The sequence below is a fragment of the Coregonus clupeaformis genome, chromosome 27 (assembly GCF_020615455.1).
Source record: "Coregonus clupeaformis isolate EN_2021a chromosome 27, ASM2061545v1, whole genome shotgun sequence".
NCBI lineage: Eukaryota > Metazoa > Chordata > Actinopteri > Salmoniformes > Salmonidae > Coregonus > Coregonus clupeaformis.
This window is the reverse complement of record NC_059218.1, coordinates 4,455,534-4,560,237: the sequence shown is the minus strand read 5'-3', so window position 1 is coordinate 4,560,237 and position 104,704 is coordinate 4,455,534. Positions and strand designations below refer to the sequence as shown.

Below are 104,704 nucleotides of genomic sequence, written 5' to 3'. Positions count from 1 at the left end.
TGGATGAAGCCAGAGATTTCATCTCCTGCACTGCGGCCTCGTGCTTGGGTAGCCAGTGCCATGGTGTGTCTTTGTCCAGCAACCGGCGCAGAGGCTCACAGACTGCTGATAGGTGTGGCATGAACTTTGCAAGATAGTTTGCAAAGCCGATGAGACGCTGTACTCCTTTTGCATCAGACGGGTTTGGCATGTCGAGGATCGCTTGGACCTTGTCTGGGTCCGGCTTCAGGCCTTTTGCCGAGAGAATGTGGCCATGGAAGTGGACGTCTTTCACCTTGAACTGCAGCTTCTTCAGGCCAAGACGAAGCTTAACTGATCGGCAGCGCTCCATCAGTGCCAGGAGCTTCACATCGTGGTCGCGTTCTGCTTCTTCGTCTGTTTCACCACAGCCTACGATCAGGATATCATCGGCGATGGGTTCAATGCCCTTGAGCCCAGCCAGTAACTCGTGCTGCTTGCGTTGGTATACCTCAGGCGCCACTGAGACACCAAACGGGAGCTTGAGCCAGCGTTTCCGACCCCAGGGGGTCCAGAAGGTAGTCATGAAGCTGCTTTCTTCGTCCAGCTTGCATTGAAGGAATGCATCTCGGGCATCCACCAAGGTGAAAATCCTGGCCTTGGGAAGCTTATAGAGGACATCCTCTAGTGTCGGCATGATGTAGTGGGATCGTTTCAGTGCTTGGTTCAGATGCTTTGGGTCGATGCAGACCCTCAGCTTCTCTGGTTTTTTCACTATGACCATATTGCTGATCCAGTCAGTTGGTTCAGTCACAGATGTCATGTGGCCATCGGCCTCGTACTTGTCCAGCTGGGCCTTCACAGCCACTTTCATTGCAATGGGCACATTGCGAGGAGCACACTGGACTGGAGTAATGCTCTCATCCACTTCAAAGTGTACCTCCCCAGGCACTGATTCAACGGGCATGTTGAATACATCGTCATATCTGCTGAGTAGTTGTTCTTTGGACAGGGGTCCATGCTGGACATGATCCACAATGTGCAGGTCATTTGGTACAGTGAACTGCATCAGTCCCAGGCGTTCGCATGTAGAGCCTGAGAGGAGAGGATTTTGACTGGTTTTCACAATCTCGAACTCCAGCTTGTGTTTGCGTCCCCGAATAACACATTCGGTCTCAAAGGTGCCCATAGAGCTCATTAGTTCTCCTGAGTACAGCTTTAGTCTAGTATCGCTGGGAAATAGATGTGTGTCAGGTGCCAGATTGATTTTGTCTTTGTAGCTCATTACGTTGCATGTAGCGCCCGAATCCAGTTGACATTGTTGTTGCTTGTTGTGTAATCGTAGTGTCACAAACCATTTCTTCCCTCTTGAGTGTACAGCCCCAATGGATTCATGCATGTAAATGTCACTTTCACTGTTCAGCTCTGAACATTGAGTAACATCATCAACACAGTGAATCTTGCCCTCACTCACCCTTCTTTTGCTTTTGAGACACACTTTTGCAAAGTGATTATTAGTTCCACAAGCTCTGCATGGTTTTCCATAGGCCGGGCAGTGCTCTTTGCCACGTGTGTGTGTATTCCCACAGTATTTACATGCTACGGGGCTCTCTGTGTTCACCGTTCGTGGTGAATTACTCTGCCTCGATTGGTTTTGTCTGAATGTCTGCCTAGCAACAGCGTGAACAGTATCAACGTCGGAGCGTGGGGTTTCCGTTTCCATTGCTCTCATTCTCATGTCAGTGACTTCAGCAGTGCGGCACATTTCGATGGCAGTTACTAATGTTAAGCCTCTCTCTCTCTCAGTAGACGCCGGCGCGTATTCTCATTTGCAATTCCCAGTACTATTTTGTCACGAATCAGTTCATCTTTCAATCCCCCGTATTCACAAGTGGCGGATTTCTCTCTCAAACGGGTTACAAAGTTGTGTACTGACTCACCCTCTTCCTGTTTGCAGCTTCCGAAAACGAACCGCTCGTAAATTACGTTTCTGGCGGGTTTGAAGTAATTCCCAATGCATCCAATATAGCCTTTGCATCACACTGTTGTCGTGCCGTGAGGGTGAGATTGTGCCGGTAGATATGCCTGCATTCGCTGCCCATTAAACTCCTCAGAGTTGCCGCTTGTACCTCGTTGGGTTTCTCATGTAGACCGGTCGCCAGCGCATAGTCCTCGAATTCATCCCTGAAGTTGTCCCAATTAGTATTCCAGTCCCCTGTGAGAACCATGTGATTTGGTGGCGGAATGTTCGCTGCCATAGCAATGGAATAGGAGATTTCTTTGTCTTCAGTCATGGAGGTAGGTAGTGATGCTAGCTAGCCAGCTAACACGAGTTGATCAGTGTTGTGAGTAGGAAACGGCTTGTGTTCGCATATGGAACGTAACTGCGCCTATACTGTACTTAGCTACAAAAATAACAAACGTGTGTTTTCCGAGCCACTTCTGATACCATGTTTCTGTATGATATGTTGGATTAAGGAATAAAGACAGACACCAATGTTCAGTTCAATAGCCTTGTTAAGCCTTGTACAAATCCCTACGCGTGGACTCTGGGGAACAGTCCAACTAGTCGATTACCTATCAACTAGACTCCGTAACAGGTACCTCCACCGTGCGCATTCCCCCCGAATACCATGATCTGGCGCTCGCGTTTTCAAAGACTCAGGCGACTAAATTACCACCTCATCGGGCGGGGGATTTTGCGATAAACCTTCGGGTAGACGCTGTACTTCCCAGGAGTCATGTGTATCCCCTGTCGCAGACTGAAACGGAGGCTATATACGTCCCTCCACTTTACCTGCTTCCTCAAGTTTCTTCCTTGTGAAGAAGAAACATGGCGGTCTACGCCCGTGCATTGATTATCGATCACTGAACAAGGCGACGATAATATTTAGTTATCCTCTCCCCCTCATTCCTTCAGTGATTGAGTCAATGCATGGGGCCCGCTTCTTCACCAAATTAGATCTCAGGAGTGCCTACAACCTGGTGCATATTTGGGAGGGGGATGAGTGGAAGACAGTATTCAGCACAACCTCGGGGCATTATGAATACCTGGTGATGCCCTACGGTTTGATGAATGCTCCATCCGTCTTCCAGTTCTTTGTGAACAAGGTGTTTCGGGACATGCTTGGTCGCGGTGTGGTGGTCTACATCGATGACATCCTGGTGTATTCCGCTAGGCGCGCCGAGCATGTGTCCCTGGTTCGCAAAGTACTGGTCCGACTGTTGGAAAATTACCTTTATGCCAATGCAGAAAAATATATGTTTTTCCAGCAGTCCGTCTCCTTCCTCTGATACCGCATTACCACCTCAGGTGTGGAGATGGAGGGAGATTGCATTTCAGCCGTGCGTAATTGGCAGACTCCAACCACGGTTAAGGAGGTGCAGTGCTTCCTTGGCTTCGCCAACTACTATCGGAGGTTTATCCGGGGCTTTGGCAAGGTCGCAGCTCCCATTACCTCCATGTTGAAGGGTGGGCCGTCCCGGCTCCGCTGGTCTGCTGAGGCTGACCTGGCCTTCAGAAAACTGCGGGGTCTGTTCACCTCAGCCCCGGTACTGGCCCACCCCGATCCATCACTACCGTTCGTAGTGCAGGTGGATGCGTCCGAGGTAGGGATGAGCGCTGTCCTGTCTCAACGCTCGGGCACGCCACCCAAACTCCGCCCCTGTGCGTTCTTCTCTAAGAAGCTCAGCCCGGCAGAGCAGAACTACGGCGTTGGTGATCGGGAGCTGTTGGCTGTTGTCCGAGCTTTGACCGTGTGGAGGCATCGGCTCGAAGGGGCGAAACACCCTTTCCTCGTCTGGACGGACCACCGTAACCTGGAGTACATCCGGGCAGCGAGGAGGCTGAATCCTCGCCAGGCCAGGTGGGCCCTATTCTTCACCCGGTTTGATTTCACTCTATCATACATTCCGGGTACGAAGAACGTGAAGGCAGATGCACTGTCCCGGCTGTATGACACAGAGGAGAGGCCCAGAGACAACACCCCCATACTCCAGGCCTCCTGCATTGTGGTGCCAGTAGTATGGGCGATGGACACGGATATAGAGCAGGCATTACGCACAGATCCATCTCCACCTCAGTGTCCAGCTGGGCTGCAGTACGTGCCTGCTCTTATCCGTGATCGTCTGATCTACTGGGCACACACGTCACCCTCCTCTGGTCACCCAGGTATGGGTCGTACAGTGCGCTGCCTGACCGGAAAGTACTGGTGGCCTACCTTGGCTAAGGATGTGAGGGTGTACGTCTCCTCCTGCTCGGTGTGTGCCCAGAGTAAGGCACCTAGGCACCTCCCAGCGGGTAAGTTACAACCTTTACCAGTTCCACAACGACCATGGTCTCACCTTAGTATTGATTTTTGACTGATCTTCCCCTCTCTCAAGGTAACACCACCATCCTGGTCATTGTGGACTGCTTCTCCAAGTCCTGCCGCCTCCTTCCTCTGCCCGGTCTCCCCACGGCCCTGAAAACTGCGGAGGCCCTGTTTACTCACGTCTTCCGGCACTACGGGGTACCAGAGGATATAGTGTCCGACCGAGGTCCCCAGTTCCTGTCCAAGGTCTGGAAGGCGTTCATGGAACGTCTGGGGGTCTTGGTCAGCCTGACCTCTGGGTTCCACCCCGAGAGAAATGGGCATATGGAACGGGTAAATCAGGATGTGGGTAGGTTCCTGCGGTCCTATTGCCAGGACCGGCCGGGGGAGTGGTCGGTGTTTTTGCCATGGGCAGAATATGCCCATAACTCTCTCCGCCACTCCTATACCAACCTAACACATTTCCAATGTGTTCTAGGTTACCAACTGGTTCTGGCACCGTGGCACCAGAGCCAGACCGAGGCTCCTGCGGTGGATGACTGGTTTCGGCGCGCGGAGGAGATGTGGGACGCTGCCCACGTTCACCTTCAGCGCGCCGTGCGTCGTCAGAAGGCCAACGCTGACCGCCACCACAGGGAGGCCCCGGTCTTCGTACCGGGGGATCGGGTCTGGCTCTCGACCCGGAATCTGCCCCTCCGCCTGCCCTGCCGGAAGCTGAGCCCGCGGTTTGTGGGGCCGTTCAAAGTCCTGAGTAGAATAAACAAGGTCACTAATAGGTTATTACTTCCCCCGATTATCATATTAACCCCTCGTTTCATGTGTCTCTCTTCAGGCCGGTGGTGGTTGGTCCGCTCCAGAGTCTGAGGTGTGGGAGGTTCCTCCACCTCCTCTGGACATCGAGGGGGCCCCGGCGTACTCGGTCCGTTCCATCCTGGATTCGATGTGCCTTCAGTACCTTGTGGGCCTTCAGTACCTTGTGGAGTGGGAGGGGTACGGTCCGGAGGAATGGTGCTGGGTCCCGGTGAGGGATATCCTCGATCTCTCCCTGTTGCGGGATTTCCACCGTCGCCATCCGGCTCGCCCTGCTCCGCGTCCTCCTCGCTGTCCCCGAGGCCGCGGTCGGCGCGCTGCTGGAGCTGCGCGTCAAGGGGGGGTACTGTCACGATTTCCTCCAAGGCTGCCTCCCCTCCTTGTTCGGGCAGGCTTCGGCGTTCGTCGTCACCGGTTTACTACTGCCGATCTGTAATAGACTATGGCAGTATAGCATATGGTTCGGCAGCCCGGACCTCATTGGAAAGGCTAGATGTCATACAGGGGCAAGGACTCAGAATATGTAGTGGGGCATTTCGGGCGTCCCCAGTGGCTGCATTACAGGTGGAGATTGGGGATATGCCATTGCAGATTAGGAGACAGCAGCTGGCAATTAATTATTGGGTCAACCTACAATGACATTGGGTGTCTCATCCTGCGAAAGGGATTTTACAGGCATGCTGGGAACATGAGCGAAGACAGAACACAAGCTTTGGGTGGGTGGGTAATACCCAGGCGAAGGAGATGGGACTGTATGGAAGGGAGTTTTGTCCAATGGTAGCTATTCCTGTAAATCCACCATGGCTACTCCCCCATCCAGTAGTTGATCTAGAAATGTTGGAGAGACTGCAGAAAGATAGGGAGAGTGTTGATCCATCTGATTTGTTTAAGAGACGTCTGGATACTATGTATCAGGATTTTGTGGCCATTTACACAGATGGTTCAAAAGATCCAAGGACAGGACGTACTGGGTCAGCATTTGCAGTGCAGGAATGTGGGGTGGAAGTCAGGAAACGTATTACAGATCATCTGGCTGTATATACGGCGGAGCTGATGGCCATACTGTTGGTGTTGCAGTGGGTGGAGGAAGTCAAACCAGACAGAGTAGTTATGTGCAGTGTTAATGAGTCTCCAGTCCTTTAGCTCATGCAGCAGACAAGACCTGCTTTATGAGGTGCTACAAACCCATGGCAGGATTAGACAGATGGGTATAGAGATAATATTTACTTGTGTCCCAGCCCATGTGGGGTGGAGGTGAAGGAGGCAGTTGATGTACTGGCTAAACAAGCACTTAGTAGTGGGGATGTTGATGTTGTAGTTTCAATGAGCAAGGCAGAGGCAAAAAGCCTGATATATACAGTGATGGTGCAGAGATGGCAGGAGCAGTGGAATAGAGATAATAAGGGCAGGCATTTATTTCAAGGACAGAGAAGTTGGGAAGGGGAGGATGTCAGGAATGGACAGAAGAGAGGAGGCTATTTTTACAAGATTAAGGGTGGGACACAGCCAGTTGAATAAGACATTAAATGTGATATGAAAGCATCCAACAGGAAAGTGTGATTATTGCCAGGAAACAGAGACAGTGGAGCATGTATTGTAACAGTGTGGGCAGTATCACAGGGAAAGTGTGAGGATGAGATCTAGTATGAGGGAGAAGGGGATACAGGAAATTAGTATAAAGAATATATTGAGTAGAACTTCATTACATATAGTCTCACATATTTTGATATCTTTTTTAAGAGCAACGGGGCTGGCAGGTAGGATTTATTTTCTCCCTGTCTCTGGCCCACACTCCAGTACAATAGGTGGCGGTAATGCACCATAACGTTGGATGCCAACCGCCGATATACCCCACTGAAGAAGAAGGACGCAATTCATAGCAACACAGGTGAACCGGAAGGGGAGGTTGTTTTGTTGACATCGGGCGAACACGAAAAACAGAGGAGAACATCAATTATAAAACAATTTAAAATTAATTGAATCAACCAAAGAACTACCCGTGTGCAAAGCTAAGGTATGACAGTGTCCGATAAACTGTGCAAATGAGCAATGTTGACAAATCCTGTATAAAGCTAGCTAGATCACCAAACATGTATTCACTAGCTAGCTATCTAATGTATCTAATTAACGTTAGTTACAATAGCTGAGCTAGCAAGCCAGCAATGGATTTGATGTAGCTAGGTATTTGTCATGGTTGCAGGTTACACTCTACATTTATGATGAAGACAGTTTCCCCTGTAAATATACAATCGTACTTGACACTTTTGATACAGCTACAGTAGTTAGTTAGTCAGCCATAGCGCACTGTACGCTCATCTGTAGCTGAGGACCGAACGCTCAACCCGGTTCTCATATCGAGGCCAGTTGAGCATTGGTAAATAGTTGCGCGATTTGCTAGCAACAACATTAACTGCGGTCCTTCCGCTGGGTGCTGAAATTCATACTTATAATAAAATATTTTATCGAATACAATCACCGACTTTTTCCAAATTTGTTTTGCTCAAATGGAGACATAATGGCTTTAAAGTACTATGTAAGCTGAGATTCAATTGGAGTTGAGCAACACAAACGAGGAAAAAGTCAGAGGTAGTTCTATTCCATACCTTTTTATTAAAAATATGATTTTCAGCACCCCGCGCAAGGGCTGTAGTTGTACAGGTAAGCGTTTTCAGAATTGACGTTTTTACAAGTATCAACTGATGGCGACTCAAAGTTGCTAGCAAATCGCGCGACCAGTTATCAATACTCAACTCCGCCTCGATATACGAGAACGGAGTTGAGCATTCCTCAGCTAGCTCATCTTTAACATAAACTAGCTGCCGTAGCTAACATTTTTTGACTTCCCCCGTCCATGACGTGGCTAGCTAATTATCTCAACAACAGCAGTTGGCTAGCCACTAGCTAGTTGACATAATAATTGGTTCTTGATCAATTTGTCGAGGTGTTTGTAGTTAGGTAGTTAACTAGTGCCATCAAATCAAATATAGCTGTCTAACGTTAATGCTTCTGAAGCAGCTAGCTAAATATGCAAGCTTGTTTCCGCAAACATTCTTAATGGAAGAACCACATTAATGTTATGGAAGCGAAGCCAGTCATTATATGTGCTGCCATTTGGATTTTACTAAATCCATTTACTTTGGACACGTAGCAGAAGAACTGGTATAAATTACACCTGCCAAGTCCCACTTGTTTAGATGTTGCTCAAATGGGAATGATTGCTTTATTTAGCGAACTAGCTAGCTAAATACTTTGTTTACAGTCATAATCATAATTTTTTTTATGACAATGTACAGTGTCAACAATGAGTTTAAGATAACTTGCATCATTAGACTGTAATTGCCGTTTCCCTAAACATGAAGTATATACTTTTTAGATATTTCTATCAAAGCAATGTTAAGTAGCCTAATGACAACAACTTGTCTTTATTTGTCTCCAGCAGCTTCTTGTAGACCTAACCCTGGAGCTAGGGAGGTCTTGAGCACACTGCCTCATCTGTGACCACCTCGTCTATCCCGATGCTTACCCTTTGATAGCTTCCCGGGAACCCACCCCCTGAGGCCACCTGCTTTGCCCTGTTGTCAAACATAGAGGGGAAGGGAGAAGCAGCAGCCGACATGGCGGCCAAAGCAGGGGACAACCCTGACAGCCTCATGGCACTGACCACAGCCTTCTGCCTGAGGAACCTGAGGAGGACCATGTGCTACCTGGGAGAGAGGAACAACCTTTGCCTGCGCTCAGACGTCTTCCTGCCCAGCGAAATCTGTGACAAACTGGTCAACACGTACGTATAATTGGGATTTGTAATGGGTGCTAATCCTGATGTTCAATTAATCACTGTCAGACTGGTTTTGCTTGTTGGTTTGCCAAATTTTTCACATTATGTTGCTATGGTTTTATGAGGTGTAAAATATGCTTTCATGATCAATCACTTTATTAGCAGCGGCTCATGAGCATTGATTTATGACTTGCAAAAAATCACAATGTATAATGTATGTAAATGAATTGTCATAAATGCCAACCATAGTTTGATACTATATATCAATTTGATCTTATATCTTGAATAATTATTTTTCTGCTGTTTTATGTATCCATCTTCACAGATACATGGAGCTGGTCCATACGGACAGTAACTTTGAGCCGCAGGACGGCTTCTTCCAGCTGTTCTCGGACCCGCACAGCACCAGGCTCACCCGGGTGCAGCTGAGGGAGGACTTTGTGCGTGACAGGGACCTGGAGGCCATTGGGAAACAGGTGGGACATTGTGGAGGTAGATTAGTCTGGTCCCAGTTCTGTTTGTGCTGTATAGCCCCTATGGACCATAGGAGTTGGCTATACAGTGCGCTAAAATGCCATACAGGAAATACAAAAGCAGAAAAGGCAGCAGGGGTACTCATGGGATTTTGAGTGATGGTGAATTAAAAAAATACATCGAAATCCCACGAGTGCCCCTGCTGCCTTTTTTGCTTGTGTTTTTCCTGCATGAAACGGGTGGGGTGGCAGTGTGGAGGGCGTTGGAATGGTTTCTCCAAGTACCTTAGGCCTAAGCTAACCTCTATACAAATAAGCCATGACAAAACCTTCTTTATAATCAGGACCAAAACAACAGCCAGACACACTGATGCAAAAAAAGTATAATTGTGTCCAATGGCAAAATTTTACTCATTAAAAAAAGCACATACAATGAGTGAACAAAGCATTAGGAACAACTGCTCTTTCCATGACAGACTGACCAGGTGAATGCAATGATCCCTTATTGATGTTGCCTGTTAAATCCACTTCCATCAGTGTAAGTGAAGGGGAGGAGACAGGTTAAAGAAGGATTTTTCAGCCTTGTGACAATTGAGACATGGTTTGTGTATTCATCCATTCAGAGGGTGAATGGGCAAGACAAAATATTTAAGTGCCTTTGAATGGGGTATGGTAGTAGGTACCAGGCACACTGGTTTGAGTGTGTCAAGAACTGCAATGCTGTTCAAAAGGACAACCAGACAACTTAACACAACTGTGGGAAGCATTGGAGTCAACATGGGCCAGCATCCCTGTGGAACGCTTGTAGAGTCCATGCTGTTCAGAGGACTAAAGGGGTGCAAGTCAATATTAGGAAGGCATTCCTAATGCTTTGTACATTGTGTATAGTAAGCAAAATACTAATGCTAGTAATTCAACTGTCATTTAATAATAAGAATAATTAATTAGCAAAAATGCATTATTTCATAACAAAATGTGGTGCAAAACGACTCACTGTATAATAATTGTTGTACGCAAAGATTCAAACCAACTGTCCAGTGTTAACACATTTTATATAGTAATAGACCTTGACATGAAGGCCTGTCCATTGTATGTAATGGTTGGGGGAGACCTTGGTAATGGACACCTGTCACCTTGTGTAGGATATCCACTGCCATTGTATCATCCAACCCTCCCAATTGGAGGACGGGGACCAAGTGGTGTCCTGTTTTCACTAATCACCCTGTATTCAAAGTTTAGTTTATTGTCATGGTGTACAACATTGGCAGCTAAGAACTGAATTGCAGTGTACAGTCCATACCTAAATAAATAAACAAATAATTAAATAAACAAATCAAGTGCTAAATGTTCTTGTGAGGTAGGGAGCATCACAGTCATAGCCAGGGGTAAGCCTTGGGAGCCTCGATCAGGGTCAGTCTGGTCTGGTCTTGGAGCGATGATGACTGTGGTCCAGAGCCGTTAAACAGCGCAGTCTGGTCTCTGTAGCTAGAAAGCTACTCCTCGACCACCACTGATCTCGCAGCACCCACCTGGGTCATGCCCCAGCAGCCAATGGTGTGCCGAAAGGCTCTCCGCACCTCAGCGGTAGTCTAAAGCAGCCCCGTAGTTTTCCCGAGCATTTGTGCACATCTCTGCTGTACTCTTGCTTAGGGCTTCTCCGCTCAAAAAACATAACACGCTAGCCAGTTAGCTAGCTTGCCAAACCAACCCTCCATCTGATCTTACTTGACAGTTTTATAATTAAATACACTGTTAATAATACAAATTTAAAAATGCAATCAAAAACAACACAAATTACTAATATTTACAGAATTTACTGTAGCGATTATGCAATGCTGCCTTTACGGTGTCACTCTGTAGGCTAATTCTGTAGGTTAATTCCTTACTTCCTTGACATGCATGCACCATTTTGTAAAATGTATTTAACCTTTATTTTGACAGGGAGGAAATGTTGAGACCAAGGTCTCTTTTCCAGGTGAGCCCTGTATATCACAACAATACATATCAAAATACCATGGCATCAAATCAGCCTCTAAAGTTCATTGCACGCGAGATGGCGCTGTCGAGCAAGATGAACAACATTGAGCAAGCAAACACGAAGTCGAGATCGCAGAGGACAGTTCCTGCGAGCAGAGGATGAGTGCTGCGAGCGCACAGACCAGTCGAGAGCGCAGGAATTTGGTCCAGAGAGCAGAGGATGTGCCCTGCGTGCGGACATGCCAAACTTGAGAGCTTGCAAGTGTGACTTTGGGGGAGCCGAACATCATTGCCGAGATTCAAAAAGAAAAATGCCTGAATCAAAAGAATATAAAACCGCAAGCAAAGAAACGTGTAAATGTTTTTATTTGAAAGCATCAAATTGTCGAACAATAGTCACGTCTTTGTCAAGTTTTCACTCTCAATTTCTCAAGTTGCTCTCTCTCATGTCTTGGTATCTTTGGGTATTTTTTCTCGATTTGGATTTCAGGTTGGTGGGGGGCGGGCTTAGTGGTGGTGCGTGTCTAGAATGGTCACTTACACTGGAGTGATGGGCGAACTAACAAATGCTTGCCCTTGACCTGTCCAGTGGGTCGTCAATAGTTGCCACAGCCACAAAGTCAGAAGGCCCTCCTACTCGACCAATCAGATGAGGGAATGTGTATGCCGGTTTACGGTTCGTAGGAACCGACCAATCGGATGAGGGAGTGTCATGACGCATATGCCGACCGACTTGCAGGGGCAGACGAAAGACATGCATTTATTGTATCTATTGCTCCATCAATGATTCAGTTATTTATTAGATATAGTAAAACCAACCGTTTATAAATGCAAAGTGTTAATCAGATGTCTTATTCAAACTCGGCTTGCAAGCGTATCATGTTTGCCCTTAATCATAGTTACTTGTCTTAAATCAAAATAGGTTTATTCCAATATCTGCATTGTTTTTTAAATGGCAGCATGTAGACAAACAAATGTACATATCTTTAGTTCTTTTTTTTTTTTTTCTTAATCCACAAATAAGTTTCACAGAAATGTACATTTTAGAAAATGGCAGATGTTTTTGGGCTGATTTAAGTTACACTACAAGTATGTGGACACCTACTTGTCGAACATCTCATTCCAAAATCATTGGCATTAATATGGAGTTGGTCTCCCCTTTGCTGCTATAACATCCTCCGCACTTCTGGGAAGGCTTTCCACTAGATGATGGAACATTGCTGCTGGGTCTTGCTTCTATTCAGCCACAAGAGCATTAGTGAGGTCGGGCACTGATGCTGGGCGATTAGGCCTGGCTCACAGTCGGCGTTCCAATTCATCCCAAAGCTGTTCGATGGGGTTGAGGTCAGGGCTCTGTGCAGGCCAGTCAAGTTCTTCCACACCGATCTCGACAAACCATGTATGTATGGACCTCGCTTTGTGCACGGGGGCATTGTCATGCTGAAACAGGAAAGGGCATTCCCCAAACTGTTGCCACGAAGTCGGAAGCACAATATTGTCTAGAATGTCATTGTATACTCTAGCGTTAAGATTTCTAAGGGGCCATGAAAAAGGGCCCCAGACCATTATTCCTCCTCCACCAAACTTTACAGTTGTCACTATGTATTCGGGCAGGTAGCGTTCTCCTGGCATCTGCCAAACCCAGAATCCAGAGGCAGTTTGGAACTTGGTAGTGTTACAACCGAGGACAGATTATTTGTACGCGCTACGCGCTTCAACACTTGGTGGTCCCATTCTGTGAGCTTGTGTGGCCTACCCCTTCGTGGCTGAGCCGTTGTTGTTCCTAGACATTTCAATTTCACAATAACAGCACTTACAGTTGACCGGGGCAGATTTATGTAGATTGCATGGCTGTGTGCTCGATTTTATACACCTGTCAGCAACGGGTGTGGCTGAAATAGCCGAATCCACTAATTTGAAGGGGTGTCCACATACTTTTGTACTGTTTAAATGTGCAAAAAAATAACAAATGTATCATTCAACGTAAGATTCCACCTAAAATGACATGAACTCTGTCCCAATTAATCTCAGCTCAACTCCTCACTTCCTACTCGCATCCTTCTCAAAACCCATTGGAGGTCTGAGGGGAGGAACCTTGGGTCCTCTCTTCCGATGGGGTTTTAGGAGGAAGCACGTTAAAAGGCAAGGAATCGAGGAAAGATAAAATGGCACCGAGCTGTTGCATGTTTGCCTCAATATGGAATGGCAGACCTCACTGTGTGTTAAGGCAGGTCGCCTATTGAAGAATGCACTGGGTGATATAGGAGCTGATACAGGTTGCTGGTGTCCCGGTAATAAGAGGACAAGGATAGGGAAAGAGACTTTAGGTTCCAGTTTAGAGAGATTTAGCTCCCATTTATTTGTCCCAAACAATGATCCATTTAATTTCCATATGTTTGTGGTTGGATATTGGACACACAGATAAAGGAAATCAAAGGGATAAATGCTGGAGAGTTCTTCCAAGGCATGGTTTGTTTGACACTGAGCTAAAAGACAAAGGAAACTCTGGTATTTATTAAGTGACTTGGTTGCAGGTGCGTTTAGAGCAAAGAGATGTATAGTGGTCTCTAGTGCCCAAAAGCCTATCTTAACATGGGCAGTGCTGATACTTTGCGATCTCTATACATATCTGTGGCTCAGAGGTGCCTGCAGTTAAAGGAAAAGTTAACCAAAAAGTCAAATTAAAGTGACAGTTCCCTAAAAAGTATTTAAAAAATGTGAGCCTTTTCTACAGCCGCCTCCATAAACGGTCTCTGCTGGTTTTGCTCTTACACCTCAAAGGCTCTAAGCGGCCTGGTTTAATCCAGGTTGTCCTTGACCTCAGGCAAGGGAATCAGACGGGTCACTGGTCTGAGGTGGGTATGAAGTTGTCCCAAATGCGGTCAGCCAGGATTTGGCTATGGCGCATTCGGAAAGTATTCATACATCTTCCCTTTTTCCACATTTTGTTCCGTTTAATTCTAAAATTGATTAAATAAAAAAATGTCATTAATCTACACACAATACCCCATAATGACCAAGCAAAAACAGGTTTTTAGAAATGTTTGCAAATGTATTAAAAATAAAAAACTGAAATACCTTATTTACACAAGTATTCAGACCCTTTGCTATGAGACTCGAAATTGAGCTCAGGTGCATCCTGTGTCTCTTGATCATCCTTGAGCTGTTTCTACAACTTGATTAGACATGATTTGGAAAGGCACACACCTGTCTATATAAGGTCCCACAGTTGACAGTGCATGTCTGAGCAAAAACCAAGCCATGAGGTCGAAGGAATTGTCCGTAGGCGGTTCTGCCAGGTCTGGAATTGGGTGGGATCAGAAAATTTGGTGCTGGGAGATACTGTGACATAGAGGCAGTAGGTTACCTTCTTCAGCTCCTATGTTGCCTCTTCCAGCATTGGAGTTGACGGCCAGGTTGGGCATGCTGGCGGCTCAGAGACAGGGACAGACTGGGCCCCCTGGCATTTATTTAGGTGGGTGTGGCCCAGAAAGCTGAGATGGGTTGGTAACCTAACCAGACTGTGAAGGCTGGAGTGGGTATTGGGTCTGGGCCCCACTGGTAAACAGTGAAAGTTGAGGTGAAATTTGGGACTGACTTTGCAGGTCTGGCTGAGGTGGGTTCAGCAACATCCTTTGACAACGCCGGTTAAGGTGGGGCTTGTTTGTAGACCCCACTGGTGGTCAGCGGATGTGGAGGTTGGTTCGGAAAGTATTCAGACCCGTTGACTTTTTCCATATTTTGTTACGTTACAGCCTTATTCTAAAATGGATTAAATTGTTCTTTTACCCCTCATCAATCTACACACAATACCCCATAATGACAAAGCAAAAACAGGGTTTTAGAAAAAACTGATATGACATTTACATAAGTATTCAGACACTTTACTTTGTTGAAGCACCTTTGGCAGCGATTACAGCCACAAGTCATCTTGGGTATGAATGTACAAGCTTGGCACAGTTGTATTTGGGGAGTTTATCCCATTCTTCTCTGCAGATCCTCTCAAGCTCTGTCAGGTTGGATAAGGAGCGTCGCTGCACAGTTATTTTTAGGTCTCTCCAGAGATGTTCGATCGGGTTCAAGTCCGGGCTCTGTATTTTGTATTTATTATGGATCCCCATTAGCTGCTGCCAAGGTAGAATTAAGGCAGTTATACAATTTTAAAAACATAACAATACATTCATTACAGAATTCACAACACACTAAGTGAGTGGCTGGACCACTCAAGGACATTGAGACTTGTCCCGAAGCCACTCCTGCATTGTCTTGGCTGTGTGCTTAGGGTCATTGTCCTGTTGGAAGGTGAACCTTCACCCCAGTCTGAGGTCCTGAGCGCTCTGAAGCAGGTTTTCATCAAGAATCTCTCTGTACTTTGCTCTGTTCATCTTTCCCTCGATCCTGACTAGCCTCCCAGTCCCTGCTGCTGAAAAACATCCCCACAGCATGATGCTGCCACCACCATGCTTCACGGTAGGGATGGTATAGGCCAGGTGATGAGCGGTGCCTGGTTTCCTCCAGAGGTGACGCTTGGCAGTCAGGCCAAAGAGTTCAATCTTGGTTTCATCAGACCAGAGAATCTTGTTTCTCATGGTCTGAAAGTCCTTTAGGTGCCTTTTGGCAAACTCCATGCGGGCAGTCATGTGCCTTTTACTGAGAAGTGGCTTCCGTCTGGCCACTACCATAAAGGCCTGATTGGTGGAGTGCTGCAGAGATGGTTGTACTTCTGGAAGGTTCTCCCATCTCCACAGAGGAACTCTGGAGCTCTGTCAGAGTGACCATCAGGTTCTTGGTCACCTCCCTGACCAAGGCCATTCTCCCTCGATTGTTCAGTTTGCCGGGCGGCCAATTCTAGGAGGAATTGGTGGTTCCAAACTTCTTCCATTTAAGAATGATGGAGGCCACTGTGTTCTAGGGGACCTTCAATGCTGCAGAAATGTTTTGGCACCCTTGCCCAGATCTGTGCCTCGACACAATCCTGTCTCGGAGCACTACGGACAATTCCTTTCAACCTTATGGCTTTGTTTTTGGTCTGACATGCACTGTCAACTGTGGGACCTTATATAGACAGATGTGTGCCTTTCCAAATCATGTCCAATCAATTGAATTTTACCACAGGTGGACTTCAATCAAGTTGTAGAAACATCTAAAATCAAATCAAATTTGATTTGTCACATACACGTGTTTAGGAGATGTTATAGCGGGTGTAGCGAAATGCTTGTGCTTCTAGCTCCGACAGTGCAGTAATATCTAACAAGTAATATCTAACAATTTCACAACATATACCTAATACACACAAAACTAGTAAGGAATGGAATTTAAGAAAATATACATATATGGACAAGCAATGACAGAGCGGCATGGACTAAGATACAGTAGAATATTATAGAATAGAATGCAGTATATACATATGAGATGAGTAGTGCAAGATATGTAAACATTATTCAAGTAACTGTAAACATTATTATTAAAGTGACTAGTGTTCCATTTCAGAAAGTGGCCAGTGATTTCAATAGGCAGCAGCAGCCTCTGATGTGCTAATGATGGCTATTTAACAGTCTGATGGCCTTGAGATGGAAGCTGTTTTTCATTCTCTCGGTCCCAGCTTTGATGCACCTGTACTGACCTCGCCTTCTGGATGATAGCGGGCGAACAGGCAGTGGCTCGGGTGGTTGATGTCCTTGGTGATCTTTTTGGCCTTCCTGTGACATCGGGTGCTGTATGTGTCTTGAAGGGCGGGTAGTTTGCCCCCGATAATGCGTTCGGCAGACCGCACCACCCTCTGGAGAGCCCTGAGGTTGCGGGTGGTGCAGTTGCCGTACCAGGTGGTGATACAGCATGGACAGGATGCTCTCAATTGAACATCTGTAAAAGTTTGTGAGGGTTTTAGGTGCCAAGCCGAATTTCTTTAGCCTCCTGAGGTTGAAGAGGCTCTGTTGCGCCTTCTTCACCACAGCAGGCTGCTCCGAGTGCCTTTCCTCCGCCGGCGATGTTTTGGGTCAGCCACTGGAATCAGTTCAGTTGCCCTGGGGAGAGCAAACAAAGGATCTGCTTCGGGAAAGTAGTATTCCTGGTCGTAATGCTGGTGAGTTACTGCAGCTCTGATATCCAATAGTTTTCCCCGGCTGTATGTAATGATACAAAACACTTTCTGTGCTAATAATGTAAAAAATAATACATAAAAAAACAAAATACTGCAAAGTTTCCTTAGAGCTAGTCGCGAGGCCGCCATCTTCGTCGGCGCCAGGTCTATGTTCGCCAGGTCATCTCAAGGATGATCAATTGAAACAGGATGCACCTGAGCTCAATTTCGAGTCTCATAGCAAAGGGTCTGAGTACTTATGTAAATAAGGTATCTCTGTTTTTTATTTTTTATACATTTGCAAAAATGACTAAACCTGTTTTTTGCTTTGTCATTATGGGGTATTGTCTGTAGATTGAGATTTTTTTATCCATTTTAGAATAAGGCTGTAACGTAACAAAATGTGGAAAAAGGGAAGAGGTCTGAATACTTTCCGAATGCACTGTAGGTGGGATTTGAGTTTGGACCCTACTGGTCTGTGGATGAGGAGGTGGTTTCGGTCATTGTGTAGGAAGAGGCCGATAAGGTGATGGTGAAGTGAGACCGTGGTGATGGTGTGATCCTGTGATCCATCCTGATCTACAACCTGCAACTCCTCTTCTGACTCCAGATCTTGAACCGGCAACTCCTCCTGATCTGGATCTTGACCCTGTGACTCACCCTGTGACTTTTCCCTGGCAGAGGGGAATTACAACAGGAGAGGTTGTGGTGTTATGCCTGCTCCTGTAAGCCTCTCTTCTAGCTGTTGAAGAGGGCCATGAGCTCTATGGTGGGGGGAGGCTCAACCCTCTGCTGTTGCCCTGGGGCAGGTTCACCGTCAACCTTTTGGGGTGGGGGGTATTACAAAAAAAAACATTTGAATTTGGCCTTACTGCTATTAGCCCATATAAATGCATTGAATAACAGATTCATACATGGAAAAACAGATAGTCCAAAACAAAATCAAAATGTTTTTTGTTGTTGAAGTTTCTGTCCTATATCTGAGAGATTTAAGAAGTATCAGGAAACTTTTTGTTGTTGTTGTTGACACATTTACATTTTAGTCATTTAGCAGACGCTCTTATCCAGAGCGACTTACAGGAGCAATTAGGGTTAAGTGCCTTGCTCAAGGGCACATCGACAGATTTTTCACCTAGTCGACTTGGGGATTAGAACCAGCAACCTTTCGGTTACTGGCACAACGCTCTTAACCACTAAGCCACCTATTTTTTTAGGCACTGAACTACTTCCATATATACTTTCAGTCATGTTTTTTTAACTGGTACCTTCAAGCGACGCTTGTGGGCATCCTAGAGCAAAACGTACGTGTTTGTGAGATTATCACCTTTCCATTGAGGGGTCATAATAGTTTGTAGGCCAAACCATTCAGACGCTACAGGCGTTTTTGTGAGTAGACCGATTTTCGGGATGTCTCATGCTCTGAGAAACACCGCTGTAGCTCTGCCACCTTTCACCGCAGATGTGGAAGGCTGATATCGGAGACGCAGCCTAACCGTTTCACGCGAGTTCCAAATTAGAGAACGACCAATATGTTTTTTTTTAAGGGCTGTACCCGAATTATTATGATTATGATAAAAAATAAATTGGCGGGGGTTAAGGAGGAAGATATTCATTATCATTCAATTTGGATGACAACATTTCCCAGAGGCATTAATGCATACATTTTAATATCAAAAATCAAAATCAAAATAAATGTGGTTTTGGCAAAATCAATGATTTTATTTGAATGGTAAATCTCTTGATAAACTAGGTAAATTAAGATGGCATAGGCCTACTCACAATACAGGTGAATGCATATTCAGTAGGAGTGTGTGCATACATTGAATTATTGAGCTTGTTTTGGCTGATCAGTGTCAGAGTCTATGGTGCTACAGATGACAACCTGTTTGCCTAGTATTTGGGACTTATTAGCCTACTGATCAACAACATTTGCATAAAGACATTACTCCAGCATGTATTTATTATGGATCCAAGGCAGCAGCTACTCTTCCTGGGGTCCATCAAAAATGTTAAAACATAAAAATTCACAACAGATTTCATAACACATTAAGTGTGTGCCTTCAGGCCATTACTCTACTACCACATATCAACAACACAAAATCCATGTGTACGTGTGTATAGTGTGTATGTTATCGTGTGTGTGTATGCATGTGTCTGTGACTATGTTTGTCTCTTCACATTCCCCGCTGTCCCATAAGGTGTGTTCTATCTGTTTTTAAAATCTGATTTTACTGCTTGCATGAGTTACTTGATGTGGAATAGAGTTCCATGTAGTCATGGCTCTATGTAGTACTGTCCGCCTCCCATAGTTTGTCCTGGACTTGGGGACTGTGAAGAGACCTCTGGTGGCATGTCTTGTGGGGTATGCATGGGTGTCCAAGCTCTGTGCTAGTAGTTTAAACAGACAGCTCGGGGCATTCAATCAATCAAATGTATTTATAGAGCCGTTTTACGTCAGCAGATGTCACAAAGTGCTATACAGAAACCCAGCCTAAAACCCCAAACAGCAATTAATGCAGATGTAGAAGCACGGTGGCTAGGAAAAACTCCCAAGAAAGAGGAACCAGGCTCTGAGGGGTGGCCAGTCCTCTTCTGGCTGTGCCGGCTGGAGATTATAAGAGTACATGGCCATTAAGGCCAGATTGTTCTTCAAGATGTTCAAAAGTTCATAGATGACCAGCAGGGTCAAATAATAATCAGTGGTTGTAGAGGGTGCAACAGGTCAGTACCTCAGGAGTAAATGTCAGTTGGCTTTTCATAGCCGAGCATTCAGAGGTCGAGACAGCAGGTGCGGTAGAGAGAGAGATAGAGAGAGAGTCGAAAATAGCAGGTCCGGGACAAGGTAGCACGTCCGGTGAACAAGTCAGGGTTCCCTAGCCACAGGCAGAACAGTTGAAACTGGAGCAGTAGCACGGCCAGGTGGACTGGGGACAGCCAGGAGTCGTCAGGCCAGGTAGTCCTGAGGCATGATCCTAGGGCTCAGGTCCTCCGGGAGGGGAGAGAGAGAGATAATTAAAGGGAGCATACTTAAATTCACACAGGACACCAGATAAGACAGGAGAATTACACCAGATATAACAGACTGACTCTAGCCGCCTGGCACATAGGCTATTGCAGCATAGATACTGGAGACTTGAGACGGGTGTGTCGGGGGACACTGTGGTCCCGTCCGACGATACCCCCTGACAAGGCCAACCAGGCAGGATATAACCCCACCCACTTTGCCAAAGCATAGCCCCCACACCACTAGAAGGATATCAACAGACCACCAACTTACTACCCTGAGACAAGGCTGAGTATAGCCCACAAAGATCTCCTCCACCGCACGAGCTCGAGGGGGCGCAAAACCGGACAGGAAGATCACGTTAGTGACTCAACCCACTCAAGTGACGCACCCCTCCTAGGGACGGCATGGAAGAACACTAATAAGCCAGTGACTCAGCCCCTGTAATAGGGTTAGAGGCAGACAATCCCAGTGGAGAGAGGGGAGCCGGCCAGGCAGAGACCGCAAGGGCGGTTTGTCGCTCCAGTGCATTTCGTTCACCTTCGCACCTCTTGGCCAGACTACACTCAATCATAGGACCTACTGAAGAGATGAGTCTTCAGTAATGACTTAAAGATCAAGACCGAGTCGGTGTCTATCATATGGATAGGCAGACCATTCCATAAAAATTTAGCTCTATAGGAGAAAGCCCTGCCTTCAGCTGTTTGCTTAGACATTCTAGGGACAATAAGGAGGCCTGTGTCTCGTGAACGTAGCGCACGTATAGGTATGTACGGCAGGACCAAATCGGAGAGATAGGTAGGAGCAAGCCCGTGTAATGCTTTGTAGGTTAGCAGTAAAACCTTGAAATTAGCCCTAGCCTTAAAAGGAAGCCAATATAGAGAGGCTAGCACTGGAGTAATATGATCAATTTTTTTTGTTCTAGTCAGGATTCTAGCAGCCGTGTTTAGCACTAACTGAAGTTTTATTTAGTGCTCTATCCATAATTTTTGGACAAAAAGTTTCTGATTTTTGCAATGTTACGAAGGTGGAAAAAAGCTGTCCTTTTAAATATTCTTGATATGTTCGTCAAAAGAGAGATCAGGATCCAGAGTAACGCAGAGATCCTTCAGTTTTTTTTGAGACGACTGTACAACCATCAAGATTAATTGTCAGATCCAACAGCAGATCTCTTTGTTTCTTGGGACCTAGAACTAGCATCGCTGTTTTGTCAGAGTTTAAAAGTTTACAAAATTCCGCCATCCACTTCCATATGTCTGAAACACAGGCTTCCAGGGTAGGGCTTCACCATGTTTCATTGAAATGTACAGCTGCGTGTCGTCCGCATAGCAGTGAAAGTTAACATTGTGTTTCCGAATGACATCACAAAGAGGTAGAATATATAGTGAAAACAATAGTGGTCCTAAACAGAACCTTGAGGAACGCCAAAATGTACAATTGATTTGTCAGAGGACAAACCATCCACAGAGACAAAATGATATATTTCCGACAGATAAGATATAAACCAGGCAAGAACTTGTCCGTGTAGACCAATTAGGGTTTCTAATCTCTCCAAAAGAATGTGGTGATCGATGGTGTCAATAGCAGCACTAAGGTCTAGAAGCACGAGGACAGATGCAGAGCCTTGGTCTGACGCCATTAAAAGGTCATTTACCACCTTCACGAGTGCAGTCTCAGTGCTATGATGGGGTCTAAAACCAGACTGAAGCGTTTTGTATACATGATTAGTCTTCAGGAAGGCTGCGCAACAGCTTTTTCTAAACTTTTTGAGAGGAATTGGAGATTCGATATAGGCTGATTCGTTTTGGTTTGGATTTTTCAAGAGAGGGTTTATTACTGCCACTTTTAGTGAGTTTGGTACACATCCGGTGGACAGGGAGCCATTTATTATGCTCAACATAGGAGGTACAAGCACAGGAAGTTGCTCTTTCAGTAGTTTAGTTGGAAAAGGGTCCAGTATGCAGCTTGAGGGTTTAGAGGCCATGGCTATTTTCATGAATGTGTCAAGAGATATAGGATTAAAAAACTTGAGTGTCTCCATTGATCCTAGGTCCTGGCAGTTCTGTGCAGACTCAGGACAACTGAGCTTTGGAGAAATATGCAGATTCAAAGAGGAGTCTGTAATTTGCTTTCTATTGATCATGATCTTTTCATCAAAGAAGTTAATGAATTTATCACTGCTGAAGTGAAAGCTATCCTCTCTTGTTGAATGCTGCGTTTTAGTTAGCTTTGCGACAGCATCAAAAAGAAATGTTGGATTGTTCTTATTCTCCTCAATTAGGTTGGAAAAATAGGATGATCGAGCAGCAGTGAGGGCTCTTCGATATTGCACAGTACTGTCTTTCCAAGCTAGTCGGAAGATTTCCAGTTTGATGGAGCGCCATTCCGTTCCAATTTTCTGGAAGCTTGCTTCAGGGCTCGGGTATTTTCTGTATACCAGGGAGTACATTTCTTGTGACAAATGTTTTTTGTTTTTAGGGGTGCGACTGCATCTAGGGTATTACGCAAGGTTACATTAAAATTCTCAGTTAGGTGGGTAACCAATTTTTGTACTCCGACGTACTTGGGTAGGTGGAAGGAGTCCGGAAGGGCATCTTGGAATCTTTGGGTTGTCAGAGAATTTATAGCACGGATTTTGATGATCCTTGGTTGGTCTGAGCAGATTATTTGTTGCGATTGCAAACGTAATAAGATGGTGGTCCTATAGTCTAGGATTATGAGGAAAAACATTTAGATCCACTATATTTATTCCATGGGACAAAACTAGATCCAGGGTATGACTGTGGCAATGAGTAGGTCCGGAGACATGTTGGACAAAACCCATTGAGTCGATGATGGCTCCGAAAGCCTTTTGGAGTGGGTCTGTGGACTTTTCCACGTGAATATTAAAGTCACCATGAATTAGAATATTATCTGCCATGACTACAAGGTCCGATAGGAATTCAGGGAACTCGGTGAGGAACGCTGTATACGGCCCAGGAGGCCTGTAAACAGTAGCTATAAAAAGTGATTGAGTAGGCTGCATAGATTTCATGACTAGAAGCTCAAAAGACAAAAACTGAGTCTATTTTTTGGTAAATTGAAATTTGCTGTCAAGAATGTTCGCAACACCTCCACCTTTGCGGGATGCGCGGGGGATATGGTCACTAGTTTAACCAGGAGGAGAGGCATCATTTAACACAGTAAATTCATCAAGCCAATCACATCCAGATTATGATCTGTGATTAGTTCATTGACTATGACTGCCTTGGAAGTGGGGGATCTAACATTAAGTAACCACATTTTGAGATGTGAGATCACAATATCTTTCAATAATGACAGGAATGGAGGAGGTCTTTATTCCAGTGAGATTGCGAAGGCGAACACCGCCATGTTTTGTTTTGCTCAACCTAGATCAAGGCACAGACGCGGTCTCAATGGGGATAGCTGAGCTGACTACACTGACTGTGCTAGTGGCAGACTCCACTAAGCTGACAGGCAGGCTAACAGCCTGCTGCCTGGCCTGCACCCTATCTCATTGTGGAGCTAGAGTAGTTAGAGCCCTGTCTATGTTGGTAGATAAGATGAGAGCACCCCTCCAGCTAGGATGGAGTCCGTCACTCCTCAGCAGGCCAGGCTTGGTCCTGTTTGTGGGTGAGTCCCAGAAAGAGGGCCAATTATCTACAAATTCTGGGAGGGGTCCAGTGACAATTACTTGATGCCGACACATCTTTCTAGCTGATTTACACGCTGAAGCTATGTTGCTCTTGGTGACCTCCGACTGTTTCATCCTAACATCTTTGGTGCAGACGTGGATAACAATATCCTTATACTCTCTACACTCGCCAGTGTTAACCTTAGCCAGCACCATCTTCAGATTAGCTTTTACGTTGGTAACCCTGCCCCCTGGTAAACAGTGTATGATCGCTGGATGATTATTGCGGGTAATGTTACACCACTAGACAGATGGTCCATTGCTGAAAATGGTGCATGTTCAAAATGATAACCAGCTAACGTTAGCTAGCTACGTTGGCAATTAGCTCCTATCTGATATCTTAGCACCATGTTTATCTAACCAGCTAGCTAGCATAGTAGCTAATATAGCTAGCTAGCTAACACCACAGATAAAAGGTTTAGTAATCGTAATCTTTGCTTGTCACAGACCTGCTTTTTTCAACTCTGTCTCTCTACCGCACCTGCTATTTCAACCTCTAAATGCCCGGCTATTAAAAGCCAAGTGACATTTACTCCTGATGTACTGACCTGTTGCAACCTCTACAACTACTGTGACTATTATTTGACCCTGCTGGTCATCTATGAACGTTTGAACATCTTGGAAGAAAACCTGGCCTTAATGGCCATATACTGTTATAATCTCCACCTGGCACAGCCAGAAGGGGACTGGCCACCCCTCAGAGACTGGTTCCTCTCTAGGTTTCTTCCTGGGTCTCTGCCTTTCTAGGGAGCTTTTCCTAGCCACCGTGCTTCTACATCGCGTTGCTTGCTGTTTGGGGTTTTAGGCTGGGTTTCTGTAGAGCACTCTTTGATTGATTGAACAGGTCACATAGCTATCTGCTTAGCTAGCTTGCTTATTGCATGCATGTCCAGGCACGTCGACACAAGCCTTATTATTAGTAAATTAACTAAACAAATATTTGCAACAGGAGTTCGATTTAGGTCACTGTGTCAATTCATCCATTTCTCAATACTGCCCCTTTCTGTTGGAGAATGAGCTAGCTTGCTGCTGCTGATGAAGATTTTGTGCAGTACTCGTGGCTCAGGGGGTGAGTGGCGGCTGGCATAGCAGCTTCTTTGCTATGTAGAGGGACTATCGTCAAAGCCGATCGACTAGAAAAGGCCAATAATCGGTCGTTCTCTATTCCAAATATCTCTAAGAATTCGCTCACTGTTCCAAAATGTGATTGTTACGTAACAGGACAGTTAACCCGCGCTTCCCTCAAACCAAGGCACGCTGCCTGCTAATTATCTATAGGCTATGTTTTAACTTGTACATTTTACATGATATTCTAACAACAGTTTGAAATGAGGTGCGTTCTGCCTCATTAATTCATATAGAAGTAGCCCATTTCATTATGGCAGACAACTTATGTTTGAGGCATGCTAATGTAAGGCGAAGATTAGCTAGATGAGCCGGACAAACTTCTCTCTTTGATGAGAGCCCAATGGCCCAAGCACTCCACCAGTGTTTCCTCAGGTCAAGTATGCAGACATTTGCGCATCTCCAGTCAGAACAGAACCTGCCCAAACTTTTTCCCCCTGGCGCCCGCATTGCCTTCATTGTTGTTTTCCTTACTAGTAATTTCTGTGTGCGTTCGTATCAAAGTAAGTGCATTATTACCGTAATACAATTTCTATATATCGTGTTATGTCATTTCTACTGTAGCACACCGTATTTATGTATGGAGCGTAATGTATTCTGTGTGTATTCCTTTATAACCGCGGACACGTGAGGTACAGCTTTCATAACCTCTATGGTGTTCTACTCAATTGTGCTTATGTAGTTACATTTTTCTATTATTTCTGTAAAACAATGTTAACGCTAATGGCGTCAAATAAGTAGCTTGTGTTGTATCCTGAAGCTGCCCAGGCTGGCCTTATCATGACCATTGCATTGGCCTGTATAGTTCTGCCCTGCCCCCTTGTGGCTCCCTTGTGGAGCTCTTCAATGATTATGTTACTTGTAATATTGTTTTATTGCTATATCCTGATAATGTATTCTAATTGCTAATAATTCCTCTTCATTCTGTACTTTCAGAAACCACACACACACAGTATTGAACATAACTTGCATTGGACATATTTTGTGCTGAAGATTGAGGACAGCTTTTGTATGCTAGCAACATACTGTTTGGAGTAGGGAGGATGAGGGATTAGAGAGGATGATGAGGGAGTGGGGAAGTGGATGAGATATTGTCAATATAATTGCGTAATGGAACTGTATTTAATTTATGTGAACTGTCTGTCCAATTACAAAAAAGGGGGCTTTGCACTCCAGACTCGGACTCATCAAAGCCAACAGCAGGGCCAGGAGGGATGAAATGGCTGGAAGCCTTCCAGCTACCGCAGACCTACTGTACTTCACCGACTGTTGATCTGCCTACATCACCACCAGCATCTTCAGAGGGACCTGGGACTTCATCGGTGGGCAAGGGGTCCTCAGATTAAGGGTTCTCAATGGCCACAAGCTTGGGGGGCAGCTCCTCACTGTCACTGTCATAATCTCCCAAATTTCTGCATTTTAGAGTTGTCTCCTTTTGAAAGACCTTGCTAATGCTACAGCTTAGCCAACTAGCTACATACAAACAACAACACTGAATGTCTCTAAGTGAGTGTCGGGTGACATGATTGTCTGCTGGTGTGGAGATTAGGTCTGTCCCCGACATATATATATTTTTTTAGATTGGTCTAAATTTTACAACATATATTTTTCCATATATAGACGCACCCTATATTTGAATAAAATCAACTATATGTAGGCTACTGAGCTGGTCTGATTATTTAAGCACTGCGATTATAAATTAAGACACACAAATTACTAAAGAGGGAGCCAGAGATCAATATAGCCTAACCAGAAGAAAAATACCTGTTCCTGACCCCCCACTCTGACAATGAGAATGGTAAGACTGTAATAATAATAAATTATATTGAATGCATTAACAGAAATTAACCTAACCAAACTTAGAAATTATGGGAATTAATGGTAAATGTACTACTTGTGTGCTACCCCCGCAGGGATCTTTTATTTCAGCTCATGAAACATGGGATCAACACTTTACATGTTGCGTTTACCGAGTCGATGAGTGTGTATGGGGACTGGACATCACTGAGTGCAGAGTAGAGGGGCAAGCGCAGACGAACGGTGTAGTCCATCCCTGCCTCGAAACAATGGCCTGGGGAGCGCCAAATATCTGCGTAGACGGGAGAGAGGGTGGGATGTCACAAAACACTGCACTAAATCACACAAGAAAAGTGTGTGGAAATAAAACACAGGCATCTAATATGTATATCCTAATACAGGGTGTATACAGACTGAGTAGAGACATATATTCTACACTTAACACACTTGCACATACAGACTCATTACTCACTCTCTCATGTGCAACAGACATACACAGAGAGAGAGACTAGGTGTGTGTTTACCATAATCCAGGGTGGAGGAATAACATCTGGTTGTCGTCATCATGTATGGTGTTGGCACAGAGGCTGTTGAGATCACACTGCGTAGCGGTAGTGTTGGTATCTTCTGGCAAGTTCGCACCCTGCCTCTCCCTCCTCTGCCACTCCCTCCCAGTCATTCTGGTCTTCCAAGTCCTCCTTCTCTACTAACCCTTAGTTGACTTAGCTAGCTAGCTACAATGCTCTTGGTTAAACTAAAGATAATGGTAACTTTTATGTGGTTAAAGTTATGTACTTAGCTTCCGAGCTAGCTGACACTAACCTAGCTTGCCTAATCAATAGAATCTGCTTTAATAACAGAAGACCAAATAACTACGTACTTCAATTTCAATATTGAAATCATAGTTGATTCGTTGGTTGGTTAGGTTCTCTACTGAAAAACTATAAAGCTTACCTTTTTATCATCGGCCATCGTCCCCACTTCATCACCTTGCCTTTCACCGTATAAATCTGATAACTAGATAACACAGCCACAAAGTCAAAATTTGCTGTATCGTAAAAATATGAGATTTTTTGTTGTTGCTTTTTAGTCTTAATTTAAGGTTAGGTTTAGGCATATAGCAGTTTGGTTAAGTTTCAAATTATATTTTAGGAAGATCAATTGTAGAAATGGGCAGGGTTTAGCCATATTTGTACTCGTCCTTCTCGCCAGCTGTGATTTTGGGCAGCTCCATGGTAAGATGTGACTGTTCCTTGTGCAAAAACAATGTCCTATCCCAGAGCTCGAGTAAATGACATTACTAAGCTGCTCCCGAATGTACTACGCCAGGACATGGACATCGATTCTATTGTAGTCCGTGTGGGTTTTAATGACATTATGAAGGGCAGCTCTGAACAGTTGAAACAGGATTTCAAAGAGCTGATTGACTCTCTGCTAGACACTAATAAAGACCCATCATATCTGGCCCTGTGCCTGCTCTGAAGCGTGGCATTGCACGCTTTAGCAGGATTCTTTCTCTTCACAACTGGCTACGTGATTATTGCAGCTCGATGGGTGTAACTTTTGTTGACAATTTCGATACCTTTTGGAAACAAAACACATTTTATAAGTAGGATGGGATCCACCCAAATCATTTGAGTTCCTGGATCCTTTCACAGCATTATAAGGCTGCGTTGAAACAACAATTGATCAATGAACCAAGCCTAGCTCAGTTAATCCCTACCATTGTGTCGCTGAGTCATCATAATGCTTTAGCAAATGTACATTATACCAGGGGCATTGGTAGACTCAATGTAAGCAACCTAATTTATGTCCCTCTAACTGCCCTGAATGCCTCTGTGGATCCTACAGCTATTGTATGCAACAATCATGTGTCTATGAAACAGATTTATGTTGTTAGCACTGAGACGATGTGCCCTAGTAGGAAGTCCGCTGTGTGCAGCTCACCCTGCACTAACATAAATAACATGAGAATATCTACTTCTGTTAAGCTTCCCAGTAAAGCAATGAAAACAAACAAGCATCCCAGAAAAGTGCTCAAAATAGCCCACGTTAACATATGTAGCTTAAGAAACAATGTTCATGAAATCAGTATCTAGCTAGTAACAGATGACATTCATATTCTGCCTCTCTGAAACTCACTTAGACAATACATTTGATGATACAATGGTAGCGATACAAGGTTATAACATTTACAGAAAATACAGAAATGCCAGTGGTGGAGGTGTTGCTGTTTATATTCTGAACAACATTCTTGTAAAGATTAGAGAGGATCTCATGTTAAATACTATTAAGTAATATGGCTACAGGTTCATCTGCCTCACCTAAAGCCAATTCTTCTGGGAAGCCGCTATAGACCAAGTGCTAGTATCTGGATAACGTGTGAAATGCTTGAGAATGTATGTGATATCAACAGAGAGGTATATTTTCTGGGTGATTTTAAATATTGACTGGCTTTCATCAAGCTGCCCACTCAAAAAAAAGCTTCAAACTGTAACCAGTGCGTGCAACCTGGTTCAGGTTATCAGTCAACCTACCAGGGTAGTTACAAACAGTACAGGAATGAAATCATCAACATGTATTGATCACATCTTTACTAATGCTGCAGAAATGTGCTTGAAAGCAGTATCCAGATCCATCGGATGTAGTGGTCGCAATATAGTAGCGATATCTAGGAAAACCAACGTTCCAAAGGCTGGGGCCTATTATAGTGTATAAGAGGTCATACAATACGCTTTGAAGTGACTCTTATGTTGCTGATGTAAAGAATATTTGTTGGTCCGTGGTGTGTAATGAGGAGCAACCAGACGCTGCACTTGACACATTTATGAAATTGCTTATCCCATTTACTAATAAGCATGCACCCATTAAGAAAATGACTGCAAAAACTTAAATCCCTGTGGATTGATGAGGAATTGAAAAATGGTTGAGCGGGATGAGGCAAAATGAATGGCAACTAAGTCTGGCTGCACAACCGATTGGCAAACGTACTGCAAATTGAGAAATCATGTGACTAAACTGAATAAAAATAAGAAGAAACTACACTATGAAACAAAGATAAATGACAAAGAATTATAGTAAAAAGCTTTGGAGCACCTTCAATGACATTTTGGGGAAAAAAGGCAAACTCGGCACCATCATTCATTGAATCAGATGGCTCATTCACTACAAAACCAACTGATATTGTCAAATACTTTCATGATTTTTTTCATTGGCAAGATTAGCAAATTTAGGCATGACATGCCAGCAACAAACGCTGACACTACACATCCAAGTACAGTACCAATCCAAAGTTTGGACACACCTACTCATTCCAGGGTTTTTGTTAATTTTTTACTATTTTCTACATTGTAGAATAATAGTGAAGACATCAAAACGATTAAATAACACATATGGAATCATGTAGTATCCAAAAAATTGTTAAACAAATCAAAATATATGTTATAGTGCCTTGATGACAGCTTTGCACACTCTTGGCATTCTCTCAACCAGCTTCATGAGGTAGTCACCTGGAATGCATTTCAATTAACAGGTTGCCTTGTTAAAAGTTAATTTGTGGAATGTATTTCCTTAATACGTTTGAGCCAATGACTTGTGTTGTGACAAGGTAGGGGTGGGATACAGAGGATAGCCCTATTTGGTAAAAGTACAAGTCCATATTATGGCAAGAACAGCTCAAATAAGCAAAGAGAAATGACAGTCCATTACTTTAAGACATGAATGTCAGTCAATACGGAGCATTTCAAGAACTTTGAAAGTTTCTTCAAGTGCAGTCGCAAAAAACATCAAGTGCTGTGATGAAACTGGCTCTCATGAGGAATGCCACTGGAAAGGAAGACCCAGAGTTACCTCTGCTGCAGAGGATAAGTTAATTAGAGTTACCAGCCTCAGAAATTGCAGCCCAAATAAATGCTTCACAGAGTTCAAGTAACAGACACATCTCAACGTCAACTGTTCAGAGGAGACTGCGTGAATTAGGCCTTCATGGGCAAATTGCTGCAAAGAAACCACTACTAAAGGACACCAATAATAAGATGAGACTTGCTTGGGCCAAGAAACACGAGCAATGGAGATTAGACCGGTGGAAATCTGTCCTTTTGGTCTGATGAGTTCAAATGTGAGGTTTTTGGTTCCAACCGCTGTGTCTTTGTGAGATGCAGAGTAGGTGAACGGATTATCTCCTCATGTGTGGTTCCCATCATGAAGCATGGAGGAGGAGGTGTGGGGGTGCTTTGCTGGTGAGACTGTCAGTGATTTATTTAGAATTCAAGGCACACTTAACCAGCATGGCTACCAATGCATTCTGCAGCGATATGCCATCCCATCTGGTTTGCGCTTAGTAGGACTATAATTTGTTTTTCAACAGGACAATGACCCAAAACACACAGGCTGTGTAAGGGCTATTTCACCAAGAAGGAGAGTGATGGAGTGCTGCATCAGATGACCTGGCCTCCACAATCACCCGACCTGAACCCAATTGAGATGGTTTGGGATGAGTGGGACCGCAGAGTGAAGGAAAATCAGCCAAGTGCTCAGCATATGTGGGAACTCTTTCAAGACTTTTGGAAAAGCATTCCTCATGAAGCTGGTTGAGAGAATGCCAAGAGTGTGCAAAGCTGTCATCAAGGCAAAGGGTGGCTACTTTGAAGAATCTTAAATATATTTTGATTTGTTTAACACTTTTTGGTTACTATATGATTCAATATGTGTTATTTCATAGTTTTGATGTCTTCAATATTATTCTACATAGTAGAAAATAGTAAAAATAAAGAAAAACCCTTGAATGAGTAGGTGTGTCCAAACTGTTGACTGGTACTGTATATCTGACCAAATTATTAAAGACGAATTCTGTAAAGTGAGTGTGGAAGAGGTGAAAAAAGTATTATTATTATTATTATTATTATTGTCTATCAACAGTGACAAGCCACCGGGGTCTGACAACTTGGATGGAAAATTACTGAGGATAATAGCGGACGATATTGCCACTGCTATTTGCCATATCTCCAATTTAATCCTACTAAAACGTGTGTGCCCTCAGGCCTGGAGGGAAACAAAGTCATTCCGCTACCTAAGAATAGTAAAGCCCCCTTTACTGGCTCAAATAGCTGACCAATCAGCCTGTTACCAACCCTTAATAAAGTTTTGAAAAAAATGGTGTTTGACCAGATACAATGCTATTTTACAGGAAAGAAACTGACAACAGACTTTCAGCACGCTTATTGGGAAGGACATTCAACAAGCACAGCACTTACACAAATGACTGATGATTGGCTGAGAAATTGATGATAAAAAGATTGGGGGTCTGTTTTGTTAGACTTCAGTGCAGCTTTTGACATTATCGATCATAGTCGGCTGCTGGAAATACGTATGTGTTATGGCTTTACACCCCCTGCTATATTGTGGATACGGAGTTACCTTTCTAACAGAACACAGAGGGTGTTCTTTAATGGAAGCCTCTCCAACAAAATCCAGGTAGAATCAGGAATTCCCCTGGGCAGCTGTCTAAGCCCCTTAGATTTTTCAATCTTTACTAACGACATGCCACTGACTTTGAGTAAAGCCAGTGTGTCTGTGTGCGGATGACTCAGCACTATACACGTCAGCTACTACAGCAACTGAAATTACTGCAACACTTAACAAAGAGCTGCAGTTAGTTTCAGAATGGGTGGCAAGGAATAAGTTAGTCCTAAATATTTCTAAAACTAAAAGCATTGTATTTGGGGGAAATCATTCACTATACCCTAAACCTCAACTAAATCTTGTAATAAATAATGTGGAAATTGAGCAAATTGAGGTGACTAAACTGCTTGGAGTAATCCTGGATTGTAAACTGTCATGGTCAAAACATATTGATACAACAGTAGCTAAGATGGGGAGAAGTCTGTCCATAATAAGGCACTTCTCTACCTTCTTAACAGCACTATCAACAAGGCAGGTCCTACAGGCTCTAGTTTTGTCGCACCTGGACTACTGTTCAGTCGTGTGGTCAGGTGCCACAAAGAGGGACTTAGGAAAATTGCAATTGGCTCAGAACAGGGCAGCACGGATGTACACAAGAGAGCAAACATTAATAATATGCATGTCAATCTCTCCTGGCTCAAAGTAGAAGAGAGATTGACTTCATCACTACTTGTATTTGTGAGAGGTATTGACATGTTAAAAGCACTGAGCTGTCTGTTTAAATGAAGAGCACACAGCTCAGACACCCATGCATACCCCACAGAGGTCTCTTCACAGTCCCGAAGTCCAGAACAGACTATGGGAGGTGCACAGTACTACATAGAGCCTTGACTACATGGAACTCTATTCCACATCAGGTAACTGATGCAAGCAGTAGAATCAGATTTTAAAAAACAGATAAAAATACACCTTATGGAACAGCTGGGACTGTTAAGCAACACAAACATAGGCACAGACACATGCATACACACACGATAACATACGCACTATCCACACGTACACATGGATCTTGTGTTGTAGATATGTGGTAGTGGAGTATGGGCCTGAGGGCACACAGTTAGTGTGTTGTGAATTCTGTAACGAATGTATTGTAATTTTTTAAAAAAAATGGTATAACTGCCTTAATTCTTTTTTTTTTTTTTCACCTTTATTTAACCAGGTAAGCCAGTTGAGAACAAGTTCTCATTTACAACTGCGACCTGGCCAAGATAAAGCATAGTAGTGCAATAAAAACAACAACACAGAGTTACATATGGGGTAAAAAAACAAAGTAAAAAAAAATACAACAGAAAATATATATACAGTGTGTGCAAATGTAGCAAGTTATGGAGGTAAGGCAATAAATAGGCTATAGTGCAAAATAATTACAATTAGTATTAACACTGGAATGCTAGATGTGCAAGAGATTATGTGCAAATAGAGATACTGGGGTGCAAAAGAGCAAAATAATTAACAATATAGGGATGAGGTAGTTGGGTGGGCTAATTTCAGATGGGCTGTGTACAGGTGCAGTGATCGGTAAGGTGCTTTGACAACTGATGCTTAAAGTTAGTGAGGGAGATAAGAGTCTCCAGCTTCAGAGATTTTTGCAATTCGTTCCAGTCATTGGCAGCAGAGAACTGGAAGGAATGGCGGCCAAAGGAGGTGTTGGCTTTGGGAATGACCAGTGAGATATACCTGCTGGAGCGCAGACTACGGGTGGGTGCTGCTATGGTGACCAATGAGCTAAGATAAGGCAGGGATTTGCCTAGCAGTGATTTATAGATGTCCTGGAGCCAGTGGGTTTGACGACGAACATGTAGTGAGGACCAGCCAACAAGAGCGTACAGGTCACAGTGGTGGGTAGTGTATGGGGCTTTGGAGACAAAACGGATGGCACTGTGATAGACTACATCCAATTTGCTGAGTAGAGTGTTGGAGGCTATTTTGTAAATGACATCGCCAAAGTCAAGGATCGGTAGGATAGTCAGTTTTACGAGGGCATGTTTGGCAGCATGAGTGAAGGAGGCTTTGTTGCAAAATAGGAAGCCGATTCTAGATTTAACTTTGGATTGGAGATTCTTAATGTGAGTCTGGAAGGAGAGTTTACAGTCTAACCAGACACCTACGTATTTGTAGTTGTCCACATACTCTAGGTCAGACCCGTCGAGAGTGGTGATTCTAGTCGGGTGGGCGGGTGCCAGCAGCGTTCGATTGAAGAGCATGCATTTAGTTTTACTAGTGTTTAAGAGCAGTTGGAGGCTACTGAAGGAGTGTTGTATGGCATTGAAGCTCGTTTGGAGGTTTGTTAACACAGTGTCCAATGAAGGGCCAGATGTATACAAAAGGGTGTCGTCTGCGTAGAGGTGGATCTGAGAGTCACCAGCAGCAAGAGCGACATCATTGATATACACAGAGAAAAGTGTCGGCCCAAGAATTTAACCCTGTGGCACCCCCATAGAGACTGCCATAGGTCCAGACAACAGGCCCTCCGATTTGACACACTGAACTCTATCTGAGAAGTAGTTGGTGAACCAGGCGAGGCAGTCATTTGAGAAACCAAGGCTATTTAGTCTGCCAATAAGAATGCGGTGGTTGACAGAGTCGAAAGCCTTGGCCAGGTCGATGAAGACGGCTGCACAGTACTGTCTATTATCGATCGCGGTTATAATATCGTTTAGGACCTTGAGCGTGGCTGAAGTGCACCCGTGACCAGCTCGGAAACCGGATTGCATAGCGGAGAAGGTACGGTGGGATTCGAAATGGTCGGTGATCTGTTTGTTAACTTGGCTTTCAAATACTTTCGAAAGGCAGGGCAGGATGGATATAGGTCTGTAACAGTTTGGATCTAGAGTGTCACCCCCTTTGAAGAGGGGGATGACCGCGGCAGCTTTCCAATCTCTGGGGATCTCAGACGTTACGAAAGAGAGGTTGAACAGACTAGTAATAGGGGTTGCGACAATTTTGGCAGCTAGTTTTAGAAGAAAGGGTCCAGATTGTCTAGCCCAGCTGATTTGTAGGGGTCCAGATTTTGCAGCTCTTTCAGAACATCAGCTGTCTGAATTTGTGTGAAGGAGAAGCGGGGGGGACATGGGCAAGTTGCAGCGGAGGGTGCAGAGTTGGTGGCCGGGGTAGTGGTAGCCAGGTCGAAAGCATGGCCAGCTGTAGCAAAATGCTTGTTGAAATTCTCGATTATTGTAGATTTATCGGTGGTGATAGTGTTTCCTAGCCTCAGTGCAGTGGGCAGCTGGGAGGAAGTGCTCTTATTCTCCATGGACTTTACAGTGTCCCAAAACTTTTTGGAGTTAGTGCTACAGGATGCAAATTTCTGTTTGAAAAAGTAAGCCTTTGCTTTCCTGACTGCTTGTGTATATTGGTTCCTAACTTCCCTGAAAAGTTGCATATCGCGGGGGCTATTTGATGCTAATGCAGTACGCCACAGGATGTTTTTGTGCTGGTCAAGGGCAGTCAAGTCTGAGGAGAACCAGGGGCTATATCTGTTCTTAGTTCTGTATTTTTTGAATGGGCATGTTTATTTAAGATTGAGAGGAAATTACTTTTAAAGAACAACCAGGCATCCTCTACTGACGGAATGAGATCTATATCCATCCAGGATACCTGGGCCAGGTCAATTAGGAAGGCCTGCTCGCTAAAGTGTTTTAGGGAGCGTTTGACAGTGATGAGGGGTGGTCGTTTGACCACGGACCCGTTACGGACGCAGGCAATAAGGCAGTGATCGCTGAGATCCTGGTTGAAGACAGCGGAGGTGTATTTAGAGGGTAAGTTAGTCAGGATGATATCTATGAGGGTACCCATGGTTACGGATTTAGGGTTGTACCTGGTAGGTTCGTTGATAATTTGCGTGAGATTGAGGGCATCTAGTTTGGATTGTAGGATGGCCGGGGTATTAAGCATATCCCAATTTAGGTCACCAAGCAGTACGAACTCTGAGGATAAATGGGGGGCAATCAATTCACATATGGTGTCCAGGGCACAGCTGGGGACTGAGGGGGTCTGTAGCAAGCAGCAACAGTGAGAGACTTATTTCTGGAAAGGTGGATTTTTAGAAGTAGAAGCTCAAACTGTTTGGGCACAGACCTGGATAGTATGATAGAGCTCTGCAGGCTATCTCTACAGTAGATTGCAACTCCACCCCCTTTGGCAGTTCTATCTAGACGGAAAATGTTATAGTTAGGGATGGAAATTTCAGAATTTTTGGTGGCCTTCCTAAGCCAGGATTCAGACACTGCTAGAACATCAGGGTTGGCGGAGTGTGCTAACGCAGTGAATAACTCAAACTTAGGAAGTAGACTTCTGATATTTACATGCAGGAAACCAAGGCTTTTGCGATTACAGAAGTCAGCAAATGATAGCGCCTGGGGAGTAGGAGTGATACTGAGGGCTGCAGGGCCTGGGTTAGCCTCTACATCACCGGAGGAACAGAGGAGGACTAGAATAAGGATACGGCTAAAGGCTTTAAGAACTGGTCTTCTAGTGCGTTGGGTACATAGAATAAAGGGGGAAGATTTCCGGGCGTTGTAGAAAAGATTCAGGGCATTATGTACAGACAACGATATGGAAGGATATGAGTAAAGTGGAGGTAAACCTAAGCATTGGGTAACAATGAAAGAGATAGCATCACTGGAGGCATCAATTGAGTCGGTCTCCGCGTGTATGGGGAGTGGGACAAAGGAGCTATCTAAGGCAGGTTTAGCTGGGCTGGGGGATCTACAGTGAAATAGTACAATTAGAAATAACCGAAACAACAATAAGCTAACCATATTGAGATGGGAGAGAGGCATAAAGCAATCACGGTGTAATTTGAGAGAGCTAAGACAACAGCTGGTAATGACGACACAGTTTGGGCTGAGGCTAAACATAAACAGGATGCGGTACCGTAAAAAGGAACAGTCCAGCAGGCATCAGCTGTATAGCTGAGTTATCATAAGGTCCGGTGAACAGCAATAGGATAGTTCGGGGGCTGCTAAAGCACTAGCGAGCAAGAGGCCACGGCTAGCGTGTGCTAGCGGGCCGGGGCTAGCAGATGGAATCTTCGTGGTCGACGTGGTAACGGGAAGCCTGTTGTAATCACATCAGACGATTTCGTCGGCAGACCAGTCGTGTAGGATCGGTGGGGCTCCGTGTCAACACTAGGTGGTCCCGTCCGGTTGACGTAGAGGTAGATAGCCGGGAGATGGGCCTAGCTCAGGATGATTAGCCAGACCACAACGTCCATTTTGTTGCAGCTAGCTGGTAGCGATGAATCCGGAGTTAAAGGTCCAGTGATTCAGTGATTCCGGCAGAAAAACGGATATGTTCTGGGTCGATAACGCGCTGTGCAGACAGTGCAGACTGGCCGAATAATAGTCCAGACTAGAGCTGGCTGGTGGGTGGTGCAGGCCACGGACAATGGTGAAAAACCGCTAACGGTAGCTGATAGCAAGTTGCTAGTTAGCTGGCTACTCCCGTCTGGTAGACCTAGAGGTAGATATGAGCCTGGCTCTAGGCTAGCTCGAGGCTAACTGGTGCTTGCATCGGGTGCAGTGGTGATTAGCCAGACAGCAACACCCATTCGGTTGCGGCTAGCTAGTTGCGATCCGGTGATTTAATGTCCAGTGATTAAATTATTCCCGCAGAAAATCCAATGTTCTGGGTGAAATACCGCTAACTGTGGCTAATAGCAAGTAGTTAGTTAGCTGGCTAGCTAGTTTCAACTGGAGATTCTAGATAAAAGGTAAGTCAATAATAGAATCCGTTCCACATTGAGTGAGGCGGGTTGCAGGAAAATATATTTTGTAGAAGGATGAAAAGTCTGATAGGGAAATATGTACGAAAAATACAAAAAAAAACTGGGTATTTACAGACACACGACAAAAACAGGACTGCACTACTACGCCATCTTGGACCCCAGGAAGAGTAGCTGCTCCCTTGGCAGCAGCTAATGGGGATCCATAATAAATACAAAGAATTATGACTTTGTGTTGTGTTAACTAGTGACAACCATGTTCATTGGCTAGAATGTTCACCTGTAATGGGCGGCAGGTAGCTTAATGGTTAAGAGCGTTGTGCCAGTAACCGAAAGGTCGCTGGTTCTAATCCCCGAGCCGACTAGGTGAAAAATCTGTCGATGTGCCCTTGAGCAAGGCACTTAACCCTAATTGCTCCTGTAAGTCGCTCTGGATAAGAGCGTCTGCTAAATGACCAATTTATTTTTATATTTATTTTAATGAAATGATAGTAAAAGATTGCAGTTGTGAGAGCAACAATTTGAGAGCGCAGTAACTTCTGAGTCTTGACATGCATCTCTGCAAAACAAAAATCTCTGCTCTCAAATTTATATTTTGCGTGCAGCAATGATATTCTGCTATCTTAAAGTTACACTTGCCACTCAAGTTGAATTTGCCCGCCCCCGCTGCCTGTGTACTCACGAGACCCATCCTTTGCTCACTCGACCACATTCTGGTGCAATTTTTTAAAAAGCAGATCTACCCAACTCAGTGGAGATCGAAGGGATCTCCAGTTAGCCATCCCTGAGACCGGGTCTGGTATCTCGTACGTCTGTAATATTTTAAGAAAGGGGTAGATCAACTTTAATATTGCAGATATTATTGTAACTTCAATCAATAATTGTCTGCATCACTTCCAATCCCCCATATATATATATATATATATATATATATATATATCACTGCTCAAAAAAATAAAGGGAACACTTAAACAACACAATGTAACTCCAAGTCAATCACACTTCTGTGAAATCAAACTGTCAACTTAGGAAGCAATACTCATTGACAATAAATTTCACATGCTGTTGTGCAAATGGAATAGACAACAGGTGGAAATTATAGGCAATTAGCAAGACACCCCCAATAAAGAAGTGGTTCTGCAGGTGGTGACCACAGACCAGTTCTCAGTTCCTATGCTTCCTGGCTGATGTTTTGGTCACTTTTGAATGCTGGCGGTGCTTTCACTCTAGTGGTAGCATGAGACGGAGTCTACAACCCACACAAGTGGCTCGGGTAGTGCAGCTCATCCAGGATGGCACATCAATGCGAGCTGTGGCAAGAAGGTTTGCTGTGTCTGTCAGCGTAGTGTCCAGAACATGGAGGCGCTACCAGGAGACAGGCCAGTATATCAGGAGATGTGGAGGAGGCCGTAGGAGGGCAACAACCCAGCAGCAGGACTGCTACCTCTGCCTTTGTGCAAGGAGGAGCAGGAGGAGCACTGCCAGAGCCCTGCAAAATGACCTCCAGCAGGCCACAAATGTGCATGTGTCTGCTCAAACGGTCAGAAACAGACTCCATGAGGGTGGTATGAGGGCCCGACGTCCACAGGTGGGGGTTGTGCTTACAGCCCAACACCGTGCAGGACGTTTGGCATTTGCCAGAGAACACCAAGATTGGCAGATTCACCACTGGCGCCCTGTGCTCTTCACAGATAAAAGAAGATTCACACTGAGCACGTGACAGACGTGACAGAGTCTGGAGACGCCGTGGAGAACGTTCTGCTGCCTGCAACATCCTCCAGCATGACCGGTTTGGCGGTGGGTCAGTCATGGTGTGGGGTGGCATTTCTTTGGGGGGCCGCACAGCCCTCCATGTGCTCGCCAGAGGTAGCCTGACTGCCATTAAGTACCGAGATGAGATCCTCAGACCCCTTGTGAGACCATATGCTGGTGCGGTTGGCCCTGGGTTCCTCATAATGCAAGACAATGCTAGACCTCATGTGGCTGGAGTGTGTCAGCAGTTCTTGCAAGAGGAAGGCATTGATGCTATGGACTGGCCCGTTCCCCAGACCTGAATCCAATTGAGCACATCTGGGACATCATGTCTAACTCCATCCACCAACGCCACGTTGCACCACAGACTGTCCAGGAGTTGGCGGATGCTTTAGTCCAGGTCAGGTAGGAGATCCCTCAGGAGACCATCCGCCACCTCATCAGGAGCATGCCCAGGTGTTGTAGGGAGGTCATACAGGCACGTAGAGGCCACACACACTACTGAGCCTAATTTTGACTTGTTTTAAGGACATTACATCAAAGTTGGATCAGCCTGTAGGGTGGTTTTCCACTTTAATTTTGAGGGTGACTCCAAATCCAGACCTCCATGGGTTGATAAATTTGATTTCCATTGATAATTTTTGTGTGATTTTGTTGTCATCACATTCAACTATGTAAAGAAAAAAGTATTTAATAAGATGATTTCATTCATTCAGATCTAGGATGTGTTGTTTAAGTGTTCCCTTTATTTTTATGAGCAGTGTGTGTGTATATATATATATATATATATATATATATATATATATATATATATATATATATATATAATTTTTTGGGCAAATATATACACTACCAGTCAAAAGTTTGGACACGTACTCATTCAAGGGTTTTTCTTTATTTTTTACTATTTTTTACATTGTAGAATAATAGTGAAGACATCAAAACTATGAAATAACACATATGGAATCATGTAGTAACCGAAAAAGCGTTAAACAAATCAAAACATATTTTTAGCCACCCTTTGCCTTGATGACTGCTTTGCACACTCTTGGCATTCTCTCAACCAGCTTCATGATGTAGTCAACTGGAATGCATTTCAATTAACTGGTGTACCTTCTTAAAAGTCAATTTGTGGAATTTCTTTCCTTTCCTAATGCGTTTGAGCCAATCAGTTGTGTTGCAAGAGGACAAATACATTAGTGTCTAGTTTGAGAAACAGACGCCTCACAGGTACTCAACTGGCAACTTCATTAAATAGTACCCGCAAAACACCAGTTTCAACGTCAACAGTGAAGAGGCGACTACGGGATGCTGACCTTCTAGGCAGAGTTGCAAAGAAAAAGCCTTATCTCAGACTGGCCAATAAAAATAAAATATTAAGATGGGCTGTCTGAGATATGGCTTTTTCTTTCTCAGTTCTCAGTTGTGCACCGGGGCCTCCCACTCCTCTTTCTATTCTGGTTAGAGCCAGTTTGCGCTGTTCTTTGAAGGGAGTAGTACACAGCGTTGTATGAGATCTTCAGTTTCTTGGCAATGTCTCACATGGAATAACCTTCATTTCTCAGAACAAGAATAGACTGACATGTTTCAGAAGAAAGTTCTTTGTTTCTGGCCATTTTGAGCTTGTAATCGAACCCACAATTGCTGATGCTCCAGATACTCAACTAGTCTCAAGAAGGCCAGTTTTATTGCTTCTTTAGTCAGCACAACAGTTTTCAGCTGTGCTAACATAATTGCAAAAGGGTTTTCTAATTATCAATTAGCCTTTTATAATGATAAACTTGGATTAGCCAACACAACGTGCCATTGGAACACAGGACTGATGGGGCCTCTGTACGCCTATGTAGATATTCCATAAAAAATCAGCCGTTTCCAGCTACAATAGCCATTTACAACATTAACAATGTCTACACTGTATTTCTGATCAATTTGATGTTATTTTATTGGACAGAAAATTTGCTTTTCTTTCAAAAACAAGGAAATTTCTAAGTGACCCCAAACTTTTGAACGGATGTGTGTGTGTGTGTGTGTATATGTATGTATGTATGTATGTATGTATGTATGTATGTGTATATGTATATATATATATATATATATATATATATATATATATATATATATATATATATATATATATATATATATATATATATAAAACACACACACACACACACACACACACACATACATATATATCCTTTAAAAAATATATTTTCCTTTATTACTTTCTAATCCTACCTCCCCTCCCCTAATTGGAGTAAACTAGTGAACAACAGCGCTTAGGCCTCTACTTCCAGCTTATACATACTATATACATTATGGACACAGTCAATTTTACAATAGTTATATTTTGTTTGTTTTTACTCCTGAACTTCCTCTACCCTCAACCTCTCCAATAATTGTCATGATGTCCATCCAGTTTGCTTCTATATGCCATATCTTTCAAACTGTGCACTTTCACAAAAGTTATTTATCTATAACCTATAAACGTATTATGGACACAGTTCGTTTTACATGAGTTGTCTTGTTATTAGTCCCAACCTTCAGCTCCATTCAACCCCTCCCATCTATCTATTAACACCATCCATATTGGATTTCTATTTGCCATATATTTTTCAACTGTACTGTGATGTTTCACAAAAGTTCTGAACCTTTCTATTCTCATTGTTTCTACAGATTGTAAATTGAAAAGAAACATTTTTGCTAAAAGTATTATTATATTATTGATCGATTGACTATGACTTTTCGTATATCTATATGTTAACAATTAAGTAAGTTATGGCTGAAGTTTATGCAGGAGTGCTTTATAAACAACAATAGGGCCAGCCTACTTTCTGAATGCAGTGATGTGTACTGTACCCATCGCCCATAATAAAGCGTAGAGTGCTATTATAGACTGCGTCCAATGGCTTCAATACAGTGGCAGCTGCATTCCTATAGACAATATCCCCATAGTCTATAACCGGTATGAATGTTGACTGCATGATTTAGTCTTCTGCTATTTAATGAAAGGCATGACCTATTCCTATAAAATAAGCCCATTTCAATTCTTAATTTCTTGACTAACTCATCAACATTATTTTAATTATTTTTGAAAGGATAGCTTTTTGTTAATCCAGATGCCCAGATATTTATTAGCGGGGGACACAATCAGTGAAGGCATAAATCAGATACATTTTTATGTGATTTGGAGAATAACATATACTTGGATTTACCGGCATTAAGTACCAATTTCATTCAACAAAAGCTTTCTGCAAAGCAATGTAGGCAGATTTGAAGCTCCAAAAGAGCCTGGTCAACAACGGCGGCAATAGCATACACAACAGTTTCATCTGCGTACAGGTGTATGTCAAAACAGAAAAGGTGTGCAGATAGACCAATATTGTTTATATAAACAGACAAATGTACAGGACCTAAAATCGGTCCCTTTCGGACACCTGACTTAACACCACCACAAAAACGCATCGTGTCCTGTCTGTCAAGATGTTCTGATCCATACTGATTGCAGACAATCTTTGAATCAATAGAGTGGTCAACAGTATCAAAAGCTTTTGATAAGTCAATGAACAGGGCAGCACAGGGCTAACGCCTATCCTTACTCTTTACCACATCATTTAACACCAAGGTTGGAACAAAGATGGTGCTATGACCCGGCCTGAAACCAGACTGGTGAACACTTACAACACGTCTCGTAGCTAGGAAGGATCTAAGCTGACAATTGATTAATGATTCAAAATATGTTGCTAGGCAGGTAGGGTGATAATTATTTAGGTCGGAGGGGTCACCACCTTTGTGGAGAGGGAGGACATGGGACGCCTTTCAAACCCTGGGGATAGTACCCGAGGTAATCGTCAGATAAGAAAATATGCCAATGACTCTGCAATCAGGGGAGTAGAAAGCTGCAGCAAGAAAGGATCAAGCAAATCATCCCAGTGGATTTTTTTTTTTACCTCAATCTTAAGCAAGGCATCTAGCACATCACAAGTAGAAAGTTGTTGAAATGAAAACAAAGTTTCGCTAGAAGTTGACTGATCTTCCAACAAGCCAACTGGAAGCTGGGAGAGGGAAGAGCAGTCGACTGACTGACCAGGGTCAATTAAACCACCATTTCTTTCAAATAAAAAGCCTGCAGAGATAAAATGCTGACTTAAAGCATCACCCATCTCATTTTTCTCGATAAAGATGCCAGAGTCTGACCCAACTTGCTTAGTCAGGAAAGGAGAGGAATTTCCACGCTTCAGTGCATTAACTGTTTTCCCAAATTTAGACAGATCACTTTCTTAATTGAGCAAGTACATCCATTTCTCAATTGCCTGAAACATTGCAGCAGGGGGGTGGGAAATCCCCGCTACAAACAAATGCGTATAACCTATAACCAAACACTCAAACATTTGAGGGATAGTGACACTTATAGATCATGATGCCACGAGTCGGTTTCACACATACAGCCACCCCTGCCTCCTTTTCAATCTATCACACCAAAATATGTTGAAATCAGCTATTTCAATGTCCTTATCCATGATCGAACCCTTGAGCCAGGTCTCTGTGAGAACCAGAATATCAGGGCTCATCATGCACCCAGACAACAAGAAGGTCCATCTTTGACATCAGGCTTCGCACGTTTACGTGCAACAGCCCAAGCCCTCTACGTGATTTGAAAACCGAGGGAGGCTCCATATTTGTGGAATTCACAATAGAGCTAATAGCACTTGTTGAGAACCACTAGCTGCTGGGTCGACAGAGGTATTCCTGGATTGACAGACATTCAGGGGAGTTACAGAAACATAAAGTAGGGTACTTTGCTGCACTTCTATGGGACATAACATGCTTTCCAAGTCCTCTGTTGCTAATTATGACATGGAGGACTGGAGCACTAACAGACCCGGACCATCAGTCTCTAAAACAATGTTGCTGGAATTCATCCTGGAACCCCTTCAGTTAGGGTGAATCCTGTCTCTTTTTCCCACTCTTGTCTTTATTGGGAAGTTCAGCTACAGGTGTTAACAGGCTAATGTAGTAGTGTTTCCACTGCTGTTGACAGTAACACAACTATGAGGGGATGAGCAGGGGCAAGGCTGGAAGGTCTCGGTTCACAAACCCCTTTTGTTAGTTCACCTGGTACTGTAAGGCTAGACTTGATCATTGATACCAAAGGATTTAGTCTTGTACAGTACACCCCACCAGCGGAAGGGAAATGCATAACATAACGCAACTCAAAAGGGTCATATGTAAGCCCATTTTCAAATTGCCACAATATATTTAAACCAATAAAATTGCCCCCATATAATTAAACCAATCAAATTGCCCCTGTATAATTAAACCAATCTGGGCCTTTCAGATCTTCGAGAGGGATCAAGTGGGGTTAGGCCATATATAAGAGCCATATATAGGCTATTCACTCACAACCATTTAAAAAAGGTACACACACACACTGCCTAGGTTAAAAGCTGTGTGTCACTCTCTCACTCGCACACGCTAACACTCACAGGTACTCATAAAAGGTCAATTGGCCCTTCACCAGTGTTGAAGCTGTGTGAAGGTATGATGCAGTTATAATGTATTATAAGACTTGTCATGACAATGCATGACCTCCCTTATCTTTTTATTATCTCATTAATGATCCTGACTACAGTCATTTTGAATCAGTTGACATTTTGATACATAAGCATAATATATTATACACCTTATAATAAAGCATTATGAAGGCACGTAAATACTTATAAGTTACAGTGCATTCGGAAAGTGTTCAGACCCCTTTACTTTTTCCACATTTTGTTACGTTACAGCCTTATTCTAAAATTGATTAAATTGTTTTTTTCCCCCCTCATCAATCTACACACAATACTCCATAATGACAAAGCCAAAACAGGTTTTTAGAAATGTTTGCAAAAAAAAAAACGGAAATATCATATTTACATAAATATTCGATCCTGACTAGTCTCCCAGTCCCTGCCGCTGAAAAACATCCCCACAGCATGATTCTGCCACCACCATGCTTCCCCGTAGGGATGGTGCCAGGTTTCCTCCAGACGTGACGCTTGGCATTCAGGGCAAAGAGTTCAATCTTGGTTTCATCAGACCAGAGAATCTTGTTTCTTGTGTTCTGAGAGTCCTTTAGGTGCCTTTTGGCAAACTCCCAGTGAGCTGTCATGTGCCTTTTACTGAGGAGTGGCTTCCGTCTGGCCACTCTACCATAAAGGCCTGATTGGTGGAATGCTGCAGAGATGGTTGTCCTTCTGGAAGGTTCTCCCATCTCCACAGAGGAACTCTGGAGCTCTGTCAGAGTGACCATCGGGTTCTTGGTCACCTCCCTGACCAAGGCCCTTCTCCCCTGATTTCTCAGTTTGGCCGGGCGGCCAGCTCTAGGAAGAGTCTTGGTGGTTCCAAACTTCTTCCATTTAAGAATGATGGAGGCCACTGTGTTCTTGGGGACCTTCAGTGCTACAGACATTTTTTGGTACCCTTCCCCAGATCTGTGCCTCGACACAATCCTGTCTTTGAGCTCTACGCGCAATTCCTTCAACCTCATGGTGTGGTTTTTGCTCTGACATGCACTGTCAACTGTGGGACCTTATATAGACAGGTGTGTGCCTTTCCAAATCATGTCCAATCAATTGAATTTACCACAGGTGGACTCCAATCAAGTTGTAGAAACATCTCAAGGATGATCAATGGAAATTGGATGCACCTGAGCTCAATTTCGTGTCTCATTGTAAAGGGTCTGTTTTTGCTTTGTCATTATGGATGGGGTATTGTGTGCAGATTTTAGAATAAGGCTGTAATGTAACAAAATGTGGAAAAAGTCAAGTGGTCTGAATACTTTCCGAATGCACCGTATAAAGCATTATACCTGCAGGCTTTAGGTAAAGTGTTACCAAACAGATTCATGTTGCCTTTCTACATGACCAATTCAGGAAACATAGTCTAAACAATGAAACCGTGACATTCGACGTTTGTTTTGAACTATCACTGCCACTCTTCGCCCCAACCAGGACTTGATAGAGCTCCACCTCACCTACTGCAACAACCTATCAGCGCACACCCTCAGGACTTTAACCAGATTCCGCCAGACCCTGGTCTCCCTCAGCCTGTTCGGCTGCAGCCGCATCTTCTATCGCAAGGGTGGCGCCCCACTGGCATGCGACGAGGAAGAGCGGCCAGCCTCCAGACAGGCACCGGACACAGACTTCAGCTTCCAGGGCTTCAACCGGCTGCGGCTGCTCAACCTCGGGGGTCTGCCCGAGGAGGTGGACGCCGAGGCTCTGCTCAAGCCCCTGCCGGCCCTCACCTCCCTAGACCTGTCCGGGGTGCCGCTGCCCAAGGCTGCCTTCCTGGCCCAGTGGAAGGGGAGGCTGGCCTCGCTAGTGCTCTACAACGTGGACCTCTCAGAGGAGCTCATCAACACGGTGGTGGAGCTGGGACACCTCAGGTGAGCTGGCAGGGGTGAGGGCAAGGGTTTAATCTTGAGAACTGCCTCAAAACTGTTTGTTTTTCGGGCACCTTGGTTCTGGAATAACCATCAGAATTTGCTTGATTTAGAGAGTTCAAGTTGAGAAGTTGAGAGTTCAAGATATGCTGCAGGATACTGTGTGTGTCGTTTGTTTTAAATCCTAGATCATGGCTTGGCGATAATTATAGATGTACGGTTTTGAGCAATAATGAATCGTCAAGAACTGTTCATCTTGATGATGAATTTATTATCTTGAACTCTCAGCTTCTCAAATTGAATTCTCAAAATCAAGCAAACATCACGCTTTGTGCAGTAGACTTTCTTCTTTCTATGTTCACCAGGCACCTGGATATCTCCCGAGAGCGCAGCTCTAAGTTCAAGATGACCCGTAAGATCCTGACCGCCATTGTGCAGGGCCTAGTCAACCTGGTGTCGCTGGACATCTCGGGTCACATCATGCTGGACAACTGCACAGTCCCACACTTCGAGGAGGCCATGGGACGTCCAAGGTGAGCTGCTTCTATGACATAAGCTTATAGATGACTCGCAAAGCATCTATATAGTGCTTATGAAGACTATGTATGCTCTATGTTCATGTGGATTTCAGCATCATCCTTTGTCATGTAAATAGTAGGACTGGTTGATGTAATCTCTCTCTTTCTAAAAATAAGTGTACGTTTTCCATGTTATGGAAGTATGCCGGACTCATGTCTTCTTTCTTTCTTTTAGTATCGAGCCCTGCAAGAGCAGCATCTACCCTTTCCAGGAGCTAAAGAGGCCTCTGCAGTTTCTGGGGCTCTACAACACCACCCTTTGTAATGTGACGCATATTCCTGCGTACAAGGTAAAGTTAGACCAGTGTTCTCCAACTCAGGTCCTGGAGTACTTCTGGGTGTGCAGGTTTTTGCTCCAGCCCATTACTAACACCCCTAATTCAAATATGTTTCTAATCAAGGTCTTCGTTCAGGGCCATGATTAGCCAAATTAGCCGTGTTACTACAGGGCTGGAACAAATGTTAGAGGGTTGGACCAAAAACCTGGCTACACCAGGGTGGTATTCATTCGGCATCAAACGGAAGACAACTGACTGAAACAGGAAGCGACTACCTAAGATTGCCCAATAAGAAACATTTGTTTTCGCTTTCCATTGCAAAACATTTTGCTACGGTGTGCGCTAATGAATATCACCCTGGTGTATATGTATGTTTGTATGATCACAGGAGGCTGTTGAGGGGAGGACGGCTCATAATAATGGCTGGAATGGAATGGTAAAATATGGAAACCATGTATGTATGTATGTATGTATGTATGTACACTCGCCTCCGTATGTATTTGGATAGTGAAGCTAAACTTTCAAATTTGGCCCTATAGAGTACCACAGAATGAGTCATAATACCCATAAAACCTAGCAGTCAAACAGGAAAATGGTTCCAATTGTTTTTCACCATTCATTTTTCCAATAAGGGATTGTAGAAACACTTAAAATAAGGGCTGTGTTTCGTGTAGGTGTGACGTTTTGATAACTGTGTAAATCGCTCTAGGACAAGGTGACTTTTAGCAATATATTCACCTGTATTTACCCCCAAAAATTGAAATGCTAATTAGCTGCTAATGTGGCTATCATAAAGAACTACAAATGCCATAATGATATGAACGAGACTGCCGAATCGAGGCAAAGGTAAGAATCTCTGGATTAACTATCTAATGTTAGCTAAATGTAGTAATGAATAAATTGGCTACATTTCTTTAAATGGACAATTCTGTGAACTGTCTTGTGCAAGTTTTAAATTGACACAATACCTGTTAGCAAAGGTGTCAGCTAGAGATGATGTGCAGGAGCTTGCAGGGATTTGTAGTTTTGCATGATGTCTACTTTGATGCTAATTAGCATTTTCGAATCTAAGAGTAAATAGAGCCGAATATATTGATAAAAGTCACCTTGTCCGAGAGAGATTTACATGGTTATCAAAATGTCAAGCCAGGGTAAGACTACACGAAACACAGCCCTTATTTTAAGTGTTTCTGAAATAGGTATAGTATATATGTCTATGGAGCAGGCAGCTACACTGTCAAACTAGAAAGTCTCAAAACACAATGATTGTGTAATGTACAGAATATCACCTTTTATTTGAGGGTGTTTTCATATACACTATATACAAAAGTATGTGGACACCCCTTCATATTAGAGGATTCGGCTAATTTAGCTACACACGTTGCTGACAGGTGTATAAAATCGAGCACACCGCCATGCAATCTCCATAGACAAACATTGGCAGTAGAATGGCCTTACTGAAGAGCTCAGTGACTTTCAACGTGGCACCGTCATAGGATGCCACCTTACCAACAAGTTAGTTCGTCAAATTTCTGCCCTACTAGAGCTGCCCCGGTCAACTGTAAGTGCTGTTATTGTGAAGTGGAACGTCTAGGAGCAACAACAGCTCAGCCACGAAGTGGTAGGCCACACAAGCTCACAGAACGGAAGCGAGTGCTGAAACGCATAGCGCATAAAAATCGTCTGTCCTCGGTTGCAACACTCACTACCGAGTTCCAAACTGCCTCTGGAAGCAAAGTCAGCACAAGAACTGTTAGTTAGGAGCGTCATGAAATGGGTTTCCATGGCCAAGCAACCGCACACAAGCCTATGATCACTGCACAATGCCAATGCACAAAGCGAGGTTCATACAGAAATGGTTTGTCGAGATCGGTGTGGAGAACTTGACTGGCCTGCACAGAGCCCTGACCTCAACCCCATCGAACACCTTTGGGATGAATTGGAACGCCCACTGTGAGACAGGCCTAATCGCCCAACATCAGTGCCCGACCTCACTAATGCTCTTGTGGATGAATGGAAACAAGTCCCCGCAGCAATGTTTGAACATCTTGTGGACAGCCTTCCCAGAAGAGTGGAGGCTGTTATAGCAGCAAAGGGGGGACCAACTCCATATTAATGCCCATGATTTTGGAATGAGATGTTCGATGAGCAGATGTCCACATACATTTGGTCATGTAGTGTATTTAGCAGATGTTATTGCGGGTGTAGCACAATCAACAGTAACTCTTGAACTGTTCAAGCTAGAGACACCAAACCAACTTTCTCATGTTCAGGCTATCATAACTTCAAATTCTTAAACTTGTATCAACTATAACTATATAAATTTGCATAAAATAACCCACCAACAGTAAGTCTGGAACCGTTCAAGCTATGGCACCAAACAAACTTTCACATGTTCAGGCTATCCTATCAATCAATCGATCCCTCACAAGCTAGCATGCACACCACATTTTCTTCAGGAAAAATACTTATAGTTTTAACCATGTTTATATTTTGGGTTCTGATGGGGTAGGACAGTTGAACTAAGCTCATGAGGCATGCATAAGTTATATTCTTCAAGAACCAATCGGTGTATATCTAATTTTCAGTCCAAAAAATGGATGTAGCATTTGCTGATTGCCCCTTTTAATACATCATCTGTCTATCATGTCTGTGTTCAGGTCACAGGCTCTAAGAATGAAGACCAGGTCCTGAATGCCATAGAGGCCTACACAGAGTTCCGCCCGGAGCTGGCCCACCGAGCCATTAACCAGCTGTTTGATATCGCCAGGATACAGCACTGCAGCGAGCTACTGCGGGCACTGCAGGTTAGGGACCTTTTTGGTTTAAATTAAAGTAGGGTGTCTCAGCATTTCTCATCAAAGAAATGCTTCTTTAATGCTTTAGAAAGCGTAAGAGCCTGGACATTTGTTTACTTATCACACCTCTGTGGTCTTCTGCTTTATAAATGAAAGTTGCGCACTCTTTTATTATTTTGCAGTGAACTACAAAGAAGAATGGAGTGTGTGGCTTTCTTTTCTCTTTTCTCAGCACCTTAAGGGATTGCGTTCTTTATTCCAATAACCCCCCCGTGCTATAACCCTTCTGTCTTGTCATGATCAACCAGCTGGTGATCGCTGCGCTGAAGTGCCACAAGTACGACAAGAGCATTCAGGTGACGGGCAGCGCGGCCCTCTTCTACCTGACCAACACAGAGTACCGCAGCGACCAGAGTGTGCGGCTGCGCCGGCAGGTCATCCAGGTGGTGCTCAACGGCATGGAGCAGTACCAGGAGGTCACGGTAAGGTCACAGGGAGGGGTCCGGACCTGGGTTCAAATACATGTGTATTTGAGTATCTGTTATTTTAAATGCTTTTTCTGTGTATTTGAGTTTTTTTTTTTATACACAGCCCAAACAAGTACTTTTATTTGAGTATTTGAATGGTTATTTGTAAAAACCAAATAATCTGCCAAATTGTATCTGACAAAACCTGTTATTCTCTTTTTTTTTTACATGGTCAAATAACTCAAGCAGAGATTAAAAATAAATAATAGTAATTGGAAAAGAAACTAGAGGCCATGAGTAACTTCGTCAAAAAGAATGGCACTGATTGGCCTATAGGTGGCGCGGTTATAAGCAGTCTCACTTAAACCCTCATATCCATCACCTGTTTGACCTAGACACTTGAAACTTCGTATGTAGGTGTCTTTCATCATGCTGAACAAATTAAATGTACCTCTGGTATATCTCTTAACTTATGAACCATAGGGCCAAAAGACACCACATTTGGAATGTACAGTGTATTCAGACCCCTTGACTTTTTCCAGATTGTGTTATGTTACAGCCTTATTCTAAAATGTATTAAATTGTTTATTTTCCTCATCAATCTACTAACAATACCCCATAATGACAAAGCAAAAACAGGTTTTTAGAATTTAAAAAAGAAAACTGAGTTCTTTGTTGAAGCACCTTTGGCAGCGATTACAGCAATGAGTCTACTTGGGTATGCCGCTACAAGCTTGGCACACCTGTATTTGGGGAGTTTCTCCCATTCTTCTCTGCAGATCCTCTCATGCTCTGTCAGGTTGGATGGGGATCGATGCTGCACAGCTATTTTCAGGTCTCTCCAGAGATGTTAGATCGGGTTCAAGTCTGGGCTCTGGCTGGGCCACTCAAGGACATTCAGAGACTTGTCCCTTGTCTTGGCTGTGTGCTTCGGGTCGTTGTCCTGTTGGAAGGTGAACCTTTAACCCAGTCTGAGGTCCTGAGCGCTCTGGAGCAGCTTTTCTTCAAGGATCTCTCTGTACTTTGCTCCATTCATCTTTGCCTCGATCCTGACTAGTCTGCCAGTCCCTGCCACTGAAAAACATCCCCACAGCATGATATTGCCACCACCATGCTTCACCGTAGGGATGGTGCCAGGTTTCCTCCAGATGTGACGCTTGGCATTCAGGCCAAAGAGTTCAATCTTGGTTTCATCAGACCAGAGAATCTTGTTTCTCATGGTCTGAGAGTCCTTTAGGTGCCTTTTGGCAAACTCCCAGCGAGCTGTCATGTGCCTTTTACTTAGGAGTGGCTACCGTCTGGCCACTCTACCGTAAAGTCCTGATTGGTGGAATGCTGCAGAGATGGTTGTCCTTCTGGATGGTTTTCCCATCTCCACAGAGGAACTCTGGAGCTCTGTCAGAGTGACCATCAGGTTCTTGGTCACCTCCCTGACCAAGGCCCTTCTCCCCCGACTGCTCAGTTCGGCCGGGCGGCCATCTCTAGGAAGAATCTTGGTGGTTCCAAACTTCTTCCATTTAAGAATGATGGAGGCCACTGTGTTCTTGGGGACCTTAAATGCGTCAGACATTTTTTGTTACTCTTCCCCAGATCTGTGCCTCGACACAATCCTGTCTCTGAGCTCTACGCGCAATTCCTTGCACTGTCAATTGTGGGACCTTATATAGACAGGTGTGCGCCTTTCCAAATCATGTACAATCAATTGAATTTACCACAGGTGGACTCCAATCAAGTTGTAGAAACATCTCAAGGATGATCAATGGAAACAGGATGCACCTGAGCTCAATTTCGAGTCTCATAGCAAAGGGGCTGAATACTTATGTAAATAAGGTGTTTAATGCATTTGCAAAAATGTCTAAAAACCTGTTTTCGCTTTGTCGTTATGAGGTATTGTGTGTAGATTGCTGAGGACATTTTTTTATTTAATCAATTTTAGAATAAGGCTGTAACATAACAAAATGTGGAAAAAGTCAAGAGGTCTGAATAGTTTCCGAAGGCACTGTATACATTCTACAGACCCTACTGAGTTTTCCCTACAATACTTTTACTTCTGCACCCAGAATAGTTCTTGCTCTAAGCCAATATGTATTCCATATACAGTGATTCGCTTTGGGGACATTTATTTGATCTTGGAACGTGTTTTAAAACCCACATTTAATGAAAATGTCACTTAAATATGAACAAATATGAATCATTGTAATTTTTTGACAATTTTTCATTTCATGAATGGTTGACACTTTCTACTATTACGTGGGTGACTTTTATTTGAAACATTTCCATAATTCCATGACCCAGAAGTTATTTTTTAGTGTTGCTGACGAGACTCTGATCATGTGACGAGTTCGCAAATCAGCGAAAAACAAGTAAGTGAACCTTTATTTATTGTAATTTCAATTAGTTTGTAGTAGTTAAGTGTTGAGTTAGATTACATACTGTAGCTACCCCAATCGTTATTTCAAATAATTTCGGTGACTTTACAGCAATTGCTAGCTAGCTAGTAGGCTCAGCTAAATACAAATCCCCCTAGATACAGCTATGTCTCATAGTCACGTCATGAGATTTGTAAATGAAAGAGGAATGTAATAATACCTTGAATGCTGTTTCCCATTTTCCCATTTAGAGTTTCTGGCTCAGCACAGAAATGCTCTTATCCAGATGTTGTTACAAAGGCATTTCCTAACAGACCTGCTAACTTTCTTTGTTGTTACTTTAAGGTTTGAACCAACATGCAATACCTCCAGCCGGAAGAGAGGCAAGAACCATTCATCCGCCAGCTCAGAGACAAGCTACGCTATTTACAGTCCTGTGTAATGTTCAATGTAATTGCATTGCTGGACTTTTTTAAACTTCATGTATTTGTATTGTTAAACCATTTTACAAATAAAAGGAAATGTATGGTTTAAACATGTCTTTAATGTTTATTTGTTTTAGCTGTTAGTGATAATTCCCTAAATGTGAATACATTTGTGTTTACATCATTAAGCCTTTATGTAGGTGCTATGAATGACCAAAATGTCCTTGTTTTTTTTGTCCATTAAAATAACATCAAATTGATCAGCCATACAGTGTAGACATTGTTAATGTTGGAAATGGCTATTGTAGCTGGAAATTGCTGATTTGTAATGGAATATCTACATAGGTGTACAGAGGCCCATTATCAGCAACAATCAGTCCTGTGTTCCAATGGCACGTTGTGTTTGCTAATCGAAGTTTATCATTTTAAAAGGTTAATTGATCATTAGAAAATCATTTTGCAATTATGTTAGCACAGCTGAAAACTGTTGTGCTGATTTAAAGAATCAATAAAATTGGCCTTCTTGAGACTAGTTGAGTATCTGGAGCATCAGCAATTGTGGGTTCGATTACAGGCTCAAAATGGCCAGAAACAAATAACTTTCTTCTGAAACTCTTCAGTCTATTCTTGTTCTGAGAAATGAAGGCTATTCTATGCGAGAAATTGCCAGGAAACAGAAGTCTTTGACAACGCTGTGTAGTACTCCCTTCACAGAACAGCGCAAACTGGCTCTAACCAGAATAGAAAGAGGAGTGGGAGGCCCCGGTGCACAACTGAGCAAGAGGACAAATACATTAGATTCTAGTTTGAGAAACAGACGCCTCACAGGTCCTCAACTGGCAGCTTCATTAAATAGTACCCGCAAAACACCAGTCTCAACGTCAACAGTGAAGAGGTGACTCCAGGATGCTGACCTTCTAGGCAGAGTTGCAAAGAAAAAGCCATATCTCAGACTGGCCAATAAAAATAAAATATTAAGATGGGCAAAAGAACACAGACACAGGACAGAGGAAGATTGGAAAAAAGTATTATGGACAGACGAATCGAAGTTTGAGGTGTTCGGATCACAAAGAAGAACATTTGTGAGACGCAGACCAAATGAAAAGATGCTGGAGGATTGCTTGATGCCATCTGTCAAGCATGGTGGAGGCAATGTGATGGTCTGGGGGTGCTTTGGTGGTGGTAAAGTGGGAGATTTGTACAGGGTAAAAGGGATCTTGAAGAAGGAAGGCTATCACTCCATTTTGCAACGCCATGCCATACCCTGTGGACGGCGCTTGATTGGAGCCAATTTCCTCCTGACCCAAAGCACAGCTCCAAACTATGCAATAACTATTTAGGGAAGAAGCAGTCAGCTGGTATTCTGTCTATAATGGAGTGGCCAGCACAGTCACCGGATCTCAACCCTATTGAGCTGTTGTGGGAGCAGCTTGACCGTATGGTACGTAAGAAGTGCCCATCAAGCCAATCCAACTTGTGGGAGGTGCTTCAGGAAGCATGGGGTGAAATCTCTTTAGATTACCTCAACAAATTGACAACTAGAATGCCAAAGGTCTGCAAGGCTGTAAATGCTGCAAATGGAGGATTCAATTATTATTTCAATTAAAAATCATTATTTCTAACCTTGTCAATGACTACATTTCCTATTCATTTTGCTATATTTCCTATTCAAACTCATTTCATGTATGTTTTCATGGAAAACAAGGACATTTCTAAGTGACCCCAAACTGTTGAACGGTAGTGTATGTGTTATAAATGACCAAAGGGGTCTGACTTTAAATTAAGTACAGCGTCATGCGATATAAAGTCTTTATGGATGTGTTATGAATGACTGAATGTGTCTCACTTCAAACTAAGTATTACAGGATACTGCATAAAAGTGCCAATAAATAGGTTATTAACGTTCTGCTGATTTATGAAGGTTCTCTCATGATCCACAGGTTACTGTAGGGTGTGAAGTATTTAAATAAGTTGATGGACCTGCAAAGCGCGTGTGCGCGTGTGTGTGTGCGCGCATGTGTGTGCGTGTGTGTGCGCATGCCAAAGCCAAGATGATTTGGAGTAGTCCAACCTTAGATTACCGCACCAGGTATTCAATCCTCTTCTGTTCCCATGCTGGCAACCAGGGCTTCCCTTCACAAATTTTAAAGGAATGGATTAGTATAAACTAGGGCTGAAGGAGTGTCCACCATATCCCTCAACTCAGCTCCCCCTTTCCCACCCTCCTCCCCAGGTCCAGAGGAACTGCTGCCTGACGCTGTGTAACTTCAGCATCCCCGAGGAGCTGGAGTTCCAATACGGCCGGGTCAACCTGCTGCTGCTGAAGATCCTGGAGCCGGCCCGGCAGGACGAGTCCATCCAGCGCATCGCCGTGCACCTCTGCAACGCCCTGGTCTGCCAGGTGGACAACCACCACAAGGAAGCTGTTGGCAAGATGGGCTTCGTCAAGGTAGGGAAGACTGATATATCCATATACTTATACACAGATTCATAGATTATCTCTCTCACACACAGTCCGCAGTAGGTCATTGATGCTTCGTGAAGTTGTCACGTATGATTTTCATGCTCACATTTTTTTTCTCAGACAATGTTGAATCTGATCCAGAAAAAGCTACAGGACAGGATGGTGAGTCTCATTTGGATTATTTCTTGTGAATCAAAAATCTAGTTTTTGTACATCCCTACCATTCTACAAGTCTGAAATGACCTCGCAGAACCTGTAAAACTGGATTGAACCACATCACATTTGGATTGTGATGAGTCATAGCAACCGTTAAGGAAACATTGCGTGTTAAGCCAATTCAAGTATATTGTTTGGAATGGCATTGCCTGGCAGACTACCTAGAGGTCACTTTGGATCAAAACAAATGCAACCACATTTTTTTGCTCTTTCTACAGTGTGACCAGGTGATGGAGTTCTCCTGGAGTGCCCTGTGGAACATCACTGACGAGACGCCAGACAACTGTCAGATGTTCCTTAACTGCAAGGGCATGAGCCTCTTCCTGGACTGCCTGAAGGTTAGCACACCTCAGGGATTTGTTTAAATCTACAGCATAAACTCAATCTCTCATCTCTCTCTTTCTACACCTGAAGGGTTCTGTTCTGTCAGGGAATACTAGGTTTTGCCCCTCAAACAGTATTTTCCACTGAAGATTCTCGGTCTCATCATCCTGTGTGTTGCTTTTGTCTATCCTCTTTGTCCTCCACTGGCTCTCAGGAGTTTCCAGACAAACAGGAGCTCCACCGTAACATGCTGGGGCTGCTGGGTAATGTGGCAGAAGTGAGGGCTCTGCGACCACAACTCCTCACCCCACAGTTCATCTCTGTCTTCAGGTAAGAGAAGGTCCTTTGTCTATATTAAATGGTTAAATGCGGTCTTGTCTGACCTTGCTGCTATTTTGGACCAGGGGCCATATTTATCAAGCATCTCAGAGTAGGAGTGCTGATTTAGGATCAGTTTTGCCTTTTGGATCACAGTGAATAAGATTACATGGACAGGGGGCACCTGATCCTAGATCAGCACTTCTAATCTGAGACGCTTGATGCATACAGCCCCAGGTTCCACTTGCAATAGAGATTGCAATACTATGGACACTAACCTGGAGATATAAAGCTGGATTCTGCTTTGCTACTGTGACTCTTCTCTGGTGACAGTAACCTGCTGGACAGCAAGGCGGATGGGATCGAGGTGTCCTATAACGCGTGCGGGGTGCTGTCCCACATCATGTTTGATGGGCCAGAGGCGTGGGCCATGGAAGAGCCACTGAGGGACACGGTCATGGACAAGATGATGGACGCTATCCAGAGCTGGGACGTCACCTCCCGCCGGAATATCAACTACAGGTAAACAGAGAGCTCAATAGAGATGGGTCTCTTGAGACGCAGCGGCGGCCGCTGAATGGCTGAATAACCAAGGTGGTTGGAGTTGTCAACAAAGCATGACAGAAATGTGATGCCAAGTTTTCGAGCTACCGGTAGTTTATTTGGGAAGATATATAAAGCGATCTTTGCATTTGAACAACAGCATAAATACACCTATTTCACTTTTGCATGTCAAAAACCGAATGACCACTGCTGCACATGCTGCCACAGTTTTGAACAGATTAGATTATACTATTTACAACGAGCAGCCAGCTCACGAAAGAACGAATGCACCAGGATCGCTAGCTAACATAATGTCACAAAGCATGATGCGCTAGCCAGTTAACTTTCATTCTGAAATAACTTCACATTTCCGAGTTAGTCAGATATTAGTTTAGAAAGTCTAGCTAGCTGCTTATCAAAGGTAGATCGCTAACTGTTTAATTTGACCAATAAATCAACCAAACTATTTCTCAATGTTTCTTTAGCTGGCTAATTCATTTGATCATGCTTTGTGATAACCCGGTTTTATGCTGTTTTAGTCCACACAACATGTCGCCCTGTCACCTACAGTAGAACCTTATAAACAACATCAGGGGGACACAATAAAATTGGCTATGCTTTTTGTCATACCAGGTTCTAGCTAGTGTATCCCTCTGTCCTTGGACTCTTGTTGGATGTAGTTGATCGGTTTATTTATTTACAAGTTACTTACAATTTGCTTTTTGCTTTAGCGTGATCTGTACCTGATAAAGCAGATCTAGTCTCACGTGCGGAAGTAAGTCGTCTAGCGCAAGAGACTCATTGGGAGGAAGAGACTAGCGCAGACCCAGAAGTTCTGACTGAACGGACACACATTTGAGCGCCCCCGGACAGTCCATTTACTTTGTCCTGTAATAATTTCTGCTATGATATCCTGCGATTTCATTGGGGCAGTTTCCCCTCATAGCAAATAGCTGGCAAAACAATGGAAGCAATGTTTGCATGACCTATGCGCCCCACGGAGGCGGAGCTGGCAGTCACTGAGGGGCAGAGTAGTACAGTGCATTCGGAAAGTATTCAGACCACTTCACTTTTTCCACCCTTTGCTATGAGACTCGAAATTTAGTTCAGGTGCATCCTGTTTCCATTGATCATCCTTGAGATGTTTCTACAACTTGATTGAAGTCCACCTGTGGTAAATGCATTTGATTGGACATGATTTGGAAAGGCACACACCTATCTATACAGTGCATTCAAAAAGTATTCAGACCCCTTGTTTCTCCCATTCTTCTCTGCAGATCCTTTCAAGCTCTGTCAGGTTGGATGGGGAGCGTCACTGCACAGCTATTTTCAGGTCTCTCCAGATATGTTTGACCGGGTTCAAGTCCGGGCTCTGGCTGGGCCACTCCAGGACATTCAGAGACTTGTCCCGAATCCACTCCTGCATTGTCTTGGCTGTGTACTTAGGGTAGTTGTCCTGTTGGAAGTTGAACCTTAGCCCCAGTCTGAGGCCCTGAGCTCTCCGGAGCAGCTTTTCATTAAGGATCTCTCTGTACTTTGCTCCGATCATCTTTCCCTCAATCCTGACTAGTCTGCCAGTCCCTGCCGCTGAAAAACATCCCCACAGCATGATGCTGCCACCACCATGCTTCACCGTAGGGATGGTGCCAGGTTTCCTCCAGACGTGATGCTTGGCAGTCAGGCCAAAGAGTTAAATCTTGGTTTCATCAGACCAGAGAATCTTGAATATTTTTGAAAAAGAAAAATGTACACATTTACCACACTTTTATGAACATTTAAAACATAATCCATTAATTATAGAATATGTACAGTGCCTTCCGAAAGTATTCACACCCATTGACCTTTTCCACATTTTGTTGTGTTACAGCCTGAATTTTTAATGGATTAAATATAGATTTGTTGTCACTGGCCTACACACAATACCACATAATGCCAAAGTGGAATTATGTTTTTAGAGAATGTTACAAATGAATTACAAATTAAAAGCTGAAATGTCTTGAGTCACTAAGTATTCAACCCCTTTGATATGGCAAGGCTAAATAAGTTCAGGAGTAACAATTTGCTTAAGAAGTCACATAATTAGCTGCATGGACTCACTCTGTGTGCAATAATAATTAACATTATTTTTGAATGACTGCATCATCTCTGTACCCCACACATACAGTGCATTCGTAAAGTATTCAGACACCTTGACTTTTTCCACATTTTGTTACGTTACAGCCTTATTCTAAAATGGATTAAATAAAATATTTTCCTCATCAATCTACACACAATACTACATAATGACAAAGCAAAACAGGTTGTTATAAATTTTAGCACATTTATAAAAAATGTAAAACTGAAAAACATCCCCACAGCATGATTCTGCCACCACCATGCTTCACCGTAGGGATGGTGCCAGGTTTCCTTCTGACGTGACGCTTGGCATTCAGGCCAAAGAGTTCAATCTTGGCTTCATCAGACCAGAGAATCTTGTTTCTCATGGTCTGAGAGTCTTTAGGTGCCTTTTGGCAAACTCCAAGCGGGCTGTCATGTGCCTTTTACTGAGGAGGGGCTTCCGTTTGGCTACTTTACCATAAAGGCCTGATTGGTGGAGTACTGCAGAGATGGTTGTCCTTCTGGAAGATTCTCCCATCTCCACAGAGGAACTCTGGAGTGACCATTGGGTTCTTGGTCACCTCCCTGACTAAGGCCTTTCTCCCCCGATTGCTCAGTTTGGCCGGGCGGCCATCTCTAGGAAGAGTCTTGGTGGTTCCAAACTTCTTCCATTTAAGAATGATGGAGGCCACTGTGTTCTTGGGGACCTTCAATGCTGCAGAAATTTTTTGGTACCCTTCCCCAGATCTGTGCCTTGACACAATCCTGTCTCGGAGCTCTACGGACAATTCCTTTGACCTCATGGCTTGGTTTTTGCTCTGACATGCACTGTCAACTGTGGGACCTTATATAGACAGTTGTGTGCCTTACCAAATCATGTCCAATCAATTGAATTTACCACAGGTGGACTCCGATCAAGTTGTAGAAACTTCTCAAGGATGATCAATGGAAACAGGATGCACCTGAGCTCAATTTCGAGTCTCATAGCAAAGGGTCTGAATACTTATGTAAATAAGGTTTTTTATATTTTTTATACTTTCCACAAAGAAAACTAAAAACCTGTTTTCGCTTTGTCATTATGGGATATTTTGTGTAGATTGATGAGAAAAAATATGTATTTTATCAATTTTAGAATAAGGCTGTAACGTAACAAAATGTGGAAAAAGTCAAGGGGTTTGAATATTTTCCGAATGCACTGTACAATTATCTGTAAGGTCCCTCAGTCAAGCAGTGAATTTCAAACACAGATGAAACCACAAAGACCAGGGAGGTTTTCCAATACCTTGCAAAGTAGGGCACCTACAGTATTGGTAGAAGCAGACATTCAATATCCCTTTGAGTATGGTGAATTTATTAATTACACTTTGGATGGTGTATCAATACACCCAGTCACTACAAAGATACAGGTGTCCTTCCTAACTCACTTGCCGGAAAGGAAGGAAACCTCTCAGGGAATTAACTTTTTTTCCTGAGTACAACGTGGCAAATCCAATACAACACATTACTGAGTACCATTCTCCATGTTTTTAAGCATAGTGGTGGCTGCATCATGTTATGGGTATGCATGTTATCGTTAAGGACTGGGGAGTTTTTCAAGATACAGAATGGAGCTAAGCACAGGCAAAATCCTAGAGGAAAACCTGGTTCAGTGTGCTTTCCACCAGACATTGGGAGATCAATTCACCTTTCAGCAGGACAATAATCTAAAAGGCCAAATCTAAACTGGAGTTGCTTACCAAGAGACCGTGAATGTTCTTGACTGGCCGAGTTACAGTTTTGACTTAAATCTGCTTGAAAATCTATGGCAAGACTTTAAAATGGTTCTCTAGCAATGATCAACAATCAATTTGACAGAGCTTGATCATTTTGAAAATAATAATGGCCAAATGTTGCACAATCCAGGTGTGGAAAGCTCTAAAGGCGTCCGCATGCTTCCCAGCTTCGGTGATTGGTCCACAGTAGGGATTTTTCAGTAGTCTGTCATTCAACGAGAGACGACTCGTTTTCATGCAAATGTTTTCATTGAGAAATACTGCACCAAACATCTTAGTTAGATATCAAATTGTGTGACAAAGAGCTCGGCAAAACGTTAACATTTGACAGATTTCTTGAGTTATCTTAGATTAATTCTGACTATTTTGAGGAAGTGTATACTGGCTACAGCATTTCAAAATGGACAAACGGTACTATTGCCGCATTTTCTTGTTTTTCAAGCGAATATCTTTTAAGGAAGTACACGAGCACACTCGTTCGGCTAGGCGCCAGCCAAACTGAAGCATGCTGATGCCATTAGACTTAGCCAGAAAGACTCACAGCTGTAATCGCTGCCAAAGGTGCTTCTACAAAGTGTTGACTCAGGGGTGTGAATACTTATGTCAAATATATTTCTGTATTTCATTTTCTATAATTTTTCAAAATGTATAAAAACATGTTTTCACTTTGTCATTATGGGGTATTGTGTGTAGATGGGTGAGGAACAAATTATATTTAATCAATTTTGATTTTAGGCTGTAACACAAGAAAATTTGGAATAAGTCAAGGGGTATGAATACCTTCTGAAGGTACTGTATGTATTTTTAATACAATAACTTTTTTGATCACAAGCTCAAAAAATGGCCGTATAGGCAAGCCGCTGCTGTTAAGGTTACAAATGTCACCCTGATTCCAACTACAAGATGTGTGAGTGCATTTCACTTTTCTGAATTATTTTTCTGAATTAACACTTACCTGGCTTTCTCCCTCCGTTTTTTCTGTTCAGATCCTTTGAACCCATCTTGCGCCTGCTGCCCCAGAGTATCGCCACAGTCAGTCAGCACTGGGCCACGTGGGCGCTCTTCAACCTTGTGTCGGTCTACCGTGAGTATTGATAGAAAGACGGATCCCACTTCTGACACCAAGTAAGCAAGTTGCCAGGTAAACTTGCTTATTGGTGTCAGCGGTGGGATCAGTCTTTGCCTCACTGTATCAATTTGAGAGACCTCTGGCCTGGGGTCAGTTATTTCTTAATATTGTTATATTATTAATAAGTGGATTCACTTTTGGAGTATTCATTTTAAGAGAATACAGCCCAGTGCCCACACTTTGTCACTCATCAGGGAAATATGTCTGCTTTCGAGTAAAATGTATTTCTCACTTATTTTCTTCCTCTCCTCAGCGAGTAAGTACTGCCCTCTGCTGATAAAAGAAGGAGGGATTGTTCTCCTGGAGAAGGTGCTGGAGCTCCAGACATCACGTGAAGAGACCAAGGACATGGCGCGGTATGAGCTCACCTATTAACCCATCCAACCTTTTCAACTCCTCTTTACTGAGATGTTGTTGATCAATTTAGGGTCTCTTACATTGCATTTACTTTCATTTCAAGCAATGAGTTGAAATTTTGTTCATAATTTGAGGACTGCCATAATCGCCCCTAATTTATGTATTGACTTGAATTCTAATGGAATTGAGTCCAACCCTGGTGAATGAAATGAAAATGCTGAAGCCTCCCTCTCTCTGTTTCAGGAAGGTGATGGAGCAGTGTGAGAACTTCAAAGAAGACCCCATGGAAACGACGAGGTAGACAATGGCCAACAGAGGATGATGTCAGGGGAGCAGCACCGCTAGACGAACAAAAAGGCTAAACTTCATAGGAAACCTTCTTCACTCTTCTCATCACAAGGGTTAATTGTGTGCATCGATTTACTGTAGAGCAGAGCAACTGTTCTTTGCCTCTCAGCCAGGCTTTCTGGACAGAACCTTGTTATGCGACACTATTAGGAAGTGAGATGTGGTGCACGGCGTTGGTGTGTGTGTGCGTGCGCGTATGTTATTTGTGTTGCCAATGATAAGCATCATTTGTATAATGTATTTGTTTTCTCTTATTGGTTTGTTTTGCTTTTTGGTGTGCGTCCTCGTTTGGGTTTGTGTGTGTAATGAGAGTGTGCATGTGTGTGGGGAAGGACGTGTGTGCGTGTGTGTGTGTTATAATAAGGATCAAAACACCAGGGAGATGTTTGCCTCTGAAAAATAGGAAACAAAACTGGTTCTTATTGTATTTTTCCCACCTTAGTCTGTTATATTGGGTCTAGTGAGAGGCCCTCCGTTGTATAAGCTTAGTTTCCAACTTCGTCAAAAAGCTCCATTACGCCCATCATGTTCGTTCTCAGAATCCTCAGTTCTCTCAGCGATTTCTGATGCAGAAATGTAAAATGGATGATGCCATGAGGTGTGGACGGTCGATAGTTTTATCCCAACAGCACTGATCTGTGGCCAGTTATTAAGCAGTGAAGTTGCCATGTCTGTGGAGGCCTCTCTATCCCACACTGATCGAGAGCGTAACCGTGGAGGAGTGTAGCCATGACAATGACCCCAGTAGAAGTCTTCCTAGATCCTGTGACATGGGGAAGGACTTTTTGTTTTTTGTTGCCATCTGTCCCATCTTTGTTTATGTCTGGCTGTTTTTATGATATATGATTATAAACACTCCTATGATTTAGTCTGTAAATCTAGGCTTGGTACCCCATTCTTTACATATATAACCCACAAAGAACCCGAATGATGAGAAACGAACCAGGAAGGACTATACTGTTAGGGTTTTTGGAATCTCAAGGAAAATCTGAAGGTGGATTTGAAAAATGTAAACATGATTTGAACTTTGTGTCTGTCATGTACGGTATATGGATACAATGTCCTCAACCATAAAGTCTTAGTGTCATATATTTAGATTTGACACATTTAGGAAAGCTTGTATCTAATTTCTGAACATTTAGTTGCCATGAAAGAAATCTTTAGCCTAGCATTTGCACATGATTTCAAATCAAATCAAATGTTATTTGTCACATGCGCCGAATACAACAGATGTAGACCTTACAGTGAAATGCTTACTTACAAGCCCTTAACCAACAATGCAGTTTTAAGAAAGAATACCAAAAACAAAATCACACAAAAAAATACAATATAAAATAATACGAAATAAAGGTAACAAATAATTAAAGAGCAGCAGTAGAAATAGCAATAGCGAGGCCAAATTGCGGGGGCACCGGTTAGTCGAGGTAATTAAGGTAATATGTACATGTAGGTAGCGTTATTAAAGTGACTATGCATAGATGAGAGAGTAGCAGCAGCGTAAAAGAGGGGCGCAATGCAAATAGTCTGGGTAGCCATTTGATTAGATGTTCAGGAGTTATATGGCTTGGGGGTAGAAGCTGTTTAGAAACCTCTTGGACCTAGACTTGGCACTCCGGTACCGCTTGCCGTGTGGTAGCAGAGAGAACAGTCTATGACTAGGGTGGCTGGAGTCTTTGACCATTTTTAGGGCCTTCCTCTGACACTGCCTGGTACAGTGAGGGAAAAAAGTATTTGATCCCCTGCTGATTTTGTACGTTTGCCCACTGACAAATAAATTATCAGTCTATAATTTTAATGGTAGGTTTATTTGAACAGTGAGAGACAGAATAACAACAACAAAATCCTGAAAAACGCATGTCAAAAATGTTATAAATTGATTTGCATTTTAATGAGGGAAATAAGTATTTGACCCCTCTGCAAAACATGACTTAGTACTTGGTGGCAAAACCCTTGTTGGCAATCACAGAGGTCAGATGTTTCTTGTAGTTGGCCACCAGGTTTGCACACATTTCAGGAGGGATTTTCTCCCACTCCTCTTTGCAGATCTTCTCCAAGTCATTAAGGTTTCGAGGCTGACGTTTGGCAACTCTAACCTTCAGCTCCCTCCACAGATTTTCTACGGGATTAAGGTCTGGAGACTGGCTAGGCCACTCCAGGACCTTAATGTGCTTCTTCTTGAGCCACTCCTTTGTTGCCTTGGCCGTGTGTTTTGGGTCATTGTCATGCTGGAATACCCATCCACGACCCATTTTCAATGCCCTGGCTGAGGGAAGGAGGTTCTCACCCAAGATTTGACGGTACATGGCCCCGTCCATCGTCCCTTTGATGTGGTGAAGTTGTCCTGTCCCCTTAGCAGAAAAACACCCCCAAAGCATTATGTTTTCACCTCCATGTTTGACGGTGGCGATGGTGTTCTTGTGGTCATAGGCAGCATTCCTCCTCCTCCAAACATGGCGAGTTGAGTTGATGCCAAAGAGCTCCATTTTGGTCTCATCTGACCACAACACTTTCACCCAGTTCCCCTCTGAATCATTCAGATGTTCATTGGCAAACTTCAGACGGGCATGTATATTTGCTTTCTTGAGCAGGGGGACCTTGCGGGCGCTGCAGGATTTCAGTCCTTCACGGCGTAGTGTGTTACCAATTGTTTTCTTGGTGACTATGGTCCCAGCTGCCTTGAGATCATTGACAAGATCCTCCCGTGTAGTTCTGGGCTGATTCCTCACCGTTTTCATGATCATTGCAACTCCACGAGGTGAGATCTTGCATGGAGCCCCAGGCCGAGGGAGATTGACAGTTATTTTGTGTTTCTTCCATTTGCGAATAATCACACCAACTGTTGTCACCTTCTCACCAAGCTGCTTGGCGATGGTCTTGTAGCCCATTCCAGCCTTGTGTAGGTCTACAATCTTGTCCCTGACATTCTTGGAGAGCTCTTTGGTCTTGGCCATGGTGGAGAGTTTGGAATCTGATTGATTGATTGCTTCTGTGGACAGGTGTCTTTTATACAGGTAACAAGCTGAGATTAGGAGCACTCCCTTTAAGAGTGTGCTCCTAATCTCAGCTCGTTACCTATATAAAAGACACCTGGGAGCCAGAAATCTTTCTGATTGAGAGGGGGTCAAATACTTATTTCCCTCATTAAAATGCAAATTAATTTATAACATTTAAACATGCGTTTTTCTGGATATTTTTGTTGTTATTCTGTATCTCACGGTTCAAATAAACCTACCATTAAAATTATAGACTGATCATTTCTTTGTCAGTTGGCAAACGTACAAAATCAGCAGGGGATCAAATACTTTTTTCCCTCACTGTATAGAGGTCCTGGATGGCAGGAAGCTTGGACCCAGTGACGTACTGGGCCGTACGCACTACCCTCTGTAGTGCCTTGCGTTCGGAGGCCGAGCAGTTGCCATACCAGGCAGTGATGCAACCAGTCAGGATGCTCTCGATGGTGCAGCTGTAGAACCTTTTGAGGATCTGAGGACAAGGTAGTCGAGTGATGCCGTGGTACACTTGGTCTCCAAAAGCTAACATCAAATGTGAAGATTGGTTGATAAAATGCTGACCTCAGATTTTTACGAAACATTAATTCAAGAATTCAATACCATCATATTGTAACATACAGCATGCACCAAGTATCTGACCTCACACCATCCAACTATTGACAACCCTTCCTTGGAATACAGTGGGGTCTGACATTTTTGACACCCTTGATAAAGATGTGCAAAAATGACTGTAAAATAAATAATACAAATACTGAGCTATATTTTATGCAACAAAAAAAAAGGGAAATTCTATTTTATACCAAAACAATTGCTCAGAGAAATAGATTTTGTTTAACAAGTAATACTTTTCTCTCAAAGGTAGGGGTCAAAATTGACACCCCTGTTTTCAATACCTTCCAATACCTCACCTTGCGAGGATAACGGCACAGAGACTTTTTCTAAAAAGTTGTATGAGTTGGAGAACACATTGGGAGGGATCTTGGCCTATCCTCTATACAGAATCCTTCCAGATCCTTGATATCCTTCGTCTGCGTCAATTCAAACCACAGGTTTTCAATGGGTTTCAAGTCCAGAGACTGAGATGGCTAATGCAAAATGTTGATTTTGAGGCCAATTGTTACGTTCTCCCTTCGGGTGTAGTTTGTCTGAGGAGGAGACGTAAATGCCCGTGCCTACGCACACAATGTAAACTAGATGGATGGGGAAGAAATGTGAGGTGTAACTAACTAAAATAACCAGACACAACAACCAGAACTCAATGTTAGCCCTCTGGGGATGTTTAGTAAGGTACTGAACAACATATACAACACCCATAAAGTAATAAAACAAAGACCAATCAAACAAACCAGGGAAGGTAAGAGAAGGGAATGTTTGGGAACGGGGTCCAAGTAATGAAAATAAACAAAAGGTCCCTCCTCTTCTACACACCTAATCCTTCCTAACACACTCTAAGCCCTAACCCGCTTTCCTACCTGTTACCACAAATACAGGGGTGACACCCGCCCGGCTAACCTAGTGTGTAAAACAGTGGGTTATCTACGTGTGAATGTACACCCATGGGCAGAACTGCTTTTCCCTTCTCCTGGACCTAGGTAGGGTGGAATACAGCAGGAGGACAGGCTGGAACACAAACAAAGATACATCAAAACAACCAATAACCAAATCCTCAAACAGCCAAACAACAAGTGTGTACTGGCGGCTATCTATTGTTCCACAGGAAGCTTATCTTAAATCACAAACATTAGATGACTTAAACACGAGAGCAGTGGACCAGGCTTTGAAGTGGACCAGGCCTTGAAGGGTGAGCGACCTCTAATTTAATATCAGTCCCAATGCTCAATCTTCTTCAAGTTACTAAGATATTGCATTATCAGAATGTTATCTGAAAGCCAATTACCATTCACTTTGTTACTTTCACTAGTCTTCTAATACACACGGATCACTCTCAAACAACATTCTACTTTTCTCCCTATTGCAAGGTTTAAAACTAAACAACACAAACATGATAACTTTCTCCATATTGGAAGGCATTGTTTTCATTTTAGTCTACCCTAACAATGTTACTCTATATATTTATTTCATATTTCTGTTGGATATTCACTTTCTGCTTCACACTTATTAAATGTATATTATTTTAAGATTCATATGTAATGTGCCAAATTTATCAAATACATCGGTCAATTCATTTACATTTATATTTTAGTCATTTAGCAGACGCTCTTATCCAGAGTGACTTACAGTTAGTGAGTGCATACATTATTTTATTTTTTCATACTGGCCCCCCGTGGGAATCGAACCCCCAACCCTGGCGTTGCAAACGCCATGCTCTACCAACTGAGCTACATCCCTGCCGGCCATTCCCTCCCCTACCCTGGATGACACTGGACCAATTGTGCGCCGCCCCATGGGTCTCCCGGTCACGGCCACCGTCATTGGAATGTTCTATACATAAGGTTTCTGGCACCTGAGACAAAATAGACTGGGAGGCAGTGTCAATTTGCCTGCTTACTCATTGGTTTAATATCCCATCGTTTGGGATATCAACGAAAACTCCATCAGGAGTACAATAAATTGTAGCCTTAAGTTTAGTTAACAGAAAATCATGTTCAACATTCATTGGTTCTATTTATAGTTTTATTGGTTAGGGGTAAGTCAAGTCCCATACAATGCTTTAACCTTATCATACCTCAAATGATCCATAAAGGGACCACTGAAGTTATCTCAGAATACTTTGTACACCACTTACATACGTCAACGTGTGGGTGTGCAAGTTGTATATTATAATAATGTTTCTATTGTTACTTCATCAGATCATCATAATAACTAATTATACTCAATATTATGTTACTTTATCTCTAGTAACCCATTATACATTTGTGTTACATCACAAATTCCTCCTTTAGACTAGTGTTCTATTCATACAGGGGTTTAGATATTTACAGTGGGGGAAAAAAGTATTTAGTCAGCCACCAATTGTGCAAGTTCTCCCACTTAAAAAGATGAGAGAGGCCTGTAATTTTCATCATAGGTACACGTCAACTATGACAGACAAAATGAGAAAAGAAATTCCAGAAAATCACATTGTAGGATTTTTTATGAATTTATTTGCAGATTATGGTGGAAAATAAGTATTTGGTCAATTTCAAAAGTTTCTCATTACTTTGTTATATATCCTTTGTTGGCAATGACACAGGTCAAACGTTTTCTGTAAGTCTTCACAAGGTTTTCACACACTGTTGCTGGAATTTTGGCCCATTCCTCCATGCAGATCTCCTCTAGAGCAGTGATGTTTTGGGGCTGTCGCTGGGCAACACGGACTTTCAACTCCCTCCAAAGATTTTCTATGGGGTTGAGATCTGGAGACTGGCTAGGCCACTCCAGGACCTTGAAATGCTTCTTACGAAGCCACTCCTTTGTTGCCCGGGCGGTGTGTTTGGGATCATTGTCATACTGAAAGACCCAGCCACGTTTAATCTTCAATGCCCTTGCTGATGGAAGGAGGTTTTCACTCAAAATCTCACGATACATGGCCCCATTCATTCTTTCCTTTACACGGATCATCCTGGTCCCTTTGCAGAAAAACAGCCCCAAAGCATGATATTTCCACCCCCATGCTTCACAGTAGGTATGGTGTTCTTTGGATGCAACTCAGCATTCTTTGTCCTCCAAACACGACGAGTTGAGTTTTTACCAAAAAGTTATCTTTTGGTTTCATCTGACCATATGACATTCTCCCAATCCTCTTCTGGATCATCCAAATGCACTCTAGCAAACTTCAGACGGGCCTGGACATGTACTGGTTTAAGTAGGGGGACACGTCTGGCACTGCAGGATTTGAGTCCCTGGCGGCGTAGTGTGTTACTGATGGTAGGCTTTGTTACTTTGGTCCCAGCTCTCTGCAGGTCATTCACTAGGTCCCCCCGTGTGGTTCTGGGATTTTTGCTCACCGTTCTTGTGATCATTTTGACCCCACGGGGTGAGATCTTGCGTGGAGCCCCAGATCGAGGGAGATTATCAGTGGTCTTGTATGTCTTCCATTTCCTAATAATTGCTCCCACAGTTGATTTCTTCAAACCAAGCTGCTTACCTATTGCAGATTCAGTCTTCCCAGCCTGGTGCAGGTCTACAATTTTGTTTCTGGTGTCCTTTGACAGCTCTTTGGTATTGGCCATAGTGGAGTTTGGAGTGTGACTGTTTGAGGTTGTAAGACAGGTGTCTTTTATACTGATAACAAGTTCAAACAGGTGCTATTAATACAGGTAACGAGTGGAGGACAGAGGAGCCTCTTAAAGAAGAAGTTACAGGTCTGTGAGAGCCAGAAATCTTGCTTGTTTGTAGGTGACCAAATACTTATTTTCCACCATAATTTGCAAATAAATTCATAAAAAATCCTACAATGTGATTTTCTGGATTATTTTTTCTCAATTTGTCTGTCATAGTTGACGTGTACCTATGATGAAAATTACCGTCCTCTCTCATCTTTCTAAGTGGGAGAACTTGCACAATTGGTGGCTGACTAAATACTTTTTTCCCCCACTGTACACTAGTTGTTCAATTTAACAGCACATTCGGGAATAATACTCTCTTATTTCATGTCTCCATACAGAATCCCTATATAACGTTATAAATTCTTAGTTATTCATGTCCACATCGCAGCAGGCCGAGAGGTACACATACATATCATGTTCTCAAGGATATCTCAGTGTCCGGGGGCATCAATTAACCCATCTCTCGCTCTCGCTCTCGCTCTCGCTCTCTCTCTCTCAGAACTGGTTGGGGTATTCATTATTTTCCCTATATAACTATACTTAGGTATTCACACCCACACCCCTCCATGTGCATCTATGCACCATATGTATCTTCAACGGTTCTAGCCTCACATAGACAATTCAGAAATGCCTATAGACCGCTACTTCCTATACAGTAAGGAAAAAAAGTATTTGATCCCCTGCTGATTTTGTATGTTTGCCCACTGACAAAGACATGATCAGTCTATAATTTTAATGGTAGGTTTATTTGAACAGTGAGAGACAATAACAACAACAAAATCCAGAAAAACGCATGTCAAAAATGTTATAAATTGATTTGCATTTTAATGAGGGAAATAAGTATTTGACCCCTCTGCAAAACATGACTTAATACTTGGTGGCAAAACCCTTTTTGGCAATCACAGAGGTCAGACGTTTCTTGTAGTTGGCCACCAGGTTTGCACACATCTCAGGAGGGATTTTCTCCCACTCCTCTTTGCAGATCTTCTCCAAGTCATTAAGGTTTTGAGGCTGAAGTTTGGCAACTCGAACCTTCAGCTCCCTCCACAGATTTTCTATGGGATTAAGGTCTGGAGACTGGCTAGGCCCCTCCAGGACCTTAATGTGCTTCTTCTTGAGCAACTCCTTTGTTGCCATGGCCGTGTGTTTTGGGTCATTGTCATGCTGGAATACCCATCCACGACCCATTTTCAATGCCCTGGCTGAGGGAAGCAGGTTCTCACCCAAGATTTGACGGTACATGGCCCCGTCCATTGTCCCTTTGATGTGGTGAAGTTGTCCTGTCCCCTTAGCAGAAAAACACCCCCACAGCATAATGTTTCCACCTCCATGTTTGACGGTGGGCTGGTGTTCTTGGGGTCATAGGCAGCATTCCTCCTCCTCCAAACACGGCGAGTTGAGTTGATGCCAAAGAGCTCGATTTTGGTCTCATCTGACCACAACACTTTCACCCAGTTCTCCTCTGAATCATTCAGATGTTCACTGGCAAACTTCAGACGGCCCTGTATATGTGCTTTCTTGAGCAGGGGGACCTTGCGGGCGCTGCAGGATTTCAGTCCTTCACGGCGTAGTGTGTTACCAATTGTTTTCTTGGTTACTATGGTCTCAGCTGCCGTGAGATCATTGACAATATCCTCCCGTGTAGTTCTGGGCTGATTCCTCACCGTTCTCATGATCATTGCAACTCCACGTGGTGAGATCTTGCATGGAGCCCCAGGCCGAGGGAGATTGACAGTTATTTTGTGTTTCTTCCATTTGCGAATAATCGCACCAACGATGGTCTTGTAGCCCATTCCATTCTTGTGTAGGTCTACAATCTTGTCCCTGACATCCTTGGAGAACTCTTTGGTCTTGGCCAAAAGAGTTTAAGAGTGTGCTCCTAATCTCAGCTCGTTACCTGTATAAAAGACACCTGGGAGCCAGAAAACTTTCTTGATTGAGAGAGGGTCAAATACTTATTTACCTCATTAAAATGCAAATCAATTTATAACATTTTTGTTCAAATAAACCTACCATTAAAATTATAGACTGATCATTTCTTTGTCAGTGGGCAAACTTACAAAATCAGCAGGGGATCAAATACTTTTTTCCCTCACTGTAGTCTAATTTACCCAGCACCTGGGTCAAGTGCTCAACCCAAGGCGCTGGGTTAGAAGCACAAATTAATCAAATGCTGAGTTTGTCCAATATTGACCCAGCGCTGGGTTGTCGAAATGACCCAATTTGGCGAAAATAATATGAATTGCCATATTAGGCATATCTCAATTTCTACTTTTTAAGATGCCAAAATAAAGTGTTTTCAGTATCCTAATTTTGTTTTTGGGTATCCTAATTGTGTTTTCTGATTGTTTCAGTACATGCATTCAACAAGCTTTGGACGAAGGACTTTCACAGGACCGCCATCTCCAAAGTTCACTCAAAAAGGCAATAGTTCTGAACTGTGTTTTTTTTTTTTTTTTATTATTATTATAATTTTGTTAATTTATCTTTTAAACTTTGATTGGTTGAAATCTATTGCTCAGTTATCACTTGGCTCATGTAAATAATTCTGTAGTTGTCCCTTTAAACATCCGAAGGTCAACATCCCCATAGTGTTCACATTTATCTCATGTAAATGTTGTAGCTTCATAAAAAGATTAAATGCATATTTTTGGGGAAATATTCAGTCTTTGCTCGTTTCATCATTACCATGCTGATGATTTCAGGTTGTATTGGATTTATTTTTATCTGTTAAGACATTGAATACATGTTTAGTAAATTTACTACATTTACTATGTTTAGTTTTTTCTTTGAGAAGTAAGTTCATTTAAAGTATTGTGATTTGATTTATTTAGATACAACATTTCACGCAAGATCTCACCCCGTGGGGTCAAAATGATCACAAGAACGGTGAGCAAAAATCCCAAAATCACACGGGGGGACCTAGTAAATGACCTGCAGAGAGCTGGGACCAAAGTAACAAAGCCTACCATCAGTAACACACTACGCCGCCAGGGACTCAAGTCCTGCAGTGCCAGACGTGTCCCCCTGCTTAAGCCAGTACATGTCCAGGCCCGTCTGAAGTTTGCTAGAGTGCATTTGGATGATCCAGAAGAGGATTGGGAGAATGTCATATGGTCAGATGAAACCAAAATATAACTTTTTGGTAAAAACTCAACTCGTCGTGTTTGGAGGACAAAGAATGCTGAGTTGCATCCAAAGAACACCATACCTACTGTGAAGCATGGGGGTGGAAACATCATGCTTTGGGGCTGTTTTTCTGCAAAGGGACCAGGACGACTGATCCGTGTAAAGGAAAGAATGAATGGGGCCATGTATCGTGAGATTTTGAGTGAAAACCTCCTTCCATCAGCAAGGGCATTGAAGATGAAACGTGGCTGGGTCTTTCAGCATGACAATGATCCCAAACACACCGCCCGGGCAACGAAGGAGTGGCTTCGTAAGAAGCATTTCAAGGTCCTGGAGTGGCCTAGCCAGTCTCCAGATCTCAACCCCATAGAAAATCTTTGGAGGGAGTTGAAAGTCCGTGTTGCCCAGCGACAGCCCCAAAACATCACTGCTCTAGAGGAGATCTGCATGGAGGAATGGGCCAAAATACCAGCAACAGTGTGTGAAAACCTTGTGAAGACTTACAGAAAACGTTTGACCTGTGTCATTGCCAACAAAGGGTATATAACAAAGTATTGAGAAACTTTTGTTATTGACCAAATACTTATTTTCCACCATAATTTGCAAATAAATTCATTAAAAATCCTACAATGTGATTTTCTGGATTTTCTTTTCTCATTTTGTCTGTCATAGTTGACGTGTACCTATGATGAAAATTACAGGCCTCTCTCATCTTTTTAAGTGGGAGAACTTGCATAATTGGTGGCTGACTAAATACCTTTTTTCCCCACTGTACCTCGACTGGTATGCCATCCAACCCTGGAGTTTTCCCGGACTTAAAGTCTTTAATTGCATCCAGAAGTTCCTCCTCTGTAATTTCACCTTCACATGAGTCTTTCTGTATGGCTGTTAATTTTACATTATCAATAGAAAAAAAATCTCTACAATTTGCTTCAGTTAGAGGAGATGGAGGCGACTGAAACGAAAACATAAGCTTAAAGTACTTTGTTTCCTCCTTCAAAATATCATTTGGTGAATCATGGGTGACTCTGTCATTTGTAACCAGTTTCAGTAAATTCTTTTTGGTAGCATTCCTATGTTGAAGATTTAAAAATAATTTGGTGCATTTTTCCCCATATTCCATCCAGTTTGCTTTATTTGTATAATATATTACACTTGATCTTTCTTGAATAACTTTCTCCATTTCTTTTTGTTTTTGCTCTAATTTATTCTGAGCCTCTATGTTACAGTTTTTATTGCTATTTATCTGTTCTGTTAGACCTTCTATTTCCTTTGTTAGTGTGGACTCTTTTGACCTAAATTGCTTTTGATTTCGAGATGAGTACTGAATTGCATGGCCTCTAAAGGCACATTTAAAGGTGTCCCATACAATAAGGGGATTTGCTGTACCTACAGTGGGGAAAAAAAGTATTTAGTCAGCCACCAATTGTGCAAGTTCTGCCACTTAAAAAGATGAGAGAGGCCTGTAATTTTCATCATAGGTACACGTCAACTATGACAGACAAAATGAGGAAAAAAAATCCAGAAAATCACATTGTAGGATTTTTTATGAATTTATTTGCAAATTATGGTGGAAAATAAGTATTTGGTCAATAACAAAAGTTTCTCAATACTTTGTTATATACCCTTTGTTGGCAATGACACAGGTCAAACGTTTTCTGTAAGTCTTCACAAGGTTTTCACATACTGTTGCTGGTATTTTGGCCCATTCCTCCATGCAGATCTCCTCTAGAGCAGTGATGTTTTGGGGCTGTCGCTGGGCAACACGGACGTTCAACTCCCTCCAAAGATTTTCTATGGGGTTGAGATCTGGAGCAGGCCACTCCAGGACCTTGAAATGCTTCTTACGAAGCCACTCCTTCGTTGCCCGGACGATGTGTTTGGGATCATTGTCATGCTGAAAGACCCAGCCACGTTTCATCTTCAATGCCCTTGCTGATGGAAGGAGGTTTTCACTCAAAATCTCACGATACATGGCCCCATTCATTCTTTCCTTTACACGGATCAGTCGTCCTGGTCCCTTTGCAGAAAAACAGCCCCAAAGCATGATGTTTTCACCCCCATGCTTCACAGTAGGTATGGTGTTCTTTGGATGAAACTCAGCATTCTTTGTCCTCCAAACACGACGAGTTCAGTTTTTACCAAAAAGTAATATTTTGGTTTCATCTGACCATATGACATTCTCCCAATCCTCTTCTGGACATGCACTCTAGCAAACTTCAGATGGGCCTGGACATGTACTGGCTTAAGCAGGGGGACACGTCTTGCACTGCAGGATTTGAGTCCCTGGCGGCGTAGTGTGTTACTGATGGTAGGCTTTGTTACTTTGGTCCCAGCTCTCTGCAGGTCATTCACTAGGTCCCCCCGTGTGGTTCTGGGATTTTTGCTCACCGTTCTTGTGATCATTTTGACCCCACGGGTGAGATCTTGCATGGAGCCACAGATCGAGGGAGATTATCAGTGGTCTTGTATGTCTTCCATTTCCTAATAATTGCTCCCACAGTTGATTTCTTCAAACCAAGCTGCTTACCTATTGCAGATTCAGTCTTCCCAGCCTGGTGCAGGTCTACAATTTTGTTTCTGGTGTCCTTTGACAGCTCTTTGTTCTTGGCCATAGTGGAGTTTGGAGTGTGACTGTTTGAGGTTGTGGACAGGTGTCTTTTATACTGATAACAAGTTCAAACAGGTGCCATTAATACAGGTAACGAGTGGAGGACAGAGGAGCCTCTTAAAGAAGAAGTTACAGGTCTGTGAGAGCCAGAAATCTTGCTTGTTTGTAGGTGACCAAATACTTATTTTCCACCATAATTTGCAAATAAATTCATTAAAAATACTACAATGTGATTTTCTGGATTTTTTTCTTCTCAATTTGTCTGTCATAGTTGACGTGTACCTATGATGAAAATTATAGGCCTCTCTCATATTTTTAAGTGGGAGAACTTGCACAATTGGTGGTTGACTAAATACTTTTTTTCCCCACTGTATGTTATGTCGGAAGAAAATCAGTTATAAATTCCTCTGTCCTAGTTAAAAACAAGTTATCTTCCAATAGGCTTTGATTAAATTTCCAATATCCTCGCCCATGTGGAAATTCAGTAAGAGTAATGTACAGTGAGGGAAAAAAGTATTTGATCCCCCACTGATTTTTTACGTTTGCCCACTGACAAAGAAATGATCAGTCTATAATTATAATGGTAGGTTTATTTGAACAGTGAGAGACAGAATAACAACAAAAAAATCCAGAAAATTTTTATAAATTGATTTGCATTTTAATGAGGGAAATAAGTATTTGACCCCCTCTCAATCAGAAAGATTTCTGGCTCCCAGCTGTCTTTTATACAGGTAACAAGCTGAGATTAGGAGTACACTCTTAAAGGGAGTGCTCCTAATCTCAGTTTGTTACCTGAGCTACCCATGGGGCGGCACACAATTGGCCCAGCGTCGTCCAGGGTAGGGGAGGGAATGGCCGGCAGGGATGTAGCTCAGTTGGTAGAGCATGGCGTTTGCAATGCCAGGGTTGTGGGTTTGATTCCCACGGGTGGCCAGTATGAAAAAAATAATGTATGCACTCACTAACTGTAAGTCGCTCTGGATAAGAGCGTCTGCTAAATGACTAAAATGTAATGTAATGTAAAATGTTACCTGTATAAAAGACACCTGTCCACAGAAGCAATCAATCAATCAGATTCCAAACTCTCCACCATGGCCAAGACCAAAGAGCTCTCCAAGGAAGTCAGGGACAAGATTGTAGACCTACACAAGGCTGGAATGGGCTACAAGACCATCGCCAAGCAGCTTGGTGAGAAGGTGACAACAGTTGGTGCGATTATTCGCAAATGGAAGAAACACAAAAGAACTGTCAATCTCCCTCGGCCTGGGGCTCCATGCAAGATCTCACCTCGTGGAGTTGCAATGATCATGAGAACGGTGAGGAATCAGCCCAGAACTACATGGGAGGATCTTGTCAATGATCTCAAGGCAGCTGGGACCATTGGTAACACACTATGCCATGAAGGACTGAAATCCTGCAGCGCCCGCAAGGTCCCCCTGCTCAAGAAAGCACATATACATGCCCGTCTGAAGTTTGCCAATGAACATCTGAATGATTCAGAGGAGAACTGGGTGAAAGTGTTGTGGTCAGATGAGACCAAAATTGAGCTCTGTGGCATCAACTCAACTCGCCGTGTTTGGAGGAGGAGGAATGCTGCCTATAATCCCAAGAACACCATCCCCACCATCAAACATGGAGGTGGAAACATTATGCTTTGGGGGTGTTTTTCTGCTAAGGGGACAGGACAACTTCACCGCATCAAAGGGACGATGGACGGGGCCATGTACCGTCAAATCTTGGGTGAGAACCTCCTTCCCTCAGCCAGGGCATTGAAAATGGGTCGTGGATTGGTATTCCAGCATGACAATGACCCAAAACACAATTTTTTTTGTCATTTAGCAGACTCTCTTATCCAGAGCGACTTACATGAGCAATTAGGGTTAAGTGCCTTCCTTTACAGTCCATTGAGCTATTTAAAATGGTATTATAATCTCCCACCATAATAATAGAGTCTTGATGAATTGCTTGCGTTGGCCTGCTTGAGTTGGCAGGTCAACCGCCAAAAGCATTTCCAATGCTCTCACCTCAATATATAAATATATATATATATATATATATATATATATATATATATATATATATATATATATATATACATACATATAGCTATTTAAAAATATATATCCATTCAAATATCTTGCATATCTTATTTTCCATGATTAACCATTAATATGCGTAATAAAGTCGGCAGTTCATGCGTAGGATTTTAACCTATAACCCGGATTGCCATTGTATTACATTACATTTTTGACAAGCAATTATTATTTTAGAAAACAATTATTGTGGTTCATCCTATATTCTTCCTAACATCCTTACCCCTTGCAACAGATGTGGGATAAACATACACGCACATACTCTAACACACTCAACCCCTTTCCTGTGTGCATTGTTACCCAATTCTAGTCACACACTATACGTTTCTATGCGTTCTGGAAAGTGGGCTTGCACGCGAGTTCCAGTGAGAGGTGTGGGGCATTCTCCTCACGCTCCAAGGGGCGTGGTATATAGTTAATAAATTCTAGAAGTCAGTCGGGGTTTGGGAAACGCGACCGTGAGGACTGTTTTCTCCTTTGCTTTGCATTAAAGATGGCTTTAGAAATGTATTTAGACCTTTTCTCACAGCCCTGTCGCTCGGTGTATATCTTTGCCAAGAAAAACAACATTCCTTTTGATTTAAAAACGGTTTCGCTTTTGGAAGGTAGGTTATTGTTTTTATTTTAGGGACTGTGCTTTTAGTGTAGCCTACTGCATTCGATAATTTTCACTGTTTAGTATTTTATTTGGAGTCTGGACACATAAGTTGTTCAGATATGCAGAAAATGAAACAGTGTAAAAATGAAAATGGGTGCTTTAAGTGTTGTGTTAAAGTGGTGATTTATTCCTTTTTGCACGTATAATAGAAGGTTATCTAAATCTCAGTAAAAAGTCATTTACAGAAGTAGCTTGAAAAGGGGTGTTTTTCTGGAGGTGGAAGTTTAAATCAGGTATGCTTCTAGTCTTGCTTGCATGCAAGTAGCCTAGTTTGTTGTAGGCCTAGTCTACCCTAACCCTGTCCTGGGTTTCTCAACTCCACAATACAGCTTCTACCCCCAAGCCATAAGACTGCTGAACAATTAATCAAATGGCTACCGGGACTATTTGCATTGTTACCCAATTCTAGTCACACACTATTGTGGGGTTCTGTTTTCTCATGATTGGATCTGTGTATGATGAATGGCTTAGAAGGAATGCATTAATGATAAGCATAGTTTTGTACTATACTGATATAAATTGTTTCACATAACAGGCTGTGATTCATGTAAGGAACGTTAGGGGGAAAGACAGGAAAGACTTGTATTTCTTACAGATACGAACACTGCCTCTTTGTTGTCTGTGAACTGTTGTCTGTGAACCGTCCTTGAACTTATGAACTCACAGTACAGTGGTGTCTTTTGGGTGCTGACTCCACAGGTTGTTATGATAAAAACGTATGCCTGGCAACAGGGATGCGCCAAGGGGTTGGGACCAGCCCGTGCGCCAACGGATAGGCTGAGTAAGTCTAAACCACGCTCAGTCTCTACTCTGATTGGCCAGTAGAGAGCGGGAACTAAAAACTGTCAGAGTATTTGAAGAAGAACCTGTAACAATGGATTAGTTATCTGAGTGCCTTGCGAGGTATTTCAGTGAGCCCGTATACGAACCTTCATACTTATCATACATACATTTTGCATATAATAAATTTAGCTTGGATTGAAGATCTCTTGATTCTTATTCCAATACCAGATTTGAATTACGCAATTTCTAACACTATACGTTTCTATGCGTTCTGGAAAGTGGGCTTGCACGCGAGTTCCAGTGAGAGGTGTGGGGCATTCTCCTCACGCTCCAAGGGGCGTGGTATATAGTTAATAAATTCTAGAAGTCAGTCGGGGTTTGGAAAACGCGACCGTGAGGACTGTTTTCTCCTTTGCTTTGCATTAAAAGATGGCTTTAGAAATGTATTTAGACCTTTTCTCACAGCCCTGTCGCTCGGTGTATATCTTTGCCAAGAAAAACAACATTCCTTTTGATTTAAAAACGGTTTTGCTTTTGGAAGGTAGGTTATTGTTTTTATTTTAGGGACCGTGCTTTTAGTGTAGCCTACTGCATTCGATAATTTTCACTGTTTAGTATTTTATTTGGAGTCTGGACACAAATAAGTTGTTCAGATATGCAGAAAATGAAACAGTGTAAAAATGAAAATGGGTGCTTTAAGTGTTGTGTTAAAGTGGTGATTTATTCCTTTTTGCACGTATAATAGAAGGTTATCTAAATCTCAGTAAAAAGTCATTTACAGAAGTAGCTTGAAAAGGGGTGTTTTTCTGGAGGTGGAAGTTTAAATCAGGTATGATTCTAGTCTTGCTTGCATGCAAGTAGCCTAGTTTGTTGTAGGCCTAGTCTACCCTAACCCTGTCCTGGGTTTCTCAACTCCACTACAGCTTCTACCCCCAAGCCATAAGACTGCTGAACAATTAATCAAATGGCTACCGGGACTATTTGCATTGACCCCACCCACCCCCCCATTTTTTGCACTGCTGCTACTAGCTGTTTATTATCTATGCATAGTCACTTTACCCATACCTACAGTACCAGTCAAAAGTTTGGACACACCTACTCATTTAAGGGTTGTTCTTTATTTTTACTATTTTCTGCATTGTAGAATAATAGAGAAGACATCAAAACTATGAAATAACACATATGGAATGATGTAGTAACCAAAAACTGTTAAACAAATAAACATTTATTTTATATTTGAGATTCTTCAAATAGCTACCCTTTGCCTCGATGACTGCTTTGCACACTCTTGGCAGTCTCTCAACCAGCTTCACCTGGAATGCTTCCCACATATGCTGAGCACTTGTTGGCTGCTTTTCTTTCACTCTGCGGTCCGACTCATCCCAACCCATCCCAATTGGGTTGAGGTCGGGGGATTGTGGAGGCCAGGTCATCTGATTCAGCACTTCATCACTCTCCTTCTTGGTCAAAGAGCCCTTACACAGCCTGGAGGTGTGTTGGGTCATTGTCCTGTTGAAAAACAAATGATAGTCCCACTAAGCCCAAACTAGATGGGATGGCGTATTGCTGCAGAATGCTGTGGTAGCCATGCTGGTGAATTCTAAATAAAATCACAGACAGTGTCACCAGCAAAGCACCCCCACACCATAACACCTCCTTCTCCATGCTTTACGGTGGGAACTACACATGGAGAGATCATCCGTTCACCCACACAGCGTCTCTCAAAGACACGGCGGTTGGAACCAAAAATCTCAAATTTGGACTAATGTCCATTGCTCGTGGTTCTTGGCCCAAGCAGGTCTCTTCTTATTATTTGTGTCCTTTAGTAGTGGTTTCTTTGCAGCAATTTGACCATGAAGGCCTGAATCATACAGTCCCCTCTGAACAGTTGATGTTGAGATGTGTCTGTTACTTGAACTCTGTGAAGCATTTATTTGGGCTACTATTTCTGAGGCTGGCAACTCTTATGAACTTATCCTCTGCAGCAGAGGTAACTCTGGGTCTTCCTTTCCTGTGGCGGTCCTCATGAGCGCCAGTTTCATAATTGCGACTGCACTTGAAGAAACTTTCAAAGTTCTTGAAATGTTCCATATTGACTGACCTTCATGTCTTAAAGTAATGATGGACTGTCGTTTCTCTTTGCTTATTTGAGCTGTTCTTGCCATAATATGGACTTGGTCTTTTACCAAATAGGGCTATCTTCTGTATACCCCCCCATACCTTGTCACAACACAGCTGATTGGCTCAAACACATTAAGAAGGAAAGAAATTCCACAAATTAACTTTTAAGAAGGCACACCTGTTAACTGAAATGCATTCCAGGTGACTACCTCATGAAGCTGGTTGAGAGAATGCCAAGAGTGTGCAAAGCTTTCATCAAGGCAAAGGGTAGCTATTTGAAGAAACACAAATATAAAATATATTTTGATTTGTTTAACACTTTTTTGGTTACTACATGATTCCATATGTGTTATTTCATAGTTTTGATGTCTTCACTATTATTCTACAATGTAAAAATAAAATAAAAACCTTGAATGAGTAGTTGTCCAAACGTTTGACTGGTAGTGTATATTACCTCAATTACCTTGACTAACCTGTACCCCCGCATATTGACTCAGTACCTGTATATAGCCTCATTATTGTTATTTTATTGTGTGACTTTTTAAAAACTTTAGTTTATTTAGTAAATATTTTCTTAAAACTGCATTGTTGGTTGTGGGCTTGTAAGTAAGCATTTCACGGTATTCAGCGCATGTGACAAATAAAATTAGATTTTTAAGCCTTGAGACAACAGAGACATGGATTGTGTGTGTGCCATTCGGAGGGTGAATGGGCAAGAAAAATATTTAAGTGCATTTGAACAGGGTATGGTTGTAGGTGCCAGGTGCACCGGTTTGTGTCAAGAACTGCAACGCTGCTATGTTTTTCATGCTCAACAGTTTCCTGTGTGTATCAAGAATGGTCCATCACCCAAAGGACATCCAGACAACTTGACACAACTGTGGGAAGTATTGGAGTCAACATGGGCCAGCATCCCTGTGGAACGCTTTCGACACCTTGTAGAGTCCATGCCCCAACAAATTGAGTCTATTCTGAGGGCAAAAGGGGGTGCAACTTAATATTAGGAAGGTGTTCCTAATGGTTTGTACACTCCGTGTTGGTGGCTTATTACAGAAGTAAGTCTATCATGCATCTCTGTGTCATTCACTACATTTCAGGAGAGCAGTATGGAGAAGAGTTTGGGAAGATCAACATGATGAGGAAAGCTCCTGCAATCCGAGATGGAGAGTTCTGCTTGGCTGAAAGGTGGGAATGACAACATTGAGTTGAGATCAACCATCTCTACCTTATCTGATTAGGCAATGTAATAAGACTATTTAACAAATCCTTTGTGATCGCTAGAGTAGCTAAACATATCCTCATTCTGATTTTAGTAATGATTCTAATAAAGTGGCGAGGCAAAGAGTTTCAATGACTAAACTGGCCAATCATCTCTGCAGCATTGCCATCATGAAGTATCTGGCAGAGAAGTACAAGACCTCAGACCACTGGTATCCAGCCGACCTGCAGAAGCGTGCCCGTGTCAATGAATACCTGTCCTGGCAGCATATGGGCATACGTATGCATGGCTCAAAGATGTTTTGGCTCAGGGTAAGTAATGCTACTACATGGTCGGATTTAGAATTGTTTTCACATTGTACTTTGATGAACTTTGGACTTTGTTCAGTCCAACCCAGATAGCAAGGTTTACTCAGTAGTGAATAAACATCATTTTTTCCTGTGGTCAAATAAAGTCACACACCAAGAAGATTTAGGTAATAATAATGGTATTATTATAAACAGGTAAATGCGTCCAGTTTTCCATGTTAGATGTGTGTGTGCGGGCAGTAGTTTGTGAAGAAATAGACTACAGCGTACACATTGCCAAAGCAGGTGACTGGCCCTTCGAGTTTCACTGACGAAACAAAATATATCCCACTCTGCTTCTCCTACATTGTTACAAGCATTGTTATAAGAATTTGATACAGAGCTGTTTTGCACCATTTTGAGAGATGAGGTTGATCTCATGCCTTCTCGTTTTTCATGGTATAATATCAAGTTTCGGAATTCAACACGTTTGTGTTTTACATTATAAAAGGCTGTCTGTATTGTAGCTCTTGATTCCAAAGATCATGGGTGTGGAGGTCCCCAAGGACAAGATGGATGGAGCCCTAGAGGACCTGGAAGGCTCTCTGAAACTCATTGAAGAAAAGTTCATTGGGGACAAGCCCTTTATCGCAGGAGAGCAGATTTCCTTGGCCGACCTGGTGGCCATTGTTGAGATCATGCAGGTGAATGTTTTGCAGATCTTGTCTCTTCTTACTTCACTGTAGTGAAGTACGTTTTACATTTACATTTTTTGTCATTTACCAGACACTCTTATCCAGAGCAATTTACAAGCGAAATTAGGGTTAAGTTCCTTGCTCAGGGTAACATCGACAGATTTTTCACCTAGTCGTCTCGGGGATTCGAACCAGCGACCTTTCGGTTACTGGCCAAACGCTCTTAACCACTAAGCTACCTGCAGTGAAATGTCCAAATCAATTACTAAATCTGTGTCTTTGGTTTGGAGCTGCTTGCTTCCACAAGTGTTAACTTGAACAATTATTGATATATGAAACAAGTGTGAATCATCACAAACCTAACAATCAATTTTGTTGTAATACATTGTTATATTGTGGGCCTTCTGAGTGTGTTTCTGCGTTTTGGTATCCTACAGCCCGTCGGTTCAGGCTTGGATGTGTTTGAGGGGAGACTTAAGCTAAGTGCCTGGCGAGACAGGGTTCAGGCGGAGATCGGGAAGGAGCTGTTCGATGAGGCTCACCAGGGGATTCTTGCGTCCCAGGAAATGGTGAAGAATATGGACAGCAGCAAGATGCAGATCTTCAAACCCAAGATCTTGAAAATGTTCCTCTGAATGCTGCAATGACAGTGCAGAGGAATTCAAATTAAGCTGGTCCTCAGATAAATAATCAAGCTTGATCTTTTATTTAGCCACTATGCACCATGTGTAACATAATAACAAAAAAATCTAAATGTTCTATATGGAAACGAAAACTCAGATATTTCCTGTTAGTGCCAATTATATACAATAATTATTTTTCTAAATGTTCTAAAAAGCTGTTTTTACCTTTCACTGTTTTTGATTGACTGAATAATATATTGAATTCAGACAACCAGGTTTAACGTTTGCAAACAATATATTATCTGTTTCAATGTTGATTGGGTGGGTGTCCATTCTTTGCTGTCTACATCTTTCACCACAATCAACCATAGACTAGAGAAGTCTGGCATGCAATAGTGCCTTGTTAGCTATTGCGTAAAACTATCAAGCACCCCAATGGGGAGGTGAAATATGAGGAACCTTTTCCTCTCACTCCCTGTGTGGAATGTAAATCACAGTTAGTGGTTTCCTGCAAGTTATGGTGTGTGGGCCGTTCTGTGAAATGTTGGCTGGGATACTTCCTTATCTCATGGGAGAGAGGGAAGGAATCAACAGCTGGTATTTTTCTTCTCCCGACCTCATGAAGTCATACCCATAGCCCTATAGCACATGCATTTGTGTTAGTCGAAGAGGAGTAAAATGTTGTAAGAAACCCCAAATAAATCATTGATATTGAGTTAAATATTGTGTCTTGTGTCTTCTAAACAATGTTTTGTCTGTTGACACTGCACTAACTTTTACACCAGAAGGCCAGTGTGGTTGAATGTCTTCGGTCTTTTATAATTAAACAGTTTTATTGTTTCCTTGCTATGTCGTGAAATGTGCTTATGATTGTGTAGTATTATCATTATCCTGGGTAATTTGGGAGTTTTAGTGATTGCGGGGGAGCTGCCAGAGTGGGGATTGCCCTATCTGTGCCAAAAAGGTCAATATGTCTTGGTTGAGGTATAACACATGAGTTTTGTCACTGACACTATACATCTGACCCGGAACATGAACCCAAGGCTATTCCCTTTCTCTCAATAAATTCCCCATTCAAAAGCCACCCTTAGAGACTGGAGGAATTATCCCACCGCTACCACCAGGGTTGCGGTTGAGGTGGAGTAACTTGAGTGGGGCTTGACCTTGCAAATTGCAATTATGGGTGATCATCACTCTACCACAAGTACCATAAGGTTCAAATATCTTGGTAGAGGTGGTACACTTGCCCCTTGTGTCAATTCTGATTTGGTCATCAAGAGACCAATATTATTTGATTCTAAGAACCTGGACAATAAGATGTGTGCATATGTGATGTAGCAACCATGCACATTGTATGTCTACTAACTAGACAGATGTAATTCAGTAAATTGTAATTTGTATGTAACAGATTGGTTTGCAGTAAGCCTATTCACCTACCACCACCCACAGTTTGTCCAAAGCAAATTGGTTATTGCCTATACCAAATCTATGATGGACCTGTCATTCTTTGAATCAGACTTTTACTGCACTGTGAACTCATTTGCCATTTGCCATGCAAATGAGTTCACAGTGCAGTAAAAGTCTGATTCAAAGAATGACAGGTCCATCATAGATTCCAGGACGTGTACTCTGAGCATGTGCTGACCAACTGGCAAGTGTCTTTACTGACATTTTCAACCTCTCCCTGTCTGAGTCTGTAATACCAACATGTTTTAAGCAGACCACCATAGTCCCTGTGCCCAAGAACACTAAGATAACCTGCCTAAATGACTATCGACCCATAGCACTCACGTCTGTAGCCATGAAGTGCTTTGAAAGGCTGGTCATGGCTCACATCAACACCATTATCCCAGAAACCCTAGACCCACTTCAATTTGCATACCACCCCAACAGATCCATAGATGATGCAATCTCTATTGCACTCCACACTGCCCTTTCACACCTGGACAAAAGGAACACCTATGTGAGAATGCTATTCATTGACTACAGCTCAGCGTTCAACACCATAGTGCCCTCAAAGCTCATCACCAAGCTAAGGACCCTGGGACTAAACACCTCCCTCTGCAACTGGATCCTGGACTTCCTGACGGGCCGCCCCCCAGGTGGTAAGGGTAGGTAACAACACATCTGCCACGCTGATCCTCATCACAGGGACCCCTCAGGGGTGATTGCTCAGTCCCCTCCTGTACTTCCTGTTCACTCATGACTGCATGGCCAGGCACGACTCCAACACAATCATTAAGTTTGCCGATGACACAACAGTGGTAGGCCTGATCACCGACAACGACGAGACAGCCTATAGGGAGGAGGTCAGAGACCTGGCCGTGTGGTGCCAGGATAACAACCTCTCCCTCAACGTGATCAAGACAAAGGAGATGATTGTGGACTACAGGAAAAAGAAGAGGACCGAGCATGCCCCCATTCTCATCGACGGGGCTGTAGTGGAGCAGGTTGAGAGCTTCAAGTTCCTTGGTGTCCACATCACCAACAAACTAACATGGTCCAAGCACACCAAGACAGTCGTGAAGAGGGCACGACAAAATCTATTCCCGCTCAGGAGACTGAAAAGATTTGGCATTGGTCCTCAGATCGTCAAAAGGTTCTACAGCTGCACCATCGAGAGCATCCTGACTGGTTGCATCACTGCCTGGTATGGCAACTGCTCGGCCTCTGACCGCAGGGCACTACAGAGGGTAGTGCGTACGGCCCAGTACATAACTGGGGCCAAGCTACCTGCCATCCAGGACCTCTATACCAGGTGGTATCAGAGGAAGGCACAACAAATTGTCAAAGACTCCAGCCACCCTAGTCATAGACTGTCCTCTCTGCTACCGCACGGCAAGCGGTACTGGAGGTCCAAGTCTAGGTCTAAGAGGCTTCTTAACAGCTTCTACCCCCCACCCCACCTTTACGGTGCTGCTACTCTCTGTTTATTATCTATTTGCATAGTCACTTTAATAACTCTACATTCATGTACATATTACCTCAATTACCTTGACTAACCGGTGCCCCTGCACATTGACTCTGTGCCGGTACCCCCTGTATATAGCCTCGCTATTGTTATTTTACTATTGTTATTTTACTGCTGCTCTTTAATTATTTTTTTAGGGTATTTCTTAAAACTGCATTGTTCGTTAAGCGCTTGTAAGTAAGCATTTCACTGTAAGGTCTACACACCTGTTGTATTCGGCGCATGTGACAAATAACATGTGATTTCATTTGATTAGATGGTAGGTCATATGAAAAATTGAGTCTGCTCATAGCAGCCAGTTTAATTATTGGGAAATAAAACTGAACCGCTACAATCAAAATGTATGTGGAAGATAAAGGCACTAGGAACTTCCAGTGGGAGTGAAAGTTCAGCTGAAGGTTCATTTGTTCCAAAACGTGTGACATGCAGGAAAGATAAAAAAAATTTAAATGGGTGGGCTATCTGGTTTTGTCTAAGGATACAAAATAGCGTTTTGAATCCTATGAGGCAGCAAACATGATGAAAGAGAGGGGATGTGCGTCCCTATGTTAATGTTTTTTTGGGAATATTAAACGCTGAGAATTATTGTCATAAGCAGCTTCAAGGTTGGAACCCACAACAGAATCACGCAGGCTTTAGTGACTGCATATGTGATCAGGTAAGTGTCACATAAGGACTAATAATACCAGATTTTTTTTATAATTTCTTAAAGCTAGAATCCTTAATTGAAACAATAAGAAAGCTGTCAACCACCTCTGTTTTGGTAAAAAGCTGAGGAATGGGCTTTATTCTGCCCTGGAATTGCATTCCCATGTAAAACTAGACAGATAGCTAACAACTGAGTCTTCAATAAAACTTCCAAGGCGTGACTTTTCTTGAACAAATATATTGAAAATGTTTATGTTGTGAAACTGCAAAATACAGCAAAGAAGATACAGTATGTCAGTGGGAATTGAATACTAAAGTATCTGTACATTATACATTTCAAGTTGAAGTTGCATAAATACAAAGCACGTGCCAAGGTACCATCTATCTGGCATGATGCCAAACCAGATAGATAATTACCATATTGTCACGGACGTTGAGAGACGGGTCAGACCAAGGTGCAGCGTGGTATGCGAACATGTTTATTTAATACTAAACACAAAACAAAACAGCGTGAAGTCCAAGGCTATACACACTACAAGCCTAACACGGAACAAGATCCCACAAACATAGTAGGCAACTGGGCTACCTAAGTATGATCCCCAATCAGAGACAACGAGCGACAGCTGTCTTTGATTGGGAATCACACCCGGCCAAACATAGAAACACAACTCTAGATCCTAAACCTAGAAAACATAGATTCACACACCCTGACTCCACAAACAAGAGTTCCATACGTCAGGGCGTGACACATATGAGTATCAACTAGCCAACTCCTTTCATTACTCTAATAATGTGCAAACACCTCTGTTCAATAACAATGCATATTACACTTCAAACAGTAACACATCTATAGTATGTTTTACAATTTGCTTACATGACGCACAAGCAAACTAATACAGCTGACGGCATTCATGAAAGGCAAGGCAATTTGCGTGAGTAAATGTAACCAACTAACATTGATAAGTAAGCAATTGTATCAATAACAATATTATCATCACTAGCAATATGCTTGAATTGAATTTACAAATATTTTCAGAGACTGAAGCGTGACAAGAAAAAGCTGCACTGAAAGAACTGCACCGTAGCGTTGTTTTTAGCTGCTTGTCTGCGTGCAGAATGACTACTCTACTCTACTTCCTATTTTCGTTCTGTCTTTCTAAGTACCAGAAAGCTCCACTAGGCGGTGATAAACACCATGGGACACAATGAAAGTCAATCTTAACCACTATAATAAAATAACCTGTTACCTCTAACAGGATGCCAGCACACTCCCCATCTGGTATAATGAAATTTTGCCACTTTGAAATAAAACATGTATCAAGAAACAAATAATTCTCCTTTAAAAAAATATTTTGCCTCTAGGATGCTTCAGAAAGAAGAACAACAATCTCTGAGATTGGTCTCAGAAACACCTTAGCAGTCCCTTGCTTGACAACTTTTAGTTCTACTTTCCTGACCTTTTTGTCAGTACTGGGAAAGGTTTTGACCACAAGTCCAACTGGCCAGTCATTTCTGTGCGCCTGACTGTCTTTCAATAAGACAACATCTCCCACTTTTACATTTGGCTTTTCTGCTGTCCATTTTCTGCGTCTCTGCAGTGTTGTCAGGTACTCCTGTCTCCACCTTTTCCAAAAGGTGCCAGCGAGACACTGGACTTGCTTCCACTGTTTTCCATGAAGGTCGTTCATGTGGAAGTATACAGAAGGGGCTGAGGTAGCACTGGTCTTTTGTGTCAGTAACATATAAATAAATAAATAAATAATTGGTCATTTAGCAGACGCTCTTATCCAGAGCGACTTACAGGAGCAATTAGGGTTAAGTGCCTTGCTCAAGGGCACATCGACAGATTTTTCACCTAGTCGGCTCGGGGATTAGAACCAGCGACCTTTCGGTTACTGGCACAACGCTCTTAACCACTAAGCTACCTGCCGCCATTGAGGGTGTGAGAATGGCAGGCATGTCAGGGTCGGTTAACACTGACACTAGGGGTCTCGCATTGATTATTGCCATATCTTCAGACATAAGAGTGCTCAAGACCGCATGTGTGAGACGAGTGGAGCCCATCTGAAACAGCATAGCATCTAGGATACGTCTGGCAACCCCAATGAGTCTCTCCCAAGAACCACCCATATGAGACGAGTGTGGGGGATTAAATATCCAAGTACATCCATTGTCTGAGAGGTATTTAGTCAGTTCGGAGTCATTTGTGTCGATTCCCAGTTCCCTGCAGGCACCTATAAAGTTTGTACCTCGATCAGAGTGTAGCACTTTTGCTAGAGCACGGATGGAGAAAAAACGCCTTGAGCGTTGATGAAGCTGGATGTGGACATGGATTCGATGAGCTCAATATGGACTGCTCTAGTAGACATACATGTAAAGAGTACCGCCCAGCGCTTGGAGTCTGCACTACCGCCTCTAGTGCGACGAGTTATGACATTCCATGGTCCAAACACATCAAGTTCAACGCTGGTGAATGGTGGCTCAGATGTGAGTCTGTCTGCAGGAAAGTCAGCCATCTTTTGGTCAACTGACCTCCCTCTAACCTTGCGGCAGGTGACACACTTGTGGATGATACCAGACTTTTGCTCCCAATAATCCAGAAGCCTGCTGCTCGAATAGCTCCATCTGAAAAATGACGGCCCTGGTGAGCCACTTGATAATGAGCTCGTGATAATGTCTTACCAGCAGAGTGACGACATGGTGTGTCCGTGGGATGATGCGAGGATGTTTTTCGTCTTGTGACAAATCGGCAGAGGATAAGTGGCCTCCCACCCTCAGCAACCCATCCTCATCAATCACTGGGTTCAGCTTTTTGAGTGTACTTTTTTTTGGGAACTCTTTGAAGGCTTCATGTTGCACACAGTCAATTATTGATGTTTTGGCTTGTGACAACTCACTTGTACTGCATGGTTTATTACAGTGATGGCATCCTCAGCAGTTGGTGTCATCCGCACCTTCATGGAAGGATCTGGCAATATGATTGAGTCGCGCTGTGGCTCGATTGAGAGCTTTCCAGCTTGAGAACTTCTCAAAGCTCCAGAAACCTTAGTGGCCAAGGCAGTGACGTCTGGTCTAATCTCTGCGTCTGCATCAGGCTCTACAAGGTCAAAATTGATGGTCTCAGGCTCATTTGAGTTTGCTTGGGCCAGGAAAGGTGGACCTGAGAACCAACTGGTGTGCTTTAAGAGTATGGGCTAGGCTAGTATGGGCCTGGTTGCATGGTCTGCTGGATTGCTGTCAGTGTTTACGTAACACCACTGGTCTGGATGGTGTTGTAGAGAATTATCAAACAAACAAAGTACTTTCAGAGTTTTTGTAGAATCAAGATATACTTTATTACACAAGCAATAGAGCCGAGCTGGACTGCAGAGCTTGAAGCTCTCTTTTTATACAGCTTCATCTTTTCATATTATATCTGAGCCACTATGGTTTCATTGTCTAGCTTCTTTCCCTTCTATCCTCATGTCTGCTTGGTCTCCTTATCATATCGGAACCCCCTCAGGGGGAAGTAATAACCTATAGGTGACCTCGTTGATTCTCCTCAGGACTTTGAACGGCCCCACAAACCGCAGGCTCAGCTTCCGGCAGGGCAGGCGGAGGGACAGACTCCGGGTCGAGAGCCAGACCCGATCCCCCGGTACGAAGACCGGGGCCTCACTGTGGTGGCGTTCAGCGTTGGCCTTCTGACGACGCACGGCGCGTTGGAGGTGAATGTGGACAGCGTCCCACGTCTCCTCCGCTCGCCGAAACCAGTCATCCACCGCAGGAGCCTCGGTCTGGCTCTGGTGCCACGGTGCCAGAACCAGTTGGTAACCTTAAAACACATTGGAATGGCGTTAGGTTAGTAGAGGAGTGGCGGAGAGAGTTCTGGGCATATTCTGCCCATGGCAAGAACACAGACTACTCCCCCGGCTGTAGGAGTAGGACCGCAGGAACCTACCCACATCCTGATTTACTTGTTCCACCTGCCCCTTAGACTCAGGGTGGAACCCAGAGGTCAGGCTGACCGAGACCCCCAGACGCCTTCCAGACCTTGGATGTGAACTGGGGACCTCGGTCAGACACGATATCCTCTGGTACCCTGTAGTGCCGGAAGACGTGTGTGAGAATGCCCTGTCCATAAAGTTGCTGTGCCTGAATCGACTAGCGCCTTACACAGGGGAACTACCATGTGATCGGGAAAGTAGATGGGTAGGGCACAGAGTGCAGCAGAGGGCTCTGAGCAAGTGTGGGTGTTCGATACCTGGGGTGATGCGAGAGTGCCCTGCCTGCCGCCTTCAGACCCAAAAGAGCACTGACGACAACGTGTGGTTTACTGTCCCTTCGTAACACCAGAGTGGCACTGTCACTGTCGTCCTCCGCTCTCTCGGACGGCGGCTCCACCCAGCTCCATCAGCTCGGGATCCGAGTCGGCCGGGGTGGGAACGGGCAGACCCCTTCCAGGACGTCCTCTGGCTGCCAGCAGGTTGTCCAAACGGATGGCCATGTCCACCAGTTGCGTGAAGGACAACATGGTGTCCCGGCAGGCTAGCTCCCGTCGGACGTCCTCCCGCAGATGGCACCGGAAATGGTAGATCAGGGCCCGCTCGTTCCACCCGGACCCCGCTGCAAGAGTCCGAAACTCTAAAGCGAAGTCCTGCGCGGTCCTCGTCCCCTGCCTCAGGTGGACCAGCCACTCACCTGCCTCTCAACCTTCGGGCAGGTGATCGAAGACAGCCCGAAAGAGGCGAGCGAACTCCCCGTAGTTCTCCAACGCGGCTCCTCCTTCTTTCCAAACCGCGTTGGCCCACTCCAGGGCTTTCCCCGAGAGGCAGGAAACAAGGACGGACACCTTCTCCTGCTCCGATGGGGCCGGCCTGATGCTGGAGAAGTAGAGCTCCAGTTGGAGGAGGAATCCTTGGCAGAGCGCCGCCGTCCCGTCGAACTCCCGTGGTCGGGATATCTGGATCCCTCGGGGTGCTGGGGTGTGGGTGGCTGGATCCGGTTGGCCAGCTGGTCTCGACAGATCGGGTCCTCTCCTCTCCAGGCGTTGGACGACCTGAAGAACCCGATCCATCGCTTGCCCCAAGCTGGCCAGCATCGTGGAATGCTCCTTGACCTGTGCCACGACTCCAGGCATGCGCTCCTCTCCCGCTGACTCCATTGTGAGAGGTGGGTGATTCTGTGATGAGTGTGATTAGAAGGAGTCAGGCGCAGGAGGGTATATCACCGAATACAGAGTTTATTCCGTCATACACAGTTGCGCTGGATAGCGACAACAAAATATAGGCACAGGGGAACAATCTATCCCAGCAATACAAAGTACGAGTAGCTCCAACAAAATACAGGCACAGGGGAATAATCTACCCCGGCAATGCAAGGTACGAGTAGCTCCACTGAGCTACACTCAACTCACATAAAACAATCACCCACAAGGACAAGGGGGCAGAGGGAACACTTATACACGGACTAATGAGGGGATATGAACCAGGTGTGTGTAATTGACAAGACAAGACAAATGGAATGATGATATATGGAGCGGCAGTGGGTAGTAAGCCGGTGACGACGAATGCCGAAGCTTGCCCGAACAAGGAGGTGATGCAGCCTCGGCGGAAGTCGTGACAGGAGCAGAGTTGTCATTGATGTTGAAGAGATTGAAAAACTCTGTCTTGGCCAGAGATTTGTTGTTCTGTTCATCAAGCACTACATACATTTTTGACATGATCTTGGATTGGCTGCCTCACCACAGATCTTGGTACACTTTGAGGTGACTGATAGAAGAGCATCTTCACTTTGCTCCCCGCCATTCTCTTTCTCTGCTGTAGCGGTGTCTGTAGTTGAAGGGGCTGGACCTGGATGCAGAGCAGCAAGATGTCTGTCGCTGTCACACTCAGAGCACTTGATTGACACCTTACAGTCTTTAGTTCTGTGCTGAGTTGACCCACAACATTGGAAACAAATGCTATTCTCTTTGAGATATGATTTGCGCTCATTTAGTGTTTTGAATCTAAACCCACAACATTTTTTAAGAGGATGAGGCTTGTTATGTTTTGCGTATTGATGGTCAGGGCTTTTAACCTTTGTCTTACTGGGTTTGGTTTGGTGGTCTTAGGGCTCAGATGACATGTCTGTTTTGTTTACAGTCACAGGTGTATTGCTGCTGTACCTGACAGGTTTCTCACTTTTCGTAGACACCTGGGTAGTTGAGGTGTAGAGGGTGAAACTGGGGTCGTTTCTAGTTTTCGCCTGGTTCCTGATGAATCTCGAGAAAAACGAGAATGGTGGGAATGCTACCCAATAGTCCTCCTTGTATTTGGATCCCTGTGCTATCCATTTATCTTGTAAACTCAATGGAAGTTTCTCTACTATAGGGTTTACCCCCCCGAGATGTGTCCAGATATGCGAGGCCTGGAAGGTACCATTCTACTTTAGCACACTCCAGTTCGAGAAGAATGTCACCCAGTTCTCTTAGTTTGTGATTGTCTTTGTTAGACAGTTTTGGAAAATCATCAATTTTCTTCAACAGTGCATTCTCGATCACTTTGGGTGTACCATAGCACTCCTCTAGTCGTTGCCAGAACATCTTAAGCCCTGCTGTTGCCAGACCATCTTTGCTTGCTCAGACGACTCTACCTCTAGCCACTTGGTAATTAGATCTAACTCTTCCCTGGCTGATAGATTCAAGTCTCTGGTCGCATTGAGAAAATATGCTTTCCATGCCCAATCATTTTCAGGGCGATCATCAAACTTCAGGAGTCCGGAACTCACCATCTCACGGCGCAGGAGGTATTTGGTGAGGTCTGGTGCCACTTGTTACTCAGGGAAGCTTTATGTCGGTGACTGGAAGTGGGCTTATTTTCCCTTTCCACCATGCTGCTGTTCATTTATTTTGAACGGAGAGTCTTTGCTCATGCTCCATTGTTTGCTACTTTCTGGATTGTGGCGTATAGCTGGGTCAACACTAAGCTTGTGTCTCTACTTCAAATAGAAGTTCAGCAAAGTAGGGCCTAACATGTTGTTGCACATACTCACAAGTACGTTGGACTGGACTTAAGCACTGTGTCCCTGTGACTAGTTCTTTGCGGAGCTCTCTGCGTTCTGATTCTACAGCTTCTTCAAAGGCTTCAGCTTCAGCCAACGCAGCAGCAGCTGCCCTCTCAATTTGGAGTACATACAGTGAAGGAAAAAAGTATTTGATCCCCTGCTGATTTTGTACGTTTGCCCACTGACAAAGAAATGATCAGGCTATAATTTTAATGGTAGGTTTATTTGAACAGTGAGAGACAGAATAACAACAAAAAAATCCAGAAAAACGCATGTAAAAAATGTTATAAATTGATTTGCATTTTAATGAGGGAAATAAGTATTTGACCCCCTCTCAATCAGAAAGATTTCTGGCTCCCAGGTGTCTTTTATAAAGGTAACGAGCTGAGATTAGGAGCACACTCTTAAAGGGAGTGCTCCTAATCTCAATTTGTTACCTGTATAAAAGACACCTGTCCACAGAAGCAATCAATCAATCAGATTCCAAACTCTCCACCATGACCAAGACCAAAGAGCTCTCCAAGGATGTAAGGGACAAGATTGTAGACCTACACAAGGCTGGAATGGGCTACAAGACCATCGCCAAGCAGCTTGGTAAGAAGGTGACAACAGTTGGTGTGATTATTCTCAAATGGTGTCACGATTTAACTGGATATGAACCCAAATGCAGACAACTACACCGAGCCAGAGAAGGTTTAACAGGTTTATTTACAAAGTTCAATTGTCCAGGTTTCCAAAAATAGGGGAAGAGCAAGTCCAGGTCTACAGGGAGGGTAACAGATCCAGGTTCTGAGCAGGAGTGGTACCGTAACGTCCTAGTGTCCGTGTTGAGTCCAAAAGGGAGGTCCAGTAGTGGAAAGCAGGATGGTGGTGGCAGGAGGAAGCGGAGGCAGGAGTCAGGTTCCAATAATCTGTGGCACAGGAGAAAAGTAAATAGAACAGGCCAAAAACACAAAGAGCGAAAACAAGCAGGTTGAGTCAGCAGCGAGACTAACATGGTCGTCTTGACTATGATCTGACGATGAGTGGCAAGTTTGACCGGGTCTTTAAGGCTGAGGTGATTATGGTGAATGAGCTGCAGCTGGAACCCTGACTCCCGCACACCAGACTTCACTCCTGCAATCAAGAACAGACAGAGGGGAGGGGGAGAGCAGAGAGAGAGCTACCTAGCAGCAATAGGCCTAACAGTACCCCCCCCTCTACGGACGCCACCCGGCGGCCGACAGGGTTTCTCAGGATGTAACCTATGAAAATCACGGACCAGAGCAGGATCCACAACGAAGCTCCTGGGAACCCAGGAACGTTCCTCAGGACCATAACCCTCCCAATCCACCAGGTACTGGAAACCACGACCCTGGCGCCGAACATCCAGAAGTCGCCGGACAGTGTAGACAGGACCCCCACCCACGATCCTGGGTGGAGGAGGGGGACGAGAGGGCGGGCACAGAGGGCTAACAGACACAGGCTTAATCTGGGACACATGAAAAGTGGAATGAACCCGTAGGGAGGCAGGAAGCTGTAGTTTAACCGCGCAGGGGTTAACAATAGACAGTATTTTGAACGCTCCTATAAAACGCGGCACCATCTTCTTAGATTCCACTTTCAATGGAAGATCACGTGACTTAAGCCATACCTCTTGACCAGGAGAGTAATCGGGAGCCTGGGACCGGTGACGGTTGGCTTGCCTCTGCATGTACGCGAAGCTCGGGACAGAGCTACCCCTGGCCTTCCTCCAGACCTTGAAGCAGTGGCGCATGTGGGACTGCACCGAGGGTACCGCCAGTTCCCTCTCTTGAGAAGGGAACAGGGGAGGTTGATAACCCAGAGCACACAGAAAGGGAGACAAACCAGAGGAAGCGTTAGTCAAGGTGTTATGAGCATATTCCACCCAGGGGAGCATGGCGCTCCATGACCCAGGGTTAGACCCTGTGACACAGCAGAGAGCGGTCTCCATCTCCTGGTTCGCTCTCTCGGCTTGCCCGTTGGTCTGGGGGTGATATCCAAAGGACAGGCTGGATGTGATGCCCAAAGCTTTTCAGAAAGCTTTCCATACCTGGGAGACAAACTGGGGACCCCTGTCAGAGACAATATCAGTGGGTAGACCATGAGAGCGGAACACATGTTCAACCAAAATATCAGCCGTTTCTCTGGCAGTGGGCAGTTTAGGTAGGGCCAAAAAATTAGCAAACTTAGAAAAACGATCAATCACAGTAAGAATGACAGTCTTTCCAGACGAGGGGGGAAGTCCAGTGACAAAATCCAATGCAATGTGGGACCAGGGCCGGCTGGGTATTGGCAGAGGTCGTAGATGACCAGCGCTGGCCTGGGTGGAGTTCTTACTTCGAGACATACCGTACAAGCAGCAATGAAGGTTCGAGTGTCCGCCTCCATCCTGGGCCACCAGAACTTCCGTCGCAAAAAGTCAAGGGTCCGAGTAACTCCAGGGTGACAGGTAAGGGGGAGACGAGTGAGCCCACTGAAGTACCTGGGAGCGAACAGACTCAGGGACAAAAAACCGGTTAGGAGGACCGCTCCCAGGGTCAGCTTGTAGATGTTGAGCCTGTCTAACAATCCCTTCGATGTCACATGTAATGGCAGCAATACTGCAGGTAGGAGGCAAGATGGGTTCAGGGTTACTACCAGTATCAACAGCAGAATGAACACGAGACAGGGCGTCAGGCTTGACGTTGCGTGACCCAGGACGGTAAGACAGAGAAAAATTGAATCTACCAAAAAATAGTGCCCACCTGGCTTGACGGGGATTGAGCTGCTTCGCTGACTGGATGTATGCAAGATTTTTATGATCCGTCCAGACGATGAAGGGTTGTTCCACCCCCTCCAACCAATGCCGCCACTCCTCGAGAGCCAGCTTAACGGCGAGCAGTTCACGATTGCCAACATCATAATTCCTCTCTGCCTGAGAAAGTTTCCGTGAAAGAAAAGCACAGGGATGCAGTTTGTTATATTCAGGTGAACGTTGTGACAACACCGCACCTACCCCAGTGTCGGATGCATCCACCTCCACGACAAACTGGCGGTCGGGGTCAGGCTGCATCAGAATGGGAGCCGAGGCGAAGCGATGTTTCAGCTCTTCGAACGCTGATTCGGCCCCTTCATTCCAAGCGAACGGTAGTGAGATGGAGGTGAGAGCGGTGAGTGGCGCAGCAATGCGGCTGTAGTCCTTGATGAACCTCCTGTAGAAGTTCGCAAACCCCAGGAATCGTTGAGTTGTTTGCGGGTGGAGGGGCTGGCCAGTCCGTGACAGCAGAGATCTTAGCTGGGTCCATCCGCAACTCCCCCTGAGCTATTATGTAACCCAAAAAAGAGGTCTCAGACACATGAAACTCACATTTCTCCATCTTCACAAATAGTTTTTTCTCCAACAACCTTTGCAACACCTGGCGCACATGCAGTTCATGTTCCTGGGAGGACTCGGAGAAAATCAGGATATCATCCAGATAGACAAAAACAAAACGATTCAACATGTCCCGAAGGACATCATTCACTAGTGCCTGAAAAACAGCAGGGGCATTAGACAAACCAAAAGGCATAACCAGATACTCAAAATGTCCCAAGGGTGTGTTGAAGGCAGTCTTCCATTCATCGCCTTTACGAATGCACACCAGGTGATACGCATTTCGTAGATCCAGTTTCGTAAAGATCGTTGCACCATGAAGGAGGGGAAAAGCAGAATTAATTAAAGGCAGAGAATATTTGTTCTTAATGGTGATGTTGTTAAGTCCACGGAAATCAATACAGGGTCTGAGGGTCTTATCCTTCTTTCCAACAAAAAAGAATCCCGCTCCTACAGGTGACGAGGAAGGACGAATAATACCTGCCGCCAAGGAGTCCCGAATGTAGTTCTCCATAGCCTCAGTCTCCGGGCGGGAGAGATTGTACAGGCGACTGTTAGGGAGAGGGGCTCCTGGCTGGAGGTCAATGGCGCAGTCGTATGGCCGGTGAGGAGGAAGAGAAGTAGCTCTGTGTTTGCAGAAAACGGATGCCAGGTCATGATACACGTCAGGGACAGCAGAGAGATCCATGGACTCCAGTGGAGGTTGAGGCACAGTGCTGGCAGGGGTCTGAGCAGAACACAAACAGTTCACATGACAAAATGTGCTCCATGAAACAATTCTACCTGTCACCCAATCAATGTGTGGATTGTGTGTTATGAGCCAGGGGGATACCAAGGACCAGGGGGTCTGGGGGCAGTCAATTATGTGAAATTGAATGTTCTCCTGATGATTACCCGACACTCTGAGACAAACAGGAACAGTCTGATGAGTAATACGGGTCAACAATTGTCCATTTAGACCCTTAGCCTGCAGCGGACGGTCCATAGGAACAGTCTCTAAATCCATTTGTTGAGCCAACTCTCGATCCAAAAAGCTTTCATCGGCACCAGAGTCAACCAGCGCACTAACAGGGAAATTCTGGGACTGCCACTGGAGGGATGCCTGGAGCAGAATGCGGGGAGAAGAATCCGCTGCTCGGCTCACCAAAACTTCTCCCATTAATGATGAGCCGGCCCTTTTCCCGGATGAACTGGGCAGGAAGGAACGAAATGACCAGCTTCTCCACAATACAGGCAGACCTGAGCCTGAATACGACGTGCACGCTCCTCTGAGGACAACCGGGCACGACCCACCTCCATGGCTTCGGGTTCAGTGCTCCTAGTATCGACTCGGGAAGACTCGGCCTTCTCCGTAGGGAAGAGGCGGGGAGGAGTTGGTTGACGACAGACAGGTTGCTTGGAACTAACACTCCTCTCTCCGGCGGCGCTCCCGAATCCGATTATCCAACCTGATGGTGAGTGAAATAAGATTATCCAGCGTAGGCGATTCATCATATGACACCAATTCACTCTTTCAAAGTCTCAGACAAAGCATTAATGAACACTCCTTGTAATGCCTCGTCATTCCAACCACTCACTGCCGCTAAAGTCCGAAACTCCACTGCCATCTCCGCCACACTGCGAGACCCCTGCCGAAGAGAAAACAACCGTTAGCAGCCTCCTTGCCCCGTACGGGGGTGGTCGAAAACCTTCTCATCTCAGTGGTGAAGGCAACGTAAGCGTTGCATATGTCCGACTGACTCTCCCAGACCGCGGATCCCCAGGAACGAGCGGAACCGCTAGTAGAGTTGATAAGGTAGGCAATACGGGCTCTTTCTGAGGCGTAGGTGAGGGGCTGTTGTTCAAACACTAACGAGCATTGAGTCAAAAAATCACCACAGGTTCCCATGTTCCCGTCATAGCGCTCTGGAGCAGGAACAAAAGGCTCTCCGATCTGGGCTGGAGGAGCAGGAAAAGGAGCAGTTTGTATGCCATGAACGAGAGGTGCATTATTAACTTGGGTAATAAGGGCAGACACTTGATTGGTGAGTAATTGAACCTGATTAAGCAGCAACTGACTGTTCTCAGAAATAGTCTTAAACAAAGTATCATGTTGGCCAAGTAAAATGCCCTGATTGGCTATGGCAGTCCGAATTTGAGTGCACTCTGGGGTGGTATCCGAGCTACTGTCTGCTGGGTTCATGTTGGTCAGATCATACTGTCACGATTTAACTGGATATGAACCCAAATGCAGACAACTACACCGAGCCAGAGAAGGTTTAACAGGTTTATTTACAAAGTTCAATTGTCCAGGTTTCCAAAAATAGGGGAAGAGCAAGTCCAGGTCTACAGGGAGGGTAACAGATCCAGGTTCTGAGCAGGAGTGGTACGCAACGTCCTAGTGTCCGTGTTGAGTCCAAAAGGGAGGTCCAGTAGTGGAAAGCAGGATGGTGGTGGCAGGAGTGAAGCGGAGGCAGGGGTCAGGTTCCAATAATCTGTGGCACAGGAGAAAAGTAAATAGAACAGGCCAAAAACACAAAGAGCGAAAACAAGCAGGTTGAGTCAGCAGCGAGACTAACATGGTCGTCTTGACTATGATCTGACGATGAGTGGCAAGTTTGACCGGGTCTTTAAGGCTGAGGTGATTATGGTGAATGAGCTGCAGCTGGAACCCTGACTCCCGCACACCAGACTTCACTCCTGCAATCAAGAACAGACAGAGGGGAGGGGGAGAGCAGAGAGAGAGCTACCTAGCAGCAGTAGGCCTAACAAATGGAAGAAACACAAAATAACTGTTAATCTCCCTCGACCTGGGGCTCCATGCAAGATCTCACCTCGTGGAGTTGCAATGATCATGAAAACGGTGAGGAATCAGCCCAGAACTACACGGGAGGATCTTGTCAATGATCTCAAGGCAGCTGGGACCATAGTCACCAAGAAAACAATTGGTAACACACTACGCCGTGAAGGACTGAAATCCTTCAGTGCCTGCAAGGTCCCCCTGCTCAAGAAAGCACATATACAGGCCCGTCTGAAGTTTGCCAATGAACATTTGAATGATTCAGAGGAGAACTGGGTGAAAATGTTGTGGTCAGATGAGACCAAAATCGAGCTCTTTGGCATCAACTCAACTTGCCGTGTTTGGAGGAGAAGGAATGCTGCCTATGACCCCAAGAACACCATCCCCACCGTCAAACATGGAGGTGGAAACATTATGCTTTGGGGGTGTTTTTCTGCTAAGGAGACAGGACAACTTCACCGCATCAAAGGGACAATGGACGGGGCCATGTACCGTCAAATCTTGGGTGAGAACCTCCTTCCCTCAGCCAGGGCATTGAAAATGGGTCGTGGATGGGTATTCCAGCATGACAATGACCCAAAACACACGGCCAAGGCAACAAAGGAGTGGCCCAAGAAGAAGCACATTAAGGTCCTGGAGTGGCCTAGCCAGTCTCCAGACCTTAATCCCATAGAAAATCTGTGGAGGGAGCTGAAGGTTCGAGTTGCCAAACGTCAGCCTCGAAACCTTAATGACTTGGAGAAGATCTGCAAAGTGGAGTGGGACAAAACCCTCCTGAGATGTGTGCAAACCTGGTGGCCAACTACAAGAAACGTCTGACCTCTGTGATTGCCAACAAAGGTTTTGCCACCAAGTACTAAGTCATGTTTTGCAGAGGGGTCAAATACTTATTTCCCTAATTAAAATGCAAATCAATTTATAACATTTTTGACATGCGTTTTTCTGGATTTTTGTTGTTGTTATTCTGTCTCTCGCTGTTCAAATAAACCTACCATTAAAATTATAGACTGATCAAGTCTTTGTCAATGGGCAAACGTACAAAATCAGCAGGGGATCAAATACTTTTTTCCCTCACTGTATAAATTTGCATCGAGGTCAGCTTTTTGCTTCAACAAGCTGGCCTCCAGTTCCACCTTTTGTTTATTCACAGCAGCTTCCTTTTCAGCATAGGAGACTTGAGCATGCGCTGCGTCCACCTTAGCACGTGCTTTGATGGTTGCAGAACTCGCCATTGAGGATCTGCTTGACCTTTTTGATGAGCTTGATCTTGTAGACTGAGACTTGGTCTTAATGTGCTGAAGATGCTCTTCCATCTCTCTAACTCGCTCCTCTTCCTCTTTCTGTCAAGCACTTGCCTCTGGTTGCTGCATCGTAAACTGATAGTCTTCCCTAGGATCAGAGGCTTTGTTGGCTGATGAACGTAGAATCATAACCACCACGTGTGATTATTCTTGTGCTTCTTGTGTTTCTTCACTATTCTGCCCTAGAATTGCGTTCCCATGCAAAACTAGACAGATAGCTAACAACCGAGTCTTCAATAAAACTTCCAAGGCGTGTCTTTTCTTGAACTAATATATTGAAAACGTTTATGTTGTGAAACTGCATAATATAGAAAATAATATACTTTAGTATTCAATTCACATTGACATACTGTAGCTGTACATTATACATTTCAAGTGGAAGTTTCTTAAACACAAAGCACATGCCAAGGTACCATGTATCTGGCATGACGCCGAACCAGATAATTACCATATTAGTAGCAACTAGCCAACTCCTTTCATTACTCTAATAATGTGCAAACACCTCTGTACAATAACAAAGCATATTACACTAGAAACAGTAACACATCTATAGTATGTTTTACAATTTGCTTACATGGCGAACGAGCAAACTAATACAGCTGATGGCATTCATGAAAGGCAAGGCAATACCGCGTGAGTAAAATGTAACCAACTAACATTGATAAGTAAGCAATTCTATCAATAACAATATTATAAATCAGTAGCAATATGCTTGAATTGAACTTACAAACAAATATTTTCAGAGACTGAAGCGTGCCAAGAAATAGCTGCACTGAAAGAACTGCACTGTAGCTTTGTTTTTAGCTGCTTGTCTGCGTGCAGAATGACTACTCTACTCTACTTCCTGTTTTCGTGCAGTCTTTCTAAGTACCAGAAAGCTCCACTAGGCAGTGATAAACACCATGGGACACAATGAAAGTCAATCTTAACCACTATAATAAAATGACCTGTTACCTTCTATCAGGATGGCAGCACAGGCTTAGAGAAATGTAACCACTCAAATGCATAGAGCTATGGATGCAAGGAGTGACTGACCATCAAAATCAGCAGGTCCACGTCTGTATTAAGGTGAAGGATCTGGACACCATCCAAGTAGGGCCATTTTTTCAAATCTTCCTGTGTGGGCACGTTGAGTTTAGAAACTGGCAGAGTCTTTTGCGTGAACACCTCAGGGAGTTCTAGAAAGTGGTTATCCTCCAGCCTGGATACTTCCAATCCTGTGAGTACTTCACTCCTTAAACTTTCTTCATGGCCCAGAAGTATGTTGCGCAGAAGTAT

General features: G+C 43.8%; 2 protein-coding genes across 4 annotated transcripts; both read left to right on the top strand.

Moving 5' to 3' along the window:
* The first annotated feature begins 6,975 nt into the window (after positions 1 to 6,975).
* Positions 6,976 to 73,795, top strand: LOC121541415 (protein zer-1 homolog). Of its 2 annotated transcripts, none has more exons than XM_041850404.2 (17): positions 6,976 to 7,095; positions 8,521 to 8,862; positions 9,182 to 9,332; positions 46,935 to 47,371; positions 47,734 to 47,901; positions 48,122 to 48,236; positions 50,885 to 51,031; positions 51,331 to 51,504; positions 56,517 to 56,732; positions 56,868 to 56,909; positions 57,182 to 57,301; positions 57,502 to 57,617; positions 57,939 to 58,127; positions 63,004 to 63,101; positions 63,400 to 63,502; positions 63,747 to 63,800; positions 73,485 to 73,795. In XM_041850404.2, the coding sequence occupies exons 2-17, from the start codon at positions 8,696 to 8,698 to the stop codon at positions 73,600 to 73,602; spliced, it is 2,415 nt and encodes an 804-aa protein (XP_041706338.2). In that variant the 5' UTR covers positions 6,976 to 7,095; positions 8,521 to 8,695; the 3' UTR covers positions 73,603 to 73,795. The 2 variants fall into 2 exon arrangements, with proteins under 2 accessions (XP_041706338.2, XP_041706337.2); XM_041850403.2 differs by having other exon boundaries at positions 8,518 to 8,862.
* Positions 73,796 to 79,381: 5,586 nt separating this feature from the next.
* LOC121541413 (glutathione S-transferase theta-3) lies at positions 79,382 to 86,070 on the top strand. 2 transcript variants are annotated; one of them, XM_041850401.2, is made up of 5 exons: positions 79,382 to 79,568; positions 83,623 to 83,710; positions 83,905 to 84,055; positions 84,559 to 84,735; positions 85,164 to 86,070. In XM_041850401.2, the coding sequence occupies exons 1-5, from the start codon at positions 79,457 to 79,459 to the stop codon at positions 85,359 to 85,361; spliced, it is 726 nt and encodes a 241-aa protein (XP_041706335.1). In that variant the 5' UTR covers positions 79,382 to 79,456; the 3' UTR covers positions 85,362 to 86,070. The 2 variants fall into 2 exon arrangements, with proteins under 2 accessions (XP_041706335.1, XP_041706336.1); XM_041850402.1 differs by lacking the exon at positions 79,382 to 79,568 and adding an exon at positions 80,756 to 80,945.
* Positions 86,071 to 104,704: the final 18,634 nt, after the last annotated feature.

What these genes read in the sequence shown, in the direction of transcription:
- LOC121541415 (XM_041850404.2), top strand. Translation starts at nt 8,696, where the DNA reads ATGGCGGCCAAAGCAGGGGACAACCCTGACAGCCTCATGGCACTGACC. An exon ending in GTGGAGCTGGGACACCTCAG is followed by an intron (nt 47,372 to 47,733) that starts GTGAGCTGGCAG and finishes TATGTTCACCAG; the next exon opens with GCACCTGGATATCTCCCGAG. An exon ending in CGCCGGAATATCAACTACAG is followed by an intron (nt 58,128 to 63,003) that starts GTAAACAGAGAG and finishes TTTTCTGTTCAG; the next exon opens with ATCCTTTGAACCCATCTTGC.
- LOC121541413 (XM_041850401.2), top strand. Translation starts at nt 79,457, where the DNA reads ATGGCTTTAGAAATGTATTTAGACCTTTTCTCACAGCCCTGTCGCTCG. An exon ending in AACGGTTTCGCTTTTGGAAG is followed by an intron (nt 79,569 to 83,622) that starts GTAGGTTATTGT and finishes ACTACATTTCAG; the next exon opens with GAGAGCAGTATGGAGAAGAG. An exon ending in CAAAGATGTTTTGGCTCAGG is followed by an intron (nt 84,056 to 84,558) that starts GTAAGTAATGCT and finishes TCTGTATTGTAG; the next exon opens with CTCTTGATTCCAAAGATCAT.